We start from the raw sequence: 144179 nt of genomic DNA, 5'->3' as shown, positions 1-144179 counted from the left end.
AAATTGTTAAAATAATGGGTTTATGTTTCAAAGGTTTCTTTCTCTGCTTTTGATCAATAAAATGTTCTTTAGATCAATACAAATGTAATTTCGCTGCTGGAAGCCATTTAGAGCATACAGTGGAGAAGTCACTGCCCAGCAAGCCTGGCTCGTGAGCATCGTACAAGCACCGTGCTCTGCTGGCTGTGGGCTCTGCTTGGAAACAGCAAGGACAAACCAATGAGATTACCAGCCAATGAACTCAGTGTTAGCACCAGCGTCTCAGTGCCTGCATGAATCTCAGCATCTTAAGGCTTTCAGTCGAAAGAATCTGGCTCTCCTAAAGTCACTTTTAAAACTAGATAATGGAAAGAGTGGGATGTTTGTTTAGCGCTTCTCCTGTGCCAGAAACTGTTTTAAGTGCTTTCTGTGAATTAATGCATTTGGATCTGCCACAAACCCAATGAAATAACCCCATTATCATCCTCATCTATTGATAAGGATATTGAGACACAGAGAGATTGAATAGCTAGCTCCAGGACATACAGCTGATAGGGAGCCAAGGCAGGATCTGAAGCTGGGAATCTCATTGCAGGGACTCTAAGCTCTGGCCTGAGTCATCCCTCCATCTGAGTATCACCTGTAGTTTCTGACACTTTCTGACACTTACCACATGCCAGGCACTGTGCTTCATACGTTCAAATGTTTTGTGTTTTTTTTATTCCTGTAACCCTTATTATAGAAGAGAAACCGAGGCCTGAGAAGATCAGTAACTTGGCCTGGTTTTGTTGCCAGGAAGTGGCAGAGCTGATTTCAAACGCAGGTATTCTATCTGCTGTTACTATCCTCTCCCCTTCGGGGAGGCAGCCAAGTGGTGTGTGCATTCCCTTCCGCTGCAGCTGCCTGTGGGAAGAGCGAAGGATGTGTGCCCAGGAAGCTCAAAATGAGGAAAAGCCTCTGAAGGGCAGAACAGGTGAAACAAAGGCTCCTGGGGCCCCCTGGGAGTGTGAGCCATCAGCCTTCCGGGTAGGACTGCCCAGGAACAAAGGCCATCCAAGCTCGAATCCCTGCTCCTGCCATCGCCTTGCTCTGCACCTGCTCCAGGGCCTGAGTGTCCCACTGGCTGAGAAGCAGAAACAGATTAGCTTGAGTTTAGTGCTCTGGGAGTTTCACTGCTCTGGCACGGGCAGGTCTCTGAGTGAATGTGATTCTGGATGTCTGATCCACTGCTAGGTTAAGCTTCGTGAAGATGAGGCAGGTAGTGAGTCAAGAGGCCGAATTGGAAGCCAGAATCCCTGCATTCTGGTCCCTACTCAGCATTGTGTTCGTGAGGTCATTGCCTTCACTGGATCATTTTCCTGTCTCTAAGATAATGACCTGGGACCTATGCATCTCTGAAGTCTCTCCAGGATCAAACATTGTGGGAATCAATAGAAAGGGAGAAGGTCAACATTGCTAAGACAGAGATGAATCTTTCATTCATTCAGCAAAAGGTATTGAAAGTCCATCATGTACCAGGTGTGGAATTCAGCAATAAGCAACATGAATCCCATTCCTTGTCCTCGTGAAGCTTAAAGTCTAGTGATTTGTGAGATGCCAGATTCATCTATTCACTTGATTACTCATTCGTTCATTCATTCATTCATTCATTCATCCATCCATCCATCCATCTATTCATCCATGCACTCATGCTGTGATTTCACCAGGAAAGCAGAATTAGATCCACATTCAACCTTATTAACTATGTAACTGGAGAAGCTTTCCTTATTCTCATCATTTATTGCATATTCTATTTTCTGTCACCCTGACTTTCTTTACACATTTCTCTGTCTGCTAAAATACAGTTCATTCAAACAAGGAGCTGCCATGTTACAGGTGCAATGGCAGGTACTGGGGTTCCAAGATGAGCAAGTGTCTTGGAAGCATGAAATGTCAGCAGGAAAGTCAGGTATTGGCAATAAACACACCTCCATTCCTCTATTTTGAGGTTGCGACCAAAGCCATGCTTACTCTAAATCTATCTCCTGCATTACATAAGAACACACCAGAGAGTAGGAAGTAAAATCTACTACCAAAGTGGGCCAGCAGAGCAGGGAAGCCACAGGAGAAGGGAGGCCGACTAGCAAAATGCATCAGGTCTAGGCAGGCACCGTCAGAAGCCTCTTTCTTACACTGTCTTTGAGAAAACTTTCATGGATGTGTCAGGTGAATGAGACGATGTCCTCAAACAGAGCCAACCTCAGTGAGAGGTCGTGTTAGTCTTTGCTTCATGTTAGTCCCAACTCTGCTATCCCAATGAGCATGCAGCAATCAGCTGGCCCATCCTGCCTCTTCTCAAAATTACTATGTCCAGGGTGCTCTCACGGAAGTTAGATGGTGATGCATCTCTGTACCCACCTCACTGTAGCTAGGCCCTCAGTTTGCTGGGTTTCTCCAGAGCACACATCTTGGGAAGGTCAGCTCCGAGCAGTACCCCAGCCAACCTATGTATCTTTCACTTCACTTCCTGAGAGCCAGAATATGCTTGTGCTCTTCCTTGCCTGCTCAAGGAATGGCTGAGAACTATACCTGTCGGTCCACCTGAATTGAATGTCCTTGCCAGCTTTCCCTGACTTTCTCTGCCCCAAGCCTCAATATCTTTTTAGTCTCAGTTGCAACAAACCCCAACACTGCCATCTAGTTAAGGGACATGACCTTTATTTCCCCATTTGTAAACTGAGAATGATTTCACCCATCCTGATGACCTGACAGAGCTGAAGTGAAAAATCACACATGTTGTTTCACTTAGCCTCCTACCCTCTAGGCCCATCCATATTGTTGCAAATGGTAAGTTCTCATTCCCTTTTTATGGTTGAGTAATATTCCATCATCTATATACTGCATCTTCTTTATCCACTGATGGACACTCGGGCTTCTCCTATAATTTGGCTATTATAAACAATGCTACAATACATAGGGATGCATACATCTTTTCAAAATAGAGTTTCATTTTCTTTGGGTAAATACATAGTACTAGAATGACTATATCATATGGTAATTCTATTTTTAATTTTTTGAGGAAACTCTATACTTCATAACATTTGCATTTCCACCAAAAATGGAATTTAAGAAACAAAACACACAAACAAGGGGAAAAAGACACAAACAAACAAAAAAACCAGACTCAAATATGGAGAACAAGCTGGTAGGAGGGATGGGTGAAATAAAGGGGAGTTCACTTATGATGCACATCGAGTAATGTACAGAATCATTGAATCACTGTATTGTACAACTGAAACTAATATAATACTGTACGTTAATTATACTTAAATAAAAAATCAAATGCAAAAAATAAAACAACTAAAGTATTAAACCTATGTGTAGATGTAACAATCGTGATGAGACTATTTATAACACACACCAGAGCTATGAGAAGTAGATATTTAGAACCATATCTTTCCACGTGGTTGAAAAGATTGAAAGATTCCAATTCAGTGAGCACCTCATGTGTGTCAGACACTGGGACAGCTGCTTCTATGTCCCCAACCTCATTTAAACATCACATTATTCCTTTCCATTTATAAATGAAGAGACACAGGCTCTGAGAAGTGATGTGTTTGTCCAAGAACGCAGCTTAAGCAAAGGTCCTGGGTCTCATGAAGAAGTCATCTGGCTCTGTCAGCTGGCTCTTTAAGACAGGGCTCCATGGAGCACTAAAATCTCATCCATGTGGTCGCTGGAAAAATACAAAGTGTGATGTACTCCTACCTTTAAATACAAACCCACTGCTTTCAGACCCAATTAGGAGCAGGTAATTACCTGTGGGAAGTGGGGAGTTGGGCAGCCTGCTGGATCGAACAGAGGGTACGTGAGCTAGTCTTTTCTAGTTATCAATAAAATGCTACAACAAAATCATTATTTGGCAATGTGTTTATTTAATATCTCATCTCTCAGGCCCAGGATAGAAAGTAACCACAGTCACCTCTCGAAGAGAGCATGTTGGGTTGGTTGGTGTTGCTGGCTTTGCTGCCAGTATTTCGCAGAAATGTGCCCTGCCAGAGGATGACCTAATTTTTTCACAATTCCATAAAAAGGATGGTATAATCTCATAGTCTTCAACCTCCCACCTGGAGCCTTTGGTCCCTTCCCTAGAGTCTCAGGCTTGATTGGTCCCTGTGATGATCCCAAGTGAGGCAGGCAGAGTATCCACCACCTGAGCCCTGCAGGGAGAGAAGGGAATGAACCAAGCTGCTGTTGCCAGGTGCTTGGAGCACTGGAGTGAGCCCCAGGTATCCTGTACTCACTGGAACTCACCAGTCCAGCCATGCACACAAGCTTCTTGCTCAGCTTCCCTGCTCAGCCCCACAGGCATCTGCCAGCAATGTGTGTTCTGCCTGCATGGCAGCCTTCTCTGTGATATTTGCTATTCACAGTCCAACCTCTTCCCCAGGGACCTGGATTCTGTTCCCAAACCACCTGTGACAATCAGGATCCTGCTGTCTTCTGATTCTGAGTATCATCTATCTCCTGGTCATGGATGCTTCCCTGAACTGCACCTGTTGACCTTGTTGATTATGGACCAGCTGCCTGCTGACCATGTAAGGGCCAAGCAATAAAGGGGTCACTTAGACTTGTTCTCCTTCCATGACACCAGCTTGAGCTGCCAGGGCCCCAGCACGCTTCCTGTAAGAGCCAGCAGGTCCTCTATGCCTCTCTACTTTGCTTGGCCTGAATAGTGTGTCTGCCTGCTTGAAGGACAGTTGAAAGTCATGAGTAAGCAAAAAAAATGCTTTGAGGCTGCCTGGTTCATTCTCCCCTGGGGCTCTTTCAATCTTGGCAACTTCCCACCATTTTACTTGTTCCTTGAAACAGACACGTAATCACCGCATCCAGGAGGCATTCTCTAGCTTGATGATACACCTTTATTACAGCCGTTTGCCCTTTCCTGTTTCAATTCTTCAAACCCTGGTGGTGTTTCCTGTACTTTTCTGCACTCAAATACTTGTCTCAGGGTCTACTTCTGGGGGAACCCAACAGAAGACCTTGAAGCAGAGAAAATTTAATTGTTCAGACAACCCTGATATAAACTGAGACACTCCATGTGGTAGTTAATTTTATGTGTCAACTTGACTGGGTCATAGGGTGCCCAGATATTTGACTAACCATTATTTTTTAGTGTGTCTGTGAGGGTGCTTCTGGATGAAATTGGCCCTTGAATCGTTAGACTCAGTGAAGCAATTTGCCTTCCCCACTGTGGATGGGCATCATCCTGTCCTTTGAGGGCCTGGATAGAACAAAGAGGTGGAGAAAGGAAGAGTTTGGCTCTTCCTGCCTGGTTGTCAGGCTGGGTATTAAATTCTCTGCCTTTAGCTTTCCTTATTCATAGGCTTTCAGACCCAGACTGGAATCTACATCATCTGCTTCCTCCGATCTAGAGCCTTTGGACTCAGACTGAACTACACTCTTGGCTGATCTGGGTATCCAGCTTGCAGATGGCAGATCTTGGGATGTCTCGGTCTTTATAATGGCATGAGCCAATTCTCATCACAGTTCTCTTTATATAGATAAACAATAAGGATACAGATATGGATATGGATCCTTTTGGTTCTGTTCCTCTTTAGAACCCTGACTAATACACCATGTCTGAGGACTTTATACCATGTTGCCATTCCCATCATCCAAGAGTCTGAGACCAGCCTCATGGACTATAAGACAGGAATTCACCCCTCTGGTCAAACATAATGCAATAGGAAAATGCCCGGCGTTGTGGCCAGGCTCTGTGCTCACATCATGCTGGGCCAGTGGGAATTCTCAAGCAAAGGGCGTTTGCAAAGCTGCTTGTGTTTAGCTCTGAACATCGTTACAGAGGTGGGGAGGAGAGAATGGGAAAACACAAAGTTCCGCACAACAGGAAATCACGTTAGAAAGCTGTGAAAATCATGTATCCTTTTGAGGCATAATGGTTTTAATTTTCTCAGGCTCTGATCTCCCTGGCAACAATTTAGAAGTGCATAAGCATTCATGAATCAAAGTTGGGAACGTCTGCATGTTTAATTATGTGTCATTGGATGGAAACCTTCCTTTTGATCTTAGCATTTAAAAGGATTTATGCTTTAACAATTACATTTTTTTTCTCCTCCCAAAGTCAATGTGGGTTATTGAAGAGTATCAGCGTGTTTGGGGGTGGGGAAGGATGCTGAGAAAGTCAGGGGAGATCTCTGTTCCATCAGAGATGGGGAGTTGTGCTGCCTGCATGCTCCTGTTCTTAAGAAAGAAGTGAACTGGGGAGGCTGCTCAATGCTCCTGTGAAGGGTACCAATCAATAAGCTGCCTCATCTGCTCCAGAGGATCCTGGGCCATTAAAGATCTCAACTTCGATCTAAGATAGGTTGGGGGTCTCCTTGCCTTGAAAAATGACCCCTGGTGAGCCTTCGAATCTTCCTGAGAACAGATTAATTCTAGACTGATTCTACCATCAATTCAGATATTAGTGATTGACTTATGGATATCAGATATCAAATACAAACATCAGATGAATACCAGAACCATAATGAAGAACTCTTTTCTCAATAGGATTTGGATGGCTTTCTCTTCCTTTTCTTTCTTTTTTTTTTTTTCTCTTCCTTTTCTAAGCCTTTCTTTCCATATTCTCACCCCTTCTTTCCCACCCCTGCCCCTGCCAATGTATTTCAGTGTTGCTTCTGAGATATCCATTAGGGGCACATGTGCAAGACTTATCAGGAACTCTAAAGGTCTAGATGTGGGCATCCCTAATCCTTTCTGTGAGGAGTTCAAATTAGCCCACTAGTAGCACAGCTCTGACACCAAGCTCATTATCATCTCCATTCCCTCCTTGAAGGAACTGACCTGGCATGTTTATTCAGCTATATATTGCCTCAGACACTCATCCATCTACCTAACAATACTTATTCAGTTATATGCTAAGGTCACACATCTGTGAAGCCAGACTGTGTTATTTTCCTGACTCCATCATGTACAAATACTCTTTCTCACAGTGCCTCTGTTTCCTCATCTGTAAAATGGGCATGGTTAACCCTCCCTGGGTTGCAATGAAAACATATAATAATTTAAAATGCATGGCTTAGTCTCTGGATATAACAAACCACCCCTAAACTTCGTGACTTAAAACAGGTTTGCAAACTAGTTTTGTAAAGGGACAGATAGTAAATACTTCAAGGGCTGTTGTACCTACCCAGTTCTGCTTTCATAATGTGACAATAGCTATAGACAATGCATAAACAACTGAGTGAGGCTGTGCTCCAATAAAACTATATTTACAAAACCAGGAGGCAGGCCAGATTTGGCCGATGGGCCATAGTTTGCCAACCCCTGACTTCAAACAACAACCAATGATTTGCTTCACAGTTCTGTGAGTTGACAATTTGGATGAGGATCTACTGTGTCATTTTCTTGGCCTTGGCGAGGCTTTCTCATGTATCTGCAGCCAGCTGCCAGGCCGGCTGGGGCTGGCTGGTCTGGAATGGCCTCAGCTGCTCTATCTGGTCTCTCTCCTTCCAGCAGGTCAGCCTGGGCTTGTTCCACTGGCAATTGGGCAGAGCTCCAAGGGACTCGGCAAATACGTGCAAGGCCTCTTGAGGCCTATGCATGCTGCTGGCATGATGTCAGTACTTCTGCCACTCTCTGTTGGTCAAAGTAAGCCACAAGGCCAGCTCAGATTCAATGGTCAAGGAAAGTGGCTCTACCACTTGATGGGAGAGCTGCAGATTCACACTGCAGAGGGGAAACACACACAGGAAGGAAATTATCCCAGCCATTTTTGCCAACAGCCTATACAATTAGCACATCATAAGTGCCCCATAAATATTAACTATTAGCATGAGCCTCTTCTATATCATGTTTTGTGGTAGAAATTGGAGAGATTGGGAAAAAATAATAAAAATAAAAGGAAAAAAGAAATGTGAGAGATTATAAAGCTGTGAAGCCCCAGCTTTGAGATGCTCAGGAATCCAAAATGTGAGATAAAGTTTATTCACAACCATAACAAAGCATAAAAACAAGAAATGCCTCTCCAGCTTGGGTTTCAGAGCTCAAAAGATATGAACAATGAAAACACAGGAGATAAAAAGTTCTGGTAAGTTTATATACCCCTTATGGACTGTATCGCAGAGCTCCTTGTGACAAAACAGTCTTATGGAACATTCTGGTTCCCAGACACAACCTGAGGATAATGTAGTATTCTTTCTCATGACGGAAGATTGCCCTTTCATGGCCAACTTCCTGATCTCCGGAGGGGAGAAAGCCCTGGCATTACCTACCCCATTGGCTTCTTTATCTCAACCACACAAGCAGAGGGAAGGCAGGAAAAAGTGCAAGATGGAATCCTGAGAGTAAAAGAGATCTACTGAAGGTGAGAACAGCATTTTAGAGAGAAAGAGGTTAGTGACAAGGTCCTGGGATGGGAGCACGACCCATGGGTCCTGGGAAGAGTTAAAAGGTTGTTGATGTGGTTGATTAGAGTGAGAAAAGCCAGAGAGTGGTGAGAGATGAGGTTAGGGAGTAGCAGTAGCTAGATCATGCTACAAAGGCATAGACCACAGGAAGACAAGAGTCAAAGCAGGAGGGTCAGTTGAGAGAGGTACTGATGACTTGGTCTTGGATGGTGGAGATTGGGATTCTAAATATATTTGCACATAAAATAGGCAGGATTTGCTAATCTATTAATTATACAGAGTGAAAGACAGAAACCAAGGGCTTTCTCAGGGTTATTGACCTGGACAACTGTAGGGCTAGAGCGCCATTGCCTAAGATTGCATAGACTGAGGCAGGAATTAAGTTTGGGAACAAAATTCAGCAGGAGCTGATTTTTGGCATTAGATCCTTTTAAATGTACTTGGTAATGTTGAGTGCACATGGAGTTTAGGGGAGGGGTTGCGTTGAAGTCACAAATTTTGAATCCACCAATTCATATAAGGTACGTAAAGACTTCAGGTATAATATATAATATATATTAGGGAATGAGGATAGGAAAGAAGAGAGGAGAGGACTGAGCCCCAAGCACTATGTTCTGAAGTCAGGAAAATTAGAAGGATCTAGCAACAGTGGTTAAAGAGGGAACAGCCTCTGAGGCAGGTTGGCACGAAAAAGAGCTGTGTCCTGGAATCCAAGAGCTGAAAGTCAGGACACATGACGCTTTCCCACTTTCTCTTGCTGAGGCTGGTTTTGGGGTATAGATGTGTATAGATGGTGTGGGTGTGTGCTAGAGGAGAAGTAGTGTGGTCCAGGTGATCTACAAGGTCTGTTCCAACTTGGATGATCTGTGACCTGGTCTGCCTGCTTCATTTTTCGATACTTCTTTATAGAATATCTCAGGATCTAGGAGCAGAAACTTGGCTGATACTGTCTTTCTCATCTCCCTGAGGTGAAAATTCAGCTATCATTGAATTTGTGTGTGGCCCTGACAGTTCTCTTTCTACACTATTAGCAGACTCTTCAGCACTGAAGAGCAGCAGCCCCTTCTAGAAGTTTCCTTCTCGTGCAGCTCAGGGCAGACCCAGGGGCCCCATCTGGTGCCTTTCCCCTAGAGCACTTTCCATAGTGTGTCCTTCTATGTTCAGCTAATTATTTTCTCTTCTGTCTCCTCCATGAAGTGATCTCCAGTGCAGTAGGAACCATATCTACATTTTAATCATCTTATGCTCTCTCAATTTTTGTCAAATGAGTGAAGAAAAGAAAATTGTAGTAGGGAGATTACATTCATTCTTGGTGTCACTATGAGGTCCAGATGCACAGAAGTAACAAGGTGGACTTAGGATATAGTCACAGAATTGTTAGCCTGCCAGGGAATGAGCTCTCTCTCCCTTACAGCTTTCAAACTAGAGCTGTCTGCTCAGGGAACTGCTCATATGATTTCTTGTACTGGGTCAGAAAAAGCTCAAAAAGAGTTGTTGAAGACCTAACAGTTCTAGAATTCAATGACTCCAATACATCATCTGGGACCAATTTCATGTCTTTATCATCCATGCAAAAAGTATCTGATGAGAAAGCCTCATTCTATGGAGTTAACGGTTTGCTTAATTATATGAACTTGAATTTATTCATCTGTTTGTTTATTTATTTATTTATTTATTCCATCTTTCTTTTTTTTAAAAGATTTTATTTATTTATTCATGAGACACACACACACAGAGAAAGAGAGAGAGAGAGAGAGAGAGAGAGAGAGAGGCAGAGACATAGGCAGAGGGAGAATCAGGCTCCATGCAGGGAGCCTGACAAGGGACTCAATCCCAGGTCTCCAGGATCAGGCCCTTGGGCTGAAGGCAATGCTAAACCGCTGAACCACCTGAGCTGCCACACCCATCTTTCTATTCATCAATCTACCCTTTTCTTCATCCTTTCATTGATCCATCCATCCATCCATCCATCCATCCATCCATCCACCCACCCATCCAGTGATTATCAAACAACATTAATGGAACACTTCCTCAAAGCCATGCCAGGTCCTGTGGAAGCAAAGATGAAGAGTACATATTTTCTGAGGGGCCTACATTTTATTTAGTAATAGCATATGGAAACACTTGCTGATGATAATAATAACATCTAAAACTTATATAGTACCTTCTTTATACAGGCAGTGATCTAAGTGTTCTACGTATATTAACTCATTTATTCCCCCAGACAATCCTAAAAGGCAGGTATTATTGGTATCCTCATTTCATATGAGAAAACTGTACTTACAATCTGCACTCAACTTGACTCTTATTTCAACATTATGAAAACCCACTTTGGGTTCCAGCCATGTAGATTTGAAACATACTTTTAGGAAAAAAAATTTTTGAGTAAAACCATTTCTTCCAGGAAGTATTGTAGAGAGGAAAGAGTATTGGTCTAAAATTCAAGCATCCAGGTTCTGTGGTTAGTTGTGTGACCTTGGATAACCTCTTTCCCTTCTGTAGGCCTCGCTTCCTTCTCTCTAAGGGACTATATCTCAGTGCAAGCTGGTGGAAGGATAGTGATAGTAATGACTGGATTTAGTGGAATCAATGAATACAGTCGTGCAAATTGTATACTGCATAACTCTTGGGGTTACCGTATTTATATGCTAAATGTAAATGGGGCCACCTGATGTTGTTCAACATGGTGGGGTTGGTCTCTCAGATGCCTTCTGCTTTTGTAATTCAGTGATAGTTTTCCTTCATTTGGAAATGAAACACTCTTCTTCCTGTTGCACAAGGGATCCTAATCTCTCCCCAAATATTTTCTAGCCTGCTGAATTTGGGGTACAACTTAATTGCCCTCAGAACTGTCCATGCAGAAAACAATCTTCTCCAAACTCTTTCAGCATCTCTACTTGCTTCCAAAATTTCCCCAGAGAAATCTCCCTGTTGTGGAGAAATTTGTGCATACTGAAACAGGCAGCCCAATTTGAAATTGTGTCTTTACAGTTGAATAATTCCAAGCCAAGCCTGCAGTCCATTAGCGGTGGAAGAGGAGAGGAATCCACCGTTGAGGCATGTGAGCAGCCCCAAGCAACAGCAGAGTGGGTGATCTCAATATGCCACAAGTTTAAGGACCCAGAATGGGGTAGGAATCTGCCCACCACTTTCATTTGTTCTTCTCCTGAACTCCCTTGCTGATGTCTAATTATTTTTCATTGAAACTCGGCTTTTGAAGACTTCTGTTGCTTCTGTCAAAATACAGATGTACCATTCAGATTGAGATTCCAGCAGCATTTATTGAGAAATGTAGGCCTTTAATGGTGTTGATAAATACTAAAAATCTATGAGTGGACAAAAAATGTCTATTTTAAGAAAGTTTATTTCTTCTATCATACAAATATCATGTGCTCATTATAGAAAATTTGGGAAATAAAATTTGAACACAGTGTTTTTTTTCCTTTGGATTTCCCCTTTTCTCTTTTAATTTCAAATTTTATAGGCTCTTGATTTTTGCTTCATTTGAATCTACTTGCCAGAACTGGGCTGTATATAAATTTTATGACTATTTTAATTTTGTACAGCCTGTAGTTTATGTTATAAACAATTTATTGCATACTATCGCAGTCTCTTCATAAACATACTTTTTAATTAAAAGTTTTACTGAGATAATTATAGATTCACATATAGTTGTAAGGAAAAATATAGAGTACTCAGCCCAGTTTCCCCCAATGATAGAAGCTGGCAAAACATAGAAGCTGATAGTACAATATCACAACCAAGATAACATTGACATTGACATTGACATAATCCCTCTGATCTTACTCAGACTTCCCCAGTTTTAGTTATAGCTCATTTGTGTGTGTGTATTTAGTCTTACGCAATTTTATCAGATGTGTAGATTCCTGTATCCAATACAATTGATAACTGAGTATTTCCATCACCACAAGGATCCCCTGTGTTGCCCTGTGGTAACCACACCATGCTCCCTCCTTATCCCACCCAATCCCTAACTCCTGCTCCACTAATCTGTTCTCCATTTCTCAATTTTGTCATTTCAAAGTTCATTATAGAAATGGCATTGTATAATCTATATCTATATCATCTATATCTATATCATCTTTATCTCAGTTCATTTAATCATGCACCTGTTGAAGAACATCTGAGCTATATCCCGTTTGGGGCTATTCCTAATAAACCTGCTCTGTACAGTTTTTTTTGTGTGTGTGGATCTAAGTTTTCATTTCTCTCCAGTAAATGCCCAAGAGCACAATTGTGGGATCATGCAATACTTGCATGTTTAACTTTATAAGAAAGCACAAAATTGTTTTCTACAGTGGCTCTATCATTTTACATGCCTACCAACAATGACCGGGTGACACAGTCTCTCCACATTCTTAACAGCATTTGGCACTGTTTTTTATTTTGATCATTCTGAGAGATGGGTAGTGATATCTCATTGTAGTTTTTTTTTTTCATTGTGGTTTAAATTGGGGGGGGGACTTTTAAATTTAAAAATTCAACTTCTTTAATGATTATAAAGCTGTTGAGATTACCTACTTTAGAGCCTTCCATGGCCCAGCATTTGTGGTGGGACCCTCTCCTTCTCATGGAGGTCCAAAGAAAGATTCCTGGACCAGATGCATTTGGGTAGAATCCCCTCCTGGTGCCATGTTCTCTCTGGATGGTGAAACACAGACCCGCGCCTATGGGACAGCGGGGCTTCCTGGACCAGGCTGTGTGTTATAGTGGATTCCTCTTGCCAGGTTCATCTCCCTGCCCCAGATATTGGGGAGGGGAGTCTCTGGCCAAAATAAGGGAGAGGTCTTTCCTTGACCACTTACTCATTTTATTGTAGTTATGCCCCTCTGTCCTGGTGTGATAGGTAGGCTTCCCATTCAATCTGGGGGAAGATGATGCGAGGTTGGAGTTTGGGAAATGCAGGTCTGGGTTACCTTCTGTTGGGTGGACGTGGGATATACAACAGCCTGCTAATGTGTTGTCCCTCCAGTGCTGGGGTCCCAAACCAGTAGGCCTTCCTCTTACCAACTTTCAGAGTTTTCTTGTGGTTGGTTGACTCTTGCATTATTTCCAGAATTTATTGTTGTATTTGGCATGGAAGCACAGGGAGCTACAAGTATGGTATTTGTCTAGACTGGAAATCCTAGACATTCTAATGGCCTCATAGTATTTCATTGCATTTCATAGTATTACATTATATGACTTTGGGGTAGTATTGTATAGCCCAAGTGTTCAGTAATATGGAAATGGTTCTTCCCAATGTTTTTCTATTAAAAAAGAAATCACTCTTTGTGTAAAGTTATTTCCATTTGGATTCTAAATCACAGGGCATGACATGAAACTAATATAACGCTATATGTTAACTAACCAGAATTAAAATAAAAATAAAAACAAACAAATGAAAAAATATATAACCCAGAATGGAAATAGTATTTCACAGAGAACATATATTTTAAACGTTTCCTTAGTAGTGCTTTGATCATGTTCTGATTATCTATAGTTGTATCACAATCCACACTACACCTTGTGGCATAAAACAATAGCAATCACATATTGGTATCTCTAATGGAACTGTATTTTATTTTATTTTATTTTATTTTATTTTATTTTATTTTATTTTATTTTATTTTACTTTATTTTATTTTATTTTTTAAAGATTATTTATTTATTTATTCATGAGAGACACAGAGAGAGAGAGAGAGAGAGGGAGGGAGGCAGAGACACAGGCAGAGGGAGAAGCAGGCTCCAATGCAGGAAGCCTGACATGGGTCTCGATCCCGGGATTCCAGGATCACGCCCTGGGCCAAAGGCAGGCGCTAAACCACTGAGCCGCCCAGGGATCCCTGGAATTGTATTTTAATGGGTGGTTCCCACCTAAGGTTTCTCATGTGGTTGTCTTAAGACCATGGCTGGGCTGTATTGATGCTGAAGGCTTCTTCATTCACATGTGTGGTGCTTGATGCGGATTTTGAGCTGGGGCCTCAGTCATGCTGTTGGCTGGAACATCCACATGTGGCTTTCCTATGTGGCCTGGGATCCACCACGGTAGCTGGATTCCAAGAGCAAATGTCCCAAGAGACAGTCTAGGCTGGCACTGTATCACCTTTTACGACCTAGTCCTGGAAGTCACATTTCATCACTTCTGTCACATTCTGTTGTGAAAAGTGACTTGCTAGGACCAGCTCATATTCAAGGGGAAGGCAATTAAACTTGATGGGTAGAGTGTCGACACACATGAAAACAGTTTTGAAAGACACCATGTACAGCAAGGGAAAGAGGAGGAAGGGGCTGACCACACAGGGGAGACACCTGACAGATACAGGGATCATAAACTGTCCCTGGCCAACTCTGTATGCATAAGAAGAAAAGGTGAGATGAATCTCATTTGTTATGGGACAGAGTTTGGTGGGTGGGCTATGGGAGTATCTCTCTGCCATTTGTATAATGACACCCAGGACACCCAAAATTGCTTGACATGACAAAATGGCTTCTTTCAACCGGGGGGGTGAATTCTGCATTTCTTATTAAATAGGAAGACTATAGTTTTCTAGAAATTCTAGGCAACAAGGAGAAAAAATATGGCTGCAGTGTGTTTTTGCACACACCGAAGCTTTGATAGCTGTGTTCTGTGAAAAACCTTATTATATTTCTTACAGAAATCAATGATAGGGTATTGAATGTAACACCGTGAACAGAACATTTCCAGTGGTGTTTGGTATTATGAGAGTATAATAGGGACATTATGAGATTCTGCCTAAGGTGGCCTAAATGTTCATTTAGAATATTTCATCCACACAACGACTCAGGAAGCAGGAGGGAGGCATGAGCCTATACTAACAGTTTTTCTCATATATAAAAGCTGCATGTCTTACGCCCCAATTATATGATTAATGTAGTTTCTTGATTTATAATGCACTTATTTTCTATTTTATTTTTCATTCTAAAGCCTCCTACGTTTTAGGTTTCATCATTAAACTAGACGCAGTGCAGACAGAAAGCAACATTATTCTACCTGCCACTGAACTTCAGGTTTCGACTCTGACCCTTGTCTTCTGTCTCCACTCATGGTATATGAAATTTTAGTTAAATCTCAGCTTTTCAGGTCAGTTGGGGGTAATCAGACATCCCTCAATCATTTTCGAGCCAAATAAACAAACCAGAAAAATACATGATAACAAAGAATGTTGTTTTCTAGGTATTTTTTAAAACGCCAGTCTGGAGTCCTATCTACTATCATTCACTTACAATTTCTTCCTTCCCCCAGATCAATCCTTACCTGGCAGGGGCACGGTGTGGATGATTGTCTCTTTCCCTCTTGTTTAACCCACCACTTTCTGGTTGTACTTTGGGTCCCTCCAGGATTACAAACAATTAGGGAGGAGAGGCAAGGGGCAAGGAAGTTCTTATTTAAAGAATACCACTGTGGGGGATCCCTGGGTGGCTCAGCGGTTTAGCGCCTGCCTTTGGCTCAGGGCACGATCCTGGAGTCCTGGGATCGAGGCCCGCGTCGGGCTCCCGGCATGGAGCCTGCTTCTCCCCCTGCCTGTGTCTCTGCCTCTCTCTCTTTCTCTGTGTCTATCATAAATAATAAATAAATAAATATTTAAAAAGAAAAAAAAAGAATACCACTGTGATTGTCATTAAGCCTTCTGGATATGGCAATTCTTTTTCATGGGGTCCCTTAAGACCTTTCCCATCACCAGGAACCCCTCTTGTCTGCACATCCCTTAATGGAAAACCCTCCTCCCCCTGGCTGCTCACAGCTCCCTCATGCACTCGTGCAGTCTGCCCTCTGTTGGGGTCACCTGTCTCTACTGTCCACCTGGCACATCTCCATCTGGCACAGAGAGACCTCCCCAGGCTTTGCCCTGCCCACCCTGTACACAGAGACCATTCCAGTCCAGTCCTGTTTTTGCCTTTGGGGAGGCGATGTGAGTTCAAGCCCAGACCCATAGCCTCTCGGGCCCCAGTGGATCAAGTATCTACTTCCCTGTGTTCCCAACTCCAGAGCCATAAGGCATGACTGCAAGTGGGGTCCTGAGGCTCCCATGGGAATGGGAGATGGGACACACTGATGACTCTCTCCAAAGAAGTCACTCAACTTTGTCCTGAATCGATTCTACATAGCCTGTACTGTGGGACCATCATGAGCTGCAGCAGTTTCACAATCTCTTGCCATGTCCTACATGTGGTCTGGGACCTTAATTAAAGACACTCATGTACTTGGCACCTCTCATGCTGTTCTCAGCCTTTGTGGTCTCTGCCAAAAAGTCTGAGCAACATGGTAACATCTACTTAAACATAATTTTTCTTTGACACTTCATTTCACTGGAGATATTGACTAGGAAGCAAGAAAAAGAAAATCCTAATAGAAAGGGACTCAGCAAGCTCCTAAAATGCAGGGATGTTGAGGAAGTCTTACTATTTGTTTCAAGCCTTCAACAAACCATTTCATGATAATCTTTTGTTACAAATTATTTTATTAATAATAGGGTTAAGCTTCTTTTCAAATGTCATTACTCATTTTTATTTCCTGATAAATTGTCCATTCATGACCGAGACCCATCTTCTTATTGATGACAACTCTTTGTATATTAAGGATATTAACCACCATTTTATTAGAGCTATTTGATTTATTGTACTTTAAATTTTTTTCCAAGTTTGGATTTTATTTCATGTGTAATGGGAAGCCATTGGAAGATTTTATGTATAGGAGTGATGTGATCTTATGTTTCAAAAAGTATAGGATTTAAAAAATTTAAAATACAATTTTTAAATATCAACTTTTTTGAGGTATAATTTACATAAATTAAATATGTGTATTTTAAATATACAGTTTGATGAGTTTTGACAAATGTATACATCTATGTAGCCAGCATCATAATAAAAATGTATAACGTTCCTATCGTCCCAGAATGTTCCTTCATGTTTCTTTGCAGTCAATGTTCCCATCCTCACCCCAATCCCAGCCCTAGGCGAGAGTTTCTGTAGACCCATCACCAAGTTTCCCCTAATGTTACCATCTTATATAACCATATATACTTCAAGAAAGCTGCGGGAAAAATTAAATTAATGAAACTAGCTAAATGCAATCTGGAGTTAGATCTTGGAACAGAAGAAGGATATTTATGAGAAATCTGGTGAAACCTAAGTAGAGTTTATAGTTTGGCTAATAATTGCATGTGATAGTCTTAAACATCTAAGGACAGGGCAGGCTTGTCTGTGGACATAGCAGCTTCTACTGGGCCAGTATGTTAGGTGGCTAGCCACTAATAGATTCTGTGGCTTTCATTTGTAACTGGGACAGGGTAAGGTTCCACCCACATGCCAGTTGGTTCTCAATACTGTCCCTTAAATTACAAAAGGAAACAAACTGCTTTGCCCACGTGTTTTAAGGACTCTACTATATGGATCTCAAATGGGGAAGGGTTTGCATTGACTGTCCAATAAGGATAACTGAAGCTTCAGAAAGCTCCTGGAAACTCTGACTAGTATATTATTGGTTTTTTAATGCCTTAAAGAGTCTTTTAGACTGCAGCCCAGACACTGAAGCTCTAGCCCTATGGTTGGCAACAAGCAAACTGGAACTTAAACAAGTTATAAAGAAAGGCGGGGTGCCTGGGTGGCTCAGTCGGTTAAGCATTTGACTCTTGGTTTCAACTCAGGTCATGATCTTGGGGTCATGAGATTGAGTCCCCTGTCAGGCTCTGAGCTCAGCACGGAGTCTGCTTAAGACTCCCTCCGCTTCTCTCTCTGCCCCTCCCCACCTCTCTCAAATAAATAAATAAGACTTAAAAAAATTCATTTGAGAAAGGCAGAAAATTAGCTGGTAACTAGCAGAGGTGCAAAGCCTCGCCAGACTCCCCTCTGGAAGACTCTGCCTCACACTTTTTTGGGGGTACAGCCCAGAGACCAAGAGATAGGCCAGTGGTTGCCAGGAGAAGCACTGGGCTGAACAGAGCTTTGTCCCCGCCCTGCCCTTTCCTGACATCTTTTCTGCAGATGCGGTTTCAAATGCAGTGATTGATCCTAGATTGTTTTTCCCTCTCTCTGGCAGAGCCAGCCAACTAGTTTAGACATTTCTATTAGATTAGGAGCCAGGAAATGAGAAAAACCCTGGCTCACAAGGGAATTGTTCTCAGGTCACATGCCTGCCTGGTAGAGAGGCAGAGAAATAAACAGGAAAGCTTTGTTTGGTGAATGATCACCTTTGTATTTTCTTTGTGCTTCCCACCACCTCATATTTCTTCCTGCCCTCCCACCCATGGCACTTTCCCAGCCGGTCCATGGGGTCTTGGAACTCTGTACCTTGGAATCATTCTTAAGGAGCACCAAAGCACAGAATCTTAAAATCACAGAATATTAAATGCTTGATGTAGTGGAAGCATCATGCACTTCTGAGTTGGGCAGAATGGAGATGCAAATCCTGATCTGGTGCTCATTAGCTGTGGCACTGCAGGAAAACCACCTATAACTAGTGACTCAAAGTCCTGGTGTTCTTATCTATACAATAGGGATAATGGCCACAGTGGTCAAAGTGGATAATGCACACACAGCGTCCATCCACCACGGTGCACATGGTAGGACTTCAACAAACCCAACTGCCTTTAGATGAGATTTTCAGACCCTTGAAATCCTAGAATGGAGCTATTAAAAAAAAAAGCCACTCTCTAATTTAATTTCCTCTACCATTTAATTTCCTCTAAACAATCTATAGGTTGTCTGGGTTCCTTTTAAAACACATCATTCAAAACTGAATGGTCTGTACCATTCAGCACAGTGCAAGTGAAAATGGTCTGTACACTATGGAGCCATCAGAATGATAGCCCTGTGAGCCCATCAAAACCCCTGAATTTGGCAAAGCCTCCAATTTGATATTTATGCAACTGTATTCAGAGCTTATGTGGAGAAGTTTACATTTATTCCTACTTCATTCTACTTCATTAGATGTGGCCCGTGATTTGAGCCTAAGTCATACCCTCTCCCCTCCCCCCAATTCCCCATCCAGGGTGGAGGAGGGAATCTGGATGAATCTTATTCCAGGGCATTGACTGACAACATTTGCTGATGGTCTTTGCAAGTGTATTTCCATGGCTATGACTTTCTTTCTCTGGCATTCTCCTTTATCAACTGTCTTCTATCTCTGCTCTGCAAATCTTAAGCCTAGAAAGAAAGGTAGACTCTTCCTTTAGGTAAGAGTCCAGCTGAAAGTAAGCCCAGGTAGTCTGTGTACCCTGTTATTCTCCTAGGTGGCAGCCAGGTAGGGAAGGCACTGGCAAATGTAGTGACAATGTCCTGGAACTGATGCTTCACTTGGACTGAGCTGTGTAGGGCACCGGGCTCTAATTTGAAGACCCTTGTGCCTAAGAACTTAGGATAACTGCTTTTTAAAAAGATTTTATTTATTTATTTGACAGAGAGCGAGACAGCACAAGCACAAGCAGGAGGAAAGGCAGAGGGAGAGAGAAGCAGACTCCCCGCTGAGCAGGAAGCCTGATGAAGGATTCAGTCCCAGGACTTTGGGATCACGACCAGAGCCAAACACAGACACTTAACCTATGAGCCACCCAGGCACCCCAGGATAAATGCTTTTTCACATGATCCAGGAGAGCTTACCAGAACTCTGTCTCGGGGTCCAGTGTCCAAGCCCAGATAATATTCATCACTTTCCTTTGTTTTACCCCAGACAGGATGTCTCCTCAGAAAGTCATCATGATGAGTGTCTAGAGCACTGGCAAATCATGACACTACATCAACATCATCAAAATCTCCTGAAATTCCAAGTCAAGGATGATGGTCAAAGTCTTTACCAAAGATTCTTTACCAAAGAATAAGATAGGATAACTTTAAGCCCTGTGGAAGGTAGTAGCTAAAGGATTACTCCTTACTCCTTACAATCATGGAAACTTTGTTGTGGAATAGATTTTTCCTTCAATTGGTTTTCACCTCCCTCATCTGCCCAGGTGCTCATCGCCATCTACTCCGATGTGTCTAATTATATAGGAAGCTCGCTACTTGGTAGAAATCTCCTCAATACCCCACTAATCCCTAAATTCAACTTTAAATAGAAAAAGGGTTTGTTTGAATGTATTCCCATAATTAAGAGCATTAGACAGTACCTGAGTTCAAAACAGTAAATTCACATTCAAACACTCTCGGCTGTGTACCAGATGACCTTTTGCACATAAAAGACACACAATACATATACACTAATCCATAGACTCAGTAGTATTGCTTCTTGCCCTGAAGTCACAGTGGGTCATTTAAATATAACTGGCCAGTTTTGTGGGGAGATTCGAAACATATTAAGTCAGTATGAGAAAAATAGTCTTTCATTCAATTTTCTCAACATTTATATAAATTAATCCTATCTTGCCAGGCAATATGGAAGATGCTGGGGAATAATGTGATTAAGAAATGTTTCTTGTCCTGTAGTTCCTAAATTCTCAAATAAGAAGAAGGGAAATGTATTTGGACACTTATTTTTGTCACATGACTGAATTACACAGAGCAATGTACCAAGTGCTGTGAGAGTGGGAGACAGAGAAAATTCCAACACATAGACATGGAACCAACCTGGTACACTGAGGTGCTCTTGTAATTTGGGCTGAGGATGTTGATACCAACTTGATGTTGTAATTAGCATGATCAGGTGTGCTCATCAGGCTACCTCTCTATCCTTGCCCTCAACCATCAGTGTGAGCAATACCTAAAGCCGTGGAGTGCTCTGGCCTCTGAATTTTGTTTCCCAAAGATATGGGTAGTTCAAGAGCAGAGAGTTATGGTAGAAAAACCTTAACTTCATCACTGCTGGTCATTAGCAAACTCTGAACACTGGCAGTGGGCGGGATAAGGTGATGTCACCAACAAAGTCCTTGCCCCAGAGAGCACAGTCTGGTCCTAGAGATCGACAAGGAATTAAATGTGTCACACTCAGAGTAACAAACCCTCAAATGGTAACACAAACATTTCCCCCCACTGAAGTGAACCTTTACTTACATGAAGAGTCTGTGATGGGCAGTATTTATCACCTCACCTATAGACGATTCTCACTCTTTTTCTTTCCTTCCCCTTAATAAAACCTCCATTTTAAGTGTAGGTAACAGCACTACATCCTTTGATCTCAAGAAGAAATGTCCCTCAGCCAGAACAAGGAACAGATCACAATCTGTCTAAGCCAGGCTTGGCATGATAGAGATGCAAATTGCAGCCCAAATCCATTCTGCTCATCTATTTCTGCAGCTGTGGCCGACCCAAGTCCAACTTGGGAATGCATTTTCCGGCTCTGTTTGGCTGCATTGCCCCTATGTGGTGATGCTCCTGCCAGTTCAACTCAAGTTTAAGTTATATATACAACTTCTACCTCACTTGCTGAAGACAGAATCCCAGGCTTGGAGTTTCTAATCTTTCCACCTTCCCACTGGCAGGGAAGGGGATGTGCAGAGCAACTTTGGAAGCTATCATCCTGGATTCCTCAGTCACTGTGTGGAACAAAACTGGCTGTCATCCTGAAATGCTCAACTGGGAATATGTACTTGAGAAAGAAGACTATGTTTCTATGTACTGAGTAGTGCAACTACTAGACTTTTGAGGTTACATTATTTTGGAGTCCTTTTTATGCAGTTCGGCATTGGTCAGCTAGGATCAGTGGGATTTCCTTTCTTTTTGCTAGATTTTAACCTACTAACTTTTCCTTATAGAGATGAACATGTGACACAGATCTGTTTAATAAAAGAGAAAAGGAAGACTTCTCAGAAATTTTTCTTCTCTGATTTAGAAGGAGAGGATAAAGGCAGAAAAGAAATTTTTGAGGAAAATTTACTTTTGCTTTTGATACTTCTTTCTTTTTATTTTTTTATTATTTTTATTTTTTTAAAATTTTTTTTTTGATGCTTCTTTCTACTTAAGATTCTCGTGTGTGGTCCTGATGCCTGGAACTGCAGCAGCCATCTCCCAACCATGAGGAAAAACCAAGAGAATCCAGAGATGTCAGCCCAGCAGCCTGACACCACTGAGCCAATGAACTTGCCCTGGAAGCACTATCTGCAACTTTCTGTTACATGAAAAATGTAATGGCATTCTTGCTTAGCCTACCATTAATCTGATCTATGTTACCTGTAATCAAAAGCATTTCTAAATGGTACAGTCTTGCAAAGGTGAAAACCTGAAATTTCTTTGTGGTCATATATTAAATTAATTACTTTTCACTTAAAAATCACATCACAGAAAAATAACCAGCTATGTGTGTAGATAAAGAACATGCATGGCCCTTTTTATCATTCACATGTACTGAGGATCAAGGGGGTCATATAGGATATTATCAGAAAATCTCAGCTTGCTCAGTTACTTGCTTTTTTTTTTTTTTTTTTTTTTTAGTTACTTGCTTTTAAAGACTGGATTCATTCAACCATTGTTTCTAGAAATTCAGCGTTTCCATGAGAGTGGAGGTATACAAAGAAATATAATTGGGTATGGGACTGCTCTGAAATGTACATGACCAACCACATCTGGAACGCATGTATTCTACAATGCATGCGCAATTGTCTAGCTCACGTGCAAAGACACAAGAGTTCCCATGTCAGTGACTGTTCATGAAGGGTTCAAATGCCTCCTCCCCACTCACCTGGCCATGGAGGCAGCACTCCCAGCACAAGGCTCTTGGCCAATAACAGACTTTCCTTAAAGAGCACTGGGAAAGTTTAAAGGGGAGTCCTGCAGACATTTTAGTACCTGACCTGTTTAACGCCATCTCTCTCTTTTTTTAAAAGATTTTATTTATTTATTCATGAGAGATACACACAGAGAGAGAGAGAGAGAGAGAGAGGCAGAGACATAGGCAGAAGGAGAAGCAGGCTCCATGCAGGGAGCCTGATGTGGGACTCGATCCCAGGACTCCAGGATCCTGCCCCCGGCTGAAGGCAGCGCTAAGCTGCTGAGCCACTGGGGCTGCCCAACACCATCTCTTTAAATACCCTAAAGATATGTAAAGGGAGCTTAAGGTCAAACAACACTTTCTGTCAAGACAGGTACTAATAGATTTCCCATTACTTGGCATCCCTAGGACATCTTATTTCCCAAAAGCAAAACAAAAAAAGAGTATCTTGTATTCATGACATTGTGTGCCTTTGTTTTTCCATGATTGGAAAGTATTCATTTTTCCCCTAAGAATTAGTTTTTCCTAGTGCTTTTCAATACTACAGTCCGTTTACTTACTACAGTGCAGAAAGGGATTTAAATTTATTTTCTCAGATAGAAAATGCCTCTCCACAAATCAAGTGCATTTCTGCCACCTGAAAACAGTTTCAGGCACAACCTCCTATAGAAAGGATTCTCAAGTTAATAACTTCTGTTGTAGGTATAATCCACCCTGGAGTGGAAAGACCAGAGTAATCCCTTGGAAGAAGTAGCTGCTGACTTGGGGAAGGCTGCAATGCGGTGGGGTCAGGCAGAGAGAGGCGTCTGAGTCAGGTTGCACATTACTGGCTGGCAGAAGCTGAAAATCTCAGTGATATCCTCATGTGCTGGAAAACAGGTCAGCAGGAGAGAACACATGGAAGAACAGTGGGATCCAGGAGGGCATAAGAAGTCAGGCTTCAGATTGCAGAAGACAGTGCAATGTTGACAAGGAAAGGACCACAGTCTGCTGAGCCAGGTTCCAGCCCCAAAGCTTAGCCATGATGCCAACTCCTTGATGTTAAGATTTTCCTAGGCATCTGATAGAGGATGGAGCCAGAGGGTGAAAGCCCAGCACCAGACCAGAAAGATGGTGAGCCAGGTTGGATGCAGCAGATGAATGGGCAGCAAAGGGTAGAGCAAGAATGTGAGAATTTCATCATAAAGCCCAAGTCTGAGAGTAATTGATAAGGTGGGAATGAGTGGGCACCAAAGACCCCAGGTAGAGGCAGGGCCAGAATCCAGAGGTAGGATTAGGGAGGCCAGAATCAAAGTGTGAACATGGCCATATGATGGATCCGTAGTGCAAGGTCAAGTAGACAGAAGTAGGTCACAGAAAGACCTGGAACACTGTTCCCAGCTTGGCCCAGGGAACACTGGCTGAGAGCCACCTTGGCATGAGGTGGCCTCATTGTACTACTCTTTATCCCATAAAATCCTCCTTTCTGCCAGTTTCACTTTGGTTCTTATTTTCTTTAAATCTTCTGTGCATCCCCAAAAGATAGTGACTTAAAACTATTACACTTCTGTCCAATTGATGGGAGGTTACTTGGCTGGCTCCTCATGCCTCAGTGGGGCTGTGATCTACGGATGTGTCAGAAAGACTAGAAGGTCTGTGCTGGCCTCACTCAGAGGCTGGACAGGGAGCACCAGCTGTCGGCTGGGCATTTTGAACCTCTCAGCGAGATGTGTTCCTGTCCAGGTCCTCCAAACAGATAGCAAGTCAGGATTTGACATACAAGAAGTTTATTAGAGAAAAATTCTGTGAGGGGGAAATGGGAAGGGAAGCAGAGAAGCCTGGAGAGCCATCAGCCTGTGATGCTGGTCAATGCCTATGGGAGAGAAAGGAGAAAGGGGAGGTAGGGCAGGCCAAGACTTAGAGCAAGAGTCTAGGGAAGCTTCCACAAAGCTCATGGAAGGTCCCATCAGAGGAGTCTCATGTCTCTCAGGAATAAGTCTGCCTTAGTATCCTGCCACACTCAATCACTGGGAACAGCCGGGGAAGCATGACCTCTGTGCTAACATGGCTGTAGATTCCAGAGCATGGCACATAGGGCCATTGGTCCATTTGCTCTCTCTAGTCCAAATGCAAAATTTCATGGTCACCCATGGTTGGCAGAATAATGGTCCCCTACATCCATATCCTCATCCCCAGAACCTGGGAATATGTAGCCTTACATGGCGACAAAGGCTCCTGCAGATGAGACTAAGAGACAGGGAGATTATTCCAGATTATCCAGGTTGGTCCAAAGTGATCATAAGGGTCCTTATAAGGGGGAGGAAGGCAGGTCAGAGTCAGTGAAGGACATATAATGATCGACGCATAGGATGGAGTGGTGTGGGGCCATGACCCAAGGAACAAGGCAGCTTCTAGAACCTGGAAAAAATCAAGGACAGTGTTCTCCCCTGGAGCTTCCAGAAGGAATATTGGCAGGTCTGCCAACACCTTGATTTTAGCCTAAGGAGACTGATTTTGGGATTCTGGCTTCCATACCTATAAATTAATCTGTGTTGTTTTAAGCCACAGAGCTTGTGGTAACTTGTGACAGCAGCCATGGAAGCTCATACATGGCCATTAGGTTTCTTGCCAGAAAGCTAGACTGGCTTCCTACCTGGGGGTTTCTTATCCGGAGTCCCAAGAGGCAAAGGCAGGAGCTTCAAGCTCTCTGCAGCCTCAGGCTCTGGGGCTCACACGATGACACTTCTGCCATGTTTTACGAGCCAACACTAGTCACCAGCCCATATTCAAGAAGGCAGAGACACTGTCTTCCCTCTGGGTGGGAGGGTCAGTGGCTTGCCTTGTGAAGGGGAAGACTCTGTGACCCCCAAACAATCCACCAAAGGTGGCTTCTGACAAGTGACAGGTGATGGGGCCGCTCTTGCCCATCAGGGCAGGTTAGGGTCAGGAGGATAAAGCTCCTGGCCATAAAGGTTTACCAAAGGTTGACAATAATGGTGCTCAGGCCAGGCTGCACAACAGAATCCTCTGGAGCCCCAGCCAGGGAACAAAAGCCACTGTGTCTTTTCCATGTAAAGTCACTGCTGAAATGAAGTTAGGGGCTGAACCGCTCGAAGGGCTGCAGGATCCACGTACAAGTCAGAAGACTGCTTTGGAAATTGGCAAGCAGGGGAGTGGCCCCCAGTGATCTTGGCCGCTGGTAAAACTGCACCAGGTGATCTTATGAAGGCACCTGAAGCCCTAGGGCAGAATCCAGATCTGCTGTTTGTGGATGCCCATGCACCTGCCGCCCCTGCTGCTTAGAATAGCCCCCTCCTTTCTCTTCGGCCTTCCCAGTCGTAGCTAAGTGCCTCTCCCTGACAGAATGCACAGGAGCCGTGCTGGCAAGGGGTCTAGGAACAGGTACAAGGGTTGTTTAAAGGGCACTGATGATGCAAAATGTGGATGAGCGCCTGGGGAGCTTTACAAAGTGCCCAGGCCCCACCCAGGCCAATTAAACCAGAACTTCTGGAGAGGAAGCCTTAGCACCAGTACTTTTAAGTTGCTCCTGGTGATTTCCACGTGCAAGCTTGAGAACCACAACTTTACACCCTGTGAAGCCTATCTGCAGGTGCTTTCACAGGTAATACCTACAACTTGCCCAATTCCACTCTTGAGAAATCAATCGGAGAGGAAGTGACTTCCCCAAGGCCACACGGAAGGTCCTGGCCTTGCTCCTTTAAAAGAAAGGACTCCGCTTCGTACCTGTGAGTGCCCCCCGCCCCCAGGCCCCCCGGCATTGCTGAAGACCTGTCGTGGATTCTGAGCATCCGCCCCACCTTGGACTCCACATCCTGATCCACTTCTGAGGTCTCAGCTCCTGGCTTCACACGGCATCTCCCGACTGTGACAAGCTGTGACCAGGACCACTGATCCACTGGCTGGCCACGTGCCTCAGCTCTGACCGCCTTGGCCCATGGACCATCTTTGCCTCTGCTTGCTCAAGAAATGAGCAAGCGGGCACTGCAGCAAGATTTACTGCAATCCTTCTGTGGTCATGTCCCCTGAGAACCTCTCCGATTGTTTCTCGTATTTGGCCTTTGCCCCACCCCCTGTACATGCAATTCTATGCTCATCCCATTAGCCAGAGTGACTCTTTTTTTTTTTAAAGATTTTATTTATTTATTCATAGACTCAGAGAGAGAGGGGCAGAGACACAGGCAGAGGGAGAGGGAGAAGCAGGCTCCATGCAGGGAGCCCAATGTGGGACTCGATCCCGGGTCTCCAGGATCACACCCCAGGCTGCAGGCGGCGCCAAACCGCTGTGCCACCAGGGCTGCCCGCCAGAGTGACTCTTTTAAGATCACTCTGCTCAAAATCACAGCGGCCTACAAGGTCCTCCAGAGCGTGCTGGACTCTGGTCCCCATAACTTCTCTGCCTCATCTCTTTACCCCCCTCATGCTTCCTCCAGCTACACTGCCTTCCTTGTTGTTCCATGCCAGACGTGCTCCAGCCACAGGGCCTTTGCACTGGCTATTCCCTCTGCCTAGAGGGCTTTCCCTGGCACTCCCATAGGTAACATCCTACCTATTTTTAAGTCTTTGCTCAAATCTCACCTTCTCACAAGGGCTACCCTGATTTAAAATTGCAATCCCCCCAGAATTCCCTTACCTCTTGTTTACCTACCCCCTGGAACTTATTCCCTTTCAGCTTACTATCTTCACCACATAATGTCTTTACCATTTATTGTCTATTAGAATGTAAGCTCTGCAAGGTAGTGGCTCTTGCTGAGTTTTGTTCACTGACCTATTCCAAGTGCCTAGACCAGGGCCCACACATAGCAGACATAAAATATAAATTTGTTGGAATGCCTGATTCCAGTATGACCTCTTGGAGTCTACATTGAACTCTTCTACTAAGCAATTACTCCACTGGAGTTGTATCTGACTGGTGTTAGCAGAGCAGGACCCTGACTCCTAGAATTTTCTTTGCCTTGGGATCCCTGAGAAGACAATATTACCTAGAGGCAGGCAAAGTGTTGAGTCCCCCAGCGACAGGTAGCATGCAGAAACATGTCCAAGAAGAAAGGCAATCAGCACTGGGCAGTTCTGGCTGCAGCCAGTAGTTTCCAGAAGTGGCAATGCCTCAGCTTTTGAGACCAACGCAGGACCATCTCCTCTGCAAATACCTTGGATTTATCAACAAAGCAAGACCATTGCCCAAAGTCCTTCTTAAGAGATAGAGTATATGTCCGATGGGTCTCAACAACAATGACAAGAATAAGTCAGAAGTTTCTGCCCTCATCTCCATGAGCCAAGAGTATGTGATGAGTCACCAGTTCCCAGTGATCCTCTGCCGAGCTGAGCTGAGCACCTTCAGCTTTCCAGGAAAAAAAAAAAAATGCATGATCCCCAGCCAACCCTTGTAGTTGACCTGCAAGAGAAAGACCTTTGGTCCCCCCCAGCATTTCAGCCTCTTCCCACCAAGGTGCTCTGTCCCTCTGGGGCACCTGCTCTAGAGTCATGGGGAGACTCCGTTCTCCTTTGTCTCTCCTCTGCTAAATTAACATCCATGACCATCTCCTACCATTATCTGTAGCATCTATGCTTCATTTCCTTTATCACCAATCCAGACCTGCTTATCTTTTGTTCTCCAGGATCTTGGGGACATAAATGACTCAAACCCCTAGATCTTTTATCTCATTCTCAGATGTGAAGTTGGTTCCTTTTAACCTATCTACATCTGTTGTCTATTCTCTTTACCCAAAGTCCCCATTTAGCTAGTTTTTCCTCCTACGAGCCACTGCTCTATCTGGACATTCACTGGTTTCCTTTCCAGAGCCTTCTCCAGCCGTACTTTGTTTTGTGAAGAATGTTCCCATCATCTCCTGTGTTCACATATTGTGAAGACCCTCTGGGGGTGAATTTTCATGGAACTTGGCTTCCTTTGTCATTGAACACTGGCCTGGCATTGGTGGCCATGGATGCATCTCAGTACCAATGGGCACTATGTTCTGTGTGGGCTCGAGATGGCCAGGAGGACCTGCATGGCTGCCTGCTGTCAGGAACAGGGGGAAAGAGGCAGTCTCTAGGTCCTTCCCACCTTGTCTCACATTTGCTTAATTGTCTCATCACATTTCTCCTGGTTACATTTTCATTGCTCTTAGTCCAGGAAACTTGGAAAGGAGGCATGTGGCTGGCCTAAGAGTCAGTTCACAGAAGAAGTAGGGATAAAGCAACATACCTAAGGTGTCCAGCCCATGTGGACAGGCACAGCCACCATCTCCACATAAAAGCCCTCCCTTGGCTGGAGAAAGAGAAGAGCCCATGGAGGCATAGAGCTCATTCGCACTGGGGTTAGAGTTCCAGAATTTCTTCTCTTTCTTTCTTTCTTTCTTTCTTTCTTTCTTTCTTTCTTTCTTTCTTTCATCTCTTTCTTTCTTTCTTTCTTTCTTTCTTTCTTTCTTTCTTTCTCTTTCTTTCCTTCTTCTTTTAGGTTCCAGAATTTCTACACAGGAAGGGCATCAGGCCTGAATACTGCATGAGGTGGTTGAAGCTGAATTTACAGAGCACTCCCCATGTGCTTGACACAATGACAGATGTCCATCTCAAAGCCTGGGGGACAGGGCTTCCTCTGGGAAGGACTGCTCAATGCTCAATTTCCTATGAAGCATCCGATCTACTTTCTACCAGTACCAGATTGTCTTTGAACCTCAACTCCAATAGCAGGTGTATTGTCTTATTTTCCTATGCCTCAGATCACTTCTTGCTCCTTTATCTATTTCCCCAGACATCCTGAAATCAGGCTTTACCTGATTCCCCCCTCTGCTAGAATTCTGTCTCCCGGGGCTTGAATTCTGCACAGAAGGGTTTTGAGCCTGATGTCCAATTGCCTACCTCTACCTCTCTGATCACTGCTGCCTTGGAATCTGTGTTCAACCCTCCATCCACCCCTGAGGCATTATACAATGTGCCAAATACTGGGAACACAGTATGACCTCCTAGTACCATATGCTACTCAACAATGGACACTCATCGGCCTGCCTTCCTTGTCTCTCCTTGCCAACTGGCAAAATCCATCCTCTACGTTCTCCTGATCTAGATCCATGTGGCTTTGAGTTCCTTGTGATACTGAGTATGACAGTGAGATGGGCACAGCTCTTCTTTGTGTACAAATTATCACCATCTATTGCACCACACTCCCTGCTGGGGATACCCTTTCTCCAATATCTGTGACACCATCCTCTTGGGAGGCCTTCCCCCATGGCATATTTCAAAGGCCCCCAGGCCCATGATCCCTGACCCATTCCCCACTGGACTCCTCTCCATGGCAACTGTCACCGCGGCCCATCCTATAAATCGTACTTACTAGTTGTCATTCGGCCAGGACATCAGTGCCACAATAGCAGGGTTATGTCTGTTTTATTTGGTGCTGTGTCCCTGTCATCTAGAAGCGGGGCTGGCCAAGGAGGTGCCCAGAGAATTGTTATTGAATAAAGCATGAAAGAAAGTCGACAATCTGTTATGTGTTGCCTCAGGAACTCTGTCTCTATTATCTTATTCCATCTTTTCTCCACCCTGTTGTTATCCCTCATCTGTGAAAGGCAGAGCGCTCCTATAATGTATGTGAGGTCACTCAACTTTCAAGTGACGGCCCAGATGTGATCCCATGCCTGCCTCCTGATTTGCTGTGTTGCTGGGGACCACGTGGGGCCTCGTCGTGAAGATAAAGAGAGAGGGAAGAAGGGAGGGAGGCATAAGGGAGGACACAACACCCATATGAGCTCCACTACATCCAGGGGAATATTCTGAGTTCTAGGGCTGCAAAAGCATTGTGACTGCCTTTGTTGTTTGGCATGTCTGCTAACCTGGCCAACATTTTAGTCAAGCCCCCCCAAAAGTGCATCCTACAATATGTCTACATCCTGGGGGCACAAGGGGAATCTTCATGAATTGGGCTGATTTCTCCTTGGGAGTTACAAGTCACCAGCATCCCCATTCTGGTGGCTTCTCTGAGCCGTAAATAGATAAAAGATGTGCAAGACACACAGCAATTGCTAGTCCGCCCGAGGGAAGAAGGAGAAAGCTCTACCCAGCCGATTCCTCCTCCCCCTTAAAATCCTTCTTAAGGAAATGCATGATTTATGAGGCATTGAGAACATAGTGCTGAGCGCCGACCCCGCCCACCCCACCCCCCCCCCCCCGTGTGTTCTAAATGAGTTCTCCACGGAAGCGGCTGTGGTTGGAAGGTGGGGCCTTGGATCAGCTCTTCTTGTTTCTAAAAGAGGGGTGGGAAACCAATCCTAGGGCAAAAGATGTCCTGGAGATCCCAGACTGCTTTGAGAGAAGTACAGTTTTCACCTTCCTGCAGTGAAAGTTTGATGCCTCCAATTTAATGTGAGATAGCTATGCTGCAACTTGTCACCACGCACAAGGAGCTCAGCGTTAAAAGTGTAAGGTTCACCAACCAGAGGGCTTTTTGAATTTACAGGCCAAAGCCAAACATCACGTCAAGAGCTCCTGCAGACCCACTGTGCACAGCTTTGAAATCCAACTCATCTCAGGGGGACAGAGTTCCCCCTGAAGGGGCTTTGCAAGCCCATTCCTTCTGTGAGCACATGCGTGGTGGTCCTATTTATAGTAATTCTGCATGGCTGCTAACCAGCCACGTGGCCTAAGGGCATCACTTAGCCTCCTTTGCTGGTTTCCCATCTGTACAATTACAGCGTTAGACCAGTTAGAGCCTCAGGACTGTTCCACCGAAACATTCGCATCCTCAGGATGCTGTGGCTAAAATATCACATTATTTTGACTCCTCAGGAATCCTAAGGGCCCTTCCTCCTTGTTCTTCCTGAGTGAGAATTCTCTGCCTTCTCTAGCTTACTCAAGAGGCAAGCTTGGCTGAGTCTTTGACGTGTCGGAGAATGATGAATCTATGGACGTAGTGACAGAGTAAGGGCACTTGCTCAATTTCCATAGTGACTTGTAGAATCTCCCTGGGTCTCGGGGCTGGTGGTTTACAGGAAGAAAGCAAAGTTGACCAAGAATTAGGGCTGTACCAGATCATGAGGACACAGTTAACAAACAGCCTTTTATTTCTCAAAATATAAATGAATCCAAAGACATCTGCAAGTAGCGGTTAAGGATGATTTAACATGATCTGCATTTGGTACCGAGGCAGAGCTTTGCTGGTGACGCTGCAGGGTGAGCCACACTGTCGTTTGTGTCCTGTGCCCTTCCGCAGAACCCAGCAAATGGCTGCAGGAGTCCCACTGCTGGTACAGCTATTACCAACAAGCTAATTGAGTTTGTTGGCCTTGAAAATGCATCACTGGAGGTAATGTGATGATGTAATGCTGTGTTCCTGCCCTCTGGATTCCCTTCCTGCCATTACCGAGGCCTTATTTATGAGACTGGAAACAAAAACAAAAACCAGGATGGCCTTTAGATGCAGCTCGCACAAGGCCGGAGCAGAGCAAAACTTAGTTGTCTTTGGTCTTCACTTGCATTTGAGATGCAGGGGTTCAAGTTAGGCAGGGCCACTCCAGAAGGCAGGTGGGTGTGCCTCCCCTACAGGGGCCCAGGAGGGACTGCAGTACCTGGCTCTGAGGAGGACAGGAACACACGTGCAGTGGTATGTCAGTGGCCACACACGTTGGCTGCAGATGACACCTGGAAAAAAGAACAACAAATAAAGAAATCACCAATTATAAGTAGAATCAGAATGGGACAAGATACAGTTAAGTGAGCCCAGCAGATATGGGAATCGCTTTGGGAGAAACCAAGAGGAGGGAGCCCCTCTGACCCAAGGTCAAAGGAAAAGGTGGCTGCCCAGGGAGGGTTGTATGCCTAGTATAGGCCGAGTAAGAGCCATGCATGTAGGCTATGGAAGAAAAGGCACATACCACAGCCAGAAATTCGCTGAGCCCCCGCTGAGCCAGGGACTGGGCTGCAGGAAGCCTGGCCTAACACCTGCCCTCAAGAAATTTATCTTCTAGGGGTGAAAAACAGCTATGGGTGGTAAAGACAGACATAGAGACCAATGGAAACGAATAGAAAGCGCAGAAATCAACCCTCATGATGGGCAAATGGTTTTCAACATGATACCAAGACCATCCAACGGGAAAACGTTTATGTAACTCATGGTGCTGGGAAGATGGAATGTTCACAAGTCAAAGAAGGATGTTAGACCCTTGCCTTACACCATGTACAAAACTTAATTCAAACTGGATCAAAGGCATAGATGTAAGAGCTAAAACTGTAAAATTCTTAGACAAAAACACAGGGGAATGAGATCTGCAGGTCCAGAGGTAAAGGAAAGAACACATCAGGCACACACAGGTACAGGAGGAAAGGAGGAAGACCAGATGAGCATGGCACCCGGCCCAGAAGAGGAAGGGAAGGTGTGGCAGGTTTGGGGAGACCATTGCTAGGATACATAGCTTCCCTCTACTTTCCACCTGAGGTTCTGGAAGTTGGCAGCCCAAGAGACCTGAACAGAGAGAGCCAGATGAGCTTCCTGGACACCTCTGATTGGGGACGTGGCCCCACACTTCCCCGGCACGCTGGCAGCACCCCATCTTTCAGGATAATGCAGCAAACAGCTTTGTCCCAATGCCACTTAGCCCCGAGGGTGGGAGGCCATGGCTTGCCAAGCTGCTTTAACACGGAGTCCGGGCCAGGAGGCCCTCAGATGCCCAGGCATTCCCTGTGGATGGCTGGGAAGGAGTCAGGGACTAGGAAGGAACTTCCAGAAGAGTTCAAATACAGGAAATGTCATTCACTTTTCACTGAGATAATCTAGACTGACCTGCCAGCCTAGGTCCATAGTCCGGCTAGTCTCCTTCATTGTCTAAAGATCTGAGATTGAAATCATGCTCTGGCACTTCTGAGCAATGCAGATTTCTGAACATCATTCAATGGCCATGAACCCCGGTTCCCCATACCCTACCCACTCAACGCTACTTGGAGACAAAGGAGATAACGTGATAAGGTGCATGTTATTTCAGTCCATTGTATCAGAAAGCCTTCTGCTAAAGTGCACAATGATGTATACATGTTTCTACGAATTGTATCCTACTGTCTCCAAATGCAGAGAACAGAGCATCTGCATTTGCCCCCGAGACATCTCTCATGGGGTTGGTTTGCTCCTCAGCTTCTGCACCTTCAATTAACCTCTTTTTGTGTAGCCTCTTCTTTGGCTGCACACCTGGTGCGGTCACTACCTTGTGTAGCAGTTACTTGCTGTCCTCATGCATGCAAAGCAGCTAGCAGATCCTTGCAATTGCCTCCTGAGTGAATAAATGATTCTGGTGTTTGTAGCTTCACGCACACGTGTGCATGTGCACACACACACACACACACCAAAGAATGGAATTATTACAATATTTTTTCAAACCCACTTCACAGCAGGTTTGTCTGTATTGTCTGAGTCTCTCCTTGACAAAATGGGGGAGGAAAATCATTGAATTGGCCTGCGAGAGCAGAGCATAAACACGTTGAGGATGAAAGTCCTGTTTGTGGAGAGCAGGGAAAGGAAAGGCGCTTGCCCGCTAATGGAAGAGAGATTTCTGTGAAAGGGAAAAATAAAAGGCAGCGTGAAACAAAAGCAAGATGAATCGCTTCCACTCTGAAAGGAACACGGTGAAACAATGGTGCTAAATGAGATACAATCCCTGACAAAGATCTTCTCTGTTCTCCGAGGGCTTTTATTGTGCGGCGTGCACCAGGAGTTATGTTTTATCTTCCCAAAAAGAGTCAGTGTACTTTATTTTAAGCGTGGTACCTCTCTTTGCCTCGCCTCCCCGCTTGCCGAGATTTAAGTCCGCTATTGTAGTGCTCTATCTCTGATCAGCCTCAAAGATCTGAAAAGCCCTGAGTTTGCAAGAATAAAAAAGGGCCTTCGGGTTTGACAGTGATAGATCCTGCCTGTCCCCTCGGGATGACATTCCCGCACTCTGAAGACCACAGATCGTCCCGATAACAAGCTGTAGCTCCTGCCTGCCTGGTGCCTTTGTGAGAGGAGGTCAGGGCACCTGTGGTGGGGGGGCGGCGGTGGGGGGCAGGATTGTCTGGCCAGCTCAGGCTACCCTTCCTGAGCACTGCGGGGGCAGCTCTGGATCAGGTGCAACAAGTTTGGGGATGAAAGGGAACTTAGAGACACAGTCCTTAGCCTCAAGGATGCTGGATGGAAAACTGGAGTTGAAATGGCAAAACCAATCCTTTAAACTTAAACCTGCATCCCTACTCAGCCACCTTCAGGTAGTGTGCCTTTGCCTCCGTAAACCTCGATTTCCTCATCCCTCAAATGGGATAGTGGGAGCATCCATTGCAAGAACTGTTTGCTGGGAGTGAGATCAGGCCTGCGAGATCATGTGTGCACTGCTGTTGCAAAGGGCCAGGAAGGTTCCACGTGCGGGTATGACTCTTACAGACTGTGAGATTTTTCTACCCTTAGCATTACTTGGCACACTTAATGATTAATGCCTTTTTATCTTTAATAAATGAACAATTAGAACACAATTAGGCAAAGGGAATTGCATTACTCTTCTGATTAAAAACCCAGTACCCAGAGGATGAAGTCCAAACTTAGCACGGCTCCCTGTCTGGCCCCAAGCTGGCTTGCCAGGCTCATCTGCCAGGGCAAGCTCTGCAGAGCTGTCCCAGTTAACGCATGGCCCGTTGGACTGCTCGCTGCACCTGAGCTTACCTTGCATCTGTTGGGCTTGATGATGTGTGGGTGGGTTGGTGGCCTCCCATACACCCTTCACAGCCCAAGCCAAGGCCTCTCCTGAAATGCCCCCAAAGCAGTGCAGTTTCTGTCTCCTCTGCACTCACAGCACGTTTCTTAGCAGTGGTTCTCAAAGTGTGGTCCCTGGAGCTGCAGCAGCAGAGAACTTGCTGGAAATGTAAATTCTTAGGCTACTGAATCAGAACCTCTTGGGGTGGGGCCCAGTATCATGTGGTTGAATAAGTCCTCCAAATGCTTCTGATGGAATCTCAAATCAGGGCACTCTCACTCTGCGCAAACCTTTACTGTGTCAAAATCACTTGTCTAAATATATGACCGTCCTCCAAGAATTAGCACTTAGCCAAACTATTGTTCTTTTCTCTGTCCTAATTTCCCTCATCTGTAAAAATGGGCATAATTATATTATCTTGTAGGAATTCTTAAAAATCAGAAATAATTAGGGGTGCCTGGGTGGCTGAGTCAGTTAAGCATCCTACCCTTGATTTCAGCTCAAGTCATGATCTCAGGGTCATGAAATCAAGCTCCACATTGGGCTCCATGATGGATGTGGGGCCTACTTAAGATTCTCTCTACCTCCCCCTCTGGCCCTGATCCTGCTCATGCTCGCTCTCTCTCTCTCTGTCAAAAAGTAAAAATAAAAATTAGAAATGATCAATGTGCAGTGTGATATATAGTATCCCAAACACGAATTTCCTCCTGACCCCTCCACCCACAGCTCCCAAATATTTGTTTGTGATGGCCTAGCACACTGGTTGTTATGGAAAAATTTCCCACTGCCTTACCAAAGAGACCCAACCAACAGATCTATTCCCAGGTGGGGTCTGCTAGGCTTTGGAGATTGAGAGACCTGTCCTAAGTCTCAGCAAGGAACACTTAAACCATTACAAATGAGTAAAATATAAGTTAACTGGAACCCTTCAGGCTGAGATTGGTGGGAAGAGAAAGATTAGTCATGACAACACACAGGTAGGTAGGTTGGGTAGGGACAAGTCAGCGGGGGTGCAAGGGGGCAGGAGCTGTGCAATCAGCTCGGCTGGGCTGCCTTAGTATATGAAAGTGCATTAGACCCCAGAAATTGCACCATAGGCCTATGAGCCTGGTTCCGACACTGGGGAAACACCTGTATGATGGGATTACTGTAGGCCCAGTGCCCACACTCTACCATGACTGTGGCTCAGACACCAGGGCAGGTGCTCAGCGCGGCTTTGCTGGCCAGAAGGGCCTGCTCTTGTCTGGGGATGCACATGTTAAATGTCAAGGGGGGTGTTGGAATCTGGGAAGACTTCCCCTAAGTGAGCTGTGGGGTTAAATGGATAAAAGAGATGTGGTATTAAGGGGGGCAGAGAGGAGGCAGTAAATATCCCAGAGAGGGGATCGGCCTGAACAACCCCATTGCGCTCTCTCATAGGGCTGTCTGCTTCTCTCATAGAGCTTTCCCAATGTGAATTATTATTTACTTAAGGTTTGCTTCCTTCTCGTTCTATGCATGCCAGTAGGGCAGGAATCGTGTCTGATTTTCTCATTATTTTATCCTGAGCATCTAGACCTGGGCCTGGCATGTGGTAGGTTCTCAACATACATCTTCAATATTCGTCTCAATGAGCACTTTTGAAATAAATGAATAAGCATGGTCTGTTTGATGTATAATCAAGAATCGGGCTGGCTGACACAGATCTGTGTTAGCAAAGCTGAGAAGATGATGAGATAAGGTGGGGACTATGTCTAGAAGCGTTTGAATTATTTTTAAAAGATTTTATTTATTTATCCATGAGAGACACAGAGAGAGAAGAGAGGCAGAGACACAGGCAGAGGGAGAAGCAGACTCCCTGTGGGAAGCCTGATGCAGGACTCGATCCCAGGACCCCGGGACTATGACCTGAGCTGAAGGCAGAAGCTCAACCACTGAGCCATCCAGGCATCCTGGGGTTTGAAATTTTTGCTGGAAAATTTGGACTTGACTTCATAATCCATAGAGAATTATGAGTTTCTAGGAAACAAGAACTATTTCTCATTAAGTTAGCACACTTATTGAGTACCTGGGCCATGCCACACATCATGCAAAGCTAAATCAGGGGGGTATGTCAGCATTAGGACATCAGCATTGGGGTGGGGACAGGGGTTGGCTGTGTACATAGCAAGGATGGCATGTAGAGTTAAGGACGCAGGAGAGCAGCTGGTTAAGTATGGTCACTCCTCTTTGCCTCCCGACAATGCTGAGCAAAATGCATCTCACGTTGCCTGTATATGATGAACATAATGTCCGTTGGATGATTGCTGTTCATCTTTAAGCACGGGAGTGATGGGGGAGACTATGGATATTTGATATGCAACTTCTTCAGAACCGTAGCTAATTTTCACCAACCCAAATTACTACTCAAATTATGGTGGGTGCTACAGGTTGGCCCACCAAGTAGCAAAAGAAAGGATGGTTTGTGTGTGTGATGTGAATAGTTTGTCACAGCCAGAGAGAGTTCATAAAGGAGCTGGAAAGTAGGCAAAATTGCCCATGCATGGGTTTACACCACGTTGAGGATTTCATCCTAGAAGCAGCAGAAAGCCTTGGGAGAGTGTTTTGTTTTGTTTTCTTTTGTTAATTTGAATTCAATTAGCCAACCTATAGTACATCCTTAGTTTCAGATGTAGAGTTCAATAATTCATCAGTTGCATACAACACCCAGTGCTGGGACGCCTGGATGGCTCAGCGGTTGGGCGTCTGCCTTTGGCCCAGGGCATGATCCTGGAGCCCCAGGATGGAGTCCGGCATCGGGGTCCCTGCAGGGAGCCTGCTTCTCCCTCTACTTGTGTCTCTGCCTCTGCCTGTGTGTGTGTGTCTCTCTCTCATGAATAAATAAATAAAATCTTAACAGCAAAACACCCAGTGCTCGCCACATCCTGTGCTCTCTTTAATGCCCATCACCCAGTTACCCTCCCCCCACACCTGTCCTCCAGCAACCCTCAGTTTGTTTCCTAGAGTTAAGTCTTTCATTGTTTGTCTCCCTCTCTAATTACTTTCTATTCAGTTTTCCCTGCCTTCCCCTCTTATCCTCTGTGCTGTTTCTTGTATTCCACATATGAGTGAAACCATATGATAATTGTCTTTCTGAGAGAGTGTTAACGCCAGAGGCGTACAATCAGACTTGCATTTTAGGAAGATCAGATGCCTGGCTTATAAAGGATGGGCTGTCCCTAGCACTGGGTCCACTTCCTCTTTGCTCCCATAGTAAATACAGGTCACCCTCTCTGTCACCACAAGCTTCTCAGAGGCGGGAAGGGGATTGCAATGATTTGCGTATCTGTCCTTCCTGTCCTTCCCTCCCTCGAATTCCTTGAGGTCAGAGAGTCCATCTTACTCAGTCCTATGTCCAAGTGGTTGTCAACTAGAAAGCACTCATTATGACATCAGTTAGCAAGATTGTAGGCAGGGGAAATAAACCAGAAACAATTTTAGTAATCCAGGGGAGAGATGACGATGAGCTAGGGTAGCATTTGGAAAGGATGGGACGTGGGAGACAGATGTCAAATATACTGAAGTGGTGAACTTCACATAAAGGAGTTTGTGACAGATGAGGGACAATGGGGAGGAAGGAATTAGGAATTGGAATGATTTAGGCAAATGTGCGGGTGACAGGTGGCCCTTTGCAAACAGAGGAGAAGAATCACGTTTGGAGAAGCACAGCTCAAGTCCTGCTTTGAACATGCTGTGTTTAATAAACCAATGGAATTTTAAAGTAACAATGTCTAAAAATGCATTAGATTTGCAGGTATCAGCTCAGAGACAAGCCTCAGTGAAGTTGTCTCATGAATCCCAAACCCACAGAGGGATGGGTGGAGACAAGGAAAGACACAAAATTACTCATAAGCTACCTAACATTAGGTATGACCTACCTTTCTGACTTTTGCCATCTGGATGGTTATAAAGTGGTATTGCAGTGTTGTTCTAATTTTTGCTTATTTGATTAGTGGTGAGCTTGATGAGCATTTGTTCATAGACTTGATGCCTACAAGGGCTTCCTCTTCTGTGAATTGCCTTGGGATATCTTTGGACCATTTTCCTATTGGCTTTCCTTATCTTTGTGTGTTGGTTTGATGGATTTCTTTGTATATTCTAGAAATTATTCCCTTGACTGTTTTGGCTTTGGAAATATCTTCCCTCAGTCTGCCATCTATTAAATTTTTATTTGAAATTCCTAGCCCATGCACGGGGAAGGAATACATTAACTGGGCCCCAGAAATAGCATAAAAGACACACATTTTGAAGTAAGGTAATGAGTTGGACACTGGACATGTTGACCAAGGAGCAGGATCTTGATAGGCTGACCTGGAAGGGGGAGATATGCCCCTAGTCATGCGCAAGAGGGCTCATTGTCAGCAAAACCCAGGTGTGATGGCGGATGGGGTGAAAGGTATTAGGGAGCAGGAATTATATGAATGAGATGGTTCATCATAACAAAAAGCTAGGAGTGGAGGCAGGGGTTGGCCGTGCAATAGTCTACAGAACAGCAAATGCTGCCAGTCCAAGGATGTGGCCTTCATCTAGCAATAACTGACATCAAGCAGAGGAGAGATGTGCTGTAGTAAACTGAATCTGGAAATGGCACAGAGGGGATTTAGAGCAGGGACAGACTGGTGCCAGATCAAAAGAAACCTGGCATTAGGATAGTGTGATGGGTCAGCTGGGCTAGGCTGCAGTATCCAGTTCTATAATCAGACACTAACCTAGGTTTTGCTGTAAGGGTAGCATGTCCACGTGGTTAGCATCTACATTAAGGTGACTTAAAGTAAGGGGGATTACCTTGGATATCGTGGGTGGGCCCTTAGGGCAAAACTGAGGTTTCCTGGAGAAGAAATTCTGCTTCAGGACTGTTAACATAGAAATCCTGCCTGTTGGAGTGTCTGGGTAGTTCAGTTGGTTAGTGTCCAATTCTTGACTTGGGCTCAGGGCAGAGAGATGGAGCCCCACGTGGAGCTCCACACTAAGTGGGGAGCCTGCTTACGATTCTTTCTCTCTCCCTCTCTTTCTGCCCCTCCCCCCTCACTTGGGCACTCTCCCCCTCTATCTCTGAAAAAAAAGAAAGAAATCCTGCCTGAATTTTCAACCTGCCCTACAGATTTCAAACTTGGCAGCCCTCACAATTGCATAAGCCAATTTCTTAAAATAAAAAGTAAATCTCTTCCTATATATGTGTATGTATGTATATACTATTTATATAATTATATAAATATATAATAATTATAAATATATAAATGAGTATCTCTTCTATTGTTTCTAGAGAATCCTGAATGATTGACATTAGAGGTAAGTTACTGATTGATACATTTTATACCTGCGTGCCCTTAATTTAAAGCAAACTAACCAAGCAAACAAAAAGAACACTTCAATGCATGTGTATTTATTTGTTTATAAATTACTTACATGGACCCAAGTATCAATATACTGTGTATTTTACAAAACACAAAAAACAGAATTTTAAAGAATGAACTATAAAAAGACCTGGAAGTTGTCCCATTTCTCAAAGTTGTCCCATTTTCTCCCTGTATCCACACAGGCACATCCTCATTTGTCCTTGGGAACCAGTTGGATGTGGGAAGGGATGGCAGGATTCAACCACACCGTCCTGAGGGTAGAACGTGGATACTCTGAGACAAGGAACTAACCCAGGTAATAACTACCCACTCAGCATTAACTCATCTGTATTTAAACCCAAAAGGTTTCTGAACAATATAGCTTTACAATGAGTTTTTGTAGCTCTCTTCATAATTGTTACGGTATGCACACCATCAAAATTCTGGACATTTGAAAATAACCAGATGGTTAGACTTATTAAGCCAAATGCCAGATTTACATCAAGATTATTGATTTGCTATAATACCTGGCATTCCAAGCGCTATCCAGTTTCCAAAGCAGTTTCTCAGGGCTTGACACAACATAGCCTCATAGATTGGAAGCTGAAAAGGTTAAAATGAGGTTTTCTTTTTTGTGGATGGGTATTGTTAAGAGTGTGAAAACGAACAGAAACAAAACTCAAAAAACATCAAACAGTCAAAATCTTAGAAACAGAAGAAGTAGAGGGGTGCCTGGGGGGCTCAGTCAGTTAAGCATCCAACTCTTGGTTTCAGCTCAGGTCATGATACCAGAGTCAAGAGATGGAGCCCCACATTAGGCTCTGCACTGGGTGTGGAGCCTGCTTGATATTCTCTATCTCCCCCATCTCTCTACTCCTGCCACCCAGCTCTCTTTAAAAAAAAAAAAAAAAAAAAGTAGAACAGTGTCTGTCAGAGGCTGGTGGGAAGTGGGGGTAGAGATTTGTGTTCAATAGGAACAGAGCTTCAGTTTTGCAAGATGGAAGGTCTAGAGATTTGTTGCACAACAATATACATCTAGGTGATACTACTACCTTATACACTTTAAAATGGTTAAGATGGTACATTCATTTTATATGGTTTTCACCAAAAGTTACTAAAAAAAAAAAAAAAAAAAAAAGCAAGCAAGCAAGCAAGCACAACCCAAGGCCTGAGAAGGTTCTCTAACTCGAGGTGACACCATCGGTGAGCAGCAAGATTCAGATCAGGATCTAGGTCTTCTGAGGGCCAGCCCCGCGTTCTTCCCATGATATAGACTATACAATGTGTATAGTCTTTTTGCTTGTGACGGTATATTTTTGGAGGAATCAAGACTTGGCTTTGAGATAACAGATACATAAGCGGATTCCAAATATTTCTTGTTTTAATCCTTCGTGTACAACATTGACTTTTCTAATCAATCCTTAAAATAAATCTCAAGGATTTGCTGGATTATTTGTGAAATGCAGCAGGGTGCACGTCAGCTTACGAGTAAGCAAACAGGTACATAAACTGAAAGGTAGACATGGGGAGAGCAAGCTCCAAAGCCTGGCCAGCATCCAGGTCTGTGATTTCACTTTCAAATGTCAAACCAATGACAGGCAGGAATTAAGTAGCTGGGGAAGCTCCGCAATCACTCCATCAGAGCAGAAGAGACATATGTGGCCGGTCCACCAGCACAAAGTAACACTCCGCAGGTACATCGGCGCACAGATACATTGGCACACAGGTAAATCAGGCACACCTGGGAACCCTCCAGCCTAGAAAACTCCAAGTGGCTGCTCCCCGGGAGGCAAGAGCTCACAGCAGAGGAGGCTGCTTCCAAGCTGACATGTCTGCTAGGTTTGGCCGAGTCAGCAAGTCTTAAGCATCCTTGGAAATAGGTCTCTCCATTTGGTCCCTTTAAAAAGTTTTGCCATTTCAATGAACTTCTCCCAGGATCAGATAAGAAAATGTTCATAGAGCACTTTCCAGCAACAGAGAGCAAGAGAAGATCATAAAATACTCAACTGTATCAGGCTGCCAGGGCTATTGTCACAAAACATTGCATACAGGAGGACCTACATTGTAGGGTCTTTTGGCTGGAAGGCCAAGATCAAGGTGCTAACAGGTTTGGTTTCTCCTGAGGCCTCTCTTCCTGGCGAGCAGGTGGCCATCTTCTCACACAGCCTTTCCTTTGCCTGTGCATAAAGAGAAAGCACACCGGTGTCTCTTCCTCTTCTTAGAAGGACACAGTCCTGTTGGATTAGGGCTTCACCCTCACCATCTCATTTAACTCAAATTTTCTCCTGAAAAGCCCCATCCCCAGAGATAGTCATACTGGGGGCTAGAGCTTCAACACCTAAAGGTCATGGGGACGCAATTCAGTCCCTAACATCCACTTTTGTGCTTTTCTTCTCCACTGTTAGCTATACATGCCTTGCAAGACTCAACCTACCTCAGCTAGGTTGCCTTGAAACAACTTAGATTGCTCTAACAAAAATGTACATGAAATCCAACATCAGAAATGGATTTCTCTAAAACAAAACTTTTCATTTGCGTGTTGGGAAGGAAAGAGTGAGGATGTGCTGGGCGTTGTGTTTTACTGTGGGAGATAGGTACGTTTTTACTTATTATAGGGTGAAGACTCCAAAAATAAGCGTGTACACAGCCTACAAACACGTGAAGACAAAATTTTAAAAAGTAATAATCTGGGGCACCTGGGCGGCTCAGTGGTTGAGCATCTGCCTTCGGTCCAGGGCGTGATCCGGGGTCCTGGGATCGAGTCCCGTCGGGATCCCTGCATGGAGTCTGCTTCTCCCTCTGCCTGACAACACGTCCAGCGGCTGATCGCTTGCAGCATGCTGCCTCCCTTGGTGGCTGTGCTAAAAAATGGAGAATTTAAAGTCCAGAAAGAGGCTGTTTGGACCGTGGCTAACTTCACAACTGGAGGCACCATAGACCAGTTGATCCACCTTGTCCACCCTGGAGTCCAGGAGCCACTGGTGAATCCGTCCAAGACACCAAAATTGCTGTCATCATCCTTGATGTTATCCCTTTTATCCTCCAGGCAGCAGAGAAGCTTTCAGAGAAGGAAAATCTGTGTCTTCTGATAGAAGAAGTTGGTGGCATTGATAAAATTGAGGCTTTGCAACTTCACGAGAATCCTCAGGTTGCCCTGACTGCTTTGAACATTATCGAGAACCGTTTTTGTGAGGGAGAAGAAAGTGGTGCAATATTACCAGCCCTGGACCAAGATAATGAATTCTCAAACCGCTTAACAAAAATATACCAAGGCCCCACGACTTCTTTCTTTTGCCTTCGTGGATGTATCTTGCAAGAAGTTACTATGGCCGAGTTCAAAAAGGGTGTTGCCTGTGTTCTCCTCTAGGATTTTGATGGAATCTTGTCTCACATTTAGATCTTTCATCCATTTTGAGTTTATCTTTGTGTCTGGTGCAAGAGAGTGGTCTAGGTTCATTCTTCTGCATGTGGATGTCCAATTTTCCCAGCACCATTTATTGAAGAGACTGTCTTTCTTCCAATGGATAGTCTTTCCTCCTTTATCGAATATTAGTTGCCCATAAAGTTCAGGGTCCACTTCTGGATTCTCTATTCTGTTCCACTGATCTATGTGTCTGTTTTTGTGCCAGTACCACACCACGACTTCTAAACAAAGGACCAAACCAAGTTAACGACAAATTGGAATCCCGTCGCAGGGTCGCGGCCTGCTGAGGACTCTGCGCCCGGCGTGCTGGGCACAGCCCCGCTCGCTGGCAGAGTCTAGATCCCGTCTAACTCAGATGCCCCCCAGCCCACGTGCCTGGGGAGCCTTGCCGACCAGATCCCAGCCGGGCCTCCACCAGCTCACTGTGCACGAGGTGCACGAGGTGCACGAGGTGCACGAGGTGCACAAGGTGCAGGTGCACGAGGTGCAGGTGCACGAGGGCCACAGCCCCCGCGGAATCTACGGTCGCTGTGAACCCACGGGACGGGGCGCTGTCCCGCTGCTGCGGGAGACGCCGACCACGCATGCGCTTAGGCCGGCCCGTGTGTCCCCCGCACTCCCCTCCGAGCAAAAGCAGAGAGAGGCTCTTTTGGCCCGTGTGGTGACCCGTAGTCCTTAACGCCCCGACGACCGGGCACATAGGACGGAGGCGCAGAGGTGGGTAGTTGCTAGAGACAGCCCCCACATGTCCTAGGAGACATTCGAGATCTCCGCTCCACTCCACCGTCACCAGACGAATCAGACCTCTGATGTCTTTCTCATTTTCACTCCTCCGCCAGCTTTGGGTCTGAGGGCCCGCGGGCCACAGTGGATCGGAGGCAGCACCGAATGGCGCGGACGCAACACCGACCACGGTATCAGCGCCGGGCCTCCGCGGACCCGCCCAGCGGGAGCTCTGCTTACCCGTCAGCCACGCCCCCCACACGCGCATGCGCGCGCACGGGCACGGGCACGCACACGCACGCGCACGCGGGTTCGCACGGCACGCACACGCACGCGCACGCCGGCACGCACGGGCACGCACTTCCGCCGCTGGGAGCGATGGCGCGTGGGGCCCTGCGGCGTTCGGCTCGCTGACCGGACCTGATCTAACGTGACACTCTCAGAATCGCGCCTGAAATCCAACCCCAAGACTGTTGTCTGCGACTGTGGGGCTTTGAGAAGAGAAGATGTCCAGGCTTTGTAATTCTGCTTCAGGAGGAAGCGGCCCCTGCCTCCGTGCTCAGGTACCCACGCGCTCCCGTGTCCACGTGGGGCCTTGCTCGTGGAGGCGTCACCGGTGTTTGCCGAGTGTTGGCCCTGGGGGGGAGCGCGGAGGGGAACGAGGCAGTAGCCCCCTCCTGGCTCAGGGCCAAGAACAGGGTGGAGTCCCCCAGACAGCAGAAATGCTGAGAGCCCCGGCCGCGGAGGGCAAGGAGGGATGAGCTGGGTCCTGGGTGATGAATAGGGTTGTTTTCAGGCTGAAGGGAAGAAATGGCAGGGCCTTAGGACAGGGACGGCAGAATGTGCCTAAGGGCGCTGAGCATGGGGGAGGCGGGGAGGGTGTGAGGTCTGAGTGCCCAGATCTGCAGACGGACACCAGGGGGCAGAGCAGGAGGTGTAAGGACGGTCCTGATCAAAAGACTCTGCTGGTGGCCCCACGCGGCCAGAAGCCTTGAGTCACCTTGAGTCACGGGCAGGGGCAAGGCGGCAAGGCGATGAAGTTGTCAAGCACAGAATAATCCGTCGGGGATCTACCTCGATCTGGAGCTAGGTCTTAAACGTTACCGCGGCTTGTGGCAGGAGGCATGGAAGCCACTCAGGGGTGTTTGCATGAGCTCATCCAGAACAGGATGAGGGTCTGGACAGAGACAACATGAGGAAGACGGAGAAAGCAAACACGGCTCCAGAGATTTCAGAGGTAAACACCACCGGACCTGGGGACTGAGTAGGGGTGCTGGGGTGGCAAGAGGGGCTTGATTCCACAGCGGGACCCACGGACACAGGCAGGAGGGCACCGGACATGCCCAGTGACACATCCAGCATCCCCCCAACTACTACATGAAGCCGCACGAAATTGCCAGCATTGACTTATATTAAATGCCAATTGCACATGGTTCGGCCTGATCATAAAAACGTAAGGCCATTCGAACATAGGACATTCTGGAAAAGGCAAAGAGTATGGAGGCAACAGTAAGGTCAGTACTTGCCAGAGGTTGGAGAAGACTTAGGGATGAACAGGTGGACTGTAGAGGATTTTTAGGGCAGTGAAATTACCGTTTATGCTCCGTCAGTGATGGATACAAGACGTTATCCATTTGTCCAAACCTGAACAATGTGCAACAACAACAGTGAATTCTTCAGTCTTTTATGGACTTGAGTGATAATGCCGTGTTGATGTAGGTTCACCAGTCACAACAAGTGCACCACGCTGGTGGGGGATGCCCACAGTGGAGGAAGCTGTTCATGCACAGAGTACATGGGTGATCTTTGTCCCTTCTGCCCACTTTTGCTGTGAACCTGAAACTACTGTAAAAAATAAAGGATGTTAATTTTTAAGACGAAGTAGGACCAAGACTTGAATCCAGCTCTGCTAAATCCAGATAGCTTCCTTCCTGCAATGTTGCCCAAGATTGAACATCTTCCAAAGCATTTTTGATCTTGGGAAGCCAGTCTGCCAGCTCTCATTACATGCTCACTCAAGACTCTAGCCCTTGAAGGATGTATCTTGGAGAGAACAATGTATTAAGGGTAGGGAAGCCTCGTTGAGAGTAAGGGGAAAAATGAAAAGTCAATCTCGGCTTACAAGCTTCATGAAAACATGAAAGCACCAGGGGCAGGGGCACGGGTATACCGGTCCTTCCTCATGCCTGCCCCCTGCCTGTTCCTATTCCCCGTTGGATCCTGGGGGCCACGAGGTATGATTTCCTCCCCTGCCTTGGCTTCAACCTGAACTTGCCTTCCTAGAGTCCCTTAGGATTCCTGAATTCACCTCTTGATCCATCACCTCATACACAGAATTCAGGAGGTAAACTTTAGTGAAGACAGTGGCTTACGAAAAATACAATAGGGAGAGAATGGTACCCACAATAACCAAAAGATGGAAGCCTGAAATAGGGATGGGGAAGAGAAAGCAAAGAGCCAGAGGCAGAGCCCTCCTGCTCCTTTTCCTTCCCTGCTTCACTTCCTTGAAGCAATCCCCACAGATACACTCCGAATCTGCCCAACCCTTGACCACATTTGGTCTCCCATCCATGCTGTGATTCCGTCTCAAAAGCTTCCACCTCCCCTTCTTCCCACCGGGGAGTGGAGGTAGGATGCCCCCCTGCTGATCCTCCTGTGCAGAGCTTCTGTGGGCAGCCTGGCTTCCCATCCCTCTGTCTCATCTCCTGAGCCAACAGACCATATCCAAGAAGGCTGACCATGTCCCCAACTTAAGCAATCCCCTCCGTGAGGCTGGGTGGATTTTGTGTCTCTTCTTTCCCTCGGGCAATTGCAGGCCAGCCAAGGCCTGAGCAGGAGTCACTGGGGAGACTGGCAGGCTCAAGCCGCAGCTCCAACCCTAGGGTCTGCCAGTGAACAGAAGGCAAAAGGAAGAAAGCCCACAGATGGCCAAGTCTCTGGACTCCCACTTGGTGGAGGAGTGCTCAGCCTGGACTTGAGCTTGGGCCATGGTCACCATCCTGTCTGCCCTGAAAGCCCTGGAAGTGCATGTTCCAGGGCTTTCTGCTAGCTGGCAGGTGCATACAAGTGTGGTGGTGGTAACTAGACCTTGCCCTTGAGCAAAGGATGTAATGACTCAGCTCAGAAGAAGCAGCAGAAGCTCTGGATGTATATGTAATTCTTATTGACTAGAACACAACTTTCAGACATTATTTGCTACTTTTATACTAACACCCCAGGAGGCAGGGGAGAAGCTCACCTGTTCAGAAAAGGAGCAGAAAGGCCAAGGACCAGCGCAAGTGTTGAAGGGACTTTGAGTCCCAGTCCAAGGCCTGTCCAACACCTGAATGTGTCAATGGCTCTGTGGGATCTGGACCAGCACTTGCCTTCTCTGTTTTGTAATTTCTTCATCTGATAATTCCTGCTCTTTTATTTCTCGAGGGTGTGACAGAGAACCAGTGCAATAAGAGATGTAGAAATGTTTCAGAAAGGGCAGCGTGCTACCTGAGAGCACAGCATCACTATTACCATCTAAATCCCCCTGCACGGGGCGATGGAGGACCAAATGAGGTAAGGGTTGTGCAAGCCCCTTGTAAATGACAAAACACAGACTAGATGGAAGATGATTAGAAGCAAAGCATGATTATCTGTGTGGTTCCGATAACAACACCATTTTGCCACCTGCTGCCCAGACATTTCTGTAACTGCATGACTTTGCAAGGACGGGAACTTGGCATGCTGGGGTTTGCCCAGCTGTAAAATGAGATACCTCCGGGGATGGCAAACACAGCCAGCTCTTGTGGGTCCATGGGGATGTTTCGCTTGGAGAGGAGATGTGGAGGGGCAGGGTCCCAGGCTCCAGAGAGGATCTGAAGATCTGCCAGAGGAAGAGGCAGGCTCGAGGACAGAACCAGTACCTGGTCAGCCAAGTCTTATGGAGGCAGATTTGGCTCAGGGCAGCACTTGCTAACACCTAATTACCTCTGCAAACCCCCCTGCTGGCCTTTGAATGCATTGCCGCCCTGCAAGATCAGTTTTCTTACCATTCCCATTTCACAGACGACGAAACGGAGTCTTAGGGGCTTATGTTCAAGATCACATTGCTTTGAACGTGAAGCAAACAGGAGGTGTTGGCCCATGCCCACAACTGCAAAGCCCACAATGATGGGAATCATTTTACAGTGATGTCACGCTGATCTCTCACACCGAGCCAACATAGCTGAGACTTTCCCCATAGTGTCACAAACAGGATGTGGTAAGCTGGGCCAGACCAGCCCAGTATGGGAATGTTGCAGAGGTGTAAGGGGGTATACCACATCAAAAGCACCAGTGGTCAAGAATGCAGATCCTCCGGGCCTGCTCTGGAGCCCCACATTCTGTAGATCCAGAGAGCAGCCGTAGGAGCTGACCAGCGCCTCACTGAGGACCACAGCCGCAGGGCAATGCCTAGAGTCTGCCAAGGCTGAGTGGGCAAAGCTGGTGGTAGTTTCCATTTCGCGGGACAGGCTGGCTGTGATTGAGTTCCAAGGGTCCCCTGCTCTTTGAAAAGGACATTGGCTTGGCCAGTCTCACATCTTCCTCGTCCTTGTCAGACCAGCCTTTGACTCTCATCCTGGAGAAAGCAGGAGAATGTTAGGCTGTAAGAGGTGGGGAAGTGGAAATGTGATCAAGGTATAATTTCAAGAAGGCTGAAGAGAGAGGGAGAAAAGCATTGTGCTAGAACCATAGGTCTCCCCAGTCTTTCATCATCCTGGAAGAGACATGGGTTTCTTCTACATTCTTGGTTATGTGAACTATCTGAGTCTAAACAATGTGGATGGTTGCTGTAGCACCCTGACACAACTTTGTACCTGGGGTCCCAGGTGCTGAGGCCTTGAGCCACACTTGGATAGGTACCACTGCTCAGCATACCCAGAGGCAAGGCACCAAGAAGAACCCCGAAAGGCACAAAGCTCATCTTCACCTGGCATTCCAGACCAGTCAGGGGCCAGCTCGAAGCTGCTTTTCCCCACACCAGAGGATAACGCTCAAACCCTGTCTCCCATGGCAGCTAGCTTCATCTTCAAATGTTTCCCCACCTTCTCCTTGCTTCTCAGATGCAGCCACGGCTCGTGCCTCCCCGAAAGCCTTCTCTGATCTGCCTCTCAATGAGAAATTTCTCCCTTGGACTCACTGTCTGCCCCGTCACTAAGCTCGTAGGCAATAAGAACACACACTAGGATTGGGTCTGGGAGCCTAACCTTAGCCTTCCCAATTATATTTTGAGACCCTCAAAGCTCAGGACCAAGGAGAAACTTTTTCTGCCACCATGACCCCTAAATCTAGCTGATCAGAGGAATTAGCTGGGAGTTTGGAAACAGACTCTCATTCTCAGCCCAGACCTGCTGCACCAGAATCCCAGAGGTAGGAGCCAGGAATCTATTTTTAAAAAGTTCCCTGGATGATTCTGCTGAATAGTCATAAGGGGGAACCACTGCCCTCCAGCATCTATTTAGCACAATGTGGAACACCTGGCCTGTTCTTACACTATTTGTTTTCTAATGATTGATGGATCAATCCAGCAGTAATGCACATTTCCCCAGGCCAGTCACACCTGCCTTGGAGTTGGGATTGTAGTACTGGCTGGCAAGGCTCTGAAAGCCCAGGACAGCTCTCCCCATCCAGTCAACAACCCCCACCAAGCCCCCTCCAGACCCTGGGCATGGTGCTCAGTGCGCACAGACTGTCCCATCTGAGCTCATGCTTGCCCATTCTCTTGGCAGCCATAGGATGGTCTTCCCTAGATTATTCCCATCAATGGCTGGGTAACAGCCTGCTCACCATGGGGCTTCCACTGCCACTCCAGGACCAGCCACATGACTCAGCACCCGGGGTTGCTGTTGGACGAGCATGCCACTCATTCTCAGAAGCCATTACGGCAGAGTCTGCTCCAGCTTTCCCTGCCTTGCATGCTAAGTCAAGGGTATCTGCTCCATATGGCAATGCATAATTTACAACACAATTTACTTCCTGCTTATATAGCCTATTCCATACAAAGCTTCCATTTGCATATTTATTAATTTACAAAATTAATGCCATTTTCTTAGTCCCTTACAGGATGTGTTGCTGGTCCCTGTCTTTGAATTAATTTTAATCTAAGGTGGAAACATTTGTTAAGGGAGTTGGCTCAGGCCAAAGTAATCAAATGCATGGCAATCAAATGCTGGTAAGATGTGGGGAAGAGAGGGCAAACATTTACTGAGAGCCTAACTCTGCCAGGCTCCAGGAAATTAATGGTGCAGAATTTAAGTCTCCAAAAACATTCCTGTAATGACATATTGTCCCCGTTTTATAAATAAGGAAACTGAGACGCAGAGGGAGTAAGTAGCTGGCCCACTGTCACATAGCTAGTAAGTGGCAGTCTTAGATGCCCACAAAAGTCAAAAAGCAGGGTTTCCATCTGTGATTTCCACAAGGGAGAAAGGCCATCCCTCGGCAAAATTAATTTTTTTCCAGAAGGTTCTCAGCACTGCAGCTATTTCAGTGCTCACAGATATTCCTGCCACATAACATAACACTTGGGACAGACAGAAGGGGAAGATGCCCATTGAGAATCTTACCCCACCTATTGTTGGCAGCCTTGGAGCAAACATACCCAAGGAAACAAATGTTTTGGGCTACGTTCTCACCTGGTAGCACCAGAAAGGCTTCAACAGGAAGGCAAGCTACTATCCATTAAAAAAAAAAAAAAAAAATCCCTACTCTAACCCTTGCTGTCACTTAAGTCACTATCCCAAACTTCCATCCCTCATCACTCAACGGTCTGAAGATATGGTTCTCTTAAGTTCCTGTTTTCCTCTCCAATTCCTTATTTCTCAGGCTGTGCCAATATGGTGTTCACCCCCTCCAGAACAATGGTGTGTCTGTCCTCAGCCACCAGTGTCCTTTCTACCTTTGGATCTTCCCATGGGATCACATGGGAACATGTGATCTTTAATCACTCATTTTTCCCTACCATAGACTCTCTGTCCTTTCCTTTCTCTCTCCGTGTCATTTCCCACAGTGCCTTTTCTTGTTCCTCCCCCTCACAACTACTGGAGCAAGTCTGTCATGACTCCCAAATCTGAGTCTCTAACTCCCACCTGGGAGAGGTCCTTGAGTATTTGGCAACAACCAGCTGTCTACCAGATAAATCTCTGTAAATACTCACACACAGCAAACCCACGGAGTCCAAAGCCCTCCTTCTCCCAGAAAGCCAATTTCCCAGCTCCCTTGCCTACTCTGGTGTATGGTACCATATACCTTGGTATGTTGTACCCAGTGTATTGTATCATATTCCTGTTCCTTACAACTTAGGACTTCTGTCTCCTTGACTCTTCCTTGTTAACCCTCATGCCCAACATTCAATGAATTATAAAATAGCACCAAGTTCTTCCAAATATGCTTCTGAAACTGACCTCTAAAATAACTTCCAAATCTTTCCCTTGCTTTTATCCCTCCCAATCTACCCTCAGTAATCTCTTCCTGCAGGGCTTCCCACCTCTGTTGTCTCCAATCCTTGGTGCACCGTCCATGCCAACATCAGTAATGCTTCAGAAACACAGCTCTGATCATATGGGCCATTTTGCTTACTCTTTTCCCTGATGATTCCTTAGTAACCTTGGATGAATGCAATCACCCCTGGATTGTGTAGTAGAATTTACACTCCCTGAGGGCAAGGAATAAGTCTGCTATTCACAGCCTCCTAGTCCCCAGAGCAGTATATATGGTTGATGCTCAAAAAATACTTGTTGAAAGAAAGAATACCAGTCCTGCCATTTTGTGAAACCCATCTAATTCTCGCTTCATCTCCTTAGACCCCACCCAGGGCTCAGCCATCTCTGACATCCACACATCATGTCCTGGTCCTTATCACAACTCTCTACTCTTACACATGCTCCTCCCACATGGTGGGATGTATTTCCCATACAATGCACTTGGCATACTCCTCCTTCACTCATGCGCAAAACGCAGTTCTGACTTTACCACCTCTGAGAAAGTTTCCTTGGTTGCCCTCCTGACAATGAGTTAATCTTTCATCCATGGAACCATTCTTCCGTTCACTTCCAGAAGTGAACACTTATCAGTACTGAGAATCAGTAATTGAAACACTTGACCAACAATGAAGTCTCAAACACCAGCAAAGCCACCAAACTAGATCACTTTCTATGTCACAGGATATTTTTGCTCAAAACAAAGACCCAAGGCTCAATGACCAATATATTTTCCTGCTTCTAGAACTCCAATTCTGGCTCTCAAAGCCTCACATGCTAAGCATGAGCTGAAGCAAAGACAAATGAAGGAAATGCTTCCAGGTTGGGTTCAGCACAGGGCCTGGAGTGGCTGGCCTAGGCACCCACATCAGGCTGTGCTTTGCCTTTCTTCTTTGCAACTGAGTTGGTACCTAGTTTCTTAAAGAGAGATGGTGGTGGGTTGAAGAGTAGACTTGCTTCCACTCAATGGAAGGTATCTTGAGGTCCCTAGAGCCCAACAGGGAGCAAAGAAGAGGGCATCCAAATGTAAAGCTTTAAATGAGAAAAAGCCTTCTAAAGTCAAGCTTCACCTTATCCCTGACATCCATCCTTCTTTGCTTGTGTCCCTTCATTCAGCAAAAGTTATTTATCTATTTATCTATTGGTTGACTAAGTCTGGGATGATACCCTGCCTCTGACCCAAGCCAAGGATGATGAAGTCTTGAGCTCCCCCTAGAGGCCAGTAGTAGTTGTGAGGACGGAAAAGCCGTGAGACTCTGCAGGCCAATATGCAGGCCAATTATTACATCATTCCCTGAGAGGAGGAAAGATGAGATGTACAAGGACACTTGAGAAGTGATGGGAGTGCTCCCAGGGGCATCAGCCCAGGAGGCCTGTTAACAATTCATTGTGTCATGCAGGTATCTAGCAAAGCAACCCTCTAGAGCTGGGAATTGCGGATTTCAATCTCAGGACACACTGGAGGAAAGGAGAAAAGAAACTACCCTCTTCTGAGTGTCTGCTTCCTGCCCTTGTGTGCAGTATGTTTTTGACTCCTAAATCCTAATTTAAACGCTTGCTGCTTTTAATGCCCACAGTAAACCTGAAGTCCAGGCGTTATTCTCCTCATGTTGCAGGAGGGAATATCAAGGTCCCAGTTCATATTTAAAAATAGGGGTGATCAGGGGTGCTTGGGTGGCTCAGCGGTTGAGCGTCTGCCTTTGGCTCAGGTCATGATCCCGGGGTCCTAGGATCGAGTCCTGCACTGGGCTCCCTTCAGGGAGCCTACTTCTCCTCCCTCTGCCTGTGTCTCTGCCTCTCTGTGTCTCTCCTATATAAATAAATAAAATCTTTAAAAATAAATGAATTAATTAATTTAAAAAATGGTTAATGTGGCCAATTCTGTAGTGTGCATGTGTTTCTGTTACATGGTTGTGTGTGCGTGTGTGTGTGCACACGTGCTATTTTTCTCACCATAGTTAAAATAGAAAAAGCTGACAGGATTGCTTTTCCACCAAGGCTGCAACAGAGAGGAAGATGGAGAGCGGGACAAGACAAGGCCTGGCTGGGCAGCAGGCGGGCTGCCCTCTCCTGCAGATACAGCACTCCCACCCCCTCTCGCGTGGCCACTGGGCCTGCGCCTCCCTGCCTGGTGGTGTCACAAGGCTGCCACAACCGTGACCATGGCCCTGACACTCCAGCGTGGGCTGGCAGCCGTGGGGCTGGGCCGCTCTGCCCCGGCCACTCGCTGTGGTGTCTCCTGCCATATGTTGGGCCACCCTGTTCATTCATCATGCCTCCTGAAAAGTCTCTTAATTACATTATGTTCACAATCCATAAAACATAATTAAAATATGTAAATCCATTATATTCTTTAATGAGCACATTGAGACCTCAAATTTTTAAATTAGATATAAAATTGATGTGGACCTACTACTATTGATTATGCACGGTAATAAATCAGCGACAATTTGGATGGACTTTCCTTCCATTGGTTGGGTGTGTGTGTGTGTATATGTGTATGCGTGTGTGGTGGTGGTTGTTGCTTGGAGTTTTGTTTATTTCTCTTTTTTTTTTTTTTTGACATTTTCTGTGACTATTTAAAATTACATGCTGTCTTTTAAGGATGGCCATGCCTGGCTTGCTGTTACTTGCCCATGCCAGTAGCCAAGGCAACAACCTAATGTTTGAATTGGTGCTCTGGAGCTTGCAGAGGGCTCCCATGAAATATTTCCTCCTTTCTGCCCTATTTTTTAAAATTTTTAATTATTTATTTTTTTGGAGAGAGACAATAAGCATGAGCGAGGAGGGGGCAGAGGGAGAAGGAGAGACAGAATCAAGCAGACTCCCCGCTGAGAGCCCAATGTGGTCTCGATCTCAGGACACTGAGATCACGATCTGAGCCAAAATCAAGAGTTAGACGTGTAACCAACTGAGCCAGTCCCTTTAGTTTCTGCTCTAGCGATACTTTTGTTTTCATTTTAGGATTGGTATGCTGATTTTTCATTATCGTGGAAGATTTGGGAAGGGCCACCATACTTTGTCTCTCTCTTCTCATCTGCTCCTCTCCTCTTTGCCACTCATACTCACACTCAAGAAAGTCACTTACTATTTCCCAGATACATCTTCCTCCCTGGCTCTGCACAGACTGATCTGTTTCTGCGGTGAGTGTCCTGTCATCCGTCCGTGGGAAATGTGTACACATTCTCAACCCCAGCTCAAGGATATCCTTTCCCGATCCACCTTGACGATGTTGATGCCTTTGTCTTAAGGCATAGAACGCCACTCTACTTTCTAAGGACAGCTTCTGTGGGTACCATTTTTATGTACACTATAATTTTGCTTATTGGATCTTTATAATGGCCATGCAAGACAATCATTAAAGGCATTATCCTCGTTTTACAGGCCATATGCTTGTAAGGCTCATAAAGTTTCACTGATTTGTCCAAGGCCTTATAGGCTGAAGGTAGGGCCTCTACCAGGACCCGGGCACCCAAGCTCCCAGGCCTTGCTATATGTAGAGACATTGCCTTTGTCTTGGGAATCTTTCCAGAGGGCCTCTCTCACCAGCCCCATGCACCTGCTGTCAGGATCCTGCAGAAGCTTTCCTAAAGGGTGCTCTTGCCCTTCCAATCCAGTTCCTTCCTACCAAATTTTATGGTTTGCTTCTATTTTTATAAGCCTGAAGTTGGTTCCACAACCTATATAACCTATAAACTAGCCCAGAGATGTAGAGCCACACAGAGTGTGAGTTGAATCCCAGTTTGGCCGCTTACTTCACGTGCAACCTTTTTGAGCTCTTCCGTCTGTCTGCCTTCATCTCTAAAATGGGAAATACACAATAGTGGCTATATCAGAGGTTGTGAGGGTCGTGTAAAATAAGACATGGAAAATGCCTGCTTTAGTCAGGCATTGTTAACTTTGAAAGGCATTTCCATGATCATCCTCATTGTTAGTAGCCCAACCGAGAGAATCTTCTTCTGTGGATGGGGTTTTGCATGGTCACCCACCAAGGGAGGTTTATCCCCATATTAGAGGTGTATTTTGCTAGAATGAATCTGAAGGGGGCCCACTTTAGAAATTCAGTTCTGTCTTTCTGAAGGTTAGCAATCTGAGTCTCAGGAAAATAATGATTCACTCATCCTTTTTCTTTTCTTTTTCATTTTCTTTATTTTAGAGAGAGAAAAAAAAACATGTGGGTGGGGGTAGGGACAGAGGGGGGAGGGAGAAAGAGAATCCCAAGCTCACTCCACACCCAGCATAGAGGCTGACATAGGGCTTGATCTCATGACCCTGAGATCATGACCTGAGCCGAAATCAAGAGTCAGACACAACCAACTGAGTTACCCTGGTGCTGCCCTACATTTTTTTTTAGTAAACACTTATTAATGGCCTAAATATCCATTACTTGGGTATCAGTCTAAGTACCCAGGTAAGCCAACAAGAGCCTATATAACCTAAAATATTGGCAATAGAGTAGTCATGGGTCACCCTCTTTGTCATCAATATACACAGGGCCTATCTATCTTGAAGTCTGGCACATAGAAGGATTTCAACAAATATGTATTGAATAATGATTCAATCACCATTCCTACTGCATCTAATTACAATAACATTTTTTTTTAAGAATTCTGACTGAAGTCACCAAAATTACACCTCCCTCGTAGAAATGTGGTTCTGCATCATTTGTGTCTTTCAGAATCACCTGAAGGGTCCACCTTTGGAGTAGCTGAGTCTGTAGGTCTGTGGTGGGGCCCAGGAACCTGCATTTCTTACTGGTTCTAGGGTGATGCTGCTGTTGGTGCTGCCAGGCTGGGGACCACATGTCAAGCACTACTGCTGTCAGGATTGAAGAGGATAGAGCGCTAAATAGAAGGAGCGTGGATGTCCAAATCACCACATGGAGAATACCCACCAAGAACCCACCCTGGATCATGAATTAGAAACCAGCCTCATAGTGTGAAACTCTGAGAGTCAGGGTTTATCTGTTATAGAAGCTAGAATCACTTAACACAAACTAAAAGGTAGTTGTTTCCATGAAGAAGAGGAAAGTACAGTAAGTTCAAGCCTCTAATTTTTATTCCTTGGCTTCAAATATGAGAGTCTGCATACCCAAACTTTCTACCGCCAGGTCTCCCATCAGCACTCCCGCCCCATCCTCTCTGAATTCTAGGCCCACCATGTTGTAGGAGGTTCATGGAAGAAAGAGACCAAAGGTGAGGTCACCTCAACTGGTTCAAAAATAGCATTCTGAAACTTTGGATATAAAATCAGAATATAACGAACTCAATACCTCATTTGCTCTCTAAAGGATCTTTGCTGTGTGTCGATAATGGATAGGCACTGTTTTAAGAAGTGTAGGTACAGTGGTGAACAAGATAGCTGAAGGCTCAGATGATAGAGGTTGATCTTCAGGGCACTGACGGGCTCCCCAGTGGAAGCAAGATACAACCATAATCTAAATGAATGGGTTAGCAACCTCCAAAAATTGAAATTCTGTTTTCAACTAGAAGGTGCAGTTGTTTGTCAGTATGGCAGAGATTCAGGGAGGCATATTTGGCCTTGGCGATACCCCTGTCCAGGAGAGACTGACCACTAGAACCCCTTTGCCTCTTCTTGTTAGAGAATACTGTACCTCAAGCTACCTTAGCTGAGAATCCACCTTCTGTGAATCTGTATAGAGGCACAAAGTGCTGATATGCTGATGGAAACACTCCAGCCTTACTATTCGTTAGATTTGTCAATGGGAAGTAACACAGGCGTTCGGGTTAAATATCAGCCTATCAAGAGTTGAGCTAATGTGAGTCCCTCTGAACACTGAATCCCTCTCAGTGCACTGACATATATCAAGTTTCTTGGCTTGCTCGGGCTAAAGGCTCCTTTTACAGACCATGACTCCATGTGAAGCCTCATGACACCTAATCTGTCACACTTCCCTGGTGACCTTCCACCTTTACCACATACCTTCTTTCAAACATCAACCCAAATTGGTTATAGTTTCATGATTTTCAGACTTTGTGCATGCTTATCTATCTGCCTGAAATCAGTCTGCCTTAGCCACTTGGTGAACTCTGACATTTCCTTCAAAATGCAGTTCAAATATTCTCTTTGCCCTTTGGGATGACCCTTCTTGTTAAATATCTTCTTCCAAATTACCATTGTATTTTGGACATACATTTATTTTAAATTATCTATTAAATGCCTATTAAATACAGACCTGAGGTTTCTATTATGTGTTGAACCCTGAGAAACTCCTTAGTGATGGATGTTGTTATCCATATATTACAAATAATGGCTTTAAGCCTCTGAAACTGTAAGCCCACGCTCACATAGTTAGTTTGTTTCCTAGGCTGGGATTCTAATTGAGATGTGTCAGTTACAAAGGTCATGGTTACAGTTATCATGCTCCACTATTTATTTACTTGTCTGCTTCTTCATTAAACTGTGGGGTTCTGTAGAAACCATTACTTTGCATACACACACACACACACACACACACACACCCATCACCATCTGCACAGAACATGCCATGCATGTGTGCTGAATAAAAGAGTGAGTGAGTGAATGAATGAATGAATGAATGAATGGCTTTTTCACATGGCAGGGATATAGCCACCTAAAATAGATTTGGGGGGCACCTGGGTGGCTCAGTCAGTTAAGCCTCTGACTTAATTTCAACTCAGGTCTTGAGATCAAGCCCTGAGTTGAGCTCCTTGCTCAGCTCAAAGTCTGCTTCTGTCCTATTCTCTCCCCTGCTCACACAAGCTCTCCCTCTCTTTCTAAAATAAATGAGTAAATCTTTAAAAAAATAAAGTAAATTTTGCACAAATATTTTGCATCCCTGTCTCTAGCTTCCTGCCTAGCTTAACTACTATCATCTGCTCTTCTTCTCATTCCATAGAGCAGATCCCCCCACGCTATCCAAGGAAAGGTGCTCCTCATGATCCCTTCGGGGGACTTGTCCAACCACACAATACTAATTTCATGCAACTTAAATATTCTGGCCATTTAGCTTACCTCTCTCATTTATGCTACAGTAAGATTCCAAGATGTGCTTGTTTCAGAGGCAGAAGGAGGCAGCCTCTAATTCATACATGATTTCTTCTCAAATGCTCTCTCTATCTAATGGCAGATGGTTCACAGGCCCATCCCGTGAATGTTATGATACTTAATGCGTACGAAGAGTCTAGTGGGGGAGGAAAGAGAAATGAAGATGAGATGAAAGACCATTACTATTTGTTTATGCTTCACATCCTACTTAAAGTAGAGCTGTGGCTCAAAAAGAAAGGGTGGGAACCAGGTGGGGAAGAAGCCAGTTACACACAAGATAAAATCTGGAGAATTAGCAGATGTAGTGAACTGATCGCAGAAAGATGTTAATTTCGTGAAAGTACCGACTTGGTTTCTTCTAATCTGTTTAAGTATCAGGGCTTTTCTAGGGCAAGCTCCATTTCTTGCATGAGAATTTAAGTTAAAATTGTTGTTAAAGTTTTTGTAACAGGTTACCTGGATGACTCAGTTGTTGAATGTCTATCTTCGGCTCAGGGCATAATTCCAGGGTCCTGGGATTGAGTCCCACATTGGGCTCCCTGCAGGGAGCCTGCTTCTCCCTCTGCCTATGTCTCTACCTCTCTCTGTGTGTCTCTCATGAATAAATAAATAAAATCTTAAGAGATTCCTACTTCCAGCTCTGAGAAAATAACAAGGATGAGAGTTCTGATCTATTCTAGCACATTGGATAAAATGACCCAGGAATTTTCAGAAATTGAACACTAGACAGCACAGGACAGTGACCTCTACCAAGAAGGGAAACAAACAAGGTGAGCCCTAGGGTACCCCAACTTGCTGTCTGCAGAAGGACTGTGGGACCCAGGAAATTTAACAAAAATCCCCTACCCCTGAACAAGCAGAGCAGGACTAACTCCATTTTATGCTGCACTCACCACCTCCTTTATCACCCCACCTGACCTGCTTATTGTTTAAGGCGCTGCCCCACCCTAGTCAAGCCACTGGGCACACCCTTACCCGAATCGGCTCATAAAAATATAACCCCGCCTTGTGCCCGCCAAAACTGCACGCCAATTCCGACCAGAGTGATAGGCCAGTTCAAATGGATACTTTAGGGTAAAATGTAATTTAATTGGCCACCTGCGTGTGAACCGACATGACTGTGCAACTTTCTGCGTGTGTTACAATCCCATTGGCCACTGGCCCCTATAAAGCTGCTACGCCTCTTAGCCTCCAGGTCCAAGTCCCTGCTCCACTGTGTCGGGTATACTTGGACCCAAGCTCGAGCTTGTAATAAATCCTCGTGTGTTTGCATCAGTGTCGGCTCCTTGGTGGTTTCTCGGATTCGCAATCTTGGGCACAACAGGACTTACTGGCTAAGCATGTGGAGGGGTTAGCAGCACAAAGCCAGGTGGCCTCACAGAGCTGAGGACATAGGTTCATGGAGTCTGGGCTGGAACCAGGAAACCAGGATTAGCATAGAAGGGTAGGGGAGAGGAAAAAGCAGACAGGGAGATCTAGTGATCGACAGAAGGCTGTTCTTGTGTCTTTGGCTAAATACTGATCTGTGTGTGTACGTGAGGAAGCAGGTCAGACTGGAAAAGAACCCCTGGAAAGTAGGAAGAATAACTCCTCCAATCACCAGGGCTGGATAGAATTCATAGCCCCACCATGCAGAGCGAAAAGATCTCTTAACACAGCAAGCATAGAGTGTAGTCCTCAGGATTATGATAACTCACGAATACTGTGCTAGATGCAATATACATGTCTCCCCAGAAGTCATAAGTTGAAATCTGATCCCTAATACGATGGTATTTGGAGGTGGAGCCTTTGGGAGGTGATTAGGTCACAAAGGTGACCTAATGAGTAGAATTAGTGCTCCTATAAAAGAGGCCCAGAGAGTTCCTTACCCTTCCACCATGTGAAGATACATTGAATCTCAACAATGAGAACATGGCCTTTTAAGAACCAAGTAGATTCTCAACAGACACTGAATCTGCTAGCACCTTGGTCTGAGATTTCCCAGCCTCCATAATAGTAGGAAATAAATAGTTGTTATTTAGGCTCCCCAGTGTATGGTATTTTTATTACAGCCGCCCAAATAGACTAAGACATGGGGCAAAAGTATCCTAGACTAAAGGTCATTCTAGGACTTGTCTTAGATGGTGTATTCCTTAAAAGTTATATATGAGTACAAGTAACTTAATTTTGTCCCAGACCAAAGCACAAAATGTTTAAAGAAAAGCTCTGGGAATGCAGTCTCATTCAATATTCAAATGCCAGTAAGTGTAGCCCAACATAGCAACAGAAAAATAGAAAAACAAAAAACTATATGATAATGTAAATTATAAAAATATTTGATCATTCAACATTCATTAATGTTATTAAAAACTTTTAGCAGGGAACTTTCTCAACCTGATAAAGGGCTTCTAAAAACCAAACGCTTTCACCCTGAGGCTGGGAACATGGATGGCAAAAGGTCCTGCTCATACAACATAGATCAACAAGTCCTAACCCATCAAGGGAAGACAATGCAAAAAAACAGTTTGGAAAGGAAGCACCAAAACTGTTTCTATTTACAAATTATATGATTCTCTAAGTACAAGATCCCAGGGGATATGAAAAAAAGTTCTAGGACTAAGTTTAGCAGATTTGTAGGAAATAAAATAAAAAATAAATTACACTTCTATAACTAGCAATGAACAATTGGAAATGCCATTTTAAAGGAGTACAATTTACAATAGCAGCAACAAAAAGAAAGATGTGTCAGGTCTACCTCTAACCAAACATGCATGGTTTCTGAAAACAATAAAACACTAATAAAATAAACGAAAGAAAACCTAAATAAATGTAGAGGTAGATCTTATTCATGGACTGGGCAGCCCGATATTGTTAAGATGTCAGTGCTCCTTGAATGATCTATGGATTTGACATCAATCAAATTCCCAGTAGGATGTTAGAAACTGATCCTAAAATGTATATGTAAAGGCAAAGGACCTAGCATGGCCCCAAAACTTTTGCAGTAGAAGAACAACATTGAAGAATGTCATACTGGATTTTGACACTTGTTGTAAAGCCAGAGTAATTAAGGCTGTTATTGGCGTAAAGACATATAGATTAATGGGCCAGAATACAGTGCCCACGTGTATGACCATTTATTTTTACAAAGGTGTCAGGACAATTTGACTCATGTTTCTGAAATCATTATGTAAATATGCACTAAAAAAAATTAAATTTCAACCACTACCTCACACCTAGAGAAATGAACTCAAAATCAACTATAGACCTATATAAAAGAAAGCATGTGGAAAATCTTAATGACTTGAATTAGGTGAAAACTTCTTTAGAGGAGACAAAATGGATGAACTATTGAAGAGAAAATATGATAAAGTGGATGTAATCAAGATTAAGCTTTTGTTTTTCAAAAAAATACTCCTCTATGGGTATATGAAAGTTTAGCCTTAAAGGAAGTGCAGTGAAGGGTATACAACACTTTCCGTACAATTTTTCTAACTTTTGTGTAAGTCAAACTGTTTCAAAATGGAAAGTTAAGATAAGAATAGTTGGCAAAAATTAAAGGTGAATCATAAACTAGAACAAATGTTTTTAAAAATATGTATCTTACAAAAGACATATCCAGAATATATAAAGAACATTTACAATTCTATAGTAAAAAGATCTTTTTAAAGATTTATTTATTGGACAGCCCGGGTGGCTCAGCGATTTAGCGCCGCCTTCAGCCCAGGGCGTGGTCCTGGAGACCCGGATCCAGTCGCATGTCTGGCTCCCTGCATGGAGCCTGCTTCTCCCTCTGCCTCTCTCTCTCTCTCTCTCTTTCTCTCTCTCTCATGAATAAATAAAATCTTTTTAAAAAATAAAGATTTATTAATTTGAGAGAGAGAGAGAGAGAGTAGGGGCACAGAGAGAGGGAGAGAGAAACTGAGGGAGACCCTGTGCTGAACGTGGAGCCCTGACACAGGCGTAATCCCACAGCCCTGAGATCACGACCCAAACTGAAATCAATAGTCAGACACTTCACTGGCTGTGCTACCCAAGTGCCCCAAAAGACAATCTTTTTTTCCAAAAACAATGTACAAAATAGTTGAACAGACACTTCACCAAAGAAGAGATACAAATAGCCAATAAGGACATGAGCATTTCCCAGCATCATTAGTTATTCGAGAAATCTGGATTAAAGCCTCAGTGAGATGCCACCACATACCTATTACAAGGGCCTAAATTTAAAAAGGCTGACTGTATCAAATGCTGGTGAGATTGTGGAACAACTGAAGCTCTCACACATTGCTGTGGGAAATTTGAAATGCTGTAGCCATTTTGAAAACCAATTTAGGAGTTTCTTACCAAGTTAAATTTACACTTCTGTTATGACCCAGAAATTTCGTTTTACATATTATCTAAGAAAAATGAAAACATAAGTTCATATAAAGACTGGTACATACACTAGTTCATAGATGAGTTATTTGTAAGAGCAGAACACTGGAGTTAACCCAAATGTCCATGACCTGATAAATGGATAAACAAATTGTGGTCTATCCATCTGGGACATGTGACAAATAGAAACAGACTGACTGAAACACACAGTCATATGGGTAGATCTCTTAAGCTTTATGTAAATTGAAGAAGCTAGACACAAAAAGCTAGGTACTTCAGTGGGCTATCTTAAGCCAATACATCCGTTAACATTCCTGCATCACTAATAGCTAGATACATGGCAAAAAAGGAAACTATCTTTTCTGTGCTTTACACCAAAGTTTGCAATAGGAACCTCTCCTCTTGAGACTGGATTTGTTAAGTCTTCATTTATAATGCTTTGTATCTCTGGAGAGTATAATTGTGCTTCTGGATTAAAATATGGTCTGGCAGCAAAACCATATAGCACAACCAAATATTGAAAAACTTAAGAGCAAGGATTTTGGGCTGGATTTGCTACTCACTTGTTTGTTGACTTTAAGGAAGATATAAAATATCTTGAAGCCTTGATACACTCATCTATAGAATGAGACCAATAGGGTCATCACAAGAAGGTCAATGTATTTTCCTTGAGTGTAATATCGGCTTAAAACACCACTGAATGCCTATGGGGCAATTTAATACCTTGGGGCTCCAATATATTATCAGCAATCTTTCAGAGACTGGTGGGGCTTCTGAACTATTATTTCTTAGGTGATGTGATCCACTTATGTGACTGAGATGAGTTGGAGGAATTAGTTCAAACATTCCTAAACAGTCTTCATCATCACTAGCTATAAAGCTCAAAATACATGAATTTGGGCAAAAAAAACTTACTATGTCTTCTCCCCACAGGAATTCAGAAGGACTCCATGGGGGCATGTATCTAAAGGAAATTATAAAGGAATGTAGCTTTGCCTTTCCATCATAGACTGTGACTGCCCGTTCCTTCTCTACTTTTCCACATGGATATTTCGCCCTAATGAATCTCCTAAAAAAAACAAAAAACAAAACAAAACAAAAAAACCCTCAAAAAAACAAAAACAAAAACCTTCCTGGATTTTCTTAATCACCAAAAGTCAAGGAATGTTAATGGTGCATGAAAGTTCTATCTAGAAGTGAAAGTCATCTTATCTTTGGTGACCTAGACCCTACCTTCTCTAGATAAATCCCCAGATGGACTGAAGCTAACAACCGAGAATATAGAAAAATCGAGTGTAATGATAAAGTGTATTTCCTGCAAGAAATATGTGCTGCTTTTATGATAAGAAAACCATAATAATCATCAGCCTGTGCAAAGAATCTCATCTCAGCCATAGCTAAACCCAGAGCTAGCTTTATCCTCACAGCAGCACGTTTTGTTCTGAAACAACCACTAGAACAAACATCACATTTTCCATCTCTTTCCTACTTAAATTTGAGTCCAGTCCAATGATTTCTGCAGTCCAATGTGGCTATAAAAATCAGAGGCTCTCCCAGAATTCAGTCCAACTAAAGTTCTTGTCAGTACCCTCAGCCACATTGCCACTTGACATTTCCACTGAACGTCCCTCCACTGCAAGGTGGAGCCAACTCTGGAGACTTGGAGGGAGGCACCCTCCTACATTACCACTGCTGCTCAGAGCCCAGCAAGCTGCAGTGAGAAGGGAAAGACAACACAACTTAGCTTCTAGGCCATCAGAACTATCTCCTCTGAACTCAACTGTTATGTCTCATGGCTCCCAGAGAGGCAGATTACCAGATAATTCCACTTCTAACATGAGAGGCAGACTGGCATCCCATACTGAGAACCAGGGTCCTTTTGATTTGTCATGGGGGTGGTGTCACAACACATTCTCAAAATCTATAATTCCTTCAATATTCTATGATTGAGGAGAACAGAAAAGAATCTTATAGCTCCATGAGATGCACCTTTTCCCATTTTAATGACATTTAGCTATTCATTTCAGGACCACTTCTCATTCTAGAAGCTCTGTAAGTCTAACTTCACATGGCCAAAGTGTCACTGCCTGTCATTTTCTATTTCTCACCTGATTTTACCTAAGACATATCAAGGTCTCCAAAACTGAAGGAAATAATTTTCAAGGAATTTTTCATTGAAGGGTTGCATTAGGGAACTACAGAGACATATGTCCTAGTATGAAGAATTCTTTGGCCATTCATGTTCTCTGGTAACTTCTCCATGCACATTCCATTCATCCATTTAGAGGAGATGCCTTTTTCATTGATATAGTAACAGAAAGTCACTTTCTAAATCACTATGACACTTTCCTATGCAATTAAAATTGATCTAAACCTCACTAATATAACTGTTATCAATTTCAATTAGTTTCATGGTAAGCTGTAATACACATCAACGCAGACAACTGCAGACCTGACACCTTTACACAAATGAATCTGAGCAAGAAACACCAGAATAGGAGTCCTCCTTCTCAAATTCAGCTTAAATCTTTAAATAAATAAAAAAGATTTTATTTATTTATTTGAGAGAGAGAGCGAGAGCACACACACGTGAGCAGGAGGGAGGGGGGAGAGAGAGAGAATCTCAAGCAGACTTCATGCTGATTGTGGAGCCTGACATGGGGCTTGATCCCACCACCCTGGGATCATGACCTGAGCTAAAATCGAGTCAGAGACTTTGCCGACTTAGTCCCCCAGGCACCCCTCATCTTAAATCTTATGTGTAGAGAGCACACAAAATAGTAAGGCAGATAGTTTCTCTATAAACTTACCCGACAGGCAGACTAAGCACATAGGAAGGGCATCGGCAGAGGAACACCAGACACTAGGAACATCCTTAGGCAATGTTCACCCTTGAAGAATTTTATTCAGAGCATTTACTCAAAATTTAAAACAAAAATGTCAGACAACTTCAAGTGTAAGCATGGATACAGAGCAAGAACTGCGAGTGGAAATGTAGGTGGATGTGACCACTTTGGGGGAACAATTTGGTAATAGAAAATGTGAAGATGCACACACCCTATAATCCAGTGATTTCTCTGTTAGGGATTTACCCTATAGCGTCCCATGCACACAGGAAGGAAAGCTCATAGCAGCACTGCTCATAATAGCAAATATTTGGAAACAAATTCTACCCATTAGTAACAGAAGAGATGTATAAGTTGTCATATTTTCACATTAGCCTACTGGAGTGGTCAAGTGGAATCTTTTGGGGATAGAGCCCAGTACATCCACTGCTACATGAAATGATGTTTGGATACCAATGACCAAGGGTATTCACAGATCATTTAAACTGCGGTCTGGAGGAGTAGGTTACTTGTCTAAAGTAAACCAGCTTGTAAAAAGGGCGTGTGGGGAGAGAACCAGGGTGTCCTGCCCCTCATCCAGAGCTTTCTCCAGTATAGCGCATCATCTTTCTACAGGTTAAAAGAAGCTAATATAATTAAACCAACCCATTACTCCATCAAGAGTGTTAAACTGTGTGTGTTGACCTTAACTTATCGTCGTTCTTGTCTGTCCCTCGGGATCTGTTGATCCTGCTCAATAGTCTGAGCTTGTGGTTCTTCTCTTTACCAGGAAGTTTGAATTTAATAATATCTTAATACAGAGATGATAGAAATAGACACAGGCATAGAGGTAGGAAATTGACAATTTCCTTTCTCCTGGGGCCACATGGGATATACACGGGAGTCAGAACTCTTGTGTTAGGGATCCCTGGGTGGCGCAGCGGTTTGGCGCCTGCCTTTGGCCCGGGGCACGATCCTGGAGACCCGGGATCGAATCCCACGTCGGGCTCCCGGTGCATGGAGCCTGCTTCTCCCTCTGCCTGTGTCTCTGCCTCTCTCTCTCTCTCTGTGACTATCATAAATAAATAAAAAAAATTAAAAAAAAAATTAGAACTCTTGTGTTAAAAACCCAATGTTTCCTTGGAAAGTCAATGCATCTTTAAGCCCTTCAGTTCTCACATGGATAACACAATACTTCCCTGGGGTGCCTCCTTTCACCGGGCTTATATTTTATACTCCGCCTTGGCCGCTATTAGGATTATCAGCTGATTAGCTTAGGCTGCTGTTCAGTTCAGTAGCATATCGATCCACATTGCAGTGGATGCAGTGGGCTGTAGGCAGTACCAGGGCAAAACTCTAATTGCAGTGAAATGGGCATTCCTGCAGGAAGAGGAGACAGAAATGTGGAGGTACCAGTCATCAGTGGAGATTGCCTGCCCTGAGGGTGAGGCATGGAGCTCGTCATGTGCATTCATCCATTCATCCCACAAACACTTATTGTATCCCTCCTCGCTATTCCCCAGGATACAGGGCAGATAAGAGAGACAAGATCTTCCAAAATGTATAGTGTAAATGGGAGATTAGACAATTCTATAAACAGAATAAAGTGAAGGATGGAAAGAACAGGGAGCTGTGCGTAGAGAGTAAGGGTGTCTATCCCAGCTTCAGGAGGGAAAGGTAGGGGGATTGACATTTAGAAGACACCTGGGAGACCTGGGTGGCTCAGTGGTTGAGCGTCTGCCTTTGGCTCAGGTCGTGATCCCAGGGTCCTGGGATTGAGTCCCACATTGGGCTCCCCACAGGGAGCCTGCTTCTCTCTCTGCCTTGTGTCTCTGCCTCTATCTCTGTGTGTGTCTCATGAATAAATAAAACCTTTAAAAAAATTAACTAACCCCTGACAAACGAGATCTGGATCGGGTAAGGGCACAGGGCATATCAAAGCCTCAGAAGCAGAAGAAATCATGGCACCATCCAATAACTGAAATCAACTATAGCTGAGCATGGGAGCAGATGGCAGGAAGTGAGACCATAAAGGTGGCAGGAGTCAGATCAAGTGGGTTATATGGCTACGTATCCTCTAAGGGAAATTGGCTGCCATGTGGGGAATGAGCAGTTCCATCTCTTCTCTTTCTTATCATGACCCTATCATGACACTATTATACTTAATGACATCCTGAATGAAGTATTCCTCACACCCGTGCTTTTCCTTATAGTGTGTGTGTGTGTGTGTATATGTGTATTTATTTATTTATATAGTAAAATTTATATGTAATTACATAGAGGAAGTATTTGTAACAATAAAATACAATAACATTATAATATAGTAACTAATAATATAAGTATCGATGTTATATATTATAATTAGTATATAAAATACAGTAATGTATTTAAATATATAGTATATATAATATATAATACATGTATCATTGTCTCCCATTTCTTCACATAAATGGTGGTATACTGTAATAATTCTTCTGCAACTTACTTTTTCACTAATTATGGTTTTGAGGGTGCCTGGGTGGCTCAGTGGTTGAGTGTCTGCCTTCGACTCAGGCCATGATTCCGGAGTCCCCCATCAAGCTCCCTGCAGGGAGCCTGCTTCTCCCTCAGCCTGTGTCTCTGCTTCTCTCTCTGTGTCGCTCATGAATAAATAAAATCTTTAAAGAAAAAATAATTATGGTTTTGGGTTTCCTCCCTGCCAATAAATACCTGATCTTTCCCCCATATTTTCTGAAAATTTCTTCAGCATTTTTTACTTTTTGTCATGAGGAAAAAAAAAAAAGTACAACTGTGAACAAAAGTCATCAGAAATATTTATTAGTCTGTGGGGCGCCTGGGTGGCTCAGTCCGTTGAGCGACCAGCTGGTGATTTCGGCTCAGGTCATGATCTCAGGGTCATGAGATCGAGCACCATGGTGGGCTCCACGCTCAGAGCCTAGTGTGCTTATCCCTCACCCTATGCTCCTCCAGCTCCTTGCACTCTCTCTCTAAAATAAATAAATATTTTTTTTAAAAAAAGAAATGTTTAGTTCATAGGGGGTTTAAGTTATGACTATACTTACAGGCTCTTTCCCATGATGTCGGTCATTAACCTTCACCCACTACTGCTCACTTAATTAGTCACGAGCTGATGAGAACAAGCTGAGAGCATGTCCCACGTTGTACTTCTTGCACTTTTTTTAATTTCCAACATTTTTCGCTTTATTAGATCTTTTGTTACACTTTATCTTGAATACTGTGTTTAAATTTGATAGAACATATTAAATTTAATCTCTGGTTTGATTTTAATACTGCTAGCCCTGATCTTCTCATTTTCATTTATGTAATAGACCAAACATTGCAATTTCGGTTTTCTCCTCTCATTTTGTTTTAGTGTTTCTCTCAAAAGTAGCAAATACGCAAAGGGGAAACAAACAAAAAACACCTCAATCGGAGACTTAGCCCCCTTTTAAAATGGGAATTTATGTTGTTTACAGTTTTTAATTTTTGTTTTTTATTGAAGTATAGTTTACACATGATATTATGTTATTTCAGGTGTACTACTTAGGAACTTGACAATTCTATACATTATTTGGTGCGCAGCACGGTAAGTGTAGTTGCACCTGTCACCGTATGACAGTGTTAATATTATTGACTACATTTCCTGCTCTGTACTTTTCACTTCTTGATTATAACTTTTGTTCTTGCTATGGAATCTTTAATCATATTCTGTGTTCCTTTATTACATCTATTTTGTCCTGTGTTGAATGAACCATGTTATTCATTTATTCAAGAGGCATTTAGTGAGCACTTACTATATACATGACTATTTGCCGTAAAATGTTACGAAGATGTGAAAATTAAATGATTTACAATTCTACGGCAATCATTTCTCAACATGACATGTTCTCACAGTTGATATTTTTACTTAATCATAATCATATCAGACAAGTCAAGACCATTTTTTATTACTGTAAAAAACATAAAATTTTCTTTTAACCATTTCTCAGCATACAGTAGTGTTAACTATATATACATTGTTGTGTAACAGATCTCTAGATTTTTTTTCCTCTTGCAAAACTGAAATCCTATGCCAAGGGAACAATTCCCCCTTTCTTTCCTCCCCGCTAGCCCCTGGTAAAGACTCTTTTACTTTCTAAGAGTTTGACTACTTTACATGCTTCATGAAGTAGAATATGCAGTATCTGTCCTTTTGTGACTGGCTTATTTCACTTATTGTGTGTCCTCCGGGTCCATCCATGTTGTCACATTTTGTAGGATTTCCTTCCTTTTTAATGCTGAATACTATTTCATTATACGCATACACCACATTTTCTTTCCCCGTCTATTCATAGATATTGAAGTTGCTTTCATGTCTTGGCTACCCTGAGCAATGCTGCAATGAACATGAGTGTGCAAATATCTTTTCAAGATCTTGTTTTCAATTATTTGGGATTCATATCCCAAAGTGGGATTGCTGGATCATATGGTAATTTTATTTTTAGTCTTTTGAGGAATATCTGTTCTGTTTTTCATAGTCATTTTACCATGTTACATGCCCAAGTGTTCCAATCTTTCTACATCATTGCAAACATTTATGATTTCATTTTGTTTGTTTGTTTGATAGCCTTCATGCTAGCCTTCCTAGCAAGCATGAGGTGATGTCCCATTCTGATTGTGACTTTGCACTTCTCTGATGACCAGTGACACTTGGGCATCTTTTCATAATATTTTCGTAATATTTATTGGCAGTTGGTGTATCTTCTTTGTTGAAATAGCTACTCAACTCATTTGTCTGGTTTTTCATTGGGTTCTTTGTTTTTTAGTGATGAGTTGTGCAAGTCCTTTTTATCTTCTGGATATTATCTCCTTATCAAATGAGTGGCTTACAGATATTTTTCCCATTGCTTGGGGTGCAATTTCACTTTATTGATGGATTGCTCCACTGCACAAAAGTTTTAAAATTTGATATACCTCCATATGTCTTGTGTTGCTTTGTTGCATATGACTTTGGTGTCACTTACAAGAAATCATGGCCAAATCTCATGTCCTGAAGATTTTACCCTATGTTTTATTCTAAGGGTTTTATAGTTTCAGGTATTACATTTAGGCCTTTGATCTGTCTTGAGTTGATTTTTGTGTGTGGTGTAAGATAAGGGTCTAAACTCATTCTTTTGTAGGTGGATATACAGTTTTCCTAGCATCATTTGTTGAGCAGACAGTTATTTCCCCATTGTGCAGCCTTGTTATCCTTGCTGAAGATCATTTGACCATTCACACAACAATTTATTTCTGGCTTTCCATTCTGTCCCATCAGTCCACATGTGTGTCAGTATGCCAGTGCCATACTGTTTTGTTTACTGTCATTTTGCAATATAAAATAATATATATTGCATAATATCAAAAAGTGTGAGTCATCCAGCTTTCTTTTTCTTTATCAAGATTATTTTGGCCATTCAGGATCCTTTGAGATTCCATATGCATTTTAGCATTTTTTTTCAACTTTTGAAAAAATGTCATCAGATTTTGATAGGGATTGCATTAAATCTGTATAATGCTTTGGGTAGTACAGACATTTTAAGACTATTAAGTTTTCCAACCCATGAACACAGGACAACCTCCCATTAATTCATGTCTTGTTTAATTTTCTTCAGCAATGTTTTGTAGTTATCACTGTGGACTTTTTACCTCCTTTGTTAAGTGTATTCCTAAGGACATTTTTTTTTAATTTTTTTTTAATTTATTTATGATAGTCACAGAGAGAGAGAGAGGCAGAGACACAGGCAGAGGGAGAAGCAGGCTCCATGCACCGGGAGCCTGAGGTGGGATTCGATCCCGGGTCTCCAGGATCACGCCCTGGGCCAAAGGCAGGCGCTAAGCCTCTGCGCCACCCAGGGATCCCCCAAGGACATTTTTTGATGCTACCATAAATACCATATTTTCTTAACTCCCCTTTCCATATAGGAACTATATTTCAATGACAATCTCTTGTTCTTTAAAAATTACAATCTCTGCATTGTTCAAAATATTTTCAGTTTTATTTATTATTTATTTCCAAAAGACATTTGGGGCAACATATATCTGAGACTCTGAAGACCTCAGAATGACTCTCTAGGCCTCAGATTTAAGATATGCTAAACAACTAGATGTTTAGATATTGACTATGCTGAAAGAAAATCTGAAACTAACTTGTATTTAACTCCTCTGAAACCAAATTATTGCCTTCCTGAAGCTCATGCGGTTATCTTTTTATCCTTTGAATTTAAAATCTTCACAATGGGTTTGTCTTGTTTATTGAACTTATTTTGTCTTCTTGATTTCTAATCTTTGGATCTTTTATAAGTTTGTGATTTTTCTCTTCCATATTAGTTCTGAAGATAAAATTTTGAATTAATTGCTTTATTTTTAGAGGAGTAGTGATTACCTTTGGGGAGGAAGGGAATCTTCTTATTAACAGATTGGATCTTTTTATTCTAATGTCCATGTCTATCATCTTTCTTTTTGAAGTAAAAAAAGAATACAATTATAATAAAAGTACTGAATTCTTAAAATATTTTGATATCTCTGCACATTCTTTTTGATTATTTTTTAAAGTTGTCTTCTATATTCTGGAGGTAACTCTCAAATATAAATCTGAGAATCTGCCTGACAGCTGATTCTGCAAACTGTTTACTTGGTTTTTATCTGCTTCATTTCTTTATTTTTGAATACACAGGCTCTGCTTAAGAAGATAGTGTATCCTTTTTTCTCTAAAGGAATAGAAAATCTCTAATATCGAATTTTGTTCTCGTGTGTGAATTAAGTTCTGATTGGAGGGAGAAAATGTGAGATCTATGGTCTTTTTGCATGTGTGCAGACTTTTATAATAATCTCAGTTTGTTGCTGTATCATTTACCACTGTTAATTGTTGACCCAAAGGACCCAATTGAAAAACTTTATGAATATTCAACTTTGTTTTCTCTGTGTTTTCCTATTACAATAAAGCAGGTGGCAGTCAATATACCATGAACAGATCTTGCAAGTACTACTGGCATAGAGTCCTATTGTTTAGGCAACACACAAAACTTGACATTATTTCAATGGCTGTACAGGGAACTGGAAGACCCCATTCTACTCTCCATGCCACTGTGTCCTTGGCCTTGCTCACTGATGCCACACTGGAGACAGTTTACTGTGATGGATGTCCTTTTATTTTGGCTTATAAACTGCTATGCCAGACTTTCTTGTGCTTATGGAGTGATTTACTCCATGTCCATACCTATTTCATGGTCATTTCAATAACATGCCTGTATATTCTAAGAACCACACAGATTCTGCATGCAGAACCCTGTTTAATTTCATAAGGAGGTGAAGCATCAATTTTACAAGGGGTGAAGCGTTGTTATTGTCCCTCTACTGCCTTCACATTTTCCTGTTTTCTTCTCATCAACTTTCCTTTCTCCTGCTCTATCAACTTCCTGGGGCTACCAGGACAAATTAAAAGCCTGGTGGCTTAAAACGATGGAAATCTATTTTCTCACAGTTCTAGAGACCAAAAATCCCAAAATAATATCACTGGGCAGAAATCATGGTGTTGGCAGGGCCACTCTTCTCGTGGAGACTCAGCAAGACCCCTTCCTTGCCCCTTCCAGCTCCTGGTGGCTGCCAGCCTTCCTTGGCCTATGGTCACATCCCTCTAGCTTTCAAGGCCAGCATCATCAAACCTCTCTGCTCTGTCTTCACATGGTCTTCTCCTTTTGTGTGTTGAATCTCCCTCTGCCTCTTTCTTATAAGGATGCTTGTGTTGGCATTTAGAGCCCATAGGGTAGGTAATCCAGGGCCTCTTCATCTCACAACTTTTAACTTAATCACAGAGGCAAAACAAAACAAAACAAAACATTTTCCAAACCAGGAAACATTTGCAGGTTCTAGGGATTGGGACCCAATAGCTAATATTCATGGCTGATGATTGTTCTATGTGACATATTAAGAACCACGCCACCAAGACCCACTACCCAGCTCTGACTATTTCTCTATTTCTCCCCTGAAATATCTGGATCCTTTATCATACTGGCTTTGTTTGAGAAGCAATCATTCTTGAGTTGTGTTGGGGAATTTTAGTTGAGCTGAGGCCAGAGGGCAGTCTGGGTGTAGGTGTAGGTTGCTGAGCCCTTAAGCACGGTATCGTTGAACCTAAAGATAAATACTTGTGTCTGGAGCTTCGAGATGGGTCATGAATCAACCATGTTACTTATCCTGCCTGAGTTCTGGTGGGAGAACAAGGCACAGAGAGGAGGTTTCCCTTGTTTCTTTCTCAGGAGCCTTCATCTTGGCATTGGCACTTTCAAATGGTGATCAACTGGCTTCAGAAATGACATTGGTCCAAGTGAACTACTCCTATTAAGAACTGAGGCACAAGATCTAATGAAAAGATAAGCCACAATTCCATCTTAACGAGTATTATTTTATCCGTGTTTTTCATGTGCATTGAGCTCGGTATAAATGTACTTTTTTTCCCTTGTTTAATCTCGACAATAACCTTATGAAATTGGCATGGTCACAATTCCACTGGTACAAAAACCAAGGCATAGAGAGCATAGTTAGCTTTTCTAAAGTGATAGAATCAGAACTTGAATCTAGATTTAAGACATGATTATTTATTTATTTATTAAAAGATTTTATTTATTTATTCATGAGAGACACAGAGAAAGACACAGACATAGACAGAGGGAGAAGCAGGCTCCCTGTGGGGAGCCCAATGTGGGACTCGATCCCAGGACCCCAGGATCACTCCCGAGCCAAAGGCAGATGCTCAACCACTGAGCCATTCAAGCATCCCTAACACATGCTTTAGTAAGTCACAAGAGCTGTCAGTTTTCAGCTTCTCCCTCCAATAAGGAGTAGGGGTGGGGAGTCAACATTATGTTTCTAATGACCGGAGGCAGGAGACCTTCCTGGAAGGGAAAGAAAGGCTGGAGGGAAGAGCATGTAAAGGAAGACACAGTTGAACAAACTGAGGCAGGAAAAACTTCTCTAAAACTGGGAGGAGAACTGCTATACTCCTGCCTGGCAAGTTGGAGGATGTCAGAGATGAATAACACAGAGTCATGTGTAGGTCGTGAGACCCAGGCATGGGGGCTCCCAGACTCATCAAGGAGCCTGTTGCAGGTATAACCCCTAGTGATGGACATGCACTTGTGCAGGGGACTCTCTGTGTTTAGGAGAGGTCTGCATCATAGATGACCAACATAGAACTATATTCTGGAAACTTCCAAACATTCTAGGCTTTGTGAAACCCCAAATTTCTCTTATGCAATCATGAATTTAGAGTTCTGATGATGACTGAGATCAAATTTCTCAGCATCTTGCCTGCCAAGAGGTCAGGATAAGATTGATTTGGAGAGGAAGGAAGGCATTGACATTTCTCTATTTCTCACATTCAAAAGTGGCAGTGGGAAAATCGTGGCCCTCATGTTCTCTCTCACCTTGAAGCCCAGACTCTTAACAGCTGTCCATAGGGCTGAAAGTCAAGGTGGTAACATTGCAGAGAGGCCAGATCCAATGTTTACTGTGGCCACTCTCAATGAGGGTGGACTAGGACTTGGACTTAGCTAGAAGAATAGAACTTAGTAGAGACCATTTGTGTGTTTGACTCTATGCCGCCATCTGCTCTGAAATCCACTTGTCACACTTTGTAATTAATGAAATGGCAAAGAAATACATGCTAGGATGTTTTCTGCATCTCTGAAAGCAATTGCATTTGAATTTTTTTTAAATGGAAGCAATTATTATCTGTTTGCTGGCTTTTTTATTTGTATGGTCCTGTGATCTTAATGGCCATTGTGAGTTGTACATTTTCCCAAAACTCAAGGATGCCCAGAAATATAAATTCTCTTATCTCTACGGTACTTCAACTGCTTCTCATATCCCTAATAACTTTAGGACTTATTATATTTTTTGGTCTTTATACCCCGGTAGCCACTTAAGCACTAGAGCAACAAGATATAAACCCTCCTTTAACAATAAAATACTTTAAAATGAACACATAGTCATTACCATTATACTCACTGTTGCTTTGCCCTTTTTCCCCACTCTCAAGATTCATCCTATAAAAATCCTGGGTCTGAAAGAAACATCTAGAAAACTCGATTATGCCCAAACAAAAGAAGCCATCATTTTTAAGGCTGCTAAAGTGTACTTGGCATTTCCAAATGAACCTCCTTTATCTCAATAAGCAACAATTACTCCAAATTCTTATTTTAATTCTAAAGCTACCAAAGGGCTGCCTCTAAAACTGGAAACAAGTTTGCAGTGTTGAGGTCTCTATGAAATATTTCCTCCTGAGTTTCAATAGCCTATTTTCTGAGACAGAGATTGAGTGACAGCTTAAAAGAGTACAGATTATAAACCCATTTAAGAGTGTTGCATTTTTTTTGAATTTGTCACAAATGGAAGGAAAAACCAGGGTGACACAGGCAAGGCTCAAGTGCCAACATGTGTCTTTCTGTTTATTCATTATTCAAGGGTCAGACCCTCAACTGGGGCCAGAGAGAAATGACAAAAATAAATACATATCAGTGCAACAATCTGCAATTTAAAATAATGGAAAGCAAGATTCCTATTCATTTTTATGGCACAAACCTGACATCATTTCACTCCAATTTTCTATAATGGAACCAGCTGGGCTCTGGGAGGGAACTAGTAATAGGTTTTAATGGATAAAATCTGCCATCGAAACTGGCCATTTTCTAGCACGATCTCAGTGCTTGGCACCCAGCCCATCATACAGCATCATGCCTTCCTCAGTGCTGGGCCAGTTTGGGAGACAGGAGGGATGTGTGCACAGAAGTACTGCTGAACTTGGAGAAGACTCTCCTGTCTCCATCAGGGAGCTTCCCAAGCCCCTCTTCAAGTTCCATAGACCCAGCTGGACAAGCCACTGGGGAAGAATCAGGGAATTGTCACTCTCTTCAAACCAGGCTTACGAAGGCAGTGGAAACAAGGTTAGGGAGAGAGGCAGAGAGGCCCAGGCTGGGTGAGGGCCATGTCTCACTCATTTCAATGCCAAGTCCTTGAATGGACGTCTGGTTCTGTCTAGTTACAATAGACACAACTGGGTTTTACTGGGTCAGGATTAATAGCCAGTGGTTTTCTCTCTCTCACTTCCCTTCTGATTCCTCTATACCATTCCTCCTCTCTTCCTATTCAGCTCTCAAACTGCTGGGAACATATGAAAATAGCATACAAAGAATGGAACGGGCCGCCTGCCATGGAGATAAAAATGGGATGTTCATTCTAATTTATTTCATGGCATCACGCCTTCTTGCTGCCTCTGTTTTCTTTGCTAGGCGGCGACTTGATTGTCTCTTTGAGAGTATGACAGGTCTGGCCTTGGGCCTTGTGTTTGAGCCATGGTTGAAGTTTAACAGGTAGCCAGCCTTCGAAGGTTGGACACAAGTCTGAATAGCCACCCTGCCCAGGTTTATCCGGACACAGAAGAATTAGGCACTCCAGCTCTTTCTCTCTCTCTTTTTAAACTAGTAGCAGATTTTCGACTATATGATCTCTAATGTTCATTTTGGTGAAATGCTGCAGGCTCTAAAAATGAATGATGTTTTCAAATAATGTATACTCACTTTGCCTAAAACATGTTGTATAACTTCTCTTCTGACTGCCTCATGGCAATGGTCCTGAATCAGGGGTACACGATCTGCAAGCAAATTTGCAATGCCTTTCAGAGTACAAGGCATGACCCGAAACAGAAAATGTAGGTGCATTCAGTATGGTCAGTATGGCTTACTCAGCACTCATGTGTCTTTGTGAACATTTCCTGATTTTATGACCATGTGTCTTTTCCATGTGCTACCTCCCTGAGAAAGCCATGCTCTCATCAGGGTTTGTTACCATACAGAGCAACAACTATGACAACAGAAAAGTGAAAGGAAACCTGACTGATAGATTGGAAACTCCAATTCTTTTACTTTATTTTTATTTTTTTAAAGTAGGCTCCTTGCCCAGTGTGGAGCCCAGCATGGGGCTTGAACTCACAACCCTAAAATCAAGTCCTGAGCTGAGATCAAGAGTCAGATGCTGGGACACCTGGGTGGCTCGGCAGTTGAGTGTCTGCCTTTGGCTCAGGTCAGCCTGGGGTCCTGCATGGAGCCTGCTTCTCACTCTGCCTATGTCTGTGACTCTCTTTCTCTCTCTGTCTCTCATGAATAAATAAATAAATAAAATAAAATCTTTTTTAAAAAGTCAGATGCTTAACTGACTGAGCCACTCAGGTGCCCCTGGAAACCCCCATTCTAATCCAGAGTGAATGGCCTCTGATTTGAGGTTGGCCCAGAACACCCTCTGATTCTTTCTTTCTGCAGCTTCCTTGTCCAAGTCAAAGGATTCCACAAGTCTTTGACCTCCCCAGAACTTCTCTTTCCACCATTGTTCATCATGCATACTATACCCTAACATCATCCAACTGTGGACTTTCTTTGCTCTTTCAGGGCTCCTTCCAGTTATTAAGTCCTGGTGAGTTTCTGTTCTTTCTTCTTTATCCAAGGTACTGTTTAGCTGTTCCAAATGGAGCTGCCTTCTCTGCTCTACTACACACTTACATTTCCCACCATCAGCTGTCTAAACTCTTACCTAGTGAGCATCTCCAAGGCCGACCTCCAATGCAGAGGATAGAATCTGACATGTAGAAGGTGTTTAAAAGGCACCTTTTAGGGGAGCCTGGATGGCTCAGTTGGTTAAGTATCTGACTTTGGCTCAAGTCATGATCTCCAGGTCCTGGGATCGAGCCCCAAGTCAGGGATCCTGCTTCTCCATATGCTCCTCTCCCCCTTCCTGCTCTTTCTCGCTCTCTGTCTCTGTCTCTTTCTCAAATAAATAAATAAAATCCTTAAAAAATAAAAATCAAATAAAAAGCATTTGTTTTTAAAAAATGCATTTGTTATATGACTTGGTGAAAAATTAATGGGAAGTAAAAGATCCTTAAAACACCAAAACAAATGGCATTTTATTTTTCCTCCAGATGTTCTAGAAACACAGAAACTGGAGCTCGGTTTCCAATTTCACACTGATTGTTGTTCTCTGACTTTAGATCTTTCTAATATAGTTGACTCTGCTGTGTATACTAAAGGAAGCTAACAATGCTATGAATAATAATAAAAAAGATGCTTCCAAGATAATTTACCTTTGATATTCCTCAGCCTGTAGTTTAAAGCCATGTTTCTTTCCAGCTTCACTTAGGGGATAAATGTAGCAGAAAGCACTCCTGAATGTGAATATAAGAGATGAAATTTTTCTTTCTTGCTTTGTTAACCATTTGGCTTATGGTTGTGGCCAAGTCCTTCTCTTTTGGTTTTAGTTTCTTAATCTCAAGGTGGGTTGATTTTGGTACCAAATGGGTAGTAGGATCAGATGATCTCTGAGACCCCTCTCAGGTCTGTGCTGAATTATTTCCAAAGACAGCCACCAATAGTGGCACCCATCCATGCCCAGCTAGTGCTGCCCCCAATAAAAGTGTGAGTATGTTCTCTTCTTGAATAAAGGCTGCTAGAACTCTTTCTAAGACCCCTGCAAGATTTAAGGTAGCGTTAGTAGATCTTCACAGATAGACTGTAAGGTTATCCAACAATCTTGCTGTCCCATATCAGCCCAAGAAGCACAAAACAGGGAGAAGCTGTGTCAGAGAGAATATTGGATGGGGCTTCTGGGCCACTATAAGATTCATAGGAAATCCAAAAGGCTTTAAAATAATTGTACTAGCAAAATACTCCCAACTTGGCTGAAGAAATAAAAGTGCCAAATAACAAGAGTCCTGTGGGTGTCCAACCTTCCATATTGGTCAGAAACAGGATGAGGAAGCTACTCAGATATTAGCATTAGCCCTTTCTTATTCAAAAGAGAGAATGACTCTGAGGGTAGAGTCTGGAGCAGAGGAAAGCTGTGGTTTAGGGAACCATTCTCAAATGCAGAGCAACATTCTCTAACAAAGCAACATTTCCCATCCCCATGGATGCAAAGCTCATGGTATGTGTCTGACCTCTTTTTTTTTAAGTTTTTTTTTTATTTTTATTTATTTATGATAGTCACACAGAGAGAGAGAGAGAGAGAGAGAGGCAGAGACATAGGCAGAGGGAGAAGCAGGCTCCATGCACCGGGAGCCGGACATGGGATTCGATCCCAGGTCTCCAGGATCGCGCCCTGGGCCAAAGGCAGGCGCTAAACCACTACGCCACCCAGGGATCCCTGTGTCTGACTTCTTGAACAGATGTGTCTATTGTGATTATTCTGTTCTTATCTCACCATTTATGTTGGGTGTCTTTGTATGAGCAAGCCTACTGACTATGCTTGCTTTTGGTGGTGGTGTTATTGCTTTGGTTTCCAAAGTCCCTGATCAAGAGGAACTTTACCCGAGTAGTTTCATCCACATCTAGCCACAGCAGACCTGACTTTAAATCCTGGCTTTGGGCCCAAGATCTTTGAGACTAAAGATCTTTGAGGTGGGTGGATAACATTTGCATGTGGGAGGCTCATAAATTGCTGTGGCTATAGGGCAGGCTGGGAAGTTGTCTCCAGCTATGGCCAAAAATAACTCCTCTTATGTTCCATTTTTGTACAGAGATGTAACTTTTCCCATTGAGAAGTGGATTGATTCTGCCTCTTGGGGTTTGGCTAGACTTTGACTTACTTCGACCAACAGAATACAGTAGAAATAACACTGTGCTGATTCTGACTCTAACCCTTTAGAGTTTTAGTATCTTCACCTGTCACTCTTGAGTCACCATGAAAATAGCTACCTTGATGGAGAGAGAGGGCCCACCAACCACCAGACATTCCAGCCTTCATACATGAGCTCCCAGATAGGCAAGTGAAGTTACTATGGGCATTCTAGCCCCAATCGGTTTCTTAACTTAATGCAAATGCATATATTACTTCAAACAACAGTGCACGGGGCAGATGCAATATCCAACTGACCCACCAAATTGTGAGAAATAATAAAATATTGTTGGCTTAGGCCGTTAAACGTTGGAGCCCTTTTGTTACACAGCAATAAATTACTGGCACACACTAATAACTGATTATGTCTAATTAAAAATACATTATCTGCTCAGATTCAAAGCAACTGGTTTAGGTGAGGAGTCCAGAAGTAGAAAGGAGACAGGTTTTCTGCTTGGTACTAAACACACAGGTTGTAGATAATTTCTACAACTAAGAAGTTGACTAAGAGTTAACTGTATTTCATTTTCTACCCTTACTTAGCTCTCTTATTCTGAATTTCTGTCTGCCAGGATATCTGAATTGAAGTGGGAACACTGAACCCATTATCTGCTCCTTACTCTGTGTGGAACAAAATACTAATCTTTGGAAGTCTTAGAGCTAAGGAACAGTTGAAAGCAGGCTCCTCATAAGGAGTAGAAGGTCCCGAGAGATGTGGTAGGAAGTCCACATTTGTAGAGCAAGCTAGTGGCATTTGGAGACAGACTGAAAAAACCACCAGATTTTTTAACATTCCAGCGACTTGGCAGAAAATAGAGAGTATCTTAATTCTCTTGTTTATGAAAGGCACCTGGAAATAAAGCACATTACTCCATTGGAGTATTTGGTAGACCCTCCAACCTATCAATGTGAAATACCAACAAACCTCATAATGAATTAGATTTGGTGCAATGCTGTATTTATTCTGAAGTAGATCCCATTTGAATTTGAATTCCACACAAGAAAGCTTGGTTACAGAATTTTTCGAAAATTCATATTATAATGTGCTCTCACCTATATGGTATTGCCAAAATTCTGAATTCAGAAGACAGTATACAGGAAATATTATCACATTGAATGAGATTCAAAAGTTATACGATATAGCATATGTCAATGACCAGAAGGCAATCTTACAAATATATATTTTAAGTATTTGGAGCCCTTTCTCCCCTATCCAGAGGTGTAACTCCAGCCTCTTGACAAAGTTTATAATCGTGCTCTTGCTGTTGAGATGCATCCGAGAAATAGCTTTGCTTCTGGGTTACCATGGAGACACTTGCCAACTTGTGGCTGAAGGTAACCCCTGTCGACTGTGGTTGGGGATAGTTATCAAGCTGTCACTGGCAATCTTCCCCCTCATTTACTAGAAGCAACATTCCAGAAAGGAAATAGCAAGATGACATAGTGAGAACACACTTTCACTTTAAGACTGCAATTTTGGGAAGACTTCTATTGTTGGCTGCAAGCTCCTGGTCCCAGCAGAGTATGGCCCGCCCATAATCTGAGCATAATCCCAGCAGAGAGAATAGCTCTGGAGTTGTGGTCAGACTGAGGAAGAATTCTGGCCCCATCCTGCTCCCCAAAGAACTTGGGCAAGTCAGAGGCTGGGCAATAGAGTATTGGCTCCTTTCTTCCTTTCTTATGAATACAGAATAACAGTTTTTGCTCTGCCTGCTTGGCAAGATTCTCATAACAATCAAGTGGGATAATAGAGATAAATGTGCTTTGTAAACTCTGAAGTGCTATACAAATACAAGGCTTAAGAGAGCCAGGAAAAAAAAATAACAGAGCGATTCATGGTGTTTTCCAGATCAAAAATCAGAGATAACCCACTCAAAGTCTATCCATTATATGAACAACTGTTAAAGAAAAGAACTTGCTAGAAGTTACTTCCCTCCACATAGAGAAATTGCTATAATATTTTAAACTATGCAAAGGACAGATCTAATTTATATATGTTTTATGAAAACACAGGCACTGCATATATTTTAAATACAGCTCATGTTTGGCAAGTGATTGTAGAAGGAACAATCTTACAACAGAATAGGGTCTTTTTTGAAAAGAGTCTGTACTTTTAAGGGCTTTCGATTCTCAGACTCTGCGCTGAACAAACAGGTAAAACTGGATATCAGACATTTGTAGCTGCTTTTTTTAGAATTCAGCAAGCTCACTCCATCCCAACTCTTCTTCTATTGCTAAGGAAATGAAATGTCTCAGTGTTTCACTTAAAACTGATTCCAGGGGCGCCTGGGCAGCTCAGTCAGTTGAGCCTCCAACTCTTAGCTTAGGCTCAGGTCATGATCTCAGGATTGTGAGATCAAACCCCGCTTTGGACTCTGTGATCAGCATGGAGTCTTCTTGGAACTCTCCCTCTCCCTCTACCCCTCCTCTCCACACTTGCTTTTTCTCTCTCTCAACTAAATAAATAAATAAATAAATAAATAAATAAATAAATAAATAAATCTTAAAAAGAAACCACCTGATTCCAAAGGATAACCCCTGAACCAGAAAAAAATAATTGTTAAATAATGAATGGTTTTGTTTACATAATGTCAATTAAATAATCCAATGACACATAATTAAATAACCATCCATTAAGTGACCAGTCTATCCCAGATAATGTCGTAGGTGCTAGAGAAGCCAACCAACCAACAGATTAAGTTATAAATTTGTTTTCAAGAAACTGACAGCTGGGTAAGTAATTAAAATTTAGTGTTAGCAGTGCAATAACAAAACCACATGCAGGAGGTAAAAACAACCTAACTAAAGAAGTCATTGGGCTTCAGGGTTAGGCAAGAAGGAGTCATTGGAGGGATAAAACTCCAGTTTTAAGGATCCTAGAGAATATGGCAATTGTACAAGGTGAGGAGAGACAGATATATATAAGGCCAAGGGAATAGCTATGCACAGACATAATTGCATTGTCTGGAAAAGTATGAGCTACAAGTGTTTAACCTTACTAATAAACATTAAAGGCATAGAACACTGGTAGCTGGGACTGGAGAAGTAGTCAGGAACCAAATGATGGAGGTCCTTGTGTACCATGCTAAGCAACCTGGATCTCATCTCATAGATCCGCAGCATCAGGGTAGACAACCCAAGCCATATATGGCTATTTCAAATTCAACTTCACTTAGTTAAAACTTTAAAAGGTTAATTCAGTTTCTCATTCTTACCACTCTTGAGGGGCTCAACAGCTCCATGTGGCTAGTGGGCACCATCTTGAACAGCTCTGATACAGAGCACTTCCATCATTGTTAATTATGGCTCAGCACTGTCATGGATATTTGGAAGCATATGAAATTATTTGAGTGGGGGTATGCTATGTTAATATTTGCATTTTAGAGAAATAGCTTTTCAGGAAGATAACTTGGAGAGGAATAAGAAAAAATAACATGCTAGCCTACACGAGATTATATAAAACTACAGGGGTCTTGAGGATGGGAGAGAGGCAGTAGATTTGAAATGTAGAGTTGGAGAAAAATAAGCTTTATCTCTATGTTGATCAGTTGTATGACTAAACCGATCAGGAATGTCAACAAAGATGGTCACTGAATAAATAAATATGTGTGTGAAGAAGGGCTAGGCTAATTTTGTTTATATATGGAAAGTGGAGTAACGGTTTGCTGGAGATAATGGGATAAGAAGCAACTTAACAAGTTCCATGGCCCCATGTAGACCATGAAGTTGGCAGCCTGAAATTTTCATTTTCAAGCAATATCTTTGACATTTCTGAAACCACAGGCATATTTATCTTCACATCAAAGCACTAAATCATCTTTATAAATCTTTAAGAGGCTGAGAGGCAAGTTTAGAAAATGAAGTTCTCATGAAAATCTTACAAGGAAGGATGGCTCAATGTTTTCAGTGTTCTGATCTTTTAGCAATGTCTTTGCCAGTTATGGAAATGACTCCAAGTCTGACATTTTCCTACTGTGCCTTCTGATTGAACAGATCAGCTACAGTCCATTTGATGAGTGGTCCAATTAGCCAAAGGATATTTGTGGTTTCTGTCAATTGCACCACTTATAGACAGATGGAAGTTAGGTCACTCAGTTGAAAACTATAACCAGAAGGGGCACGTGGTTAGGAAGCTAAATGACTAAAATTGGAGGGAGGATAGCTTTAGTAATATTCTTCCTAGCAAACTTGTAAAGTTGGGATATTAAGTCTCCTAAGGCCTCTTTCTCTCAACATTTTTTTTTCTCTTGACTATTTTTTCCCATACATCCCCGCTATTAATCTACACTACTACTACTATTGATGATGATGATAGCTATCATTTATTGAACACACATTATGTGCCACCTCTGTGTTAAATCCTTCTGAACATTTCTCCACATTACTTCAGCTATGAGTGATTGAGTCCAGTCTCAAATCAAGGTCTGATTCCAAAACTTAACTTTAACTGGATTTAACTGTTCCATGCTGCCCCTTCTCTGGAGAATGATGTGGGACCCCTTGGGTCCTCCATTAAGGAAATGCTAGTAGAGCTTGGCACTTGGCTTTCATCTTCATAGTCCTAGGAATGGATCTTTTTTCCTCTATGAGTCCTACAAGAAAGCAGAAAAACTGGCTTACAGTGGTGAAGAGAAGAGATTTAGACCTACAGCTTTAAGAGGGCTTCTCCTTTCCTTCCCCCAGGATTAAATGGATTCAGTAGGACAAGATCCATCAGAGAAAGTGGTAAAAAAAAAAATTAACTAAAACATATAAATCTAAAATCAGTCCAGGGCATTTGGGGTTACGAAGGTAGCTAGAAACATACAAAGTCAACAGGACCAAGACAGGAGGTTCCATATCTCTCAACCATATCAGTCCTCAGGGTGTTAAAGGTCTTTCAAGACAACTACCTCCCCCAACAGCAACAAAAAAAATATCTACTAGTATTAGATTCTAAACATCTACTAAACATGTGAAAAACATGCAAACTCATTAAGTTTTAACATCATACTCTATTATATCTTCCAAAGTAGCTAGAATGACTTTGGAAAAATGTGAAAGTATGATAGGAGTTTGCTGAAATGAGCAATCACATACATTACTGATAGATGGGCAAATATGAATCATCTGCTAAGAAAGCACTTTTGCAATGTTTGAAAAAGGTAAAACGTGATTGTCAGGACTCCTGGGTGGCTCAGTGGTTGAGTGACTGCCTTTGGCTCAATGCGTGATCCCAGGGTCCTGGGATCCAGTCCTGTATCAGGCTCCCTGCTGGGAGTCTGCTTTTCCCTATGCCTATGTCTCTGCCCCTCTGTCTGTGTCTCTCATGGATAAATGAATAAAATCTAAAAACAAAACAAAACAAAACACGTGATTGTCTTGCACCTTTAATTCTATCTCAAGAAATTTATTCTAGAGAATGCATTCAAATATAAATAGAAAGTGAAATGAACATCATGAGAAAGATGGAGAAATAAATCTGGAGCGTTCAGAAAATTGAAAATTTTGCAGCCAGTAAAAACAGATTCCACCAATATAAAAATGTGCATTAATAAAAATTGTGGGATTATAAAAAGCGGACAGAGGGGCCTGGCTAGCTCAGTCTGAAGGGTGCGTGGCTCTTGATCCAAGGTTGTGAGTTCAAGCCTCACATTGGGCATAGAGAAAAACAAATAAGATTACAAAAAAAACTTTTAAAAAGTAAAGACTTCAGAGGAATATAACAAAATACCCTTTGTGGATGATTCTAGGGGGTTGAGACTGTAGAAGCTTGAAGCTTTATTCTTCTTTTGTTTTCTCTAATCCTCCAGTTTTTGCCAGAAGTATAGTTGGGGGAGCCTTCCCTAACACCCTCTCCTGCCAAGTACCATGGTCTGTGCTCTGGTTTTCTGGATCCTTACCTGATGTCTCACAGTAGTAGTGATGCCCCTTGAAATCACATCTCACAGAGAAGACCCAAGAGGCACTTGCTGGTGTCCCCAGAGACTTCAGCTCAACTGTGACTTCCCAGGTAGACTGCCAGGAGCCATCCAAGGCTGGGTGCTCAACTCTGTCTCTTCTGACCTTAGTAGCAGTGACTACATTAGAACATCTTGATGCCCTAAATGTTTGGTTCATTGGCACAGATTAGATACAAATTATTGTCCTGAATTTTAAAAGAGCTCCATACTTCGATGAGAGCTACTGATTACTAACCTACTACCCAAAAGACTCTATCATTAGGGCACATGAGGTAATGTCCTTCAATTTTGACTTTTGGATTTGGGCCTGAGAGTCTATTGCCAGGCCATACCATTAAAAGTTGTTTAAACCACATCTTCTTTATCCATTCATCTTTTGTTGGACACCGAGGCTCCTTCCACAGTTTGGCTATTGTGGCCATTGCTGCTATAAACATCGGGGTGCAGGTGTCCCGGCGTTTCATTGCATTTGTATCTTTGGGGTAAATCCCCAACAGTGCAATTGCTGGGTCGTAGGGCAGGTATATTTTTAACTGTTTGAGGAACCTCCACACAGTTTTCCAGAGTGGCTGCACCAGTTCACATTCCCACCAACAGTGTATGAGGGTTCCCTTTTCTCCGCATCCTCTCCAACATTTGTTGTTTCCTGCCTTGTTAATTTTCCCCATTCTCACTGGTGTGAGGTGGTATCTCATTGTGGTTTTGATTTGTATTTCCCTGATGGGGGTTATTCTGTATGTTAGTAAATTGAACACCAATAAAAAATAAATTAAAAAAAAATAAAAAAATAAAAATAAATAAAAAAAAATAAAAGTTGTTTAATTAATGAAAAAAGAAAAGAAGAAAGAGAAGAAAAGAAAGAATTGCTATGAACTAGGGCATTAATTCAAAACTCTAGGATGACCTCGCCTCTCTTGTCCCTGACCAGCTCTCATTAAGAATGTATTAAGGAACTTAACATCTGATTCTTTCTGGTGAATCAGGAAAATCATTAACAGTCAATTGTAACTGCTGCCTCCAATTTGGAAATAACTGCTTCTGCTCCTCCTGAGAATTTATACTTTATTATACTTTGAAAAGATGTCCTGTATCAGCCTATGCCTTAAAAATGTCATTTCTCCCCCAAATTTGTAACACATCATAGACAAAGATGTTTCCTAAATACACAGGGAACCTTTAAAAATCAATACAAACAAAAATCAGGAAACAACCTCAGTTGGCAAGAGCAAAAATCTCATCTGTTCTGATAACCAGCATATTCCTGCTGCTCAGAGATCATGCCCAGCATATAACAGGTATTCAAAGAAATCTAAAGAAAAAAATGGGTACACAACATGAATAAGGCGAAGGACATATAAATATGATTAATCTCACCAATAAATAAAGACACACAAATTAAAATAAAATATAACTTGTATATTGACAGAAAAATGCAAAGGGTTAATAACACCCTGTGTTGGTGAAGGTGTACAGAAAACAGGCATCCTCAAACATTGTCTGTGAGGGGTTTAAAATGGTGAAATTCTTAGGGGGACATTTGTGTAAAATTTCTTTTTTTTAATACATTTATTTTTTATTGGTGTTCAATTTGCCAACATACAGAATAACACCCAGTGCTCATCCCGTCAAGTGCCCCCCTCAGTGCCGGTCACCCATTCACCCCCACCCCCTGCCCTCCTTCCCTTCCACCACCTCTAGTTTGTTTCCCAGAGTTAGGAGTCTTTATGTTCTGTCTCCCTTTCTGATATTTCCTACCCATTTCTTCTCCCTTCCCTTCTATTCCTTTTCACTATTATTTATATTCTCCAAATGAATGAGACCATATAATGTTTGTCCTTCTCCGATTGACTTATTTCACTCAGCATAATACCCTCCAGTTCCATCCACGTTGAAGCAAATGGTGGGTATTTGTCATTTCTAGGCAGAGGCCAGGAGGGCCCAGGACCGCAAGGACGCTCCTGCCCGGAGCTGAGCAGATCAGCGGTCCCGCCCCGGAGCCTCCAGGCCCTGCAGACGGAGAGCTCTGTAGTTATTGCGGGAGCAGACTCCAGGGCTCCAGAGCTGGCCGCCACCACTGTGGTTGTTACTCCTGGGGCTTCACAGGGTAAACAACCCCCACTGAGCCCTGCACCAGGCAGGGGGCAGAGCAGCTCCCCCAAGCGCTAACACCTGAAAATCAGCACAACAGGCCCCTCCCCCAGAAGACCAGCTATATGGACAAGTTCCAGGGGAAGTCAAGGGACTTAAAGTATACAGAAACAGAAGATACTCCCCCGTGTTTTGTTTTGTTTTGTTTTGCTTTTTGATTTCTGTTTGCTTCCCCCACCCTTTTTTTCTTTCTCTTTTTCTTCTCTTTTTTCTTTTTTTCCTCCTTTTTTCTTTTTTGTTTTTCTCTTTTCTTTCCTTCTTTCCTCTCTTTTTCTCCTTTTCCCAATACAACTTGTTTTTGGCCACTCTGCACTGAGCAAATTGACTAGAAGGAAAACCTCACCTCAAAAGAAAGAATCAGAAACAGTCCTCTCCCACAGAGTTACAAAATTTGGATTACAATTCAATGTCAGAAAGCCAATTCAGAAGCACTATTTTAAAGCTACTGGTGGCTCTAGAAAAAAGCATAAAGGACTCAAGAGACTTCATGACTGCAGAATTTAGATCCAATCAGGCAGAAATTAAAAATCAATTGAATCAGATGTAATCCAAGCTAAAGTCCTAATGACGAGGGTTAACTAGGTGGAAGAACGAGTGAGTGACATAGAAGACAAGTTGATGGCAAAGAGGGAAACTGAGGAAAAAAGAGACAAATAATTAAAAGACCATGAGGATAGATTAAGGGAAATAAATGATAGCTTGAGGAAGAAAAAACTACATTTAATTGGGGTTCCCGAGGGCGCCGAAAGGGACAGAGGGCCAGAATATGTATTTGAACAAATCATAGGTGAAAACTTTCCTAATCTGGGAAGGGAAACAGGCATTCAGATCCAGGAAATAGAGAGATCCGCCCCTAAAATCAATAAAAACCGTTCAACACCTCGGCATTTAATAGTGAAGCTTGCAAATTCCAAAGATAAAGAGAAGATCCTTAAAGCAGCAAGAGACAAGAAATCCCTGACTTTTATGGGGAGGAATATTAAGGTAACAGCAGACCTCTCCACAGAGACCTGGGAGGCCAGAAAGGGCTGGCAGGATATATTCAGGGTCCTCAATGAGAACATGCAACCAAGAATACTTTATCCAGCAAGGCTCTCATTCAGAATGGAAGGAGAGATAAAGAGCTTCCAAAACAGGCAGGAACTGAAAGAATATGTGACCTCCAAACCAGCTCTGCAAGAAATTTTAAGGGGGACTCTTAAAATTCCCCTTTAAGAAGAAGTCCAGTGGAACAATCCACAAAAACAAGGACTGAATAGATATCATGATGACACTAAACTCATATCTTTCAATAGTAACTCTGAACGTGAACGGGCTTGTGTAAAATTTCTATTCAAAATTTAAACATCCCTACCTTTGACCCAGCAATAGCACTTCTCTAATTTTAGTCTACAAACAAACCATTCTCACATAATGATATGTTCGTGTGTGAAAGGATGGTCATTCCAGGAATATTCATAAGAGTGAAATGTGGGAAAGCACATTGATAAACATTTTTATAGCCATAAACAATATTTGCTGAACACTCACCTGATGCTCATCTCCTTAGCATGTGTTTCAAAGGTAATATTTCATTTAATCTACTCAACAAATTTCAGAAGTTTATTCTATTCATATTCTTCAGGCTCAGATAAAGTCAGAATCAAAGGCAGATGTTGATCCAGGAAAAGCTTAGGGCTTTATTTTTCTTTCTCTTCTTTTAATACCCAGTGCAACATGCTCTTCTAGATGCTTTACTACTTTAAGTGCATTTAACATAATTTAATCATCAGCTATAGGCTTGTTACCATCATTCTCATTTTATGGCTGAGGAAAATGATATTGAGAAGAGGATCACACATACAGCAAATGGCAAAGACAAGTACTATTACCCACTGGGCTATGTGCCATCCTTGTTAGGCATGTTGGAATGCTGGAAGTCCCCATTTTCTTATGTATAAGATGGGAATAATAACATTATCTTACACAATTTTGTGAGTTAACATATTTATATTGAATTGTACCAGTGTAGAGGTAAAAGTATGGTCAAAACAGCCCTCAATAAAAAAAGAAGGGGACCTGGGTGGCTCAGAGGTTGAACCGTCTGCTTTTGGCTCTGGCGTGATCCCAGGGTCGTGGGACTGAATCCCACATTGGGCTCCCTGCAGGGAGCCTGCATCTCCCTCTACCTATGTCTCTGCCTCTCTCTCACCATCTCTCATGAGGAAATAAATAAAACCTTTTTTAAAAAGCCAACTATAGTTTGTCTGTAAGAAATGCATTTAAAACACAAAGACTAAAAAAAAAAAAAAAAAAAAAACACAAAGACTCAAATGGATTAAAAGTAAAGTAGTGAAGAAAAATAGATCATGTTAATACTAATCAAAAGAAAGCCAGAGTAGCTATATTAAATTCAGACAAAGCAGACGCTAGAACAAGAGAAATTATCAGGAGTAACAAGGGGCATTATATAATAATAAGACACTTCATTCTCCAAAAGACATAATTCTAAATGCATATGCACCAAACAACCAAGCATCAAAATTGGTAAGGCAAAAATTGACAGACCTTCAAGGAGAAATAGAAAAATGAAATATTATAGTTGTAAACTTCAACATACCTCTTCAGGAACTGATAGATCAAGTAGGCAGAAAAGTCAGAGGGATATAGTTGCCCTGAATTGTCAATCAATTAATCTAGTTTTTTTATAGAACACTCCATCCAAAAAGAGGAAAATGTACACTGCTTTGAAGCTAACATGAAACATTCCTCAAGACAGGGCATATTCTGGGCCATAAACACATCAACACATTTTTAAAAATAAAACCCGTACAAAACATATTCTCAGACCACAATGAAATTAAACTAGAATTCAACAAGAGAAAAAGAGATGGGAAATCTCCAAATATTTAAAATTTAATAACACACTTGTGAATAGCACATTGGTCATAGAAGAACTCACAAACCAAACGTAAAAATATTTTGAGCTAAATGAAAATACAAATAATTAACTTCTCTGAGTTGTATCAAAAGCAGTACTTTAAAGGGATATTTATAGCATTACATGTATACATTAGAAAATAAGAAAGATCTGAAACTAAGCTTTCCACCTTGGTAAAATAGAGAAGGCAGTGTAAGCCTACAGCAAGCAGAAGAAAAGAAATTAGAGCAAAGATTAATGAAATTGAAAAGAGGAAAGCAATAAAGTCAATAAAATCATAAAGTGATTCTTTGAAAAAGTCAATAAAACTGGCAAACCTCTAGTCAGTCTGACCAAAAAGAAAAGAGAGATGGCACAAATTAGCAGCATCTGAAATGAAGAGGGTCATCATTGCTGGTCCTGTAGATGCTAAAAGGATAATAAAAGAATATTATGAATAATTCTATGTCTACAGATTTGATAACATAGATAAACCAATTCCTTCAAAGATGCAAGCTACCAAAACTCATACAAGAAGAAGTAGATAATCTCAATAGGCTAATATCTGTTAAATAAATTGAGTCAGTATTAAAAACCTTCCAAAAAAAGAAAAAAAGAAATCAAGGTCCAGATGGTTTCACAAATAATTTCTCATAAATATTTAAAGAATGGATGAAGCCAATATTTCACAATCTCTTGCAGAAATAGAAGAATAAATACTTGCTAATTCATTCTATGAGACCAGCACTCCCCTAATAATAACACAAGATAATAACATTACAAGAAAGGTGAACCACAGACTTAATATCTCTAATGAATGCAATTGTAAAAATAACCCACAAAATCGTAGCAAATTCAATAATGTATAAAAAGAATTATACCCATGACTAAGTAGGATTTATTCCAGGCATGCAAGGCTGGCTAAATATTTGAATATCAATCAATATAACATACCACATCAACAAGTTCGAGAAGAAAAGTCATATGATCATATCAATTGATTCAGAAAAGCTTTTAGATGTTTTTGACAAAATATAACACGCATTTATGTTAAAAAGTCTTAGCAAAATAGGGGCAGCCTGGGTGGCTCAGCGGTTGAGCACCTGCCTTCAGCCCAGGGCCTGATCCTGGAGACCCGGGATCGAGTCCCATGTCAGGCTTCCTGCATGGAGCCTGCTTCTCCCTCTGCCTGTGTCTCTACCTCTCTCTCTCTCTCTCTCATGAATAAATAAATAAAATCTTTAAAAGTCTTACCAAAATAGAAATAGAGATAATTTCAATTTGATAAATAAAATCTACAAAGAACTTAGGGCTGACATCATAATTAATGGTGACAAACTGAATGCTTCCTCCCTAAGATTGGGAACAAAGCAAGAATGTCCCTTCTCACCACTCCTAGTCAACATTGTACTGGAAGCTGTAGCCAGTGCAATAAAACAAGAACAGGGTATGATATGTATATCTTATATATTATTGCATATAACATAATATATATAAATAATATATACAGAAAGACAGATATAAAAACTGCCTTAGGAAGAAATCAAAACTGCCTTTATTCACAGCTGATGTGATTGTCTATGTAGAAAGTACAAAAGATTCCACAAAAACCTCTGAAACTAGCAAATGAGTGTTTCAAGCTTTCAGGATACAAGGTTAATACACAAAAGTCAACTGTGTTTCTATTTTCCAGCATGAACAATAGGAATTTGGATATAAAATTACTATTTACAATAGCGCCCCCAAAAGTGAAATACTTAGGTACAAGAAGTATAAATCTAACAAGATACATACAAATTACATGTGCATGTCCTTCAATAGATGAATGGATAAATAAACTGGTATATACATACAATGCTATATTTTTCCATGATAAAACGAAATGAGCTATCAAGACACAAGGAAACCATGGATAAATATTAACTGTGTATTGCTAAGTGAAGGAAGCTAATCTGTTAAAAATTACATAATGAGTGATTGCAATTGCATGATGCTCTGGAAAAGACAAAACTATAGAGATTAGAAACAGAACAGTGGTTCCCAGAGACAGGAGTTCCAGAAGAAAGAGAGGAGGGTTGACTCAGCATAGGGAATTGAAACATAGGGGATTTTTTTAGGGTTGTGAACCATTCAGTATGCTACTGTTATTACCAAATGCAAGACACTAGGCATTTTTCAAAACCCATAGAACTTTACTGCATAAAATATGAACCTGAAACTATATACATCAAAACAAATAATTTAAGAGTACAGAGGATCCCAGATAGAATGTAGAATGTAACAAATAATCTAAATGTATTATAAATGCATAAAACAACCTCAGTGAAGTGGGTCAAGAGAAAATATGCTGGCCCAAATAACTTTAGAAATCAGTGAAGTATGTAAAATTAAAGCCAAAAGAAACTGTACCTAAGCTCTATACTAGAGATGATCAGTGTATATCCACAAATGCCTACCACAGAGGTATGAGTTACCAATTCTGATGTTGCTGTCCACTGATGTCTGAAATGAACAAGTAAATGGTTAGAGGCTGGTGTGAGTCAGGTTTCTCACTGTTGGAGTGGAAATTTACAGATCAACAAGGGGAGGAGGCTAGAATAATCAATGTGGTAATGAATTAGTGTTAGAGTTAGTAGTAAAAATTCATGTTTACATGAATATAAAGATGGTTATACATAGAAATATGTCACAGTATGTCTATGTTCATCAGTTGGAATACACACATATATTTCCTTGCTGTGGCAGCACAAAGGTCAGGAAGAAGTTTATGAAGCAACCACACCCCAATAGTAGTGAGCACACCTATCATCCAAATCTTGGTTTTTAATACCATTCTCCGATAAAAAGAATGAAGCTCTTTGGAAAAGTGGCTGATTCTAGGACTAGGGCAGAAAATACAGAAGATGAACCCAAGCATCTTGTAATGAGAGATAGTAAGGAAATACCACCCCCCTAAAACAAACAAACAAAACCAAAAATGCTCAATGGTGGGGACATTTCAGAAAACCACAGAGATCAACTGAAAAGTCTCCCAATGGCTCACACTGGAATAATCGAAGCCAGAAAGTAGATAAAACAGTATTCCCCAGTACTATTTCCAACAGTATAACCCAGAGTATAAAATAAATATCCATGAGCCCAAGCAAACATAAGTAATTGAATAAGCAGATAAATGAGGAGGAAGAGACAAATTTTCCATGCAGAAATATTGCAAATAATACATGTAGCTATTCCACCTTCAAGGAAGTGGAGCGTGATTCTCTATTCCTGAAGTGTGAGCTGTGCATTGTGACTTCTTTCCATAGAGTACAGTGTGGAAAGGAATAAAAAAGAAAAGTAACTTTATAGTAGAGAAACCTGACAAACACTACTTTGGTCAGGTGATCGTGGTCATCATCAACAGTCATAAATCATGTTGATAGTATGCACCCTTGATTTAATGTGAAGGAAATGGCACTTTATCTCTGTGATTTTCCTCCCCAAACCTCATAACCCCAGTGTAATCATAAGAAGACCATCAGACAAATTCCAATAAAAGGCCATCCTGCAATATATTTTACAAGATTCCTCAGTCATCAAGGTCATCAAAGACAAGCAGGGTTTGAGAAACTACCATAGCCATAAGGAGCCTAAGGAGACATGACAACTGAATGTAATGTGGCACCTTGGATGGTATCCCAAATAGAAGACGGACATTAGGTTAAAAACTATGGAATTCTGAACAAAGCACAGACTTTAGTTAATAATGTATTGATATTGGTTCACTTATTATAACTAACGCATTACGCTAACATAAAGTGTTAATAATAGGGGGATACGTAGAGGAGATATATGGGAACACTGTACTATCTTCTCGATGTTTCTTGAAGTATAAAAGTCTTCTAAAATAAAATTCTAAAAAACCCAACATTGGTACAAAAATATTGTTCTGACTCAACTCCCCCCTTACTCGGGAGAAATCCACCTCCTTCCAGATGCCCACAGAATGTCTGAGAATTCTCCAGAGCCACTTCTAGTGAATGTCCCTTTCTTGACCTTTAGGGCTTCTCAATTCCTGCAGCTTCTTCTCACAGTTGCCCATGACAATGTTCCAGACAGGACCATTTGCTCACTTCAGCATGAAGTACTCACAGGTCCCTAGAGGGAGAGGCACCATTATCACAATTAATAGCCAGTGGCCACAGTTAATTTGTGCGTGATTTGGAGGTAGTGTTTCAGAACTCTGAAGTGGCCAGAAAGGGCTATTTTGTGGAAGGAACCTGCCCTTCACTTTCCAGTAATTGAAGTGTCTGTGAAAGGGGCACTGGGAAACCTTTGAGGTAAGCTTTTGTCTTGATTACAAGTCCAATAAACTTCCTCCATCTTGTGCCCTTTTGAGGAATCATTTCTGCCTGTCAGGTACCAGGTGTTCCTTTTAAGACATCAAGAAATAAGAAGGGACACGGAGTGCCTCTAGGAAGCAATCCAGACTAAAGCAGATGTCTTCATGTCACTTTGTTTTCTGCTTCCACTACCTTGCCAGGATTTCTTTGTCCTTGACCTGTGGTTCACACTCAGGATTATTTCTTTGAAAACCTGTGCCTGCCTGAACATCATCTTCTTTTCCATTCACTTGGTTGTGTTTTTAGGTTCCTGGTACTTAGGATTTGGTTTCCTGGCCTGACCTCTGGGGTCATCAGCTAATCTTCCCTCTCATTTGGTGATTTGGGATCCTAAATTTTCTTAAGTCCTGGATTCGTCTGATTTCCAGCCCCATATCATACCAATACCCGGACAACTGTCATGATAACATCAAGTGTCTATTGTCCATGTCCTATATACCATTGAGAGCACAAAACTCAGCTGTAAGGTGGGGAGCTTGGGTGGGTGGGATATTATTATACAAAGCTGTGGGTTGAAGTTAGGAAGTTGCTTCCGGGGATACAGTGAAGATACACCCTGATTCCATAGAAGGAGAAGGAAGGGGAGAAGGACATCTACTGTGACTCTGACCCAGTTGCTTGTATAGCTGTTTGAGTAAGACTAGGGATGTTAAACACGAAATAAGCAACAGGAGTGGTGATTAGGGACACGTTAGAGGCAGGGTAAGAGTGTCTGTTAGGAACCAACCTATGAAAGCTCAGCTCGCTTTCTTAGTAACTGGCTGGTAAAACATCTTTGGTCCATAGGATGGGGAATGGGGTGGCTGGAACTCTATCTCTTTCTTTGTGCAACCTCAACTGGTACCATCTAGCAACTTTGCAAGATGTTTTCCTGGTGGGCTGCCTACACATTGAAATGAACCCAGATTGCATGGTGGCTCATCTATGAAATGATTTTGCACCTGTGGAGGGAATTGGTCCTATGAACTCATGTGTCTACTTCAGAATGCAGATCACCTTTCCAGTGGAATATATTATGGGGATGGCCTCTCTTTCCATTTCTGCCCCCAAACCCATTTAAGTCAGAGGCCTTCTTTGCCAGCTACCTCCTGTTGTTGCTTTGTTGGAAGTAAAACCTGATCTTCTTCCCCAGAACTAGGCCATTTTGTTGTTGCGTGATGGTTAATTCTCCATGCCAACTGGCTATGGTACCCAATTGTTAGAACTGCGTGGGTCCACTTGTATGCAGATGGTTTTCAAAATACAGTATGGTACTGTACATGTGTTTTCTCTTCCTCATTATTTTCTTAATGACATTTCCTTTTCTCTAGCTTACTTATTTGTAAGAACATGACATATAATACATGTAACATACCAAATACATGTTCACTGCCTGCTTATGCTATAATTAAGGCTTCTGCTAAGTTTTGGGGGAATCAAAAGTTATGCACAAATTTTCAGCTCTGCAGGAGGCTAGTATCTCAAACTCCAATGTTGTTCAAGGGTCAAGTTTGTGTATTCCGTTCCTTTGGAGAAGCCTGACTGACTGGCACATGTCTCAAACCCAACTCAGGCAAGATGATGGTGATGAGTGAGCAAAGGTGTTTGGTTGCCTTAGGTTCCAGTTTAATGGGAAAAAAATGATAATAGTAGAAAGAAGGAGAAGGAGCAGGGGAGGAGGAAGGGGTGAAGAAGGAGGAGGGAGGGGGAAGAGAAGGAGAAGGAGGAAGAAGGAGTAAGAGGTGGAGGAGGGGGAGGAGGAAAAGGATGGTGAATGAGGAAGAGAGGAGGAGGGGAAGGCAGGTGGAGAAGAGAAGGGGAAAGAGAAGGATGAGGGGGAGGAGAAGGTAGAGGTGGAGGGAAGAAGAGGAAGAGGTGGATGTGGAGAGGGAGGAGGAGGGTGAAGGAGGAGAATAAGGAAGAGGAAGAAGGTGAAGGAGGAGAAGGGGGAGGAGCGGGTGGCAGGTGGAGAAGGAGGGGGGGAGGAAGAGGAGAGGGAGGAGGAGGGGAAGGGGGAAGAATTACCTTAAGGCGGTATAAAAATTTAACCTGGTTTTCTGATGGAACAGAAAATAAAGCTTATGTACTATTGTTCTGTTTTTACTATGGACACTGGCCAATTATTTATCTCATGCCACAAAAGAGATAGAGACAGAAACACAGCAGAGACAGAGACAGAGAGAGGGAGGGAGAGAGGGCACGGGTGTTGCAGCTTCAGTCAGTGGAGGAAATGGGCCAGGAGGCCATCTCTGCTGAAGCACGTGGCCCCAGCCCTGTCACCTCTGCTTGCTCATGGACCAGCAGGAAGTGAGAAAGGGGCCAGAGCCCTGGGCTGGTGGCATCCCAGGCATGTTAGCTCTGTGCATGTGATTTCACTGAGGCTGCACATGCTTCTTGTCCCCCTGACACAATGCTGCCACAGAGACATTCAGAGTCACACAATCCTGAGATGAAGAAGTCTGGTGCCATGCTTGTAAGAAAGGGATCCATGGGGTGCAAGGGCCGTCCCCCAGGGCCAGGACAGCACACAGCACTCCCAGCCCTGCAGGGCATACTCCAGAGCTGTGACATGTCTCCCTGCCTCAGCAACATCCCCCCTCCCCATCCCCGCCAAGGTACAGACAGGGTCTGAGCACATGGGAAAACCTTGAACATGTCTTCAGGACTGTCTGATTTTTCTTCCATGGTGGCAAAACCAAATTAGCATGACTGTACAGGAAACCCCACTCCCAGGCCCCCAGCTCGTTCTTTCTATAGGCAAAGCCACTCTTCCTGTTCCTGAACCTTCTACATTCTTTCCGAGGCAAGATGTGGGGATACTACAAGTAAAGTCTCTGCACCCTGGATTACTTGGGAAGTAATCCCATGGGGAACCCCAGTTAATGACCATTCTTTCCTCAAAAACCAACAAACAAAAATTGTAGAAGATCCCTTGATTCCTATATCACTTGCACATTCCACATTTAGCCTCTCAACAAAGATGCTTGTTGGCTCACTATTTCAGATGAATCCAGAAATGAGACTGTTTCTCACCCCCCACACCCTCATTACCCTCATCCCCCCACCCTTGCTTTCTAGCTGGTCCAAGGCACCAACACCACTTGCTAGACCAATATGGGGACCTCCTGACTAGCCTTCTTGCTTCTCTCCTTTCTCTCTCACTGCTGCCCACTTCAACCTGTTCCCAGTCATCGGTCACACTGGTCCCGTGGGCTCCTTCTTATCACTCCCCTGCTCAAAACCACCCAGTGCCAAAAGACAAAAATCACCAACCCAGCCTCTCAAGCCCTCCACCGGTGGTTCTTAACCATGTAGACTTGAGACCCATTTAAACTCTTAAAAAGTGATTGAGGGCACCAAGAAACTTTTATTTCTGTGCTTTGCATCTATCAATCCATGCCAGAGTAGAAATTAAAATTGAGAATTTAAAAAACATATGTATTGATTCATTGAAAAATAACCATAATAAGCCTTTACCTATTACCACAAACAACATCTTTCTGAAAATAGCTGCATTTTCCAAAACCAAACAAACAAAAAAAAAAATCAGCAGTAAAAGTAACACTATAGTATTGCAAAATGCTTTAATGCCTGGCTTGTGGAAGAGGGCTGGATTCTCTTATGTGCTTCTGTATTCACTCTGTTGCAATGTTGCCCACTGTGTAGTATCTGGAAAGTTCTATCATATGTTAGTGAGAAAAGAATAGGAAAAAAAAGAAGCAAATAATACCTCAGTAGTATTATAAAACTTGCTTTGCTTTCTTGGATCTTCTTAAAGTGATTGAGGATGCCCCGAATCTGTGGACTACACTTTGGGAACCACTTCTCCACACCATCTGGCCCCCAACACCACCCTGAACTCATCTGGACCATATGCCTCCTTGCTGGTTGAACTTTAGCCTCACAGACAGCCCCATCCCTGGTGCCTCAGCTGAGTCTTCTTTCTTCCCTACATGGACCTACAGTTCACTCCTTTGTCACCTGTGGGTCTGCTTAAAGGTAACTGCAATGACACCTTCTCTGACCACCCATTTTGAATTTTACATGCTTCCTACATTTCCTAGGAATCTTTTCTTTTCTTTTTTCTTTTTGTTTAGGATGAAGGGTCCACCAGGACAGGAATTTTGTTGAGTTCAGTGTCCGGAATAGCAGTCATCAAATAGTAGATGATTAATAAATATGTACTGAATGTGCTGCAAATGTTGGCACAGAAACACAAAAGTGAAAGAATAATGCCCAGGATTGATCCAGAGATCCTATTTCACTGATTTGGGCTTCTTTTCCTAGGATATGGGTTAGGCAGTAGCTTGTCTTCAAAGCAACAATCATCTCTATAGACTCACTATTAAAAATAAGAAAAGTCCCCCCCATTGCCTCTGCAGTATTCAAGTCTACAGAGAGACTTGAAGATGGATTTATTTCACCCTCTTTGATCAGTGACCAACATCTAGAGAAAAAACATAGTGTTTCTGGAAGTCACACTACAGAGTTATGATTGATTCAACCCTAGAGACTGTGTATGTTCAGCTGTCATAGGAGATCTTTTGTGGTGGCAACCATGGCCACTTGTGGGTCTATGGTGACATCAGACCTAGAATGCCCTATAGGGGTCTTCAGATACTTGAAGATTGTCATGTAAAGGAAAGGTACACTATTTTTTTCTCTTTTACTTCCAAAGGGCAAAACCAATGGGTGAAAATGACAGAAAGATTCTTCTAATAATTTCACTTGGCTGGAGAAGAGTCAAGCTGCCTTCTGAGGTTGACCACTGTCCATCCATGGAAGAGTTGAGTATCTGGGAGGATAATGTAATTGGTGCTCAAGTGTAGCACACACACACACAAAATATGAGGTTTAGAGAAAGATTCATATTTACCTCCTTGGCTCCATCCTTTAGTCACTGCAAAGCTAGCTATAGATACATCACACAATCTCCAATCCTCAGTTTTACATCTATAAAAGTCAAACAACAACAGTACTTCCTTTGAAGACATGAATGCAAGTGAAAATAAAAGGAAAAGGGTTGATACTTTGTTTAGTAAAGGTGGTTTTGTTCGCTGCCTAGAAGGTTAGATGAGGTGAAGACCAAGTTACCTCATGGATATAGAGAAGTGTAAATCTCTGAGTATGAGCTGTGGCTGGAGAAGGTGTAGGTGTGGCTGTAAGAACAAAGATCACTGAACCATTCATGTGTTTGGTTTGTGGTACTAGTTGCAAATGCATGGTTTTCTTCAAGGTCCTCATTGTGTTCAGTCCACCACAGGAGAAATTTCTGCTCTACCATAGACATGATAAAAGGTGGTTAGCTATTTCTTCCTGGAGGGTGGGACAGATCTCCTGAATCTGGAGGAAAAGTCACAGAGTAGAAAATTTTTCCAAGATTTCTCAGACTCCTTTCCAGCTGCTCAAGACCCAGTGGAGAATCTATCTTTATCTATCTATCTATTTATCTATCTATCTATCTATCTATCTATCTATCCATCTTATGTTGAATTCAAGTGAAAGTAAATTATGAGACTTCTCACATTAACTGACCCTCTGTAATATAAAACAGTCAACTCTTTTAGAAATGACTAAATAAATCTTAATGAATGAGCATTTTGGTCCCCATTCATTTTAGAGAATACCTCTTGGTTACATGGCAATCATTTCAGAAAATGTACTTTTTAATTCAGATTTCAATTGATCCCATTCTTTCATTTGCTTTTCTTTCCACTTACTTTAGAATTCTCAGATTTTGTTTTGTTTCATTCTGTTGTTTACATGATATACTTTTTGTTAAATTTGCTTGTAAGCAAATTGACATATTTAAATGTAGATTTCTATATTTAATGATTGGTTCAAATTCATGCTTTAAAAAAGTTGAAATTTTGCCTAAGTAGTGAGATAATTGTTTGTTTGCATGGCTTTTAAATTTGTATTTTGTTAAGCCCTCTGATATAAAATTTCTTTTGATTAAAGTTTAACAAATGTACTCTCATTTAAAGAATATTTAAATACTACTTAGTTTTTAATTCATTTATTACTTGGGTGAGTATCTACTATTGAAAAGCAAATATTTCTTCTGCTATTAATCCAAAACAGAGTTCCCAAGGCTTTAATCTGTACCACACTGATCATGTAGAAATGCCCTAATCTGGTATTGCCAAGGGGATGCTTTAATAGTGGCAAGCAGAAATGTCAGGGCATTTGTATTTTTGCCCAAGATAGGTCCATTATAGTTTGGACTACCAGAAGGATATTATTCTTCTGCCAAAAGGGGTTTAAAATGTCTATTCCTTATTTTCACAGGCAAGACAGAAAATGCAACCCATGGTATAAATCAGGCGATGAAGTTAAAGAGACCCTGGAAAAATCACATAGCTATATTTGCTAAAATTCTGCCAGCATTTTGCAGAGCACATTGAAGAATGGAAAGCCTCCTCAAGATCTAGGAGTGATGGGTTCATGGATGCTGATTGCATTAAGATGCACTAATTGACAAATAAATACTTAAATGACAAGAGGCCCTGGGTATGGACTGAGGATGAATGTGCCATGAATCAAGGATTATGATTAATCCATTCTGTGCACCTGAGCTCCCTTCATCACAAAACAAAGCAGAAACTTCAGTGGTTAAAGACTGCAACCTCACTATACACATTTGCTAGAACCTTCTGAGATACATAAAGCAGGGTCTGGAGCTGATGTACAGACTGGGTGAGTCAACTGCTGGGTCCATGAGATCTCTCAGAACCAGTGAGCTCTGAACAAGAATTAGATCTCTAGCCATACAAGTTGGGTCACCATTCGTTCTCATGGAGGATGAACTGGAGCTCTGTGGTTCTTCCTTTGTGGTTCATTCCATGTAAATACTGAGAGAAAAATATACGTACCAAGTACAAGTTTAGTATTTCTCAAAACATTGTTTTGCCATTGATTTCTTAGGGACCCAAATTAGGATCTCCTTCACGTTTTTTCTGTTTAAAAATGCACCAAGCAGACCCTACCTGATGATTATTGCGTTGATCTTCAGAACCCAGAGGTGGCAAAAGCTGGTCATTTTTATTACAAAGGAAGATATCCAAATTTTGTATAGAATATGAAATATGTAAATCAGAATTCCATTGAGAAAAGAGAAGCCACTCTAGGCATTCCAAGTAGAAAGTGCTTTAACAGAGGGCATTAAAAGCCTACATAATCATTGGAAGGGCTTAAGAATAATTGTTAGTGAAGCTTCGAGAAGAAGGTAATTAACAAGAGAGCTCACCCGGTACCCACAGCAAATCTTTGGAAGCTAAATGGTGTCAACACTGCCAACATCAGCTGTCTATGATATCAAGACAGGTGACTTCTAGGACCTTGCCCAGAAGGTACTATAACTTCATATTGGCCATATGCTCATGTAGCTATGTGAAACTGCCACCAATAATAATAAAAATAATAATAATTAATAATAATAATAATAATAATAATAATGGGTTCTCTTTTTTGCTTTCCAAATTTCACTTGTTGGCCCTGTCTTTGGGAGACTCTAACCTGGAACCACATAGAGATAAAGATTCTAAGAGATATATCCCCAGGTTTCTTTCTGGCAATGCAAAAAAGACTGCAAAACGTGCGTGTGGTGATCACCCCACGTTTTTAATTTTATCAAATTAAAACAGATAATCCAGCACAATGAGGAAACCAAAGAAAAGTAAGGAGAAAGCAAGAAGCATTACAAAACTCTGGTTTGTAATATGGTGGTGGATTGAATTATTGCTCACCAAATATTCATCCTCCAATTTTCTCCAGCTCTATGGAAGAAGTTTACTTTCCCATCCCACCCATGTGGGCTTGGGCCTTTGTCTTGCTTTGACCAAAGGAATATAGGCAGAAGTAGGGGTTCCAAGAAGAGGTTTTAAGAAGCATTGCCTGTTTCTTCCAGGAATCTTGAGATTCTGCATTCAAAAGAGAGCTACTGCTCCTTTAGCCTGGATGTGCCAGATTTAAAAAACAAAAACAGAACAAAACAAAACAAAACAAAAACATGGCACCCAGTCAACAGAGCCACAGACAACCTACAAATCCCTGACAAATATTCACCCTTAAAAGCCATGAGATTTCGGAGTTGCTTGGTATCTCAGCAAAACATACAGTCTCTGAGCCTGTTAATTATCACATATTAGCTATGTGGATGGTTGCCTTATATAGAAGAATGAGCACAGATTTTGGAGTTCTGGCTCTATCAGATATTAACTGTTATAATTACAGGTACATTTTCTCTTTCTGAGGCTCCATTTCCTGAGGTACGTTAAAATGAAATAACAGAAGCTATCTACACTCACGATTTACTTTGTCCTCAGCATTGAGCCTTTATGTAAATGGTCTTTTGTATTCTCAATAGAGCTATGGCCTAGGAATTTATTACTCACACATTATTAGCATACTGGGGCCTCTGTAAAGAAACTTTTCTTATCCATCATCCCACAGGGTTAAGAATAAGAATAAGAGCTAGAATCCAAGCTAAAAGCTATCCTCTAGAGCCCAAGCTCTTACTATAGGGATGAGTTAGAATTATTTATGGGATGCCTGGAAAATCATAGTGTCCACTGCTACCTTCTACTTCCCCCATATTCTTATGTTTAGGCTTTATAGAATCTATCATTCCATGTTCCACCTGAATTTCTCATCACTTTGCTGGATCTCCTAAACTGGTGTATCAAACAATGTTAAGGAATTAAAAGGTATTTATAAAATAAAGAGACGTAATAAAGCAGGGCTTATGATGCTGTACGAAGATGAGAGGAGAAAAGTCAGGACGTCCACTATCAGATCTCAAGGTTACCACTAGTTTTTAGGGAATCTGACCACCCAAGTCAGGTACATAAATATGCCAAAATTGTTGTTCACAGTTGTCTGTGGCACAGGGACAGATATATCATGAGAATCTGCCCAGATGCTGGTACAAAACTTTACATCATGCCTACCAAAGCCCAAACATCTTCTCACTACTGCCAGAGGAGCAAAAGTGGCTTCTGCTTCACTTCTGTCCTTATTAGAGTGTAAACCAGGTGCTGACCAGGGATTCTGGAAGATGCACTTTCTGGTTTCCTCATCTGTTCTATAGGGAGAACATAGAAAGGAGCCAGAAAGTTGCAAAATTCCAGTAGAGCGTCATCTGGATGTCAGCCCCTTCAACTTCTCCTTATCTGTATATACGTTTCTAATACTTAACAATATAACATGATATGGCTCTACATTGTGCAAACCAAGACATACCCACTTTATGCTCAAAAGGGAAGGCTCTGGTCCCATCAGACACTGTATCCATCTCTGACTGATGCTGGTTCTTCTTCTATTCATTTTTCAACATCTTTTACCCTGGAGAATAAATATTTAGTTTACCACCAATATTTCTTAATAAGATGGTAAAGAAAAAAGAAATTACACAGCAATTATTATAAGCAAATATTTAAATAGCAAAGCAAGGAAAAACTTGTGCATGTATTTTACACATGTTTCTTTGCTTGTTTGTGACAGTCCCTGAGACCAGAGTTGGTGTCCAGAACTTCCTTCTTCAACTATCTACTCTATGATCCCTTTGCAGCTATGGTTTCTCTCTGATGGGGTGACAAACTTTACCTCCTGCCATATGATTCGGCCTGTATTTACTGTCGTCACCGTTCACATCTACCATTTAGAATGGAATTACTAGAAGTCTCCTCCAAAAGAAAAATATTGTCAGGTTTCAGATAGGTAACTTTCCTGATCTACACTTTTCAGAATCCATCTCCACACATATTCCTTGGGCTTCTACCAATGCTAACAAAATATAATCATTGTTTTGGTATGTAAATGGGCTCCCCCCAGGTGAGACCTTTGTAGAGATCTCTCTAGGCTATGCTGAGATCTCATCCAGTTATGGGTCTAGAGATAATGAGGAGTAGACAGCGTGGCTCTTGAGGGTCTTCTTGAGAATAGTATTTTACAAGGTAACCATCTCAGGTAAAGTCATTGCAAGGTCTTTAAACAAGGGGAATATAAGAAATAGTGAAAGGGATTTTAAGAGCAAGGAGAGGAGCTGAATGGGAAAAATTAGAGAGGGAGACAAACCACGAGAGACTCCTAACTCTGGGAACCAAACAAAGGGTTGTGGAAGGGGCGGTGGGTGGGGGGATGGGGTAACTGGGTCATGGACACTGTGGAGGGCACTTGCTGGGATGAGCACTGGGTGTTATACTATATGTTGGCAAATTGAATTTTTAAAAAATGTGTAAAAAAAGAAAGGGGGAGAGCAGCCTCCTCGCAGGAGGTGGGGGATACTTCTGCTTTCAGTAGAATTAAGTGGGCAGTGGAGGCAGGGAGCACAATCTACTGATATTTATTGGAATCTCCAAAACTCAGAGCCTTAGTCTTCCCCCAAGCAACACTGTCTAGCACTAAAGGAACTAAAGCATTGAAAGACCACTTTGACCTGTAAGGCCCACCATTCCCTTTCGAAGAAAAATGATAGCGCTAGCTACCTCTTAGGTCAGGACCCACAGCTATTGCCAAACTGTCTGAGGTACCACCTACAGGTGTTTCTGTGTGAATTTGCATGTCGACCTAAATCCGTGGTTCCACCTGCCGCTGTGAAAATGGCTTCTACTTCTCTTCCTTCTTCCAAATCTTGCATGTGAGCTCTCAGAACAGACTGTACATCGGAATCCCATTGGCAAGAGAGTGGAGGACACAAGTTTCCATGCTTCTGGCATCTGCAATATCAAGCAGAGCATGGAAGGTGTTGGAAATGATGCCAAGTAGTGACAGGCAAGTGTCCGGCCCATCAGGGTTGGAAATCCTCCTACACATTCATCCACCTCAGCACTTTCTACATAGTGGTAGAATTTTCTCAAAGCTCCTTTGTCATTGCTGTTATCCCCAACATAGTAGAGGCTTAGTAATCATTGACCATGAGAGGATTGTTCCCGGGTCCATGACTATGAAGGCCAAGCTCTCCCATTCCACTCCATTCTTTACTAGAAAAAAAAAAAGAATATTTGAATTTCTGTTTCCCATCAGATCAGGGAAGACCACCAATAAAAGAATCTGCTTTTAATATTCCTTTGTTACTTGGGAAATTAACTCAACCATGTGACACAGTCAACTCACATGAAACTCAACTCCAAGGTCTATCAAATGATATTACCTCACTTCAGGGAGGAGAAACCTTTGGGAGGTATATATATAAGCTAACTTTATCTGTCCATATAATTTCCCTGGGTATTTTAAATCCTCATTAAAGAGATGGAGGCCATGATTCCATAGGGATTTCTGCACTCATCAGGGAAATGCCAGGGAAGGGGATAGCAGAGGCCACAGACTATTAGCTGAGTTATCACTGAAGCCACACTGTCTTTAGCTGTAAGCACTGTACCTTGTGGCTTAATTAGGAACACTGGTTAACCTGGAGTCAGACTAATATCTTATCTTCCAGTGATACTTCTAAATTATTCCTCAAATGGAATATGTGGCAGTAGCCCTAAATGCAACCCTGATATTGCATGCATGGTCCCCAAAGAAACTGGGCAATAGGCCTAAGAGATCGAAAGTAGCCACCATAGGCACTTGCTTATTTATTTAACATGGGTGCCCATTCATTGATCAAGCAAGCATTGTGCTAGGCACAGGAGAAGATATTTAGAGGAGATGTGCTCCTGGGGTTCCAGTAGGTTAGACTCTGAGAAGGAAAATCGAGCGACCTGTATAGGCTCTCTGGATCTCAAGAGTCTCTTCTGGAAGGCAAGGGTAATAATTTCTCATGCCTCGGAGTGCTGCTGGGAGCAATAAGAGAAAAATGGTACAAAGACTTCCTCTAAAGAATAAGTGATGGAGAGGGGCACCTGGATAGTTCAGTTGGTTAAGCGTCTGCCTTCAGCTCAGGTCATGATCTCCAGGTGCCAGGATCGAGGCCCGTGTCAGGCTCCCTGCTCGGTTGGGAGTCTGCTTCTCCCTCTCCCTCTGCCCCTTCCTCTGCTGGTGCTATCTCTCTCTCTCTCTCTCTCTCTCAAATAAATAAATAAAATCTTTTAAAAAGAACTGATGGAGAGATAGATACGTGATATATATGTATTTATATATATATGTATATATGCATTTATAGACACATACGTGTGTGTGTGTGTAAACTCTCCATGCAATCCTGAGTGACTGAGACTCAGGGGGCCCTAGCAGCAGCACAAGTCAAAGCAGATATGAAAACTGCCTAAATTTTTAACAAGCTCCTCAGCCCACACGGATCCACAGCCCACCAGGAGACATTTGTCACTTTGAAAGTATGTTGAAGCATGTATGGAATATAGGAGGGCATAGATCTGTGGGAAAGGCATTTCCAGTGCAGCAGAGTGGAAATGCATGCTGTGCATGGGGCTGATGAGCAGCAAGTCCTGTTTGGCTGGAGCAGAAAATATTGCAGCTAAGAGAACTAGAAGCATCTAAGCACACCCCATGAGGGAGCCTAAATGTGAGGGTACAGGCAGGCAGGGAGTCTTGGTTTTCATTTTACCTGGGAAGCAAATAGAGCCTAGAAAGTTTAAGGCACCACTTTGATGACTCTAGCTGGTAAGTAGAGGCAGTGAGCTGGAGGGTCCTGGTCCATGCCACAGGGCTTCTGGAGAAAGTCTTCAATAAATATTTAGAAATAACACCTAATAGTTATTGCCACTAATTAAGTATCAAGGAATACAGTGGAGATATCTGAGTTGCACTATTTCCAAGTTCACCAGCACCTCTTCTAGAGATTATGCTAGTGCTGCTGGGAGCTGACCTTGAGACCCATAGGTGGCCTCAACCAGGCGTGGACCCAGCTGGTGAGATGAAGTGGTGCATTCAGGAAATGTCTCCAGTGGAGTGCTGGCAGCATTGTAGCAGAGGGGACCGGAGAATGGGGGCAGAGAATGCCCAGGGCCATCGCTTCCAGGAGCTGTGCAGAGGAAACGGTCTCCTGTAGGAAGGTACTGAAGCTGAAATCAGACTAAAGCAGCCAGGCCAGAGCCCAAAGGAAAGACTTTGGCAGATACTCTCCAGCAGGAGATCAGAGGCAAGAACCAGAATGGAAAGGGTTTCAGAAAAACTCTGTGCCAGCTGTCAGAAAGGACAGTCCCCATGACCACCAAGGCCAGCCCCGCCTGGCTGGAATTGCCAGAAATGATGGAGCTGGCAAGAGCGGTTGTGTGTTTCAGAGGGGCTCCTCCTCCAGGCTGCCTGGGCCCTCGCTCATTACTTGGCACAAAGCAGGTGGGTACGAACTGTCGCTGGAACGATCTGGGAGAGGAAGAGCAATGTGGTGTTTGGTTTTGATTTTCAGACATTGGTACCCAAGCAAAGTGCTCTTGCCTGAGGCCCACGAGGTCTGAGTGCCTGGCACAGAACTCTGCCTAAGGAACCAGCACGTTTCGATTTCAGGCTGAAAACCTGTCTCAAAACAAGACGAACAGACAGGGCCCGGAGGTGTGCCAACCTGTCCGATTATCAGAAATGCAATCCCCGCTTTGGGCTTCTGCTTTGATGGTTTGCCCTCGCCACAGAAGATGGCACCCCAATTCTACCCTCATTAAATACATGTTGGACAAATACTTAAAAGGAGGAGACATTATAAAATTATTTTATAAAATGTGATAAAAATCAAAACGTACAAGCTTGTCCTGGGTGTTGTGTCTTTTTGCCTGCCTCTGCCCCCCTTTACTCAACCTCTGGCCACCTGTATGTCTCAGACCTCAGACTCCTGGGCTACGTGTTTTTCAAAGGGGCTGTTTGAGGAGCAAGCGGCAGATGCTCAAGCAAATAGTGGTTGTTCACATGGGCATTAGCACATTCAACAGGGTAAGTAAAGAGTGTTTAATAAAAGGTTTATCTACCAAGGTGTGTGCAGACGGATAAGAGAAGGCATCACCACCTTGAGCATGAAGAAGTGAGAGGAGGAAGTGATCACAGGTGCTCTGCAACACCAGTGCAGTGTGGACAGGCTGTGTGACAGGAGTTGTGGCCTCTGGACACCAACAGTCCCAAGCGACCCTGCAAGGAGAGGGCTGACTGATGCATCACCACCCCACCCCCTGCCCCTTCTGCCTTCTGACTTATAAATGACACCCCCAAACCCAACTGACATCGGCCAAACCCAACTGGAAAGAGGTCAAAAACATCCACTGACGTTGTCCATGTGTGTCAGATTCCTGGGACTCAAAGTAGTGTGGGGAAGAGTAGAGGGCAGGAGAGGCAAGCAGAGAACACCCACACTAAATGTTTCTCAGTGTTGGGGCACCTGACTGGCTCAGTCAGTAGAGAACGTTGGGCATGGAGCCTTCTAGATGGTTCTCCTTATTTTTGTTACTTGGTATAACTTCACCTTCTTATTTGCTCTTTTGGTCAATTTGCAATTGTATATTTCTGTAAAAAATTATTTCAGCAAGATCTTCTATTACTAATAGGAATGGGTTATGTACTTATAAACGCATATTCATTTACAAGTATATACTCTCTTTTGTCTATTGCCAAATCCCCTCTTCTCATCGTATTTGTGTTTTTTTTCTCAGTTTGGGAGACTTGCCAGTGTTTTGCTTATTCAAAAGACTAAATCTTAGACTTCTGGATCCTCTTCATGCTTTTCAAATTCATTTATTTCTTTGCTAGATTTCTCTGTCTTTTACTGTTTAGCTCAACTGGTTTTATTTTTACCTTTTTATTTTATTATAAAATACTTCAAGTGAAGGATTTAATTTTGGAGTCCCACTTTGTTTTATATGTTTCCATAATGTATTAAATTACAAAGAAGTTTCTTGTGTTTTCGGTAATAGCCATTCCAACAGGTTGAAGGTGGTATCTCGTGGTTTTGATGCATTTCCCTGATGATCAGTAATGTTGAGCATCCTTTCATGTGCCTGTTGGCCGTTTGTATGTCTTCTTTGGACAAATCTCTATGTAGGTGCTCTGCTCAGTTTTTTAATCCAATTGTTTTTCTTGTGGTGAGTTTATATATTCTTTATATATTTTGGACATTAATCCTTTACAGGATGTATGGTTTGCAAATATTTTCTCCCAGATTTTCATTTTCATTTCACTAGATTTTCATATTATTGATGATACTCTTAGCAGTGACTTTTAGTTTGATATAGTCCAGAAAAGAATGGAATCTTGCCATTTGCTACCAAATGGATGGACCTTGAGGGGGTTTTGCTAAGTGGAAAAGGTCAGACAGAAAAAACAAATACTGTAGGATCTCACTTATTTGTGAGACCTAAAAAAACAAAACAAACAAACAAAACAACGCCAAAAAACAAGCTTATTGATACAGAAAACACATTGATGGTTATCAGAGTGGAGGGTGGGTAAAATGGGTGGAGAATAGATAAAATGGGTGGAGGGAGTCAAAAGGTACAAACTTCCAGTTATAAAATAAACTGTGGGATATAATGTACAACACGACAAGTGCAACTAATAATACTGTTAATTATACTACATATTTGAAACTTGCTAAGAGAGCAAATCTTAAAAGTTCTCCACACAAGAAAAGAGTACTTTGTAACTATGTATGATGACAGATGTTAACCAGGCTTACTTAGCTGGCCATGTTCGCATTATATACAAATAAATATAAAATCATTATACTGTCACCTGAAACTAATATAATGTCAATTATACCTAAATAATATAATTAAAATTAAAAAAAGAAGTTTCATTATCTTCTGAATAACCTGTTATTGCTTCAGTCTTGAGCTTCTGAAAGGATTGTTATTCCATGAAATGTTTTTCAAAATCGAGTGGCTATAAATATACTATTAGTTTTCTAATTTCCTGAACAGCTTTCTTGAATTTTCATAAGCTTTGGTGTGCATCATACAATCAATTTATATAAGTAATCATGAGAATATGAAAAGAAAGCACACTTTGGTAAAGCAAAACATTTGCTCCTATCCATTCCACCTAATTTATTTGCATTATATCATGTCATTTATACCCATATTTAATTTCTAATAATTAAAACCTCCCTTTACAGTTACCCACAATTTTATGTATTTCTAAGAGATTGTACTTTGTTGATTATATTGATTCAAAGAATAAATCCTTGATAACTTTAGGACCTTAGTATTGATTATAGTTTTCATATAACCGATTTTCCCGTTTACCATGGCCAACAAGTTCTGCCTTAAATGCTGTTACTATCCCCACCACTGTCAGTCACCTGTTATGTTTTAATCAAGATTACCATCCTCAATTTTGTTTTTTAGACTTTGGAATTCAGCTCTCTTGAGCTGTATGTTTTATAAGCAGTAGTTCTTTTTTTTTTTAGATTTTATTTATTTATTCATGAGAGACACAGAGACACAGGCAGAGGGAGAAACAGACTCCCCGCTGAGCAGGGAGCCTGATGCAGGACTCAATCCCAGGACCTGAGATCACCTTCTGAGCCAAAGGCAGATGTTCAACCACTGAGCCACCCAGGCGTCCCTGCAGCAATTCTTTAAACAAAGATATTCCAGTAGTCTCAGAGAATTGGCTGTTTGGCAGTGGAATTTACACTGTTAGTTTTATGTTTGCTAAAACAGCTTCACTTTACTCAACCTCTGTCCTATTTTATGTTTTCTCTTTATGTTCTCTGGGTGAGCCTTTTTAAATGTTACCCTCTGATGTATGGGGAAGGCTGGTTTTCGTCTTGGTCAGTGATTTGGAAGAAAAACATGCAGTTTTTTCATTCTACTGGAAATTACTTTAGTTTTTTTTTTCTTTTTCTTTTTTATTCAAGCCTTTGGAAGTAGACCAGATGTCCATCGATAGATAAATGGATAAAGAAGATGTGATCTATACATACACACACACACACACACACACACACACACATATATATATATTTCAATTATTCTTAATATCAATGTTTTGTGTTACTAAGCTACCTAATTAAAAATGCTAGGGTTCAACTCCCTTGAAAGAAAGACAAGGATATGTGTGCTTTTTGGCTTTTTTTCTTTTTCTCTCTGCTCCAGCACAGTAAATCTGAAAGCCTGCAAATGCCCTCCCCTGCACCCCTCCCACCCTCCGGCCCTGCCACTCTGCCTCCAGACCACCACAGGTTCATCTGGGAGTCTGCAAACTGCTTTGCTCAAATCTTTCCATTTAATTCTTTTCTCCAGGTCTTTTTTAGATCTGCTGCAAAGGGCTCCAGTTTAAGTGCAACTCAAATGTTGGCAGACCTCATCAACAATTGAATTGTAAATGAGGTCTCAGGGCACCAGGATTATTAGTAAATTGTCCTTCCTCCCCCAACTTGCCCCTCAAAGATTGTGTCTCCCCAGCACGCGTGCCAGTGGCCCTCCGAGACAGGCCCCATCCCTGGCTCATGTCACACAGATCTGAATGGAAGTGAGTGAAGGCGCCTGCATCCTGTGGGGGTCACACCTGGGCTACTGGCCTCCCACTGGGGGAGAACACCCAGGATCAGGTGGTTCTGGGGGCTCCTTCCAGCCTCGGAGGATTTGGTCTAAACAGAAGGAAGCCAGGGCAGGGTCTAAGAACTGGGGGAGGCCACACCACAGCCCCACACAGCGCTCACACACAGGCACACACGGTCTCAGGAACCCCAGCCCCATGCTGGTAAAGTAAAGGAGATTTTCAGCTTTAAGGCCATTCCTGAGCTCCCAGGAAGGCTCTACTTCAACTGTTACCAAATCACAGGGACGCGACCAGACCTCAGAGCAGGGGCTGTACCGCCGCCCCCAGCACGCCCCCAGCACACGCTGTCCATCTGCTCCAGCTGTGGATGACCATGACCTGCGGGAAACAGTGCAGACACCAAGATAAGGGGAAGGCCGCCCCAAGTCCCCATTGGGTTGCATCATGCAACCTTGCATGTGCCAAGACCAGGAGGCGACCTGTCCCTTTCTGAAATGACCTTGGTCGCGGTGATCTGTGACTCCTGATGGGAGACAGACCCTGCAGGAAATACCGCTCCGGGGCTGGCAGGGTCCCAGCCACCGTCCTCACTGCCTTCTCCTTTCTCGTTAGAATTTTCACAAAGGGTGCAGGCTTCTTGTGATGAGCACAGTCGTATGTACCTGATGATTCACTGAATTCTACTCCAGAAAAAAATATTGCAGGGCATGTGAACTGAGTAAACTTAAAATAAATTTTTTAAAAAAATTTACAGAGAAAAAACTTAAAAAAAAATAAATTAAAAAAAAAAAAAAGATTGTGTCTCCCTTTTCAGCTGTTATTCCATCCCAAAGAATTTCTTTTAATCTCTTGGCTAGGCGGAATCATGGCCCCCTGAAGATGCTCAAGTCCTTCCTAATCCCCAGAACCTGGGAATATGTTATTTTAAGTGGAAAAAGAGATTTTGCAGCTATCATTCAGGGTAAGGACCTTAAAATGAGGAAGTTATTCTGCAATATCCAAGTGGCTCAGCCTAACCACCTGAGTCCTTTAAAGAAACGGTCCCAACTGAAGTCAGAGTCAGAAACGGTGGTCTGGAAGGGCGCCTGGGTGGCTCAGCCAGTTAAGCATCTTACCCTTGATTTCAGCTCAGGTGATGACCTCAAGGTTCTGACATTGAGCCCTGCATCAGGCTCCACTCTCAGCGCAGTGTCTGCTTGAGGTTCTCACTCCCTCTCCCTTTGCCCCTTCCCTCACCCCTCACTCATGCTCTCTCTAAATAAATAAATAAAATCTAAAAAGTAAAAGAAAAAAGAAAGAAAAGAAAAAAAAAAGAGGGGCTCCTGGATGGCTCAGTCACTTAGGTGGCTGCTTTTGGCTCAGGTTGTGATCTCAGGGTCCTAGGATCAAATCCTGCATCGGACTCCCTGCTTTGCAGGGAACCTACTTCTCCCTCTGTCTCTACCTCCCTTCTTCTCTCCCTCTCTCTCTTACATAAATAAATAAAATATTCAAAAAAAGAAAAAGAAAGAAAGAAAGAAAGAAAGAAAGAAAGAAAGAAAGAAAGAAAGAAAGAAAACAGAGATAGGACTATGGAAGAATGTTGTCAGAGAGGTGAGATGTTGCTGGCTCTGAGGAGGGAGGAAGAGAGCCATGAGCCAGAGCATGCCTGTGGCCCCTAGAGGCTGGAAGAGGCAAGGAAACAGTCTCTCCTGGAGCCTTCACAAAGGAACATGACCCACTCGACACCTTGATTTTAGCCCAATGAGTTGAGTCAGACTTCTGACTCTCACAGAACCCTAAAATGATCAATATGAATCATTTTAAGCCACTAAATCTGTGGTATCTGTTACTGCACTGATAGGAAGCCACGAAGGTCCCCAGTGGGTGTCTTCAAACACCTTACCAACCACCTTGGACCTATATGCAGGACGGTTCTTTGTTCTGCGCTGTTCTGCTACTGCTCTGGCTTGCTCAAACTCATCAATGTTGGCTTCTCGGGAAGCCACTGGAACAACTTCAGCATTGCTAGGATACAGCAAAGACAGGCAAGTGGCCAGGACTGGATCCAGAGGGAAAATACGGCCTGGCTGGACTTAGAGTTATCATCCAGATAAAATGAGTTCATATAGGCAAAGTGCTTTCAACAGTGCCTGGCAAGCGGGGTGAGCAGAGAGAGGAGGGGGAAACTCAAGCAGACGCCACACTGAGAGCGGAGCCCGATACAAGGCTCATTCTCACCACCCCGAGATCCTGACCTGGGCCAAAATCAAGAGTCAAACTCTTAACAGACTGAGCCGCCCAGGCACCCCTATATCCATTCCTTCCAACCGCTAGTACTCCATGGTATAAATCCATCTCATCTGACCTGTCTGCAGAGTTAATGTCCCAAACATTTAACTTTTGTAGAACACAGGCATGGCCCAATCAGGAAGCTGTATCAGTGCTATAACTGGGTCTTATAAGTCCTTGAAATGCAGGAATTTAATCTTTAATTGCTGCATATATAAGGATTGGGTAGGTCTCAAAAGGAGATAAAGAGACATTGAGTGGGTTAGGAGAAGCAGGCCAGTAATCAATCAGCAGAACACTGGTTTTCAACAACCAGCATGGCTGTACTATGGCAGCTGAGTATCACCCCTGCCTGTCCCCTCTTCAAGTGATGAATTACCAGCTTGCCTCCAAACTGCCTTGACCTCAACTATAGTGTAACAGGCTTTCTTGTCCATTATGGATGGCGACATCATTTTCCTGCTATACACACCAAAGAATTGTTGAGTCACACGTGTGCACATGTGTAGATCGCTTGGGTAGTGCCATGTGGTTCTCCATAATGGCAGCACCAGTCCACCCTCCCACCCGAGGAGTGTCTGCCCCCTCACCATTGTTTCACATCCTGCCCATGCTGGTGCCACCCAGCTCTGATTTTCACCAGTGCCTAAGCATGAAGGAGTAGCCCCCATTGTTTGAAATGGCATTTGTCCAATTCCTAACCTGCCACCTAGCCTGGGCTCTCATCTTATGCTTAAAACTTTGGTGCCTTCCCTTTCTATAAACATCCTTCTTGCAGCTCTTCTCACTGTCCTAGTGGGCTTTCCATCTTTTTATCACCAATACACAGGACGTCCCTGCGTGAGAACGTCAGTGTGTGTGTGGTCAGGGGTGCCATCTCCTCACGCTTCCCAGACCATGAATCCTCCAAGTGCCAGCCATGTGCTGAACTCTGAGTCAAAGCAGGGAGATTGATTCTCCTCCTGACTGCCTCACAGGCTGTCACCTGCACCCTAAAGTAGCAGCGCCTGCGCCCAGAGTCTCTAAATCCTCTTCATGAAGAACACCTGCTATGGCTGCAGTCCTCACACCCCCACTGAACAATAAATAGGGTTGCGTGCAAATCTTGCCGAGAGTGGCAGAACTGGAGGCGGAGATACTCTGTTGTCTCAAGCAAACTGTAACTCAGCCAACCAAAATGTCCTTAAGTGGTATCAATCATTTAGACTTCCCAACGAAAGCAATTCCTCATTGGCCGTTGTAGGATTTGGGTCCCTCCATCAGTGTCACTGATTTCCACCAATTCTTTCCTTTCTTTTGCTATAAATTTCCTACCCGTGACAAGGTTCCTGGACTCTGCATTCCGTCATCTCATAATAGGGATCCTGTGAAGAGAGAACTTAATGCTCAAATAAGGTGGAGAAATCTGGACCTTTATTATTATTTTTTTTTTAACAGAGTATCTCATTATGCCCATTGCAGACTTCAAAAAGTCATACATAGGGAGACCTGGGTGGCTCAGTGGTTGAGTGTCTACCTGCGGCTCAGGGCGTGATCCCAGTGTCATGGAATGGAGTCCCGCATCAGGCTCTCTGCAGGGAGCCTGCTTCTCCCTCGGCCTGTGTCTCTGCCTCTCTGTGTCTCTCATGAATAAATAAATAAAATCTAAAAAAAAAAAAAAGGTATACATAGTATGGAGCAAACATTGCTGTGACAAAATGAGCACTCTTTCAGAAAGTTCTTTCGTCTCAGCTCCAGTGCATATTAATGTTGCAACTTGATGTGACGGATCATCATTCTGAAGCCTGTTTCTGAATCCTTACTATGGGGACAATAAGAGTTCCTGCATAAAGACAGGGAGCTTGACATCGGGTATTTGCCTGAGCTGCTCCAGCCTAGGACTTCGTTATATCCAAATGTCTCACGCCTTGACCTGCAACCTCTGCCCACCCAGCCCTTGAACAAAATACTGCACTGGAAAAGCTGAGACACCTTGGCAGCTGTGGTCAGTGATGCCTGAAACAGAACCTCTGTTGTTGCCGCTGTGTTTCCGTAAACCTGGAATAGGAGGCTGTTGGAAGCCCAATAGTAATTGTGCATCTGGACGTCCCACCTCCTGCTCCAACAGGCTGTCACTGGCAGAGACACATGCTCCATTGGCACAGACCGTGTTTCCAATCACAGCTTATCTGAGCAGTGTTTAAAGTCCAAAGCTATTATTTACGGCTCAGTTGAGGAGAGAGGAGGAAATCAGGAGCTATGATTGAGACCCATGCGCCAAAAACCACTCACAGGGAGTGACAGGGTTTGAGCTGCATAAGGAGGGGCAAGGGGGTTTTAGGATCTCTTAAAGCCTCAGAGATCTGCCTTCTCCCCTCCCCCCAGAAGCCACCAGTGATCACCCCCAACCCTAACAAGCTGTGCTGGTTAGTGTTCTCTGGAGAACTTCCAGAGAAACAGAATCAGTAGGCTACCTATGAACTCTGACCCTATTTATCTATCATCTACCTATCTACCTTTTTATCCATCCATCATCTATCTGTTAGAATCCTGACCAAAACAGTGATTGATTGATTGATTGATTGATTATGAGGAATTGGCTCACATGATTATAGAGGTTGAGAAGCCCCACAATCTGCCATCTGAAAGCTAGAGTCTCAGGGAAATCTAGTGTAGTTCAATCCAAATCCAAATGCCTGAGAACCAGGGAAGCCAATGGTTTAAATCCCAGTCCAAGGGCAAGAGATGAGATGAAATGTTCCAGCCCAATACTGAGGCAGAATAAAAAATGGTTGAATTCCTCTGTTCCTCTGCCTTTTGTTCTATTTAGATCCCCAGCAGAGTGGAGGAGGCCCACTCATTGGGGATGGCCATCTGATTTACTGAGTTCATGGATTCAGATGCTAATGTTGTCCTGATACACCCTCAAGGACACCCCCAGACATAATGATTAACAATGTTTAGTCTGGGCACCCCTTGGCGAGTCAAGCTGATATAAAGAAGTAACAATATCAAGCCAACCCTATTCTACATTCAAGCGACCAACTCATCCCATTTTCCCTGGGCTTTCCCTGGTTTCTCACTGAAAATCCAGTGTCCTGGGAAACCTTTCAGCCTCTGTAAGTCCAATGCGCTATCCATTGCACCACAGAGCCACCTCTGGGAAACCTTTCAAATATCTTTCATAGTTGCCATTCTACTCGTACTACCTGAAGTAAGCATCTGTCACTTGATTATGTTGCGTTTAAAAATTTGGTCACATTAGCAACACTTACTGGGTGTCCAGTGAGTGCACTGTGTTAATCTTTGAGATCACACTACCCTAATCTGTTTGGTTTTTTTTGTTTGTTTTGCCTCTATTTTTCTGTGACATTTTACAAAATGCTTTTTCCATACCTGGTATTTAGATCTTGTTTTCTGTATACAGTTGTCCAAAATAAGGAACCAGAGATCTTTGGAGAAATGGTCCATTCCAGGCCTGGGACATGGAAAACAAGATGAGCCCAATATGATTCATGATTCCAGAAGATATTACATGAGCATGTCAGCCTGAAGAAGACTTTAATGACCAAATCTGGGATAATTTTAGCAACAAAATAATTGATAATAATCTATTCTGACAATTGGAATAACCATTTTTGTTGATAAAGTCTTCGCAAAGCCAAGGTGGAAACCCAGAGCAAGCACTGGTCACAGAAGGGGGACCCCATCTCATAACATACCTGCCATGGCCGGGAACTGCTCTAAAAGAGCTTAGCTCAGCTCCACTTATTTGTTGATTGGAATTTTGCTAGAAGAATATATTTCCACTTATTGTTTATCTGTTTGACTGAATTCATTCATTCATTCACTCATTCATCAGTATGGATTCATGGACATTTACTTCACTCCAAGGGATTGTCCGCACACAGAAAATCTCAGCTAAAAATAACCCTTTGCTTTCTGGGAGTTTCTAATTATTTTCTCCCATCTTAACATTTTCATGCCATGGATTTACTAAGTGATTTTAGGCAGAGGAAACCAGGCTGATTGTGCCAGGAGATTACTTTTAAACTCTGAGGAAAATAATTGGCTAAGGATTTTGGAAAGGACCAACCATAAGTAATGGGGAGCAACTGAATATGTATGAGCAGGGGAGAGCCATAACACACACATGTTACACCATCCATTGGTCAGAATTCTTAGAGTTTTTTTTTTCTTTTCTTTTTTTTTTTTTTTTAATTTATGATAGACACACAGTGAGAGAGAGAGGCAGAGACACAGGCAGAGGGAGAAGCAGGCTCCATGCCCCGGGAGCCCGACGTGGGATTTGATTCCGGGTCTCCAGGATCGCGCCCTGGGCCAAAGGCAGGCGCCAAACCGCTGCACCACCCAGGGAATCCCCATTGGTCAGAATTCTTGGGTGGTTCAAAACAAGATGCCATACTCAACATCCTGATGCAAATCCTGGTTCTACTCCTTAGTAACTGAGACTCTGGGCAAGCTACTTAGTCACTCCAATTGTCAGTGCTTAGAAACTATACTTCACCAATAGGTCTAAATATGTGACTACATACAAAGCACTGAGACTAGCACCTGGCTCATAATAAGTGCTCAAAGACTTGAGTTATTATTGGAGCCCAACTGGAATTTTCTAAGAAGGAATCTTAAGAAACTGGTCCAGGGGTGCCTTGGTGGCTCAGTGATTAAGTGTTGGCCTTTGGCTCAGGTTGTGATTCCAGAGTCCTGGGATTGAGTCCCACATCAGGCTCCCCACAGAATCTGCTTCTTCCTCTGCCTATGTCTCTCTGTGTGTCTCTCATGATTAAATAAATAAAATATTTGGAAAGAAAGAAAAGAAAGAAAGAAAGAAAAAGAAAGAAAGAAAGAAAGAAAGAAAGAAAGAAAGAAAGAAAGAAAGAAAGAAACTGGTTTAAATGAGAAAGAAGAGTTGTCTAGAGGTTGGAAGACCATTCCAAAGGTACTGGCAACCAAGAACCCATCATCGACCTTAGCTTTTCTTTTCTTTTTCATTACCTTGTAAGCTTGCTCGAGTTTGAGAGCGGCTTACCTCATGTTCTTGACTTGCTTATACAGAAAATGTAGAATGGCAGTATGTTTTTTAGTTTCGGAGGTAAAAATTCTTTGCTTCTTTCTGGGAACAACCATGATAGAATGTTCTAGAAATAGACTAAAAGGCAATACTGACCTGGAATAAATGTGTTTTTTGTGAGTCACTGAAAAATAATAATAATGGAGCAGAGTTCTAAGAACATTATTATTAAAAATAATAATAGAACAGAAATGTAAAAAGCTCTGCTCAGTGCACGAGCTCCTGCACATGCCCCACTAAGACACAGAACCCTCCTTGGCTGGGGGCTGCAGTTCTCTGTGGCCTGTATATCATGAAGCCTTGTGCCTACAGCACCATTGCTTCCACCTTAAGTCCCACAAGGTCCTGTATCTGATGGTCCTTTGGATTCTGACTGCACTCTCCATCTCTCTAGCATGTCCACCTTGGTTTCTGGGGCCAGGCTAAGGACCTGGTGCAAGCAGAGCCTCCAGTTCTCCACTTCCAATAGCAACCTCCCAGAAAACTGGGTACAGAACCTTCTCCTTGCCTTTAGTCAAACAGAATTAACAAATAACCAGCAGTTCATCCTACAGATCAGCAATAATAAATATAGAGTATCAGGGGCCCCGTGCACCCAGTCTCCACTTAGGTTCATCTGGGCTTGACCCACTACAAACCAAAATCCTTAGTCCTAGTTTTGGTAAGGGAAAAAAAAATTATACTTTGTCTCTTCTTTCAGTGGTCATCTTCTCTTTCTTTTTACATCTCCCCTCTAAACTTACTCTCTATCCTTTTGTTGGTTTTTCCATCGAACACATTATCCCATATCCTCCCACAGGTACAGTTTCTGCAACCAGTAATCATCAACTACAGAGGTCGTGGCAGGTGTCTGGATCTTTTCTGTCATGTCACAAGATGAGATAAATGCAGACTGCCTGGCACAGAATTTTGGGTGAGAGACCTAATCAACAAATCAATTCACAAACAGAATCCTTTCAAACATGTGGCTCACTCTCCCACATCATGGTTGGATTCATACCATTTTGCACTAAGGGCAGATACTATCAGCTGGCATTCAGTGACACCCCACACACACTCTGTGCCAAACACTGTTCTACGGAATAAATGAGCTCATTTTATACTCTTAGATGGTGAGACACTCTCCATCAACCACTTCACCGAAGGGAAAAAGGAAGGATGCAGATATAAAGTTCCTTGCCCGGTATCTCGAGCAACTGGCAGAGACAGTATTGAAAATCACCTAGTGCTGTGAACCCGAGCCGGAGCATGTAACTACTAGGAAACACAGGGAATTACGTTGTAGGCTGTTAAGCCTTACGTTGAAGTCTCTTAAACCTTCCTCTTTTTCTACATGCAATGCCCTCTTTAATTAAACCCATGGTAGGTCTCCCTCCTCTTTCAACGGAGAAGGAATTATCCTCCTCCACCCTGCAGAGGGAAAGGGGGTAATGCTCTGTGTCCAATTTTCTTTTCATTGCTATTTTTATTATGGAAACACAAATGTTCAGTGATTCCAAAATGAAAACAGGGAAAGTTAATTTTGTCATCCTTACCTAATAAAATTCTTAATGGGTTTCTCACCCATTATCATAAATACTTTTATTGTGTCTAAATTTTTTTCATCAACTGTGAAGTAGTAAATCTTGCTTTCAAAAAAATAAAAAATTGCAGAAGAGACATGTTCCTTGGGTGTTTAGATCTCTTAAGTATCATTTGCTACTTGGGATTTAGTTCTCTTTCCTCAATTTGGATCAGAAATAAACATTCTAAGGTAGATTTAGCATGTGTAGTGCAATTTTATGCAATGCAGGGAAGGGATGAAAGAGCTCTTTAAAAAGGAAGGGATTCTTGAAGCTTTTGTAAAACTCTTACTTGAATTCTGTTAAATACATGAATAATATTCTGATATGTCAATGGCCATAAATCCTATGTTACATTTTGCATTCGATGTAATTTGAAGCATACTCTTGTTACTTGTACTCAAAATAACCTTTACTAAATCTAACTTCATGGGATTTTGTGTATAAACATTAAATCAAAGTTTGAAAAAATCTTCAGCTCATATGAGGCATATTTTTGAGTACCATTAATAGCTTCACATTATGGCAATGAGATTATCATCTTGGTTAACTGGATTGAAATAACATCTAGTTGTTCTTTTTTTAAAAATTGTATTTATTATTCACGAAAGATACACAGAGAGAGGTAGAGACATAGACAGAGGGAGAAACAAGTTCCTTGCAGGGAGCCCGATGCAGGACTCGATCCCTGGACCCAGGATCATGCCCTGAGCTGGAGGCAGATGCTCAACCGCTGAGCCACCCAGGCGTCCCCTATCTAGTTGTTCAAATGGTGATTACATTAGGGTCAAACAATAGATATTTTTATTTCAAATTCAGGTGCAGAAAATATTTCAATATATGGCAGTCTACTAAACCAGAGATAACCATCCTCAGTGTCAATAAGCATTTGTCAAGCACTTGGTATGTGCCGGGCATTGCAGTAATATAGGCAAAGATCATATATGTATTTCCTCTTGAGCTTCAAATAATTATTTTGGGGAATATGAAAATAAGTAAAAATCCAAGTGAAGCTCTGTGATCCCTAGATATTTTGTAGTTCCTGGGATTCACTGGGTGTTCCGAGGTTAAATATTCATGTATTTTACCAATCTATAATATTCACAACTATCACTTCTTTGGATACTGAAATTCACCAAATTTGGTGAATTCACCAATTCATTCTGTTTTCTTTTTCTGGACCACCTAAATTGGACCTTTTCTTTCTTTTCTCCATACTGCTTCACTTCTCATATTTTCCATCCCTTTTCTCTGTGCCGATTTTATGGCAACATTTTCAGATCTATCCTCCAGTGCTCTAATTCTTTCATTATCTGCATCAACATGCTGTTCAACTTGTCCATTTTTTTCCAACTTCAATATTCTCTAATCCTCATGGCTTTTTGAGATCTTTTTGAAATCTTCCTGAATGTTCTGCATTCCTTTGTTCCTTCATCATTTTTGATCCATTGTATTCATTTAAATGTATGAAACTCACTTCCTTTCCATAGCATTGTCAGTAATTGCACTGTGCAGTCTTTGTGGATCTGATCCTATAGTTTGCTCTTTCTGTCAACTCTTACTCCAGTGGTGACTTGTTTACTCCAGACACTGTGATCACTATTTCAGGTCCCAGAGAAGTTCATCTATGTGAGTCTGCCCTAATGTAAGATTTCTTCTTTCTTTTTTCTTTTTTTTTAAGATTTTATTTATTTGTTCATGAGAGACAAAGAGAGAGAGAGAGAGAGGCAGAGACACAGGCAGAGGGAGAAGCAGGCTCCATGCAGGGAGCCCAACGTGGGACTCATCCGGGGTCTCCAGGATCATGCCCCGGGCTGAAGACAGGAGCTAAACCGCTGAGCCACCCAGGCTGCCCTAATCTAAGATTTCAAGCTGGATTTTTCCAGGGCATGTACATGGAATGAATTCTGACCCAAATTCTTGTTATATATATACATATATTTTTTAATATTTTATTTATTTATTCATGAGAGACACACAGAGAGAGAGAGAGGCAGAGACACAGGCAGAGGGAGAAGCAGGCTCCATGCAGGGAGCCTGATATGGGACTTGATCCTGGGTCTCCATGATCATGCCCTGGGCTGAAGGCAGGCGCTTAACGGCTGAGCCACCCAGGCGTCCCTGTTATATATTTTTAACTAGGATTCTCAAAAGACCTTTTCTTTCTTCAGTCATTCAACCTGATGCTAGGAAAAACACCAGCAATTTTTTCAAGATCTTCCTTCTCTAGAACAAGAATTGTATTGACTGTATCCTTTGAGGGTGTTTTTTTTTTTGTTTTTTTTTTTTATGATAGTCACAGAGAGAGAGAGAGAGAGAGAAGCAGAGACATAGGCAGAGGGAGAAGCAGACTCCATGCACCGGGAGCCTGACGTGGGATTTGATCCTAGGTCTCCAGGATCGCGCCCTGGGCCAAGGCAGGCGCCAAACCACTGCACCACCCAGGGAACCCTCCTCTGAGGGTGTCTTATATCACAGAGCCCTAGCTCTATGACAGCATTTCTGACCCATCTATACATTGTTTTGGGGATCTAGATTTTGGTGTTTCACTAAAACACTTCATGGATTAACATTTGTCATCAAGAAAGAAACCAGCTTCAAAAACTAATTACTCTTTTCAAACCATGGTGCATTATTGTTTCTCACCTCCAACTTGCATTTGAGCTCTGTATACTTGAAATGTTTGAAACCTATTCTTCAGCATTTTTATTCTCCTGAATGGTTTCAAGTTAGTCATCCCAATAATTTTAATTTTTCTCAAAACCACTAAAGTAATACTAATAAGTACACCAAATATTAATAATGATTTAATTTTTGCTACTTTCCAGTGCTAGTATTTTTTTTCTTAGTGCTTATTTATATTTTTAAAATGTGAACAGGGGTGCCTGGAGTGCTCTGTCAGTTAAGCATCTGCCTTCCGTTCAGGTCATAATCGTGGGGTTCTGGGATCAAGCCCCACATCAGGCTCCTTGCTCAATTGTGACCCTGCTTCTCCTTCCCCTCCTGCCTGCTCTCCCCCTGCTCCTGCTCTCTCTCTCTCATTCTCTCACTCGCAGATAAATAAAAATCTTTTTAAAAAAATTAAAAACATGTACAGAGAGGCATTTGCTATTTTTATAATTAGAAAAAAGTTCATGAAATAAATATTATGATACATAATTTCATTATATCATGGCACTAAAATGTGAAATATGATCAAATTAATCATGATTTTTTCATTTTTCCATTTTTCCCCTCTTTATCTACCAGTCTGGACTCAAAGGTAGTTCCAAATTTAAAACTGTACACAAGATACAAATACAAAAGGCTCCAAGACAAAGGCCTCTATTTCTGATATATTTATTTATGCATTCAATCATGTATATTGGTAACTATTCATGGATATTTATTTTATCATTTGGACTGTAATCCAGTACATGAAATTTATTTCTTTTTCCCAAATTGCCCCATATTTCAGTTATCTCTATACCCCTTTGACATATACACCCCATCATTTGCCTTGTGAGCATTTCCTTCATTTCTGATACTACAAGATGTTCTAGACTTATCTTGTATATTCCCTGCTCCATCCCCAGAGTCAACCATTTCTCCAAGATCTCTGATCCCTTTTGTTTTGTTTGTTTATTCTCTCTCCTACTATAATATCCAGGCAATTCTCCAATGTCATTGGCAGCATTGAAATAAGTAGATAGGAAGATTAAAATTCTGAAAGAGGACTATTCTTCCCTCTGACCAATATTGAGGTGGGAGAAGGGAATCTCTAAGTTTCAAGTTTCTTTTTCTCAAATATTCTCTTACTACTCGGATCTGGAAGCAGACACAATCATGGGAAATATGCAGTAAAGTGGGAACAATAAAGCTCCATATTTCTAGCAAGAAAATCAGAAAGTGTCAGGGAGATCATGGAGAGGAGGGAGTTCAAGGAAGCAATCCTATAAAATTATGTACAACTTGTGGACTCAAACACATGAAGTATATATATGGATTGGATGCTAAAACAAATAACACAGTCTTTGAGAACTGAATTATGTGTTAGAATACCACCCAGATCCCAAACGGATCCCTGAGTAATGTATGGGTGGAAGAGATATGAATAACATTTGCAAGGGCTTTGTATACTGAACTGACATTAGAAAGAATTAATGCACTCAGAAGATGGGTAGGAATTTGTGGCCTGAATCTAACTAGGTATTTATCTGCTTTAAAAGAACTAATGTAATAAGAATTAAATAAGACTCAGAGTCACATAACTCATTCCAAGATGTCTAGAACACAATTCAAAATAATTCTACATATTAAGAAATAAGAAAATCTGAACATCTCCCAATGAAAAAAGACAACCAAAGGATACTAACAATGAAATTACACAGATGTTGAGATTATCAGACAAAGACACTTTTTGAACAGAGCATAATGTGGAAAGCCTCAGCAGAGAATAAAAGATCTTTAAAAAGAACCAAATTGCAATTTTATATAATAATCACAATTTTAAAAAATCATTGGAGAAACTCAGAGGCAGAATGGAAAAAAAAAACAGAAAAATATCAGTGAACATGTGGAAAGGCTATGAGATCACCTGATCTGGACGACAGAGAATAAAAACAAAGATGATTGAGGAAAAAACTTACAGAGCCTCAAGAACACATGGAGCAGTAACAAAAGATCTAACATTTGTGTCCATGGAGTCCCAGAGGAAGACAAAGCATTGTGGAAAAAAAAAATTGAAAAAAAAAAAAGGATTTTTGAGTGAAATGAGCAAATATCCAAAAGTTTTGAAAGATCTTTTTCAAAGAGAAATATAAAATCAAAATGATCCTATAATTATTCAAATAAACTGAAATTACAGTTTAAAATCTTTCACAAAGGTAGCACTAGCCTCAGAAACTTTTATTGATGAGCTTTACAAAATATGCAAGGAAGAAAGAATTCTAATCTTATGCAAATTATTTTAGAGAATAAGAAAAAATAAGCATGCTACAATTCATTGGAAGCTAACATAACCTTAACAATGCGGGAATTAAATGAGAAAAGAATTTGTTAACATAAATGCAAAAATTTTAATCAGAATATTAGCAAAGTGATACCAACAATGTGTAAAAAGACTGTACATCATGACTACGTCAGGTTTACTTTATAAATGCGGTTAATAATAAAAATTCTATTAAAGAAATGTATAATGATAATAGGTGATAGGAGAACAAGACCCAGGAAAGAAAAAAATGTATTTTAAAAATTTTAAATTATTTATTAGAATACAACTGAATCTTTTAACAAATTAGGAAAAGAACAGCACCTCTTTGTGTGGAAAATGCACAAACACACAGTAAATATCTCACTCATTCTATGCAAAGTATTCTTTATAAAATAGGAACAAAACAAGGATGTCTGCTGGCACCAATTCAGTCAACATCACATTAAGGATCCAAGGCAATGCAGCAAAACAAGAAAAATATATAAACATCGAAAAGTAAGATACACAGTATTCAATGGTCTCAATGTATAAAATCATCTATGCAGAAACTGCTAAAGAATTCACAAACAAATTATTAGTTTCAAGTAGGTAATTTAGCACTGTTTGCGTATGTAAACATACAGAGGTCCCCTGAATTTCTAAATACTAGCAAGAAACAATTAGAAAATAAAGTCGAAAAAAGATATCACTTACAATAACGATACAGCTTATGCAGTATCTAAGAATAAATCTAACAAAAAAAATGGCAAGACTTAAAAGCATTTAAAGAGGCATAAGTAAGGAAGCATCACCACGTCAGGGAGGGGAGGACAGGATATTGTAAAGATTTTAATTCTCCACAAAGTTGATCCATATATACAATGCAATGCCAACACTGTGACTTAATAAGCAGTTTCCAAAAAGTAAGTAGAGGCAGAAAGAATATAGGAGACTCCTGGAAAAAAAAAAAGATGCAAAAGAGGAGTGACTTGCTTTACCAAAATCAATATTTATTTTAAGGCTATATAATAATCAAGACTATCACGCTAGCACAGAGATAGATGTTTAGATTCATGAAGATAATGGAAAGCCCAGAAAAGGACCCATACATATATAGAAAAACTTACATATCAGGGCTAGAATTACAGAACAGTGAGAAAAAGTAGACTGCTCATTATGTGAAGCAGAAACAATTATTTATCAATGAAGATTAAAAATAGATTTGGATCCCTACCATATACCATTTAAAAAGATAGACAGACAGGTGGATGGATGGATGGGTGGATGGATAGATAGGAAGGTAGGTATATAGATGGATAGGTAGATGATAGATAGATAGATAGATAGATAGATAGATAGATAGATAGATAGATAATGTATTAAAAATTCATATGCAAAAAGGCAAAACCTTAAAACTTTTAGGAGAAGATATAGGAGACTGTATGGAGGATCTCAGAACAGGAAATCATTTTTCAAGACACAAATGCACAAGTAATAAGGTAAAAAATTGCCAAAGTGGACAGTCTTATACCTAAGTTCTTCACCCAAACACAACATAAAGAGGATGTAAAGCAAAAACACAGACTTGGAGATGTTACCTGCTACCCATATAACTAAAAAAGAATTCATATTCAGTGTGAATACAGAACTTTTAAAAATCAAAAGAAGAAAAAAGTAGTTAAAAGAAAAAAGGCAAAAAACGTACACCGTCATTTCACAGGAAAAGAAGCATAAAGAGCTCATGACACCATGAAATGATTCCAAATAATAATCAAACACATGTCACATTGTCAAGACATTTGAAGTTGAGCAATACCACCCATTGGCAAGGGACTATAGTGGTAGGCATTTTGAAGCACTACTTGTGACCATTTAAATGGTCATGGTTACTTTGGAAGAGACGTGGCTTGACCTTCTTTAGCACACCACCAGCTGGCTGTCCTCCAAAATTCATTCACCCTTTTTTGTTTGTTTGTTTGTTTTGTTTGTTTTGTTTTTTTTAATTTATTTTTTATTGGTGTTCAATTTACCAACATACAGAATAACCCCCAGTGCCCGTCACCCATTCACTCCCACCCCCTGCCCTCCTCCCCTTCTACCACCCCTAGTTCGTTTCCCAGAGTTAGGAGTCTTTACGTTCTGTCTCCCTTTCTGATATTTCCCACACATTTCTTCTCCCTTCCCTTATATTCCCTTTCACTATTATTTATATTCCCCACATGAATGAGAACATATAATGTTTGTCCTTCTCCGACTGACTTACTTCATTCATTCACCCTTTTGTTAAGTATTGTTGGATTGTTTCTGAGAAGAGCCTGATGAACATGGGATTGTGGAGTCAGGATCATATTTCTTTGCCTCTTTACAGGCAGGTACTGCCTGACCGTTGACAACAGGGTGTGAACAGGAGCTGTGGGTCATTTCCAGGCTTTTAAAAAGTGGCTGAGCTTCTTGCACATTCCCTTTCTTTCTCCACTGCTCAAGATGAAAGGGATGGCCGCCAAGAGATGGAAGAGGTCTTGGTCTCTGAATTACATTCTAGAGGATAACCTTCCACTGATCCAGAATGCAGTTAAGGTATTCTATGATTAAGGAGATGAGTTCATAGGTACTTTTGTTTCTAGTTCTTACTTTAGATAAACATAACTAATGTAATCAGAAAAGAGTAAGCATGTGCCTATCCTAAGAGCAAGTATGTCCACTTGTAACTATTTCTCCCAGAGAAACTCTTGCTTGAGTGTCCCAGAAGTCAGGTACAGTACAGTCATGTACAGTAATATCCATACTAGCAGAACATAAATGTCAAACAGTTCTTAATGAGGAACAGTCAGAGTAGGACAGGCATGTAAATTGTGGGCTAAGAGTGCAAATGAATATTTCAGCGCCAAAATAATAAATCAACCGCAGCTACACACAATCAACATGGATGAATATCAGAAATATAATAATGAACAAGACAGAGTGAATCATAGAACATACACAATGTGATGGCATTTATGAGAAGTTCATAAACAGACAAAAAAAGTAGAAGAAATGCATTGTCTCAGTCTGGTCAGGCTACTATAACCACATAGCACAGGTTCAGTGGCTTATAAGCAAAAGAAATGTAATGTAATGCTCACAGTCCTAGACTGGGAAGTCCAAGATCGGGGTATCAGCATGGTCGTATTTTGGTAAAGTCTCTCTCCCTGCCTCATAGCAGGAGGCCTCTGTGTCCTCACATGGTAGAAGGGACACGGGATCTCCCTGGAGCTTCATTTGTTAGGCACCAGTCCCATTCATGAGGGCCTCACCCTCATGAATTAAGCACATCTCAAAGGTCCTACCTTCCTAATACCATCATCTTTAGAAGTTAGGATTCCAATGTGGGAATTTTGGGGGAGACATAAACATTCAGACCCTAGCATGCATTATTTAGGGATACACACCCTCCCTGAGAAAGAATAAAAATAAAGTTAAAGATTTAAACACATACCAGAAACTGTAAAACTCCTAGAAGAAAATATTGGGGCAAAGCTTCAAGACATTGTTCTGGGCAATGATTTCTTGTGTATGATACCAAAAGCCCAGGCAACAAAAGCAAAAATAGACAGATGGGATGGCATCAAACTAAAAAGCTTCTGCACAGCAAAGGAAGCAATCAACAGAGTGAAAAGCAACTTATGGAATGGGAAAAAAAATATTTGCAAAGCACATATCTGATAAGTGCTTAATATGCAAAACATATAAGGAACTTTTACAACTCAATAACTCAAAAAACAAAAACAAAAACAAAACAAAAACAAAACTTCCAAATAACTGAATTTAAAAATGGGCAAAAAAAAAAAAAAAAAAATGGGCAAAGTGGGATCCCTGGGTGGCGCAGCGGTTTGGCACCTGCCTTTGGCCCAGGGCGTGATCCTGGAGACCCGGGATCAAATCCCACATCGGGCTTCTGGTGCATGGAGCCTGCTTCTCCCTCTGCCTATGTCTCTGCCTCTCTCTCTTTCTCTCTCTGTGACTATCATAAATAAATAAAAATTTTTAAAAAAATTAAAAAAAAATGGGCAAAGTATTGAGGCACTTGGGTGATTCAGTCAGTTAAGTAGCCAACTCTAGATTTCGGCTCAGGTCATGATCTCAGAGTCCTGGGATTGAGCACCATGTAGGGCACCCCATTCAGTGGGGGCTCTGCTTAAGGATTCTTGCTGCGACTCCCCAGCTCAGCTTGCATGCTCTGTCTCTCTCTCTCTCCCTCTCTAAAATAAAATAAACAAATCTTTTCTAAAAATGGGAAATATAGTTAAATAATTTCTCCAAAAATATTCAAATGGCCAACAAGTGTATGAAAAGATATTCAACATCACATGGAGTAGGAGAAATACAAATTGAAAGCTGTGTACTGGTAATGGGAGTGTAAAATGGTGTAGCTGCTATGGAAAAGAGTATGAAAGTGCCTCCAAAAATCAAAATAAAATGAGTATATCACCCAGCGATCCCACTTCTGAGTAATTATTCTAAAGAATTGAAATCAGCATCTCAAAGAGTTACTTGTATACCATGTTCATCACATTATTCACAAAAGCCAAGATGTGGAAGCAAAATTATATTGATAATTATTATATATCTTTATATGTATTATACATATTGTATAAATTCTTATTTATATTATATATGTAATATAAATAAGTACTGAATAACTAAGGAATATTGTTATTTATGTTTTTAAAATAAACAATATAAATACATATCAAATAATTATTAAAATATATATAAAAATTGTTAACCTAGAGATTTGCTATACAACATTGTCCTTTTAGTTAACAGTACTGTCCTATACATTTAAAAATTTTTTTAAGAGGATAGAGCTCCGGTTTTGTGTTTTTTTAAGCTAACATAAAAATAATAATAAAGATAAGCAAGAGAATTATTAATACTAATGTCAGGATAGTAGTTACTTCTGAGGAGTAGGGCAGGACCTGCCATCGAGGAAAACATAAAGATCCCCACTGTGTTACAGCATAAGCTGGGCGGTGGGCTCACAGAAATTAGGTTCATTTTTATTGCTAACACTGTGCACATGATATAGCTACTCTTTTATATGTTATCTATTTCACATAAAGCAAATTTAAGAGCTGGGGCACTTGGATGGCACGGTCAGCTAAGCATCCAACTCTTGATTTCAGAATCTCAGGATCAAGTCCCACTGCCAGCTCCATGCTGAGTGGGGAGTCTGCTTGAGATTCCCTCTTTCTCTCCCTCTCCTGAATCCACCCCCACTCTCTCTCTCTCAAATAAATAAGTCTTTAAAAAAAAAAACAAAAACAACAACAACAAATCTAAGATCTAAGTGACATGATAAACGGCGAATTTAGCACAGGACCTAGAATGTATTAAGTTGCATAGTAATAATTCAACAACCACTTCTCGGTAAGTTTAATTTCTTTTTATGGCTTTATGTATGATATATGACATGTGTAATATATAGCACATATACAAACTATGTATAAGTGTATACTACATATATATTTCAATATGTATGTAATATATAGCATATAACACAAATAAAGCGTATCATACAAGCCATATAATTTATATAAAATGGATTCAGGGGTGCCTGGGTGGCACAGTCGGTTATGTGCTCTGACTCCTGATTTCAGCTCAGGTCCTGATCTCAGGAATATGGGATTGAGCCCCAAGCTGGGCTCCAGGCTCAGCAGGGAGTCTGCTTGAGATTCTCTCCCTCTTCCTCTACCCTTCCCCTGCTTATGTGCACACACGCACTCTCTCTCTCTCTCTCAAATAAATAAATAAATCTTTAAGAAAATGAAGTGAGAAAAACAAAACAAAACAAAAAAATGAAGTGGGTTCATACCCTATAGAACTTTGTATCTTGCCCTTTCCACTTCCTATTCAGTGGTGAATAAAAAAGCAAGCCCTTTTAAATACTCTTCCTAAATGCAATGTTCTATGGCTGCATAACACTCACTTCTACCGTCGTGCTGTAATGGACTCAGGCATTCCTCTGTTGTTCGACGGGCACTTCACAGAAACCATAAACTGCACCAGAATATTTGACTACCTGGGGGTCCCGACTTCAGTCTGTGAAGGCTTGGAGGGGAGGGGCGGTGGATCCCAGGCCCCCCAGCACAGTAGGCACCTGCTAACGGTCTGCAGGGTGCAAGCGTGCACGGTTTCCTTCTGCTTCCCAGGGGCCGCCTTACACAGGCCTCGAGTTTTTATTTCTTTGAAGAAGTCTGATATGAAGCCTTTCCTACAACGGTGCCGAGTTGCTCCTCCTGACGGCTGGACCACAATGGAAAGAATTCTAAGGTATTTCAAGACCCAAAATAGAAAAAGAACAGTAATTGCCTCTCCTGGCAGCTTACACACAGAATCAAAAGCCCCAATTGCACGGGTTCCTTGGAACAAATGATATTCACCTTCTGTAACTGTCTGATGTTCAATACCTTTTTGCAAGGGTTGTTATTATTCTTGTGTATTTATCTAAGACTCAGAACAAGTAGAAATCTTCCACATCCACAAATTAACAGAGGGATGATATCATAGGTTTTGCCTATCTTTTAAAAATAACTTAAGCTTCAACGAGAGCTCACATTTGGGAAGAAATTCTGGTTTGCTTCCCAGAAAGTTGGGTGATAAACTCTCACTTACGGACCTGTGATTTACCTATGCGGGGCATTTTCTAAAATGCATCTTTAAGGCTTTCTGTTGGAAGGACTCTTTGGGTTTAATAGATTGATCATGATAAAAATCATAGAATTTTATAGCTAGGAAGAGCCTTGGTGTGACAAGAGGATGAAAGCCCAGAGTCCCACAGCCAGTGTGCAGCTGTGGGTACACTGGGACAGAAATCTGATTCCCTGCCCAGAATGTATATTCCTCGCCTCGATGCCTGGACAGTGTGTTTGGAAACCATTAGAGGTCATTGTGGTGACCCCAGAGGTCCTCTCTCCCTCCTGTGCCTTGCTGTCCTTTCTGTTGGCTCTGCTGAGGCACCTCCCATGGCATCGGCTGCGGCCCAGTCCTGAGCCCAAGACTTACACCTCCTCACTGAAGCACATGGCTCTAACAAGAACTTCACTTGGCTCCATCCTGGCCTTGTTTCTGGGCATGGCTCTACGGGTTGTATTGTATTCCCCTAAAAAAGGTACTTAGGGGCTGCCAGGGTGGCTTAGCAATTGAGCGTCTGTCTTTGGCTCACGTCATGATCCCAGGGTCCTGGGATCAAGTCCCATATCAGGCTCCCTGCAAGGAGCCTACTTCTCCCTCTGCCTATGTCTCTGCCTCTCTCTCTCTGTGTGTCTCTCATGAATAAACAAATAAAATCTTTAAAAAAAAAAAAAAAGATCCATTGACATCCTAACCCTCATACCAAAAGAATGTAACCATATTTGGAAAAAGGGTCTCTGCAAAGGTAAGCAAGTTAAAATGAGGGCAGTAGGTGTGTTGTAATCCAATACAAAGAAGGATGATTTGGAAAGAGAAAAAGCCACGGGCAGAAAGAGATGATGCAAAGACACACAGAGGATGCCATCTACAAGCCGGGAAACACCTTAGAGCTACCAGATGCTGGGAGCGAAGCCTGGACAGATCGTCCCTCACAGTCCTCAGATGAACCAACCCTAATGGCACCTTGACTTCAGATTTCTGCCTCCAGAGCTGTGAGGCCATAAATCCCTATCATTTAAGTGGCCCAGGGTGTGGTACTTTACTCGGCAGCCCTCGGAGGCGACGCAAGAGGCATCCTTCTGCTTCATGACCTCTCACTGGCAAGCTCTCTCTGCTAACAACCTTTTTAAAAATTCTATTTCTCCCTTCAGACTTTTTAGGGAAAGGATCTATTTGGTATAGGTCTTTCTTTCATATCTGATGAGTCTACAGATGGGCCTCTTTCAGGTAAGGGCCCCACACCTGGCTCCATCAGCTCTGATTTAAAACAGTGCACATCCCTTTAGCTGAGAGTGGGTTTCAAGCTGAGGCTATAACTCTGGAGGATGGTCAGGCCCTTAGGCACTAGATTGACATATCTTGTACCATCTTAAGGAAAATAAGATAAAATGTATAATGTTAAACATTTGTGAAGCCATCTAGCAAAGGACAGAGAATCTCCAAGCCAAAATAGTAGGAAGAGGCCCTGAAATTAAACATGGCTGCATAGCAAAGATAATTGTAGTATAATTCATTATAATTATAATAAAATATTTGAATATATATTTCCTATATATTGAATATATATTCCTATATATATATATATTTTTTTTTTTTTTCCTTCAAAGGGAAGTTAGGAAAGTCTAGTAAAACAAAAGTGATGAGCAAGACATGACGGTACTTCCTTAGGAGTGTTTACAGGAGAGAGACACCAGAATATTCCCATCATATAAGAGAGGAGGCTAAGAAGGAGTCATCCACAAGATGTCCATAGAGGTCTTCAAAGCTACCTCCCAGTTAGTGTGGTTCTGATTCTATACTTACCAAGTAGCCTTATGCTCAGTAAGCCAACCTATGAAGCTTCTGGGAAGAGGAAGTCCTGGAGGATGGACATGGAAATTCTGGTCATTCCCTTCCAAGGAAATAGATTTTCATTCAGATTTATACATCAGTCTCTTGTGAATTTAATCAATAGGAATATATTCCCCCCAAGATTCACAAATCCTCCTGTGACCTGAAATAATTAGGCCTCAGAACCAAAACTCAAAACTATACTCTGAACAGCAGTAACCCCAACAAATGCTACCATTGCCCAGACCCTTCTGAACAGTTGTGTGCCTTTCCCTTCTTGTTCCCATCTCCTACTTGCCACTAGGCATCTAAGTGAATATTAAAACTGGAAGCAGTCCCACCTAGGCGAAAGAGAACTAAATTTGGACTCTGACAGATACTCCTTAAATTCCATCTTGCCACTCATTCTGCATATAATTCTGAACAACATGCTTACCCTCTATTTTTTCAACTTTAAAATGGGAATATTAAAATTACCTGACAGGTTCGGGAGAAAGGAGGCATCTTGTATAGAGTAGAGCACAGAACGCACGTGTAACAAGTGACAGCTCCTTCCCCTGCTGGTGGATCATGCTGGTGTCGAGTGAATTTATAATCTTCTCAGTTATCTCTTCTTACCAGCGGTTGATGGCTGTTCAGGGAACAAAAATTAATTTTTACATTAGCCCAAGCAAAACATAATTAGGGAGTCAAATCTGTTGCCGTAGCAGCACGAAGAGTAAAAATAGGAATGTGCCTCAGAGCTAATGGCATCTTCAGCAGCCAGGAGTGTCCTTGTAAGCCCATCCCTCACATAGGGCAGAATTTATGGGCCTTTCATGGCACCAAGCAAAGAGCACTGGGCTTGGAATTGAGACTCCTTCATTAGAGTCTTGCTTCTGTCATCTTGGGGAAGACCTCGGGTTATTGTATCTCTTTCTCTATGCTTCCTTTTCTTAATGGGGGGGGAGGGGACAGTGTTCCCAGCTCAACCTGAAGGTGTATTGAACACCTTGAACTCAGAAAATCCTGGAACAAGGAGGCTGATAAATGGATGCTCTCAGGATCTGTTTCATAAAGGAATGGGGATGGGGCACCCGTGGGGGGTGTACCGCTCAGATCTCCCTTGGAGGAAACTTACCATGAGAAGTGTAGTGAGCAGTCAGCCCCCAGAAGCTCCCCCTTCCCCATCTTTCATGAATCCTCCATGGGGTCTCCACAGCATTCACATGAAAGTCACATTTTGCTCCCTGCTTCTCCCATCCTATGGCTGAGCCCAGCAAGTGTTCTAGAACCAGGCTATTTCTTCCCTCCAAGGGCTCCTCTAACAGATCATCATTGCTTGTGAGGTGTGGTAGCTAGGCTCCAAGGTAGCCCCATTGAGCCCTCAAGAAATACAGGGTCTTCCCACCCCGTGCAGACTCCTCCCATCAACAGGCTGATCTTACAGCCAGGGGTCCACAGAACTGATAGTGTGTGACTTCCCAAGGTGATAAAATACCTCGTAGCTGCCATCTGGTCGTCAAAAGATGTAGTGTTGGTGCCAATCATGGAGGCACAGCAGTGTGTGTGGGAGGTGTTGACATTGGTGGTGATGTGCTGGTAACTAGTTGGGACAACAGTGTGCCATCGACACTGGGCATTGGTGACATAGCAGCCTTCATGTTGCACTGACAAGAATGAACCTGCCTTGCAGCATGCAAGCTCCGAGCAAGAGCAAGCAAGGAGTAAAATGCCAACCACACAAGGGACCCAAGATCCTGCTTCTCAAGACATACACATAACACAGCTCCTGAGAGTCCTGAAACCAAGCCTGTGAGGGACAGGAGGAGATGTCCACTTTCAACTAAAAGAGCAATCCAGGATGAAGTAGTCATCACTTGATCTCCAAATGTCAGTTCAGTTGGGTGATAACACATTAAATGTAAAAATTGGGAACTTCATTATATGTTTTCCAAAGACCCTACTTTTGACATTGACACATCACTGTCAATGTCAACACCCTACTTGATGCGCTGCTTACACTGCCATCCATTCGCACCAACATTACATCTCTTGGGTGCCAATATAGCACCTGATATGTTTCTACCAACCGTCTCCACACCTGTACAGATTATAGAAAACTGGCCCTGTTGCTAGAAGGGAAAAAATTAAAGATAAACTTCAAAAATGAACAAAATTTGGGGAACCTAGATGGCTCAGTTCATTAAGCATCTGCCTTCGGCTCAGGTCATATCCCAGGGTCCTGGGATGGAGCCCTATGTCAAGCTCCCTGCTCAGCGGGGACCCTGCTCCTCCCTCCACCGCTTCCCCTGCTCTGCTTTCTCTCTCTTTCAAAAAAATAAATAAAAATCTTTAAAAAAATCTTCCTTCAAAAATGAACAAAGTCGAATCTCTCCCTTCTCTTTCCTTCCTCTCTTCCCTGTTCCCCTGTAATGACAAGCCAGACAGAACTTCCCCACCACTTTGGAGGGAAGAATGTTTAAAGGCTTATTTTGTTTTTTTCTTTCTCATCAACCAAGAAAGCAGCATTGATATGGTACAAAGCCGGTCAGCAGCAGACGTTGCTCAGACCCCTACCACTGGGCTGGTTCCCCAAATGTTGAGATAACTCAAACATTTCTTTTTCGGTGTCAGTACTATTTCCTTCTGATACAGCATGGAGCCTGAGCCCCCTAGCCTAGTCCTGGATTTGAGGTGATTGTCAGGCCACCAATTCAGAGAGACTCCATTCATTTAAGGCCAAACTGTGTTCCCTAATGGAACTGATTAGCATTATGGGTGGGTGTGAAGATTTCCAAGGGAGTCTACTGTGGTTTGGAGCCAGCTCCTCTGCTAAGTGTGCATGTCCAGTGAAGGTACATACCGTCAAGTGCAGGAGGTATGTATAGATGAGCTATAAACCTTGACACCAGAGTGAGGATGACCACTGCTCTCCATTTCCATTGACGCCACTCAAGGTCCAGCCTCTGACATCTCTTGCCCGGACTGCCATATCCATTTCCTTACAGCTTTACATCCCTCCACTTTCGCCCTCATCTACACCTTCTTCCCACAGCACAGAGTGGGTCTTGAAAAAGGCAGCCCCATTCATATCTCTCCACCTCTTTAAATGCTGTTGCTTATAGGGCCAAGTCTCAGTGGCCCTCTGTGACATGGCCAGCATCCACCTTTGTTTACTGTGTGCTTGTATGTCTGTAAAGTCCCCAACTGTGCTTTCCCCCTGCCTGGAAAATTTACCCCATATCTGGCCTCTTCTCACTAGTTCCTCCTCACCCTGCAGTTCTCTCCCTGATCATCTCTCTGATTGTGGACTTCACAGCATGACTTACACTTGTGACTAAATAAACACATGTGTAATAATCTGTTTTATGTTTTTCACTCCCAGAAGACAGGTGCATGGTAGACGTTCAGAAAACATTTGCCAGATGAGCAAGTGGGTGGATGGATGGATGGATGGATGGATGTGTGGGGGATGGGTGGATCGATGGATATATGGCCATGTTGATTGTCTGAGTGGTCTCACTTAACTTTGCTTCCTTAATATAAGCCTTGTGTCTCTGATATCATAAACTTCACATCTAATGAATGGGAGACACAGAAATCATGACGCTTTTCAAGGAAATGCCCAGGACCCTTCTTAATTTCTTATTAATTCTTCTCTGGTTCCCACCTTTTACCCTTTGATTCCTCATCATCAGTTTCCTCTTGGTGGCATTGGGTTCCCTCTTGCTTTGTTTAGTTCCCCTATGTTGTTGTTACCCCCTTTTATCTCCCACTCTGGAAAGAATTGTACCTGGATCTCCTCTCTCAGTCAATACTCTTATCTGCGCTATTGATTCTTTGGAACCCAACTCCTAGCTCCTGGCCATTTGGCCAATACCTAGTAGTACCTTCCCAGGCATCGGTGCCTTCCTCTGATTCCCAACTGTCATGATTGTCTGGATCCAGCTTGAAGTTTGCAAAGTCATAGATGGCACCTGATATTTTCACAGAGGAATCCTTGGCAGGAGCACTTGCCTAACACATAGTAGGCACTTGGTACATATTATTGAACAAATGAATGAATGAATGCCTCCAGGTGAGGTGGGTGAGGAAAGAGCAACAGTTATTTGAGCTGACGAGACAGGGGCCGGCAGAGCCTGCTGTCCCCAAGTGTTTTCAATATCCAGAGGGCTGAAGATAATTAAATGGAAACCATCCATTCAACTGTTCACCATGACAACTACCTTTGATTGATGAGCCCTGAGGAATAGCCTAGAAAGATTTCAATCTATCTGAGAGGATCACTACCAACCAGGGATTTTTCTGAGCTGATTTTTCTAAGATCTGCAGATAATGTTGTCACTAAGTTTGACGGAATGACAATTTTCAATTCATCCCTCTAGTACCTCACAGTGTTATCTGGCAGCCCGCATGCTGGCTAAATGGCATTTTAGTGTTAATGCAATGGCATCACGGTCCTGTGTATCTCTTTCCTCTCATCTGGTGTAAGGACATCTCTTTAAGGGAACAAAAAATAAGAAAGCGGCAGGTCCTCCCATGATAACATTTGTGATGAAGAATTGCAAATGGCCCAGAGTCATGAAAAATCCAGTAGTGCATTTAAAGAATATGTGCCTTATTACACACTTGTTGAATACCATCCATGATACCATATTTTACTACGTTGGTTTACCAGCAGTGCATGGTCTCAAGATGGTAAGAAATAGTTGAACTTCTTGCTCTAATTCTAAGCACGGCCCTACCCCAGCTCTGTCCCCTATCCCAGGGGTTTGTGGACCACGGGTTGGGAATCATTACTCTTGATCATCTTTGTGAAGTTCAGGATTCATAAGTTAGTGTCCCTTTTGGGTACAGCCTGAGGAACTCAGCCACAGTGGGCTTCCTGAGTATGCCTCATTGCCAGGGAGTCAGTTTCTTCTTGCCTACAACAGATCTTCCTGGGTCATTTATACTTTCTCCCCTAAAGCCCTAGAACATTTAAATCGAGGGGTCCTGATGTATTGAGAACCCCACTGGTGAGGGCATGCTTGCCCTGCACAGTGTGGAAAGATACTTCCCTCCCAAGTTGAGAATGAGAGCGTTGGAGTGAACCAGACTTTACACCTGACTTGAGGGTGAGGGCTGTCTGTGGCCACTGATGACTCCTTTCCATCCAAAGCCTCTGACATTGCCTGCATCATGACATATCTGCCTCTACAGGCCTATCCCTAGCTCATCCCTAGCTCCAAGTGCAATCTCAGCGGCCCCACCGAGCAAGATGCCCCAAACTGCTCAGCTCACTCTTGTAAACTAAAGATCCTGTAGCTAGGATAGGATAGTCCCAGAGTAATTTCATCTCAATAGCTAATACGATTGAAGGACATCAACTCCAAACTCCAAATTGCATATGAAGTTAAACCATTCCCAGGTCAGCTGTACTTGCTGCAGGATGGAAAGTCAGTAAGGCTGGACCAAAGCACCATCTGGTGAATTCTTCACTTCCCTGACAAGTGCTGCTATCCTCTATCTGCCTTGTGAAGGCTGCCTTTGGCTCCTCCTTCTTGGGGAAAGGAGTCAGACACCAGGAGGAGGAAGGGGCAGGACTGCTCCGAAACCCCTGGGTGGCCTGGTGGTCTCCTTTGCCCATAAGCAGGAATTTACTGCCGCCTCTTGTTTTGTGGGTCCTTTGGAGCTCCCCACTGGCAAGCCACCTCACTCTGTTCCCTTAGCAAGGCAAGGCCCCTTTTGGCAGGCTATTACAGCCACCCCAACTCTGGCTTCTTTCTTCTGAAATTCCCCCTTTCCTTAGGAAGTTCTGCTTCCTATGGTGCTCCCACTATTCCAGGGAAATGTGCATTCTTGCCCACAATCAGAGCAGTATGCCAGCTTCCAGCATGCTCACTGCTCTCCACACGCCATCTGAGAAACTGCATTCCAGGAGACCCATAGAAGCATCCTGGGTGCCCCCTTTGAAGCCCTTTAAAACTGGGAGCAAGACACACACCAACTCTGTCCTGAACTCTCCCACTTTCATTGCGCTAAGAGGCACAGGGCCTGTTGTCTGCCACCTTTGGAATTCTAAGCCTTTCCCAAATGGTATAAATGCTCATTTGAGAATGTAAAGTGCTGGCCATCTATAGTTATGCTTTCTATCTTTGGGCCTTCATCTAAAATTGAAACAGTCCCATTTTAATACTCAGTGACACATAAAACCGCAGAATAATTTACAAAAGCACAGAAATATTTACAAATTTTTTAAAGATTTTATTTATTTATTCAAGAGAGACAGAGAGAGAGAGAGAGAGAGAGAGGCAGAGACACAGGCAGAGGGAGAAGCAGGCTCCATGCAGGGAGCCCGACGTGGGACTCAATCCTGTGACTCCAGGATCAGGCCCTGGGCCGAGGTGGCGCTAAACCGCTGAGCCACCCAGGCTGCCCAGTATTTACAAATGTCTACTAATTTACTCAAATATAAGGCACAGCCCCAAGTACTCAACAATAAACTACTAAAACTAAACATATACATTTCCATGATCCTGCAATTCCCCTCCTGGGATATACTCCAAAGAAATACGCACATATTCCCCCAAAACACACAGAAGAATGCATGTACCTACACAGTTCATGATAGTTCCAAACTGGAAACTACTCAGATAAACAAAAGCAGAAGAAAAAAGTGCATCACCCTAAAAAAAAAAAAAAAAAAAAAAAAGTGCATCGTGGTTGATTAATCCACAGGAGTACAATATAGCAGAGAAAATGGACAAACTATTACCCACATGCAAGATGGATGAAGCTAACAAGCATAATGCTTAACAAAAGAAGGATATATGATTGGATTTCATCTATATAAAGCCCCAGAACAGGGAATACTCATATATAGTATTAGAAATCAGAGAATGTGGGGAGATGCCTGGGTGGCTCAGTCTGTTAAACATCTGACTTTGGCTCAGGTCACTATCCCAGTATCCTGGGATCAAGCTCTGCCCTTTCCCCATTGCTCATGCTTTCTCTCTCTCACTCTGTTCTCTCCCTCTCAAATCTTTTTTAGAAGATTTGAATTTGAATTTAGAAGATTTTTTTTTAGAAAAGACAAAATCTTTTTTAAAAATAAAGAAAGGGGATCCCTGAGTGGCTCAGCAGTTTAGTGCCTGCCTTTGGCCCAGGGCATGATCTTGGAGTCCTGGGATTGAGTCCTGCGTCGGGCTCTCTGCATGGAGCCTGCTTCTCCCTCTGCCTGTGTCTCTGCCTGTCTCTCTCTCTCTCTCTCATGAAATATAAATTTTAAAATCTTAAAAAAAAAGAAAGAAATTAGAGTAGGGATGTCTGGGTGGCTCTGTCGGTTTTGCGCCTGCATTTGGCTCAGGTCATGATCCCAGGGTCCTGGGATGGATCCCCGTGTTGGGCTCTCCACTTGGCAGGAAGCCTGTTTCTCGCTCTGCCTTCAGCTCCCCCTGCTCGTGCTCTCTCTCTCTCATTCTCTCTCTGTCTCTTTGTGTCTGTCA

General features: G+C 42.5%; 3 long non-coding RNA genes across 8 annotated transcripts; 1 reads left to right on the top strand and 2 right to left on the bottom strand.

The window, feature by feature from the left end:
• Positions 1 to 32144: 32144 nt before the first annotated feature.
• On the bottom strand, positions 32145 to 35898 carry LOC144318196 (uncharacterized). The gene is made up of 3 exons (XR_013384010.1): positions 35714 to 35898; positions 32604 to 32676; positions 32145 to 32417 (listed from the first exon to the last, which is right to left on the bottom strand). It is a non-coding gene; the product is annotated as an uncharacterized LOC144318196 (long non-coding RNA).
• Positions 35899 to 45590: 9692 nt separating this feature from the next.
• On the top strand, positions 45591 to 105253 carry LOC144319746 (uncharacterized). The gene is made up of 3 exons (XR_013385468.1): positions 45591 to 45808; positions 100747 to 100967; positions 103260 to 105253. It is a non-coding gene; the product is annotated as an uncharacterized LOC144319746 (long non-coding RNA).
• LOC144319744 (uncharacterized) lies at positions 85944 to 139976 on the bottom strand. Of its 6 annotated transcripts, XR_013385463.1 has the most exons (8): positions 138191 to 139180; positions 137188 to 137341; positions 136684 to 136738; positions 120000 to 120081; positions 107508 to 107686; positions 106212 to 106313; positions 87501 to 87700; positions 85944 to 86210 (listed from the first exon to the last, which is right to left on the bottom strand). It is a non-coding gene; the product is annotated as an uncharacterized LOC144319744 (long non-coding RNA). The 6 variants fall into 6 exon arrangements; XR_013385465.1 differs by lacking the exons at positions 120000 to 120081; positions 138191 to 139180 and adding an exon at positions 139556 to 139976; XR_013385466.1 differs by lacking the exon at positions 136684 to 136738.
• Between the last annotated feature and the right edge of the window lie 4203 nt (positions 139977 to 144179).

The sequence above is a fragment of the Canis aureus genome, chromosome 8 (assembly GCF_053574225.1).
Source record: "Canis aureus isolate CA01 chromosome 8, VMU_Caureus_v.1.0, whole genome shotgun sequence".
Taxonomy (NCBI): Eukaryota; Metazoa; Chordata; class Mammalia; order Carnivora; family Canidae; genus Canis; species Canis aureus.
The sequence above is the reverse complement of the archived record's forward strand: the minus strand, read 5'-3'. Positions and strand labels throughout refer to the sequence as shown.